This window comes from Tachysurus vachellii, chromosome 5, assembly GCF_030014155.1.
Source record: "Tachysurus vachellii isolate PV-2020 chromosome 5, HZAU_Pvac_v1, whole genome shotgun sequence".
Lineage (NCBI taxonomy): Eukaryota > Metazoa > Chordata > Actinopteri > Siluriformes > Bagridae > Tachysurus > Tachysurus vachellii.
This window is the reverse complement of record NC_083464.1, coordinates 22,022,501-22,132,831: the sequence shown is the minus strand read 5'-3', so window position 1 is coordinate 22,132,831 and position 110,331 is coordinate 22,022,501. Positions and strand designations below refer to the sequence as shown.

The 110,331-nt window shown below is 39.2% G+C and overlaps 6 protein-coding genes across 6 annotated transcripts; 4 read left to right on the top strand and 2 right to left on the bottom strand.

Moving 5' to 3' along the window:
- The first annotated feature begins 748 nt into the window (after positions 1-748).
- LOC132845338 (hemoglobin subunit beta-like) lies at positions 749-1,537 on the top strand. The gene is made up of 3 exons (XM_060869295.1): positions 749-918; positions 998-1,220; positions 1,316-1,537. The coding sequence occupies exons 1-3, from the start codon at positions 827-829 to the stop codon at positions 1,442-1,444; spliced, it is 444 nt and encodes a 147-aa protein (XP_060725278.1). The 5' UTR covers positions 749-826; the 3' UTR covers positions 1,445-1,537.
- A 3,827-nt stretch (positions 1,538-5,364) lies between these two features.
- macc1 (MET transcriptional regulator MACC1) lies at positions 5,365-12,002 on the bottom strand. The gene is made up of 5 exons (XM_060870475.1): positions 11,851-12,002; positions 9,782-9,908; positions 7,183-9,206; positions 6,871-7,059; positions 5,365-6,153 (listed from the first exon to the last, which is right to left on the bottom strand). Exons 2-5 carry the CDS (start codon positions 9,897-9,899, stop codon positions 5,947-5,949), a joined length of 2,538 nt encoding a protein of 845 aa, XP_060726458.1. The 5' UTR covers positions 9,900-9,908; positions 11,851-12,002; the 3' UTR covers positions 5,365-5,946.
- Positions 12,003-27,539: 15,537 nt separating this feature from the next.
- On the top strand, positions 27,540-39,448 carry LOC132845995 (ATP-dependent translocase ABCB1-like). Its single transcript, XM_060870474.1, has 28 exons — positions 27,540-27,614; positions 27,749-27,863; positions 27,992-28,055; positions 28,149-28,299; positions 29,437-29,518; positions 29,655-29,846; positions 29,995-30,166; positions 30,299-30,423; positions 30,532-30,709; positions 30,818-30,931; positions 31,067-31,177; positions 31,262-31,387; positions 31,488-31,691; positions 31,885-32,055; positions 32,153-32,314; positions 32,413-32,664; positions 32,872-33,021; positions 33,185-33,289; positions 33,430-33,507; positions 33,618-33,701; positions 33,927-34,130; positions 34,390-34,490; positions 34,923-35,063; positions 35,154-35,310; positions 35,460-35,657; positions 35,830-36,036; positions 36,669-36,815; positions 37,044-39,448. The coding sequence occupies exons 1-28, from the start codon at positions 27,572-27,574 to the stop codon at positions 37,239-37,241; spliced, it is 4,032 nt and encodes a 1,343-aa protein (XP_060726457.1). The 5' UTR covers positions 27,540-27,571; the 3' UTR covers positions 37,242-39,448.
- A 2,954-nt stretch (positions 39,449-42,402) lies between these two features.
- LOC132846045 (uncharacterized) lies at positions 42,403-62,996 on the top strand. Its single transcript, XM_060870558.1, is given in 8 exon segments — positions 42,403-44,336; positions 44,338-47,246; positions 47,437-47,490; positions 53,775-56,546; positions 56,801-56,825; positions 57,044-57,434; positions 62,533-62,799; positions 62,865-62,996. Coding segments are annotated over 8 exon segments (8,484 nt in total).
- Positions 62,997-65,190: 2,194 nt separating this feature from the next.
- On the top strand, positions 65,191-78,075 carry LOC132845993 (ATP-dependent translocase ABCB1-like). Its single transcript, XM_060870473.1, has 29 exons — positions 65,191-65,297; positions 66,481-66,545; positions 66,680-66,794; positions 66,923-66,986; positions 67,080-67,230; positions 68,048-68,129; positions 68,266-68,457; positions 68,606-68,777; positions 68,910-69,034; positions 69,141-69,318; positions 69,427-69,540; positions 69,676-69,786; positions 69,871-69,996; positions 70,093-70,296; positions 70,476-70,646; positions 70,744-70,905; positions 71,004-71,258; positions 71,466-71,615; positions 71,774-71,878; positions 72,019-72,096; positions 72,207-72,290; positions 72,516-72,719; positions 72,979-73,079; positions 73,493-73,633; positions 73,724-73,880; positions 74,032-74,229; positions 74,403-74,609; positions 75,266-75,412; positions 75,656-78,075. Exons 2-29 carry the CDS (start codon positions 66,503-66,505, stop codon positions 75,851-75,853), a joined length of 4,035 nt encoding a protein of 1,344 aa, XP_060726456.1. The 5' UTR covers positions 65,191-65,297; positions 66,481-66,502; the 3' UTR covers positions 75,854-78,075.
- Positions 78,076-82,529: 4,454 nt separating this feature from the next.
- sp8b (sp8 transcription factor b) lies at positions 82,530-84,495 on the bottom strand. Its single transcript, XM_060869293.1, has 2 exons — positions 84,475-84,495; positions 82,530-84,029 (listed from the first exon to the last, which is right to left on the bottom strand). Exons 1-2 carry the CDS (start codon positions 84,493-84,495, stop codon positions 82,680-82,682), a joined length of 1,371 nt encoding a protein of 456 aa, XP_060725276.1. The 3' UTR covers positions 82,530-82,679.
- Positions 84,496-110,331: the final 25,836 nt, after the last annotated feature.

Genomic DNA, 110,331 nt, shown 5'->3' with positions numbered 1-110,331 from the left:
GGAGGAATTAAGTTCTAATGCAGATCCAAGCAAAACATGCACTATGGTTATGCACTATAGTTGTGCACTATAGTTGTGCGTTATGCAGAACATGCATTATAATTATCATTGTTTTCAGTCGAAAGGTTAAGTCATGCTTTTTTAATATATGAAAAAAAGAATTGTTCTTTCTTGAGGATTTCGGTCATGTGCTGTGTATGTTGTTTTACTGTTACTGTTAAAAAACGCAGACAAATTAGAAATTCAAAAAGTTTCGAAATATGTGTGATTTCAGTGTGTGTGAACATGACTGAATTGATTAATTTTCCTATAAGGCTGCTGATAAACATTTGTTCTTTGTTTATAGTCGAATAATAAGAATTTCGCATTCATTTGCTCTTTTATACACTCTGGCTGTTTGAAGACAAACAACAAATGATAGATAGGTATTTGTTACACATCCATTGATACCGGTGTAATCCGGTGTAATTAGACTGCAGAGATTAATATGCTTGATTTTATTATCTTGAAGCTCATGTATTAATACAGTGAGACGTTTTCTGTCATTATGTGTTCTACCCACATTATAGTAATGTGTATATGTGTAAAACAGTATGCATGCGCAAACAGAAGGCTTTATCGCATGCCATGACAACATATTTTCAAAGATAAGAATTCATATCTAATCAAAATCATTCAGACTGCAAGACCCACCCCTTAACACGTTTGTCGCGTGGTCTTGGGAGGAGCAGTCAGACGCACAGGTCTATATAAGCTGCCTAAGTAGACCACAATTACAGGGCTCTTAGTTCATTAGAACACTTCGAAATCCCAGAAAATCAGCAACATGGTTGTGTGGACAGATTTCGAGCGCGCTACCATCCAGGAGGTCTTTTCCAAGATCGATGCCGCATCAGTCGGTCAGCAGGCACTCACAAGGTAGGGTTTTTCCAAAACATTGACATCTTTTAATTTTTGTTGTAATATGAACCCTCACGCTTGTGTTTTTGCCGCTCAGGTGTCTTGTCGTGTACCCATGGACCCAGAGGTACTTCGCTAAATTTGGAAACCTGTACAACGCCGCTGCCATCAGTGGAAACCCCAAAGTTGCTGCGCACGGATTGACTGTAGTCCGCGGTCTGGAGAAAGCTGTGAAGAACATGGACAACATTAAGGCCGCTTTTGCCGAACTGAGTGTGCTCCACTCTGAGAAACTACACGTGGATCCTGATAACTTCAAGGTAGGCCTGTTTTTCAGTCTGTTCTGTCTGTTCACTCATTGAAAGTTTAACATTTAGCACTTACAGTAATGGGTTCACTTTGTTTCCACATACAGCTGCTGGCTGACTGCATCACCATCGTCGTTGCCGCATCCTTGGGTACCAGCTTCACAGCTGAGGTTCAGGCAGCTATACACAAGTTCCTTGCTGTTGTAGTCTCTGCACTCGGAAAGCAGTACCATTAAATGCTGAAGTGACGACCAGAGAGGAAACAATGAACGTTATAAACAACCATGTACTTGTGAAAGCAAGTATTTAAATAAAAATACTTATACACATCTGTGAATTGTCTGCGCATTCATTGTACAATTAGGGACTCATTTGCTACCCAAAATAAGTAAGCAGGCTACATTTATTTGCATGCATAGAAAATCAGTTTTCAGTTAAATTAAGCTTTTCTATGTTCATTTACTTTCTTTGTCTTAGTGCTTGTCATGCTGATGGGTGACACCTTTATCACGCATGCGCACACAATTAATATATAGGTCGCACAGCACAATAAATAAACTTCAAGGGATTGCTATTAAAAAACACACCCACTCACAAAATTCACTTCACACAGAGAAAAGTTAATTGAAAATTACTACCAAATAGCTGCAAGATCAAATTGTAGCAATTAATACAACTGTAATTACCCTTGCAGCTAATGATAATGAACATAATGAAATAATAATACTGAATAATGAAAGGCATAACCTAATTATTAACCTGTTAGGAAGTTGAGATAGATGAATGGTATAACTGTGCATGGAAGAACAAAAATAACACTGACATTCTGGCATAACAGTTATTTCACAGTGTAAATATTAAGCAAGTTGTTCACTTAAAAGATATGAGCGAGAAAATAAAATAAACACAATACATTGTCGGAAATATTACAGATTACCATATTCCTGCTGCTGATTGTCATTCCTTGCAGCACTTTCTAGCATTCCTTTGTTCTCCTGTATAATATAAATAGTTTCTTTAATAGTTTTGTATAGAACCGGGTGGTGTTAAAATGGTTCTTGTGTATAAACAAATGCAATTTTCATAGTATTGCTTCATAACATACACAAAGGTAAAGTGTTTCATATGTAAAAGAGATGGTAGCTAGCATCCTTTGCAAATGTCTGTGTGGTTTAGTTGCAGACCAGAAAAACCTGGACTAAACTTTAAAACTACACTGTAAAATGGCAATAGTCTGAGATGTATTGTATGTAAAAGTATGTATTTGTAATAAGGCTGCAACATGTGTATAAATAATAATTACATTTCTACATATTACAAATCAAGTCAAGAAGCTTGTATTGTCATTTCAACCACATATAGCTGACGCAGTACAGTACATAGTAAAATGAGGAACATGGTGCTACATAAAACAACAGAGGGCTACAGAAGACAACACAAAGCTACAAAGCTTCAAAAGCTAAACCAAAAAGCTAAAACAAAAGCTAAAACAAAAAAACACCACAGATAAAAAATTTGTCCTTACATAAAGTCCTTCCAATAAAATATGGTTATGTGGTACTGTATTATTACTACTACTTCTACACATGATCAGACAGGTGGCAAATAACAAATATAATTTAGGAAAACTGAATGAAGGTCTGTCATACAGTACCACATGTGGGGCACTAATTTTCTGTTAAAGTGAATCATAAAAATGTTTTTTTTTTTTAGCCCTAATTCACTGTGTTATGTAAACGGATTTAACATTACTGTTGATCCAGTTGGTTGAAAGAGCGCAGCAACAAAAGAGGTCTTATCTCATTAATCTCAATGTAATCTGCATCAGTGCTCTTGAAAAGAGTCCACTTTGGAGCTGCTCTGTTTCTGATCTTAATCTGCTTCAGTAGACACTGCAACATTTTACAACACTGATAACAAAAGTGCTGAACAGCACAAAGCAGTGCAGTTGCATTATGGTACTAGACATGGCAATCCTTCAGCCTGTTTTCAATACAATGAATATATGGCCTGATTACACAGTATTCAACATTGACATATACTGTATAAGTTTGATGGAATTTAATATTTTAGCAAATCAAAAGATAAAATATCTCATGCTATTTGTTTATTAACCTCTGTTTCTGCTGAACAGTCTAACCTGCAGGAAAACATTTGATGTGAAGTCCTAAACATAGTGATATACACAACCATTGTAGCATCTCTTTCTTTCTGTTGTGTTCATGGACTCATTGTTTCAGTAGGAAGAAAAATTAACACTCACTGGACATCAGGCTTTTAACACTTTGTCATACCCAGCTCCTCCCCAATCTGATAATTTGTGCCATCATATTGTGTGTTTGCTGATGTATATATGTATGTACATGTATGTATATACATGTATATATGTATGTACATGTATGTATATACATTTGTGAATATTTGTCTTTTACCACTGCTGAAATTTTCCTCTGGATCAATATATTTCCATACACATCTGTCTAGTTTCTGGTAGAAAACTAAATACCACTGGATATGGCCCAAACTATGTCAACAGACCTTTGAATTATTGAGTTCAGGTGTTTTAGCCACACTCCTTGTCAAACAGTGTATAAAATCAAGTGCATATCATTTAATCTACATAGATTAACATTGGTAGTAGAATGGTTCATACTGACGAGCTCAATGACTTAAAACATGGCACAGTTTTTCTGCCCAGCTAGAACTACCCCCATCAAGGTGCTATTACTTTGAAATAGAAGAATCTCGGAACAACAACAGCTCAGCCACAAAGTGGTAGATTTCAGTGTGTGTGAACATGACTGAATTGATTTATTTTCCTATAAGGCTGCTGATAAACATTTGTTCTTTGTTTATAGTCGAATAATAAGAAGGTTGCATTCATTTGCTCTTTTATAAACTCTGGCTGTTTGAAGACAAACAAACAAACAACAAATGATAGATAGCTATTTGTTACACATCCATTGATACCGGTGTAATCCGGTGTAATTAGACTGCAGAGATTAATATGCTTGATTTTATTATCTTGACGCTCATGTAATAATACAGTTTAATACAGTGTAACAGTGTATAAAATCAAGTGCATATTATTTAATCTACATAGATTAACATTGGTAGTAGAATGGTTCATACTGACAAGCTCAATGACTTAAAACATGGCACCGTTTTTTTCTGCCCAGCTAGAACTACCCCCATCAAGGTGCTATTACTTTGAAATAGAAGAATCTCGGAACAACAACAGATCAACCACAAAGTGGTAGACCACACAAACTCACAGAGCTGGGCACAGAGCAGCATAAGAGCTGTGTGTCAGGAGCTTTATGAAAAGGGTTTCCATGGCTGAGCAGCTGCACACAAGCCTAAGATCTTTATGTACAATGCCACGTGTTGGCTGGAGTGGTGTAAAACATACCACCACAGGACACTGGAGCAGTGGAAACTTGTTCTCTGGAGTGATGTATCACACTTCACTAGCAGGCAGTCCAATGGACAAATTTGGGCTTTTTATATAGTGGGAGAACATTTTTATCAGAGCGCATGATGCCAATAATGAAGATTGGTGGAGGAAGGATAATAATCTGGGGCTATTTGCATTTAACAAGTGAAGGGTAATCTTGATGCTATATCCTGAAATGGCATTTTAGGCATTTGTATACTCCGAACTTTGCAGCAACAGTTTCGAGAAGGCCCATTTCTGTACCAGCATGTCTACATCCCTTGTGGAAAAAGTGTACTGAACTAAGGTTTTCTTGTAACCATGCTATTATTATAAACAGTATATCTTAACTTTTGTATACATTTTATTACAACAGTTTATTTTTACAAACCTCACTGGGGATCCATGGGTCTGAAGAATGACCATCTGCACCAGTGTGGGTACATTTACCTAGTTTCTACATTTCTATTTTCCTGGTCACTAAAACAACAAGGACAAATCTGACATAACTCACAAGTGATACTTTGGATCTGTATTCATTGTAACTTTGCAGAGCAGGCTGTATTCACTCAGCTGCAAATAGGCCATTTGATATTAAGGTCACTACACAGTCTGTGACTCTACATAACAGTATCAAAAAAAACCTACAGCATGTACGGTTTGGTGAAACACAGCTTTTTGTGCCTCAATGTACACTCAACATTAAACAAAACCAAATGATTAAATTGATTGTCTATTCATGAAAACTGTTTTATTATTTTAGTTAAGCAATAACAGTTACAAGATTAAATATAAAAAAAGTACAATTAGCAATATATATTTTAAGTGCACTAATAAAATTAATTACAGTAGGTCTAGAAGAACATAAAGAAATTTTATAATACATAAGTGTACTCCACTATTAGAGCTTAAGATGCAGTGAAAAAGGGACTTCTAAAACCGGCTGTCCCAGGAACAGACGAAACTTAGTCAGACTTCATCGTAAGGGGCAGGAGTTTGATATAGAGGAATTGTCCAGATTCTCTCTATTTCAAATGTAACATTGAAATGCACATAAACATAACAAGGAATCAGATTCATTTCATTTACAACATGACATTAAAAATAGAATAACTTGAATAACTTGTGTAGACCTGGATAACTTCATATGTTGAACAGTACAAAAGAATACATTCCAAGTCTAACAGCATGTCATATTCTGACATTTTCAACAAAAGCATATATTGCTTACTGTTATACAAAGACAGAAAAAGGATATAATGCACAACATTCTTAAACAAACCTCAAACAGCAACTTAATGTTCACTGTGCTGTGTGGAAGGCAGAGGCCCTCAAGATCTCCATGCAATTTACTGTAATGAGAGCTCCAGTAATCTGCCTCCAGTTTTTAGTAACAGGGCTCTTCATCTTGTCCAGGGCCAGATGGAGATCCTGAATCATGTCTCTATAGCCCTGACCATACTGCATACTCCATGAGTATAGGAAGTCATAAGCAGGCTTCCACATGGACTAAAAAAATAAAGCAATTCACCTTAAAATAGAATGTTAAATGCCTCCTTATATACAGCTAACTTATACATTTCAACATTTAATACAGTGACAACAAAGGTGTAATGTTTTAATATACTTTCCCTTGTATAAATATTTACCTCTTTTGAACTTTCCCACATTTTGTAGTTTTACTGGAATTAAAATGGACTTAATTCTGATTATTCTAGCATTTGGTTTAGACATTACCATTTAAAGGTGTAAAATATCGTTTGAACAGCTTCTCTCATCTGAAATTGCATATCTCTACATTTTGCAATTCATTGTTAATAAACAAAACCCTGTTGGATATTTTTCAGTGACAGGTGCATTTATAATGAGACACTTTCATTTAACCTGGACTGAATTAAACTACTCATGGAGTTAAAACCTTCTGAGGGGTTATCACCAAAACTAATCTAGGGGTTTCACGACAATGGTGGCGTTTACTTTCTGCAATCACATTTTTCTGCTTGTTAACAGTTTTATGAACTGTATTGTTTTGTCCTCTTCCTTATATTTGGATTATTGTGTGGAATTGCATAGAATGTAATCCCAATTAAGACCCTTTCAAGTCCATATTGAAACTATGAGATGTGGAACAGTTCAAGGGGATGAAATCTTTCTGTTAGTAACTTACAGAATTAAAGTCCTACAATAGAATTCACAGCAGGAAAGCTTTATACTGTAGGTGCTTACCTGGGCACTGACTTCTCCATTTTTCCCTCTGTGTGGTGCCTCATAACCTGCAATCTGAGAACTGGAAAGTTTTCCTATCTTCTCTGCCAGTTCCCTCCATCGTACACCAAGCTCAACAGCTGTGGACAGTATAACTGTGTTCTGAATTAAATAGGCTACAAGGCCCTGAGCATCCATTTTGAAGAGCCCCTGTGAAGAAAGAAAACAACATTATGTCATGTGTTAAGAACATCTAATTCATTTCAGGACACTTAATACCAAAAAAATTCCAAACCAATACCAAGTGGTATTCTTATAACTAAAATTACTTACAATTATGAGTTCATGCTGAAATTTTCTTTTAGTTTTTTCTGTGTGACATTCTTCCTTTAGCTTCTCGAGGACACATGCTATCTTTTCTGCTTCTGTCTCAGCTTGCTTCCGAGAGAAATTATCTATTGTAAGGTTTGAGTAACCCAAAGCTGCAGCAAAAGTCCTCCAAGAGGTTATGTGCTCGGTTACTAAATTCTGAATGGCAGAGTACATGTACGTGAGCTTTTTAAATGGCAAAGTCATGTTGTCCAGCAGGATTTGTGTTGTGAGTCTAACTGCAGAGAAGTCAATTACTTGGTCCTTTGTTATGACCTTCACATTCTTGCAGTGCACCAAACCAACACTTCCCCTCAGAAAACCAATATACCACTCTTTTACTTTTGATTGTCCAACAGACTTAACTGTTTCTCTGGAAAGCAGAGCAATTGTGTCGCCCTTGAAGTATTCCAGAAGATATTCCACTCTCGGCTGTCTAAGAAGAGATTTCAATGCGATGCCATACCAATGAATGTTCACAGGCAAATCTTGAAACTTTGAGGACTCTGGAACAGATTCTTCTGGGATAGCTTGAGAATGGGTCATTTCCCTGTGACGATCCACATGTCTGAGACCATGTTTTTCTGTCCTCAGTGGAGCAGCCTCAGGAGAAGTAATGTAAAAGTCTGCTAAAGAGAGGTAATTTGAGTCCTTCACCTGAATGGCTAGTTTGAACTGACCCATATCTCCATTGCCGGTCTTGGATAGTTCCAATGGCAAGTGGATCACTCTGCCAGTTTTGAGCTCCTCTATTTTGACCTTTTTGACTTTATCCTCATTTTTTACATTAAAACTTGAGTCTAGCACACTGGTTGTAATATGCAAATCATTTAGACAGCGTGGATTGAACTCATGCTTTCCCCAGAGTTGTAACACAACTGGGGGCAGGTTTCTGTTACCTTTCCGGATATCAGAAAAAGGAAGCCTGGGTGGAACATTATTATAGTAAGAGATGACTTGCACAACTTTGAAAGATGGATGAATATGCTTGGGACCATAAACCGCGACTGTAAAATGTCGGTCTAAATAGTCCCATACTGAGGTTGCTGGTGGCTGAATTGCTGTGGCCTCTGCAACAGCAATGATGTACATGTGAGGCTTTAGCTCCTGGAGCTTAATTTGTAAAATGTCCTTATATATGTAACAGTCCTTGACCTTCTCATATGGTCCCTCTTTCCTATGGGCCACCAGACCTACAAAGGTTGTCATGACTTGGCTCAAAGCGTCATTTTTCACTTGAGCTGCCATTTTAATGTCAAGTGAGATGCCTCCAATAGTATTGGGATTGTTGAGAATGATTTCCAAAAAAGGACTCACGGATGTTACATAATTATTATTGATTCCACATGGAGGATCAAGGCTAGCTTTGAGACCAATTTCCTGTATCTCTCCTGGAGCAACATGTCCTTGAGGAATGTGGGCACTGATATTAGAGTCAGGCAACTGCAATGAACCTCCATTGTGATCGATCTTACAGACAATTTGTGAGTCTGTGGCTTGAGTTTGTGCCCAACCGGGACTTTGTTTTATCAGACTGATGTTCAAACAGGATCTGGTTAATTGCCTGTGACTCAGCCAGGCCATTTTGTAAGCTTCCATGTCATTTTTCAGCCAATCAAAATCAGGTTTCATGAATGGCCCTTGAGAGTTAAAACTCTTCTCCTTCTTGGATTCTTTTTTTGCAAGACTTTCAAGAATGTCTGAGGCACTTCTCCACCGTCCAGATCGATTAAGGCTGTTCCTCTCAGGCTCCACAAAATGACCAAAGTTGTTTTCATCTGAGGAACTGCTTTCACAATCTTCAGTATTTTTACCAAACAAAGCTGATATATCCTCCTTCACTATGGACAGACTTGAGTCAGTGTTGGTCCTGCACATAATGTCATCCAAGAAAGGATTTGACTGGGAGAGTTTGTTCCAGAAGGGATTTGTTGTTTGTCCTTGGGGTTGGCCTTCTGGCCATTCCAAATGTTTTGACATGTAACTCCCTGGATGAAAGAAAAATTAGGGGTATATTTTTAGGGTATATGACATTAAAACTTTTAGGTAAAACACTTACATTTTATTCCATAGATCTTGCACACAATGACTTCACCAAGGTGCTACCCGACTACAGCACTGGTATTTTTATGCCGTTATGTGAGCAGTATCACCACAAAAAAGGATGTGAGGTTACTGAAAGTTTTGCCTTTTGAAAAGTGATTAACCAAACAAGTAGAAAGCCTTTAACAACTTCTTGGTAAAGAGTCTTTCATTAAAACCATAAAATGTAGTGATATGCGTTGTTAACCTCAATGGATAAGACAAGGCGTAGAAAACTAAATATTTCAATTCTATATGTGTAACTACACCTCAGTGGCACAAAACACAAATTCCAAAAGAATATAACATATGTTCAAGACAATACATAAAAAAATACTTAAAAAATTAAATCAATACTATTTATAATTGAGTTGTCATTTAACCGTACAAGCTTGTGTATACAACAGGAAATAGTAAAATACTAGCAACATGCATGTTCACATTGCATTTCATGCTCTACAAATGAACTGTTCATGATTACCATGTAAGCTATTGTTGTTGATAGTTAAACTGTCATCTAGGTCAATCAGAGTCCCTTCTGAGCGACTTCGAAGCAGACTCCCAGTTTGTCGTATTGACTTTGCTCTTACAACGGCCATCTTTTACACCTGAGTAGAGAGATAAAAACATTAGGTTCAAGGTAAATATACATTTCATTGTAGGCATTATGATTATAATGCATAAAATTAGAAGGGAGAAATCTTATTACTGACATTCTAATTTATTACACATATATCACATAACATAAAAAAGTACAATGTTTAAAATGAGTATAGTAAGAAAAACATTATTTTATACTTAAGTAAAATCATATTCATTGTCCAAGTACAAATAATCACATTTCATACACACGATAAAATATAAAATTCTGCCTAACCCCAGTGTGACCCTTATGAGGCATTATAGTATCGTAATAGCAATGCAAACACAAAGCCAGCTATTAGTGCAAAGAGCATTTGCTTGTTTTATGAAATCGTCACTGTGGTCTTTAGTTTGTCACAACAAGTCACTCATTAATTATATGGCTTACTATGCCGCTGCAGAAAAACTGGTTATACTTGTTGTCTGAATCGCAAACACACCGCTTCCTCTCCGGGTCACTGCTGGAGGACAGAAAGCATCTATTCAACTAGCCACAGTTACTTTTACACACACCCCCACACGCGCACACACAGATACACACAGAGACAGACACACAGGTGCAGACACACAGACACCCACTCCCGAACACAGAGAGACACAGAAACACACAGGCGCAGACACACACAGACACCCACTCCCGCACACACAGTGACAGACACACAGGCACAGACACACACAGACACCCACTCCCGCACACACAGAGACAGACACACAGGCGCAGACACACAGACACCCACTCCCACACACAGACACACACAGAGACAGACACACAGGCGCAGACACACAGACACCCACTCCCACACACAGACACACACAGAGAGACACACACAGGGAGACACAGACACCCACTCACGCAGACACACAGACACCCACTCCCGCACACACAGACACACAAAGGGAGACATAGAAACACACAGGCGCAGACACACAGACACCCATTCCCGCACACACACAGAGGCAGACACACAGGCGCAGACACACAGACACCCACTCCCACACACAGACACACACAGAGAGACACACACAGGGAGACACAGACACCCACTCCCGCATACACACAGACACACACTCCCGCACACCCAGAGACACAAACAGAGGCAGACACAGAGACACACAGGCGCAGACACACACCCACCCACTCCCGCAAGCACACACACACACGCGCACGCACATGCACAGAAACACAGAGGCGCAGACACACACAAACACCCACCCACACCCGCACACGCAGACACAGACACACACAGACAGACACCCACCCACACCCGCACACACAGGCGCAGACACAGACACACACAGACAGACAGACACCCAATACCCGCACACACAGACACACACGCGCAGACACAGACAGACACATACACACACCCACCCACCCACCCACACCCGCACACACAGACACACACGCGCAGACACAGACAGACACACACACACACACAAAACCACCCACCCACCCATACCCGCACACACAGACACACACTCGCAGACACAGACACACACACACCCACCCACCCATACCCGCACACACAGACACACACGAGCGCACAGACACAAACCATGGCATTATCCGAATGACTTCCTTACATGCCTTAAGAACACTACTTTGGGTATACTGTATATATATATATATAATAATTCTATAACACTAAGGGATTTCGCGCGTCCTATAAAGCGATATGGTTCGGACTCCACTCATTAAAATAGTAAACAAACTCCAGTCATCTGAACTCCAGTCATGAGAATAAATAATAGACGCGAATGTCGCTCCCTCACATATAAATGTGTTGAAGGTTTCAGCGCCTAAGCCACAAAATCTGGGTCGTTTGGATTGTTTTGTGACTTTTAGCACACTATAGGATTCAGTAAAAAAGCAAACAATCATTACTGAGTTCATTAAACATAACTTACCTAAAACGGAAGTTTCCGCTGCCACGTTCACTAGACACCTTTTAAATAAAAAAGATTGGGAGCGTCACCAGCCATCCACCTTGGTTAGCGTCCACAGCTTCGTTTGCGTAGTAAATAAGTGCATTGTGGGAAAAGTAGTCCATAGAAACCAACCAGCATCGCGTGGTTACTGAGAGCAGGAGCTGGTTAAAACTCTTCTACCCAGAAGCCTCTGCTTTATGTACCGATAAAGAGTTGCAACACCTGAAACCAAAGGTAGTTTCGGTATCCGTGGGAAAAAGGTCTTTTATATTCACCTGAGGGTTTGAGGTCTAAAACACTAGCTTGTATATATACATATATATATATATATATATATATATATATATATATATATATATATATATGTATATATATATACATACCTATATATACGTATATATATATGTATATATATATACGTATATATATATATTTCTGTAGAAATCGATTGGAGAGACCGGATCTTTTGTAGATTGCGTATTTTGGAAAAAGAAAAAGTTTAATGCGTTTGGTGCTCGAGAAATAGACCTATAAAACAAAGGAACTTATTCAAATAGTTAATTAAGCCAGTCTTTGATTTTTTTACCCGTTCCTCCAAAATGATATTCCTTTAATAGGTGTTTCACTGATGATCAGGATAATGATGAAGAAGAAGGCTGGAAAAACATTCAACGAGTCCTTGTGTTGGGGATCTGTGGATGGGGACACTGTAATCATGAAAGAAATGTTACATCATAGGATAAATCTGATCAGTTAGAATAACTTGGAATTGGTTTGCAGTGACCCTTTCCTATAAGAGGACAATAGACAGAAACCATGCAGGAAATTGGCTCAGACAGAACTTTTCCCATCTTTATTGGTAGTCTCAGATAAATAAATGAAAAAAAGTTTTACTGTAAAAAAAGTTTTTTTTTTTTTAAGTTTTACTACATCTTTGAGAATCTGCCACAATTCCTTTGGAGAATTTGCCACATTCATTTTCTAATTCTTTTGTTTTGTATAAAAAGTGGTCTGTTTGGTTATTTTTTTATTTCTTTGTTTTTCATTTATTTATTGATTGATTGATTGATTGATTGATTGATTGAAGTAATGTTTGGAAACAAAACATTAACTAGATTTGTAAAGTTCGTCGAGACAAACTTTGATGTTGGCTTTGACGGTGCAAGTATTAGAGGAGAGTGGACATAAGGGTCAGTGTTACTTTTGGAGGCAAGTGGACAGAAAGATTGTGAAAGCTACTGGACCGCTAGGGTGCCAATACTTTTGGAGGCAAGCGGACATGAGCATGTGACTTGATCCGAATACCCATGAGGCATCACGTCACGTGATGTCACCTGTATACCCGGTGGGGTGCCAATACTTTTGGCAAAAAGTGGCTACTGAGGGTTTGGACATTTCATGTCAATACTGCAGTCATTATGGGATTCTACTTATTATTATACTGCATAGAACACAGGAGAGAAGCCGTGCCTGAGCTCTGCGCACGCTGCGTGTGTGAAAGCTTAGAGGAATTTTAGGAATTCCCCATTCAAGTCTATGGGACGTTCCATCGTCGACTACGGGAAAACCGAAAGTTCCGTCGGAACGCCGAGACAAAAACTTTGTCCGGAGTAACGTCCAACATAATATAATAATAATAATAATAATAACAACAATAATAATAATAATAATAATAATAATAATAATAATAATAATAATAACTAGATTTGTAAAGTTCGTCGAGACAAACTTATTTTGGGGCGGGGCTACACGTGACGTCACGTGACGTCACCAAAATACACGTGAGGCAGCTCCCCTCATTGTGCTGAGTGTTTTGATATGTCACATGTCCATGTTGTGCTAATTTTTTATTTTCACGTGACGACACGTGACGACACGTGACGTGACCATAACACACGTGAGGCACTTCCCCTCATTGGGCTGAGTGTTTTGATATATGACATGTCCATGTTGTGCAAATTTTTGATTTCGCTTATTTTGGGGGCGGGGCTACACGTGACGTCACGTGACGTGACCAAAATACACGTGGGGCAGTTCCCCTCATTGTGCTGAGTGTTTTGATATGTCACATGTCCATGTTTTACAAATTTTTGATTTCGCTTATTTTGGGGGCGGGGCTATACACGTGACGTGACCAAAATACACGTGAGGCACTTCCCCTCATTGGGCTGAGTGTTTTGATATGTCACATGTCCATGTTGTGCAAATTTTTGATTTCGCTTATTTTGGGGGCGGGGCTATACACGTGACGTCACGTGACGTGACCATAATACACGTGAGGCACTTCCCCTCATTGGGCTGAGTGTTTTGATATATGACATGTCCATATTGTGCTCATTTTTGATTTCGCTTATTCTGGGGGCGGGGCTACACTTGACGTCACGTGACGTCACCAGTATACCCGGTGGGGTGCCAATACTTTTGGCAAAAAGTGGCTACTGAGGGTTTGGACATTTCATGTCAATACTGCAGTCATTATGGGATTCTACTTATTATTATACTGCATAGAACACAGGAGAGAAGCCGTGCCTGAGCTCTGCGCACGCTGCGTGTGTGAAAGCTTAGAGGAATTTTAGGAATTCCCCATTCAAGTCTATGGGACGTTCCATCGTCGACTACGGGAAAACCGAAAGTTCCGTCGGAACGCCGAGACAAAAACTTTGTCCGGAGTAACGTCCAACATAATATAATAATAATAATAATAATAACAACAACAATAATAATAATAATAATAATAATAATAACTAGATTTGTAAAGTTCGTCGAGACAAACTTATTTTGGGGCGGGGCTACACGTGACGTCACGTGACTGTCACCAAAATACACGTGAGGCAGCTCCCCTCATTGTGCTGAGTGTTTTGATATGTCACATGTCCATGTTGTGCTAATTTTTTATTTTCACGTGACGACACGTGACGACACGTGACGTGACGTGACCATAACACACGTGAGGCACTTCCCCTCATTGGGCAGTCGGAACGCCGAGTCCGGAACTTTGTCCGGAGTAACGTCTTAAAGAACCTGTCCGAGTTTGGTGTAAATCGCTCGAAAACTTGTCGAGTTATAAACCTCCAAAGTTTATAATGGAAGCGGATACGAAAAAAGGCCACTTTGAGCTTCCGTACCGGGAATGCCGGAATTCCGATCGCTTAGAAAAGTAATAGCAACAAACTTCAGACCAGGGTCTACGACATATCCGAATTTGGTGCATGTGGCTCGAAAGCCCTAGGACGAGTTACTCTTGATAAATTTGTGACTAAGAAGAATAATAATAATAACTAGATTTGTAAAGTTCGTCGAGACAAACTTTGATGTTGGCTTTGACGGTGCAAGTATTCGCAAAGGCCGGTGCTTTTTGGAGGCGAGTGGACATAAGGGTTAGTGTTACTTTTGGAGGCAAGTGGACAGAAAGATTGTGAAAGCTACTGGACCGCTAGGGTGCCAATACTTTTGGAGGCGAGCGGACATGAGCATGTGACATGATCCGAATACCCATGAGGCAGTTCCCCTCATTGTGCTGAGTGTTTTGATATGTCACATGTCCATGTTGTGCAAATTTTTTATTTTCACGTGATGACACGTGACGACACGTGACGTGACGTGACCATAACACACGTGAGGCACTTCCCCTCATTGGGCTGAGTGTTTTGATATGTCACATGTCCGTGTTGTGCAAATTTTTTATTTTCACGTGATGACACGTGACGACACGTGACGTGACGTGACCATAACACACGTGAGGCACTTCCCTTCATTGGGCTGAGTGTTTTGATATATGACATGTCCATGTTGTGCTAATTTTTGATTTCGCTTATTTTGGGGGCGGGGCTACACGTGACGTCACGTGACGTGACCAAAATACACGTGGGGCAGTTCCCCTCATTGTGCTGAGTGTTTTGATATGTCACATGTCCATGTTGTGCTAATTTTTGATTTCGCTTATTTTGGGGGCGGGGCTACACGTGACGTCACGTGACGTGACCAAAATACACGTGGGGCAGTTCCCCTCATTGTGCTGAGTGTTTTGATATGTCACATGTCCATGTTGTGCAAATTTTTGATTTCGCTTATTTTGGGGGCGGGGCTACACGTGACGTCACGTGACGTGACCAAAATACACGTGGGGCAGTTCCCCTCATTGTGTTGAGTGTTTTGATATGTCACATGTCCATGTTGTGCAAATTTTTTATTTTCACGTGATGACACGTGACGACACGTGACGTGACGTGACCATAACACACGTGAGGCACTTCCCCTCATTGGGCTGAGTGTTTTGATATGTCACATGTCCATGTTGTGCAAATTTTTGATTTCGCTTATTTTGGGGGCGGGGCTATACACGTGACGTCACGTGACGTGACCAAAATACACGTGGGGCAGTTCCCCTCATTGGGCTGAGTGTTTTGATATATGACATGTCCATATTGTGCTCATTTTTGATTTCGCTTATTCTGGGGGCGGGGCTACACGTGACGTCACCAGTATACCCGGTGGGGTGCCAATACTTTTGGCAAAAAGTGGCTACTGAGGGTTTGGACATTTCATGTCAATACTGCAGTCATTATGGGATTCTACTTATTATTATACTGCATAGAACACAGGAGAGAAGCCGTGCCTGAGCTCTGCGCACGCTGCGTGTGTGAAAGCTTAGAGGAATTTTAGGAATTCCCCATTCAAGTCTATGGGACGTTCCATCGTCGACTACGGGAAAACCGAAAGTTCCGTCGGAACGCCGAGTCCGAACTTTGTCCGGAGTAACGTCCTAAAGAACCTGTCCGAGTTTGGTGTAAATCGCTCGAAAACTTGCCGAGTTATAAACCTCCAAAATTTATAATGGAAGTGGATACGAAAAAAGGGCACTTTGAGCTTCCGTACCGGGAATGCCGGAATTCTGATCGCTTAGAAAAGTAGTAGCAACAAACTTCAGACCAGGGTCTACGACATATCCGAATTTGGTGCATGTAGCTCGAAAGCCCTAGGACGAGTTACTCTTGATAAATTTGTGGCTAAGAATAATAATAATAATAATAATAATAATAATAATAATAATAATAATAAGCTTATAAAGGAAATCAGAATGTTGGCTTCTACAAAGCCAACATAATAATAATAATAATAATAATAAGCTTATAAAGGAAAACAGAATGTTGGCTTCTACAAAGCCAACATAATAAAATGTTTTCATACTGACGCATTATACGTCATTGCAGACGCCACATATAGGATCACTGGGCACTTGAACAGACAAACTTTTAAACATACTCATTCATACAATTCTAAGACAGTGTTCCTATTAAAGTGTCTGGTTTGTGTTTTTAATCCACATTTCCAATTTACTTTCTGGAAGTACTACATGGTCCATGATCACAGGAAGGATTTAGGCAATATAAATTATAACAGATCTTTCCTAAAATTCCAGGATTTATTTTCACAACACCTGCAACAGTTCATACTTAATGAATGATTATCTCTTAAAGCATTTTTTTTTGCTTTGATTTATACTAAATGTATTCTGACTGTTGTCATCCAACTCCAGGCTCCCCGGCTTGCAAGTTTACCTTGTGGTTTGTGTTATTTGGGTTCTCCGGGTTCCTCTGACCACCCAAAACATTTCCTTGTTTTCCAGTTGTGCACCAGGGCTTCCAACTCCTTTTTCAGTTCTGGTTAAAACTAGTTTGCATTGTTGTAGGAAGGGAGAAGTTTACAGCATGGTAAGATAAAATCTTTCATTCTGGCCATTTTCAGCCCGTAAACAAACCCACAACTCCTGATACTCCAGATACTAAACTAACCTAAAGAAGGCCAAACTAACCTTTTATTGCTCCCTTAATCATTAAAATAGTTCCCTTTCGATACTCCACTCATACTGCGTATGGGGAAAAGCTCCTTTTTTCGTCAATATTATTTTTTCAATAACGCAGTGCAACTGCACTGCCATTGGTTTAATCTGTAAGCTTTTTTAAAACCAATGATGGCGCTGCGTAGCTGTGCGAGCCTGTGGCGATGCAGCGCGCCAAAGCCCGCTAAAAAGGGGCGGGGCGTATAGCTATATAAGCAGGCAAATCGCCAGAGGAAATCAGATCTTACTCCTTCAGCGACGATTTCACTTCGCTGAATTTCCTCTGAACGCCTTCGCTGGATTTTCGCGTTGAACAGGCACCGCAGCGGACCAGCTGAGACCGCCGACCGCTTGCAGCGCCGGCGCTCTTTAGACAGCCGCTTCTTGCGCCGTTCTCGGGCCGCCGGCTTCCTGCTTGCAGCCGCTTCTCAGCGATCTCCTGCCGCCATCCGGCGATCACAAAAAGAGCTTTCCAGCAGTTTTCACCGCTCTAAAAGAGCATTTCTGAAAACGTTGTTTTAACGGCGTCGGCCATGCCGCGTCACAACTGTGGCACATGCAGAGTCCCTCTGCACGACAATGACGGCCATGAGGAGTGCGTTTCCTGCCTGGGTAAATCCCACGCTGAAACTGCACTCACTGAGTCCTCATGCTGCTTCTGTGAGAGCATGAGTCTCGCCTCTCTGCGCTCGCGGATCGCTTTCTTTAATGAAAGTGACCCTGCCCCTCACGCCCCCCCCACTTGCCGTCGCAAGAGCCCATCGACGCCAAAGCTGGGATGGATGCCGAGCTTCTCCGCATCCTCTCCAGAGCTGTCGAAGATCTCCATCTGGAGTGGGCCCCCCCGAGGAGCCGACGCGCAGCAGGCTGGACGAGTGGTTCCTGCCGGGAAGCCGCCAGGCCCCCCGCCAGCGTTCTGCCCCGTTCTTCCCTGAGGTGCACGATGAGCTCACAAAGTCGTGGCGCGCCCCCTACTCGGCCCGCCTACGCACTTCCTCTGCAGCTCTCGGTGCAGTAGATGGCTCTCAGGAGAAGGGCTATGAGCAATTGCCGCCCCTGGACGAGGCCGTGGCTGCTCATCTCTGCCCCCCCGTGGCTGTGGGGTGGAAAAGCAAGAGAGCCCTTCCTTCAAAGCCCTGCAGGATGACATCTGCCATGGCTGGCAGAGCGTACACTTCTGCGGGCCAAGCCACTTCAGCACTACACACCATGGCCATTCTACAGGTGTTCCAGGCAAAGCTTCTCCATTCCCTGGATGAGTCGAGCCCTAGTGAACCTGCTTTTTGCAACCTCCGCAGCGCCACAGATCTGGCCCTGCGCGCCACAAAAACCACGGCCCAAGCCATTGGACGATCCATGGCCAACCTGGTTGTGCTGGAGCGCCACCTCTTGCTTAACCTCACTGAGATTAAGGAGAGCGACAAGGTGGCCTTGGTTTACAAGGTGACAAGGTGGAATGGTTTACGGAGCGCTTCACCGCAGCACAGAAGTCCTCCCAGGCTATGCGGCACTTCCTGCCCAAGCGCTCCACCTCTGCCCCGAGGACTGCGCCGACTCAGCGCCAGAGCAAACCTGTCCCTTCTGCCCCCCAGGTGGCGCCCCCTAAGGAGCAGCACCCAGCACCCAGCTCACCCCACTAAGCGCGCTAAACCGCCTGGACGTCAGGGCCCCCGGCAGAGGATTGTGCTGGACCCGACACCCTCTAAATCCTCCTGATCGTTGGGGAAGGAAGAGGAAAGAGCAAAGTCCCACCACGGCCGGACCACCCCAGAAGCTCTCTCGCCTGCCGGCTATGCGACCTGGGCCCACCAGTGTTGCGTCCACGCAAAGCACTGTTGTTATGGCAAACACAAAGATTTCACATTTTCTAAAAGAGAGCAATTTTCCTCTTCCACACTCGTCAGTGTTCAGGCCCCTAATCAGTGGCCTGCCATCCGACACTATCCAGCCCCTTGTCACGCGGGCCGAGGCCTGGCAGGCCATCCCCCGGAGTGTCCAAGTGGGTGTTGGGGATAATAAAATACGGCTACTCACTGCAGTTCGCCCGGAGACCCCCGCGTTTTCATGGGGTGATTCCCACTTTGGTAGAGCCGGACGACGCCCAGGTCCTCCGCACCGAAGTGCTGACGCTGTTGAGGAAGGGAGCCATAGAGATGGTTCCTCCCTCAGAAAGCGGGTCGGGGTTCTACAGCCGTTATTTCCTTGTCCCCAAGAAAGATGCCGGTCTCAGACCCATCTTAGACCTCAGACTCCTGAACCTCTCCCTCATGAAACGGAAGTTCAGGATGTTGACACTGAAGCAGATCCTCACGCAGATTTGCCCCGAGGACTGGTTTTTCTCGCTGGATCTGAAAGACGCTTACTTTCACATCCAGATAGCCCCACATCACAGACGATTCTTGAGATTCGCGTTCGAGGGTGTGGCTTACCAATATACAGTCCTTCCCTTTGGGCTGTCTCTAGCTCCACGCACTTTCACGAAGTGCATGAACGAGGCACTTTCCCCTCTGAGACAGATGGGAATCTGCATTCTGAACTATCTCGACGACTGGCTCATTCTAGCCCATTCGCGAACCGAACTAGACCACCACAGATCCGTGCTCCTGAGCCACTTAGAGTGCCTAGGACTCAGGGTCAATTTTGCCAAGAGCTCACTGCTCCCCAGCCAACGTATTATGTTCCTGGGAGTGTTTTTCGACTCAGTCTGCATGAGGGCGGTCATATCACCAGAGCGCGCTCTGGTACTTCAGCAGCTCGCGGCCTCTGTCAGGAACAAAGCCTGTTTCCCTCTGAAGTTCTTTCAGAGGATGCTAGGGCTGATGGCTTCCGCCTCCCCAGTTTTACAGCTTGGCCTCCTACGAATGCGGCCCCTGCAATACTGGCTGAAACTCACCTTACGCTTGGCGGCACGGCCACTTTCGCGTCAGAGTCAACCAGGCCTGTCTAGCAGCCCTGGAGCCTTGGATGAACCCTGTTTGGTTCAGCCGTGGAGTACCCCTACAGGTGGTTTCCAGAGGGACGGTGGTCTCAACAGATGCGTCCAACCTGGGTTGGGGCGCTCTGTGCGAGGGCAGACCAGCCTTCGGCTCGTGGTCGCACGAGGACAGCCATCTCCATATCAACTGCCTCGAGATGCTGGCGGTAGAACGAGCACTTCGATCTTTTCAGGCGATCCTAGAAGGGCGCCATGTCCTAGTCCAGTCGGACAGCATGACAGTGGTGTCCTACATAAAGTGGCCTTTCGTCCAGCCGCCTCTACATGCTGGCAAAGCGCCTCTTGGAATGGGCATTACCCAGGTTGCAATCGCTCAAGGCGACACACATACCTGGCAAGTCAAATCTGGGAGCAGACATGCTTTCGCGGAGCAACGTCCAGTCGGACGAGTGGATGCTCCATCCCCAGACGGTTCTCAAAATCTGGGAGATTTTCGGGAAGGCAGAGGTCGACCTCTTCACCTCAGAAAGCAACTCTCATTGCCCAACTTATTTTTCAAAGGACACAAATGCGCTGGCCCACGACTGGCCCAGCCTCCTTCTTTATGCTTTTCCTCCGATCGCTCTGGTCCCTCAGGTCATCAGACGAGTCAGGAAAGACAGGCACAGAGTCCTCCTGGTGGCCCCACTCTGGAGGAGCCAAGTTTGGTCCTCGGAGCTATTCAGGCTTTCCATGAAAGCCCCATGGCCGATCCCCCTGAGGCGGGACCTCCTCTCTCAGGCGAACAGGACAATCTGGCACCCGCAGCCAGAACTCTGGGCTCTGCACGTATGGTCCCTCGATGGGAGCCTCTGAGCCTCCCCAAGGACGTGCTGCATACCATTGCTCAGGCGAGGGCCCCGTCTACGAGACGCCTCTACGCCCAGAAATGGTCAGTCTTCGTTGATTGGTGCTCCGCATGGAACGAAGACCCTGTTGAGTGTGACGTATCTCCGATACTGTCATTTCTCCAAGAGCGTCTGGACAAAGGTCTCACCCCTTCCACGCTCAAGGTGTATTCGCAGCATTTCATGCTCCTATTGCTGGCCAATCAGTGGGTCAAAACGGCCTCATTGTGCGTTTCCTGAGAGGTGCTAGGCGGTTGAAGCCCCCACGTCCTCTCACCGCTCCCACTTGGGACCTTCACACGGTCCTTGAAGCGCTCAAAGGACCTCCCTTTGAACCGCTGCGGTCAGCTGGCCTTCGGCCCCTAACGCTCAAAACCGCTCTGCTACTTGCTCTAGCATCGGTCAAGCGTGTTGGCGATTTGCAGGCCCTCTCGGTGAGCCCTGCATGCCTTGAGTTTGGGCCCAATGACTCAAAGGTCATTTTAAAACCCAGGCACGGCTACGTACCTAAAGTGCTCTCAACGCCATTTAGAGCGCAGGTAGTTTCTCTCTCGGCTCTGCCTCTGTTGTCAGGTGAGCAAGAGCTGAATTTACTCTGCCCAGTGAGGGCTTTGAGGGTATACACTGAGCGGTCACAGCCGATCAGGCAATCTGACCAGCTTTTTGTCTGCTTTGGTGGCCGCACCAATGGGTCTTCGGTCTCAAAGCAACGCCTCTCGCGTTGGATAGTCGACGCTATCGCTCTATGTTACTCTTCTATGGGTCTTGAGTGCCCCATAGGAGTAAGAGCCCACTCCACTAGAGGGATGGCCTCTTCATGGGCCTGGTCTGGTGGTGTCTCTATCAAGGACATCTGTGAGGCGGCCAGTTGGTCCTCGCCGTCCACTTTTGTCAGATTCTATAACCTGGACATCCTGACCTTGCACGCTCGGGTTCTTTCGGTTTGATACGACGGCCTCTTCAGACTCCATCATCATACCACCTCCGGGGAGCTTGCTCCCTCTTAGCAGTGTTGCGTCAAGGGTTCGACGGCTCCAGCCCTCTCACTTATCCTCTGGGCCCCAGGGTGTTCAAGATAAGTCTTATCGTTCCCTACCGTGGCACGGCGCGGTTGAATTCGTTCTCCATATGCAGTATGAGTGGAGTATCGAAAGGGAACGTACTCGGTTACGAACGTAACCTCGGTTCCCTGAGATACGGAACGAGTACTGCGTTATATGCTGTGCCACGAGGCTGCGGCTTCAGTGTTGTCGCTTCAGTCGTATGACCTGATTTCCTCTGGCGATTTGCCTGCTTATATAGCTATACACCCCGCCCCTTTTTAGCGGGCTTTGGCGCGCTGCATCGCCACAGGCTCGCGCAGCTACGCAGCGCCGTCATTGGTTTTAAAAAAGTTTACAGATTAAACCAATGGCAGTGCAGTTGCACTGCGTTATTGAAAAAGGCTCGTTCTCGTTCCGTATCTCAGGGAACCGAGGTTACGTTCATAACCGAGTACGTTTTCAGCTATGCAAGTGTTTTGTACTAATCATTTAGCCTTAAAAATGATTTACTTGGTTTAACAAACATAACATGAGTTTGAAACAGAAGACTGATGGTCCTCTGAATCATCTGAATTTTAAATAAACTGATAGGTTTTTCTTTGGGGAAAAAAAGGGAATTTCCAAGTGATCCTTGAACCTGTGAAACCTTTTAATTGTAGTATAGATTTTTATATGTAGTATATCAAGTATATGTGTATACATGATCCTTATACAGAAAAATTATGACTATGAGGACATCACTTTATTTATTTTTTATTTACTTCAGTGACTTTTATTTATTCCAGTGTTCACATTTTGGCCTGATTTCACTTTCATTACATTAATGTACATTGTCAGCCATTCTCCTGGCATTTGGAACAATATAATTGCCATTATTTTGTCATTACCTAGACATTGCACAGACTCTGCTCTACACCTTCTACACTTTAAAAGACGATTATAAAAGGCATTTTGTATCTTTTAGATGTCTTTACACAAGTACCTTGATATTCTCCTGCTTTCTTATTAGCAAAGTATACAGGTTGGGATCGGCAGTGTCAGAAGATGGATGAACAAACATGATAAACAAGGCTAGGCAAAAATACAGGAAACAGTAAACAAAAATACAGCCAAAAACAGGACTGTAAACTCATAATCTAGTGACTCTGTATAGTCAGGACAAAAGGTAAACTAAATATGTACTTAAACTAAATATAATAAAAAATAAATAAAATGAATATTAAATAAAAAAATCTGTATAATCTGTACTTGTTTATACTTGTTTATACCACAAGCAGTTGTTTATACCACAAGTGGGAAAACATGTCTCATGCCCATCATCCTCAGCACTGGAGCCCCCCAAGGTTGTGTACTGAGCCCCTGCTGTACTCACTGTACATGACTGTGTGACCACTACCAGATTTATGTAGTGGGCCTCATCTCAAACAACAACGAGGTGGCCTACCTACAGGAGGTTAAGAACTTGGAGACACGGTGCCAGACAAACAATGTCCTTCTCGATGCCAGCAAAATGAAGGAGCTAATAGTGGACTTCAGCCGAGACCAGGAGAGGAAATACCAACCGCTAACAATCTATGGGACCCTAGTGGAAAGAGTGAAGAGTTTCCGGTACCTTGGTGTTCACATCTCGCAGGATCTGTCATGGTCCTGTCACATCAGCACTCTGGTAAAGAAGGCTCAGCAGCATCTCTTCCACCTAAGGTGCTTAAGAGTCTTTAACCTGCCCTCTAGGGTGCTAAGAACTTTCTGCACTTGCACTTCCTGGCAGGAAGCATCACAGCCTGGTTGGGAACAGCACCAAGCAGGACAGACAAGCTCTCCAGAGAGTGGTGCGGTCAGAAGAACGTATCATCCACACTGAGCTCCCTGACCTGAAGTCAATCTGCAGCAAACAGTGTTTGACCAAAGCCAGGAAGATTGTGAAGGACCTCAGACGTCCCAACAATGGACTCCTTTCCCTGTGGCAGTTGGGAAAGCGTTTCCGTTCCCTGAAGGCAAACACAGAGAGAATGAGGAGGAGCTTCTTCCCACAGGCAATCTGAGCCCTCAACCAACAATACGCCTACAGTAGAACCATGTCTCTATAGGTTCATACTCACACATGACACTACCTCAGAAGGACCTTTTCACACACAATACATTGTAAACTGCACACATCACTTTGGAATTCTTTTCACACTGGTCTATGTGACAAATAAAATTTGAATTTCATACTTAATTTAATATCATGTCTTAGGCAGTTGTACATTAATTCAGTAAGAATACACATTTTTACAGCCACTTTTAAAGTGTGCTCAGGGAGGCCAAATCATTTACTTAATACGAATGCGACTTTTCATTTTGACAACTGATGACTTATTAAATGTTGACACTACAAACTCTTTTCACTTTACAGTAAATGAGATGTGACTGTAATTAGCTAGTAGTTCAAACTGGTTGTACTGGTTTGTGACGCATTATTTCCTGGTAAATTTTTATTCGATAACAAAGGCTACACCTTCCACACATAAGCGTGCTGTTTGCACAGAGGTTACACAGAGCCTGAAAATATTTCATCCTGTTCTGACACATCTGCACAAAGTGTTAACGCTACATGAGGGTAGTGATGAATGAGATGGTCAAAGTCACTAGGCGAAAGGCAGGTGACCTCTTATTTCCTCTAGGTAGATTTAGTTTTGACATTGTCTCACAGAAATGCAGGAGAGGTACAGTACCTTATTTATCTCTATTCATCAGTATGTAAATGAACATATTGAACATTATTTGTCCAATAACAAATGATATTTTGCAGTATATTATATAAGTACAGAAAAAAATAAATCATGCTAAAAACCTTTAGTTATTTAAAAGCTATTAGTTTTTCATTTTTAAGCCACAAAACTGCACACACCATTTCTTTTAAGTTTTACTCACTTTAGTCTTGGTTAAAATCGAACCTTACCTCTGTACATAGTAACTCAGATCTAACCCTGAAGCACGCTTATGATAAAGCAAAATTTGATAGTGAAAAAAGTGAAGTTCAGAGTTAAGAGAGGTTCAGCATTTTGATCTACAGTACACAGATCAGTGCATTGTTGAATGCAAACATGTCACTCGTTTTTTAACCTCTGCTACACCTGTATAAACGTTCAGCTTAGTTCATACCATACACCTTTGTCCTATTGCTGTCTGCCAAAATAGTGGTTAGTATCTGGGATCAGAATAACCCAGATACTGAATGCTCAACTGCTCACCAGAATATCCAATACATTAGATCATGATGTACTGGAACACTGTGAAAAGTGGAGATAATGGGACATTACAGCAACATTGTGTAATCTTTTTTTATGTAGTGTATGATAATAATTACTGAAACATAGCAGCAATTTTTTGTCATTTTTTGAAAATGCTGTTGGTGCTGTTTTATATTTAAAACACACACACACACACACACACACGCACACACACACACACACACACACACACACACACACACTAATTCTACAAAGCAATTTATAATGTTTAATTTCATATATATTATATTATAGTTATACTTAGGTGAACCTGTCAGTCAATTCATTACCTAATAGGAATACCAAGTATGATTCATGTCACTGTTTTCGCTGTACCATACAGGAGTAAAGATCATCAAAAAAAAATGGTTCAACTGGATTTTTTGACTCATGACATTTAGCACAGTTCTGGAGGTGTGTCCTCTGGGTGTTGACGTACTGTACTTTATAAAGCACTTCTTCAAGAAGTCACAAGAAACATTCATGATCTTTATGATGTCTAGTATATTTTTGTGATCACATCATCGGGTAAGTTTTAAAAGTCTATTTACCTTTCTCTTTTCCTTTGTAACAGTACAGTAATCCTACTACTGTACTACTAATACTACTAATAAAAACTATTAATAGTGGTATTAACCATATTTGCACCAGCCTTGGCTGCTAGATGTATATTTGATAATATGATGTATATTAGCTAATTATTAATCATACTTACTGCTCTTTGTAAAATGCTCAGGATTACAATTTGTTTATTATTAGCATGTTGGAAGTATGAAATTATGCTTTTTATTAATTTCATGTTGATGAACCATTAGGTCCTCTTATCACTGTTACCAACTGTTATAAACACCATACTCTCTCTGTTTTATTTCTTTTGGCTTTAATAAGACTAAAAATGGATGTTCTCATTTTATTAAAATATACATTTTGTCTTATATAAAGCTTGCATGAGCTGTCAAAATTATTCAAAAATGTATTCAAAAACCTTGCAGCTAGCAGCACTGACTACCACCTGAGGCAAACAAAATCACGTGCAAAACTGCCTGCTGATAACTGACCAGGCCAATGAACAGGATATACAACAGTACTGTATAATCAATCAATAATCTTCCCAATTTCTTCTGTGCAACATATACTTCACTGCACAATTTAGTGAAACTAATATTTAAATAACACACAAAATACACAAATATTATATATATTCTTGTATTTAGAGCATGACAGTTTAAGAAACAGGTTTCAAGTTGCGAAATTCAATGTAGCACATTTTTGAAGAATTGAAACTGAAAAAAAAAAAAACGTGTTACACTGAAAATCAGGAGTTACCTGACTTTTGTCATCAAACCAGCTACTGCAGCATTCTAATTAATTCTTATTCTTTATTTAAATGATTATTTTCCAAAATAAACCTTGTTCGTTAACACAAGAAAAGAAATCACAGCACTAAAGTACTCTGCAGAAATGTTTGCCTTTATCTCATCTGAACGTGTACAATAAAAATATTAGCTGATTTTTATTCCTGTATACAGTTGACGTAATATGTCAGAGTTCTTGTTACATAAGCATGAGTATGTTTTCCATGTGCTGCTACCTTTGCGTTAACTAGCGCGAACACATTGAACATCTTTTAATCTGTAAGGAGAATAAAACAGCTTAGTAACAGTGAAATTTATATAGTTATATAGTTTATTATAAAACAAATAGATACATACCATTGTGCAACTATGAGAGAGGAACAGAATGCAGAACCTCAACCAGACCGACAGGGTACGTTCATTCCACTCCCGGTTGTTATGCAAACTACATGAATAAATTTGATATAAATATATCTCGCTCCTGCAGATGTCTGTCCCATTAGATAACTAATTGGTTTTAAAAGAACACACCATTTTCCTTCACAGAGGAGATTCCTGTTGGCCATATCAACTTGGCTTTCACACAGGATGAGAAAACACAGGATGAGAACCCAGAGAGTCCTCCACAGGAAGAGTTCAAATCCAAATCAAAGACCAAGAAGTACATCAAGTTTATGTTTATATTTTAAAATTTCTTTATGGAACGTTTATTCTTCCTCTACAAAATGAATATTATAATTCATTTCTCAATATAATAAACAAGTATCCATTATCACTGTATTTTTAAAGGATTAAGAAAAAAAAGTCTGATAAGCCAAAGGAACCGGTAAAATCAGTTGGGCTTTTCCAGTTGGTAAGGGAATATTTGCCACAGATATACAGCTATCACTGAATTTTATAAAACACTGAAATGTTTGTGACTGCCTGGGTTCTTTTGTTATTACAGTTTCGTTATGCCACCTGTCCAGAGGTCTTCCTGATGCTGATTGCTCTTCTGTGTGCTGCTGTTCATGGTGCTTCACTGCCCATAATGTGTATTGTGTTTGGACAGATGACTGACAGCTTTGTACAAAGTGGACAAAAGTTCAATTTTACAGGTAGGTAAGGTGCACCTTTTACCTTCATTGAAATAGAGCTTCATCTATGAAGCATGGTCTGTCTTTAACTGTCTGGAAGCACTTACCAATAGGCAGTTATTCCTTATATCTATTGTTCCTACAGTGGCAGTTAAAGATGTGTGACAAAATAAAAAAAAATGTATACAGTATATTTTAGATTATATTGTATATTACAAAGCTTTGCACAGTCAAGAGCTTATGTATACAGATTGGTGACAAATTAAAGATAAACTTTGTAATTCTGTCAATGGTGTGGGACATTTTGATGCATGGATTCTCTCAGAGAGAAACATTACTGCAAATCAATACAATCTTTTTGTCAAGCCCCCGGTTATGGAAGGAAGGAGACAGACCCGTTCGCAGGATAGCTTCAAAAGAGAGGGGTTTAATACATAAGGAAAACAGACATATCCACACGACACGGGGAACTAACGTAAACTAATGAATCCGGCTCACATATATACACACACACACACAAACACACACAAGTCAATCACACGATGGGAAACAGGTGTGGGGACAGGGATGAGCAGACGAAGGCGGGGCAGACACGTGACAATAACAAAAACATTAGCACGTGTCCAAAAGTCCGCGCTGATCCCTGACACTTGTTCATTTTTATCCTATGATAAAACATTTCTCTCCTAAATGAGAAGGATGCCATGATCCACAGCCATGAAGGCCCACTGAATATTTTGATCAGTGAACAAATGATATAAATCATATGTTATGGCTTTCACAGTCACTTGATCTCAACTAAATTGAGCACCTGAGAGAGATTTTGTAGCAGTGTTATACAGCGCTCTCCCTCACCTTCATAAAAACACCAGCTGAGATAATATCTCAAAAGCATGCTGTTCATTCTCCAGTACAGTTCCCAGGACTTGTATTTATGCCAAGCAGTGATGCTCCTCTCGTGGCTTATGTTGACCCAAAACATTACTAAACCAGTTTATGTTGTTTTTTTTATTTGATTTGTCAACTATTTCTATGTCATTGTCATGAAAATTCAGTGTAATCAAAAACTGTCAGATTTCATATTCATCAACCATGTCAATGCATATTATAACATTAACAATCATGGAAGTTGCTTACAATTTGCATGAATCTTTACAGGAAACCTCACCTTTAACTCTACACTGAATCCTTCAGAATGTGTTCGTATACCAGGAGTAGACATTGAAGCATCAATGACAAAGTGAATAGAATTCATTTACCTTCTATTTTATTAGATTTGACTGTCACTCATTTCTTAATCATGATATCATCAGCAAAAAATCTCTTTTGCTGATACTCTGGAAGTGAACATCTTTTTCTTATTAAATCACACACAGATATGCTTATTACTTTGTTGGTATTGGGGCTGCAGTCTTGCTCGTTGGAATGTTCCAAGTCATGCTATTCGTACTGACGGCCACTAGACAGACCAAGCGGATCAGAGAGAGGTACTTCCATGCGATCCTCCATCAACCGATGACATGGTTCGACATGCATCCCATTGGAGAACTTAACACTCGACTCACAGAGTAGGTTATGATCAGGCCCACTGTCCAGAAACAACGTTGTTTCACACTCTACTGAACATTTCAAAACATTTAGGATTATTGTTTGTTAAAGCTTAGAGTAATGGAACTGCTCTCTCAACAATATGACTTTTCTTTCTGACCACAACAGTGACATAAACACAGTCAATGATGGCCTGGGAGACAAGATCTCTATATTTGTGCAGTTCTTCTGCAGATTTATTACAGGATTGGTTGTTGGATTTGTTTACGGCTGGAAGTTGACCTTGGTCATTTTGGCAGTGAGCCCACTGCTGGCAGGTTCAGCTGGTGCATGGTCTACGGTGTATACAGTTTGCTACTAGAAAATATTAAGATATATATTAAGATATAAAATATTATAAGGTGTGTCGATTTCACTGACCTAATGACAGTATATAATTATATATTATAATCATGATTTTTTTCACACTAAGATTCTTGCAACTCTTACGACTAAAGAGCTGACAGCCTATGCTAAAGCAGGAGCTGTGGCTGAGGAGATACTTGTGGCCATTAGGACAGTCATTGCATTCAATGGCCAAAACAAGGCTTTGCAAAAGTAAGAACCTATTGCATATGCTCCTGTGTTCAAAGGCTCAGTGTGTTTATAAGCTGAAAAAAACACTCTTTCCAAAATGACATTTAATGATCATTTTCTTTATTCTAGGTACAAAACTAACTTGGCAGATGCAAAGAGCTTTGGAGTGAAGAAAGCTATTACCACAAATGTTTCACTAGGACTAACACAGTTCTTCATATTAGGAACGTATGCTCTGGCGTTTTGGTATGGCACAAAGCTTTCTGTGGATGAACCAGAAAATTACTCCATTGGAAAAGTCCTCACTGTGAGTTTGGAATGTGTTACAACATGTACCAGCCATTTCTGTTTTACAGTGTTCTACTATAAATTCATATTAAGATGGATGGTCTAAGATGGTGTTTTCTTTCTCTAGGTCTTTTTCTCAGTGATGATTGGAGCATTCTCTCTGGGTCAGGGAGCTCCCAACTTGGAGAGTGTTGCTAAAGCCTGTGGTGCTGCATATATGATCTACAACACCATCGATATGGTACCTACTTGCTCTTTTTTTATTTAAACCTTTTAATAATCATTTACATTATATGATAAGCTTTGTAAGAAAAGAAACTATTTACATTTTTTTCATCAAATAAGAGACTTACTTAGCTCTTCTTTTCTATCATAGCCTCGTCCCATTGACAGCAGTTCAAAAGAAGGATACAAACCAGACAGTGTTCAAGGTGACATTGAATTTAAAAACATTCACTTCAGTTACCCTTCCAGAAAGGATGTTAAGGTAAATAATATGACCTTGAATAGCTTTCTTATTAAAAAGAGGAGTGCTATTATTCTGCTTTACACGTATTGTGTCCTGTCATAGATCCTGCAGGGAATAAATCTAAAAGTACCCCGTGGAAAGACAATTGCTCTGGTGGGGTCCAGCGGTTGTGGGAAAAGCACCACCATTCAACTGCTGCAACGGTTTTATGATCCAGATCAAGGAGAGGTAAGTATCCTGAAATCAGAGGTCTTGTGAATCTTGGAGATTAAGCATTCAGACTTCTTTGTTTGGTTATTTGCTCTGATTAGTGCATCCATTTTTACAGGTCACCCTGGATGGTCGAGATCTCCGCACTCTAAATGTGCGCTGGCTGAGAGAAAACATTGGCATTGTGAGCCAAGAGCCTGTACTCTTTGGAACCACTATTGCAGAGAACATTCGTTATGGTCGGGAGGATGCCACTGAAGAGGACATTGAACGGGCAGTGAGAGAGGCCAATGCTTATGAATTCATCTCCAAACTACCAGAGGTAAGAGATTCTTTCTCTATGACCCCAATTACATTGTACAGTGTTATAAGGCAGTTACATGATATTAGTACCAAATAAATACTGCTTTAGGGGCCTCAGGCTTCTATCTATCTAGATAGAATTTTATAATACTTAAAATAAATAGTTTAATTTAAAGACTACATCAATGTTTTGACTTGCTTTTCTGAGGCAGAAGCTGAACACCATGGTGGGAGAGCGTGGGGCACAACTCAGTGGTGGGCAGAAGCAAAGGATTGCCATTGCACGTGCTTTAGTTAAAGACCCCAAAATTCTTTTGCTGGATGAAGCAACATCAGCCCTGGACACACAGAGTGAAGCTATTGTCCAGGCTGCTTTAGATAAAGTAAGACTCCCAAAACTCCACATACCATTTTGAGAGATTTTAATGCATATAAATAATTCAGGTTAAGTCATGACAATTCTTGATTTTTGCTTCTCAGGCAAGAGCAGGGCGAACCACCATAGTGATTGCTCACCGGTTGTCCACAATCCGTACTGCTGATCTAATTGCTGGCTTCAATGATGGTCAAGTGGTGGAGCTCGGCACTCACAGGGAGCTTATGAAAAAGAAAGGAGTCTATTACTCTCTTGTCACACAGCAGGTACTCACGCAGCTTCCCCTCTGATTAGAGACACAGTCACTGTGTAAAAGGAACTGTGTTCTTTAATGCTGTCTTTTCTATTTACCTATTTTATATAGTCACAAAAAAGTCCAGAAGATGATGATGATGATGATGATGGTGATGATTTTGACGATTTTGATTTTGATGATGATGATGATAATGATGGAACGGGAGAAACGTACAAAAATCCTGACAACCTTCTGGAAGTCACGATAGAAAACGGTGGACTTGAGAGAAATTCAATAAGACGTAGCACAACGAGATCATCAAAAAGGAATTCAAAGAAAAAAAAGAAGTCAAAAAAGTCTAAATCTAAGAAAGAGAAGAAGGTACAATCTGTAGCACAATAGCTGTGGTTACAAAGATGGTTAAAGCACAGTTTGTTTGTCATGTGCTGGTTTAATTTTCAATATTGTCATACACACAGTCATCAAAATGAAACGATTGAATAATGGCCTGCATAATAACTTTAATAATACAGTATTATAATAATACAATTTAGTCATACTATTAAATAAAATTCATCTCTTTATCAGGAGAAAGAAAAGGTTGCAGATGTCCCTTTCACCAAAATTCTGGCTCTGAACAAACCTGAGTGGCCCTACCTGACAGTGGGTATACTGGCCAGCATTGTGGGAGGAGCTGTCTACCCTTGTGTGGCTATCCTCTTTGCCAAAATCATTGGTGTGAGTAGCTGCTTTTCTTTGTGTTTGCTACAGTACTTGTCAACAGATTTGTTGTTTGTATGCATATGACTCATGCATAGTGAGTAGACTGGTGCAAGGGCACATTATTTTCCATTTTAAAATGTAGCTTCAATCGCATTTTAATGGATTTTTTAATGTGTAGGTATTTGCTGAGTCTGACCCTGAAGTGAAGCGACAGAAGACTCTGATGTTCTCCCTTCTGTTTCTCCTGCTTGGAGCTGTGTCGTTTATCACCTATTTCTTACAGGTGCACTTGAATAAATACCTTATAAATAATGTATTAATAAATAATACATTATTTCAAACTTAACACATTATCTTGTTATTACTTACTGTTCAGATTTTTTAAACCTTTCCTATTTGAAATACTGAAGTCACTATTTCCAGGGCTACATGTTTGGCAAGTCTGGGGAAATTTTAACTATGAGACTGAGGAGTCAGGCATTTAAAGCCATTTTGAGACAGGTATGCCAACACTTTTCTACACCGTATTATATATTACTAGAAGACAAAATGATAAAATCTTGTTATACTCAAAGGAGGCTACTTTGTAAAGTTTGTTTACATGTTTATAGGACGTTGGCTGGTTTGATAACCACGACAATGCAGTAGGAGTCCTAACCACTAAGCTAGCAACAGACGCATCAATGGTTAAAGGGGTAAGTGATTTGCCATCATAAGGACTCATCATTAAGTCTTTATAACCTTTAAAGTTCCTGGCCTACTACTCAGTTATAATAAAAATGTTAAAAATGTGTTTTTCAGTATCTACTATGAGTTAAAAGGTAATACCAGTAATACTAAGAGGTCAAGGAGTGACATAGGAAATGTTCATGTGAATATGTTCACTATCACTATTCTCTTATTCTTAATTTCTCTCTCAGGCAGCAGGATCTAGACTGGGTTTGACCAGCAACACTGTCTGCTCCCTAGGCATTGCTGTGATCATAGCCTTCATTTATTGCTGGCAACTAACCCTTCTTATCCTTTCCTGTGTACCGTTCCTTATTGGGTCCCATTTTATCCAAATGAGAGCTCTAGGAGGTCATGCTTCCAAAGATCAGAGTGCACTAGAAATGTCTGCCAAGGTACACTATTATATTACTAATATTATTATAAGAATACTAAAACGAATAGACTATGGTTCTTTTTTGCCTCTTAGCGGATGTAGCAACTTTCTCAATAGGATTTTGTATTAAACTAATGTTGCCATCTTATTCTTGAAACCTGATTTCTACCTTCAATCAAACAGAATTTAAAGAAACAGGTCTTTTACAGTGAGGTTTCTTATTGCCACTGCAAATAAAACACCAGTTTACATTAATGTTCACTCATTATGCTCCACAGATATCCACAGAAGCTGTTGAAAACTTTAAGACGGTGGTTGGGTTAACAAGAGAAGATGTCTTCTACAAAAAGTTTAATGAGAGCCTCAGTAAACCATATCGGTACAAATTAATTACAGTACTCTTTTCTTTAGTGCAAAACAAATAGAAAAACAAAACTTTGACTTATTTGATATATACAGACGACAAGTCTGTCGTCTGTATATATCTGTATATAAGTGACAAGTTAAAGTGAAAAATAAAAAAGACTCACAAGGTGTCTTTGGGCCAAGACAGCTTTATTGTGCTTGGTATAGATACAAATCTCTGGAACTGTACTAAAGGGATGAACATCATTTTTCTCAAAAACTTCCTTTCAGTTATATTGGCTGATTATAGTAATGAAGGTCCCAAATATTCCAACAGGCTGAATTGAAATCTGGTGTCTGTGAACACCATACCCCAAATAGACTTTTTATTTGTCACATCTGTATTTTTTAAACATTCGTTTAATGTCTGGTTTTACAAATTTACATTTACTTTTTTTTTTTTTAGGTCTGCCTTATGTAAAGCACCTATCTATGGACTAACCTTTGCCATTTCCCAAGCAATTCCTTTCTTTGTTAATGCTGCGGTCTTCCGTTTTGGTGCCTGGCTGATTGCACATTGCTACACTGAATATGAGAATGTTTGCCTGTAAGTACAATTTGGAAAGTATTTCGTGTCAACTAGACTTTTGTTGCTGCAGTCTTCAAACAGAATACTGATTATTAATTTTTTCAACAGGGTATTTTCTGTTATTGTCTTTGCCGCCATGAGCATTGGCCAGACCTCTTCATTTGCCCCAGACTTTGCCAAAGGTAAAGCTGCAACTGGGAGAATCTTAAAATTACTTGACACAGTCCCTGAGATTGACATCTACAGTGAGGCAGGAGACAAACCAGTAAGTGAAATATCATAGTTGTTGGCCTTTGACTTACTATAAAGATCCAAACCCATTATATTCCTTATTATATTAGTTTATTAGAGCAGCTCAGTGCTGCTACTGTACAGTTTTTATATGGAATTATTAAGTTCCTTCTCTTTTTTTAGACAAACTTTATGGGAGACATAGAGTTCTCTGATGTGCACTTCTCGTACCCTACACGTCCAAACACAAAGATTCTGCAAGGCCTAAACATATCGGTGGCTCAAGGGCAGACATTGGCACTGGTGGGAGGCAGTGGCTGTGGGAAAAGCACCTCAGTTCAGCTGCTGGAACGGTTCTACAACACTGCCAGTGGGCATGTGGTGAGTTGGGATCATAGAAATACTTTTGTAATATTTACTTACAGAATTACAGCCAGTCATATCAACTATGTGTATCTCTGTGTAATATAATAATATGACTATTTCGATTTTAAAAAAGATACTGTACTAGATGTTGTAACTATTTGCATTGCTTATTGCATTTCTTGCTTAGTTAATGGACGGGGTGGACACTAAGAAACTGAACCTTGCTTGGCTTCGCTCTCAGCTGGGTCTGGTCTCTCAGGAACCCATCCTGTTCGATTGCACCATTACTGAGAACATACAGTATGGAGACAACAGCCATGCGGTCAGCCAGGCAGAGATTGAGGAGGCTGCTAAGAATGCTAATATCCATGACTTTATTCTTAGCCTGCCAGAGGTACATTTAAGTATCATTTAACCAGCGCATTTTTTTTACTGTTAGAATGGGAGAGAATGTGTGTGCCTGCATATAAGTGGGCATTTATTTAAAAAAGTTGTTAAGGAATGTTACCTCTTGAAAATTTCAATAACAATAGTTATTGAGCTATATTATTACACACACACACACACACACACACCCACACACACACACACATGAAATTAAATACTTATACATCCTATTCTATTTTTCAGTTTGCAGAATAATACTGTATTATAATTCATCATAATGTACATGTAATAATTCTTAGCTTATGACGCAAGTAGAATTTGAATTTGATTCCCCCTGGCATAGAACATCCATTAGTAATAAGAAAACTGCATTTAAAGAAATAGAATTAGAATTAGAAATATTCAGCAATATCTAGCCTATGTAATGACTTTACATATTTACACTGTTTAGCTAGGTGAAAAAAGTCACTATTTGTTCATATCTAAAGTAAAGTGGGTGAGCTAGCAAACATACCTCAAGCGCACTAGCGAAAAACAAGTCAACTCTGCATCTGTTCTCTGTTTTCCCATTTATACTTGATTTGTTTTGTTGAAAGTTTATGATCATGATCATGGACAAAATACTTCATATCATTTTAGAAATACAGCACACGTGTGGGAGATAAAGGCGCTCAGTTGTCTGGTGGCCAAAAACAGAGGATAGCGATTGCTCGAGCTTTGGTCAGACAACCTAAAGTGCTGCTACTGGATGAAGCTACATCAGCCTTGGACACCGAGAGTGAAAAGGTTAGTGAGAGGTTCCTGGTTGTCTTTGCCTTTGTCTTTGTTTAATACTGGATTTACAACATATTAAACATCCTGCAAAGTTTTCATGTGAAATGGTTTCAACTGGAAAACAAAACAAGACAAAACAAGAAAAATGACTCTGATAAGGACGAAGCTTAATAAGGTTTTTATTAATGCCCAGGAACTCACAATTTCTTATCATTGTTTCCTCTCTTTGCTGTGATCTAGATTGTGCAAAAAGCTCTGGATGATGCTCGACAGGGCCGCACGTGCATTGTCATCGCTCACCGATTGAGCACTATCCAGAACGCTGACATCATTGCAGTCATTCAGAATGGCAAGGTGGTTGAGAAGGGCACACACAGCCAGCTAATTGCCAAACAAGGAGCATACTATGCCCTTGTAAATGCCCAAGTTTCCCACTAACTGTCACTGTATTTTTATAAGCATCTGTGTCATGCAAAGTCATATGTAGCAGAATCTTACGCACAACTCTATTTACAAAGTATTAGTGATTACCGTTAGAAAGGAGTACATACTTATATCTCTTTGACAAAAACTACATGTAGTTTATTTATCCTCATAGTACTCATAGTGTATCTTACACCTCGCAAATATAATGTATTTTTGTTGAACTATATGTGTACAACAATGAAGTTATAGCTTAAAATATGGTCTTAATGTAATCAGAAAAACAAATATATTTGATTTAACTTTAAATCGATTAATTTAGGTACTTAGGAATAAAGGAATAAAGATACATATAGTACCTTATTTATAACCTACTCAACATTTCTTTGCGATAAAAAGTTTTATATAAAGTCTTTAGTTTTATAAAAGGTATGACATGGTACATGGCCAAAATTTTGAGGATACCTGCATTATATCACACCCATATGTGGTTCTTCCCCATAGACCAGTGGTTCTCAATCTTTTAAGATAACGACCCCTAGATTAAGAATGACAAGAACTCATGACCCTTGCTGCCACAGAATACACAAAAATTAAACAAAACTATTTGTTTTAGTCCATTCACATTTTAATAATATTTACTTCAATACATTTGAACGATAATTAAGAAGCTCCAAGCTCCATCTGTGATCTTAAGGGTTTTTTCATATATGTAACAGCGGGGAAAAATCTCCTCGCACAAATATGTAGATTTGAATTGGAGCAGTACATCCATTGCCAAATTCTTTGCGGCCTTCTGGGCTATTATTCTGCCACTGCCATCCAAAATTGAGGCAGTGTAGAACTGGAAAATAAAGTTTTTAATGTTCGATCACTGGACAACTCCAGCAAAGCAGCTTCCAGGTTTGTGGGGAGATGAGTCCTATGTTCAGAAAAAAGTTGTTGTATCCAGTCATACAGCTGTGGTCGTGTCTCCTTTGAGAGATAATTGTTCCAACGGGCAGTGGAGATGACCAGTGACATGTGCTTTCAGGTTGCTGATCCTCAGTCCACTCTCCTCTTGTTGCTCCTCTAGCTCAAGAAACATCTCCACAATACCCTGTTCACCGCTTAGCCCATCTTTCCAGCTTTTTCACGAATGCAGCAACCTTGTCATTCATTGTCAGAATGTTTGTGTTTGGCCCTTGTAATATCAGATTCAACATGTTCAGCCTTTCAAATATACATGCAAACATGTGCAACAGGATTTGACAACCAATCTGGATGTGGCAGATGATGGGAAAATCTCAGTTTTGAGTCTTTTAACAATGAGTGCACTCTCATGCAGCTCATAAAGCTGACTACCTGAGTGCACTACCTGTTATAACCATCAGTTTTCGGTAAGTCGTGACTTGACCTGATAGTCTGCTGATTGCTGGATGAGATTTTGTGTGATTTATATGCAATTCTGACTGAATAATTCAGAACACTGTTAAACTAAGGATCAAGTGAGGATCAATGTGAGGAGCCACTTCTAGAACCTTGGACTTAAGTCCTTTGTTTTTACCTGCCATTGCAGCTGCTCCATGATTTATCCCATGAAATCCCATTTCTACTATTTTGGTGTCCAGCTTGGTGAAAATATCTCTTCTGTTCCCTCCATTGCTGAGCAGAAGATCATATCATCATTAAGTTTGCTGTTAAATGAGAACCACTGCAATAGACAATTGTCTATAATGTAATTGTATGCTGTAGCATTAAGTTTTGGTTTCACTGGAACTGAGGAGTCTATCGCAATCCTATTCCAGTATGACACCCTGAGCGGATTCCATTAAACCATTTGATATGAACTAGAAAGTGACTGTGCACCAGGCTTCCTCAGCCAACACCAGTACCTAACCTCACTAATGCGGCAGAAAATCCCATAGCCACACTCCAAAATCTAATAACAAACCTTCCCAGAGAGGATTCATTTGGAATGGGATGTTCAAAATAAGCATACGTGTATGATGGTACACGTACTTTTGGCCATATATTGTACTTACTTAATGATATTATTTCTTCTGAATTATTCTAAACCTGCTGTTTGTTCTGTATCTCTGTATAGGATTTTTTCGTAAGTCTGTAATGTACATAATGATTTGTGACTTTTTATGATTTTTTTTTAAATTTTGTTTTGTATGCATGATTGTACATAGGATTAATAGTATTTCATAGTGTAAATAAAAAGCAAAATACTGTGAGTTTATAAAGTGGATCACTGGATTTGAGAACTTCAGAAATGTAAAGATTAGAGTTTGTCTCTTATGTGAAGTTATCAGAAGTAAGTAGAGACGTAAATGTAGACAACAGGTCTTAGAGACAGTATTATTAACTCGGCATCCAAAGTTGGAATTGGATATTCAACAAGCGCATACAGGTGTGACAGACAGTCAGTTGTCCACATACTTTTGTCTATATAGTGAATATCAGAACTGAGTGTGTTCACTTGTGCTAATACCAAATTAATTATGGCTGGGTCTTGCATGTGACTAATTATTTGATAACAGCTTTTCTTTTTGCACTTTTGCACATCCACTGATTTTACATTTACATTTACAGCATTTAGCAGATGCCCTTGGTCTGTGTCAATAAATACATCAATACTGGTTCACTAGGCCATGAACTAAAAATACCATCACTCTGTTAAAAGGTAATTAGAAAAAAAGAAGAATTAAAAGAAAACCACACAGACCACTCTTGAGCACTAATTTAAGTACTTTGGGAGGAGGTAGGTCTTTAGACGTTGTTTGACATCAGTCAATGAGTTAGCAGTTTGGAGAGCCAGTGCAAGATCATTCCACCACCTTGGTGCCACTACAGAAATGATGGTAGGTCCAGTAGAGAAGTGCTGGACAATCAGACGGAGGGTGACCTCTTGTGGTGACCTTATTAAATACAGTAGATTCTGATTTGTCTGGGTATTATTTTGACAATCTAGCCTAATGTGTGAGTTTTTCTCTCATTTCAACACACTTTTAAGTGGCTTTATTTGTGTTAGAGCCTTTAAAGCTTCATAAATGATTTGACATACTTCGTAAATGATGAAATAATTGTACAGGCTTTGTAAATGATCAAAGGTTCCTCTGGAGGGAAACAGGAAGGGAAACAGCTTTTAAGAAGATCTGTACTAACTAAACAACCCATGCCTCTACCTACCTGTGATATTTAAGCAGTGTTGCAAGGTATTTTTAAAACATTATAACTAACACTATACAGGGCAAAAACTGCTTCTTCTTGGAACGATCTTGGTCTGATTTCTGGTATGGGAAGAGTGTCTGGTTTTACAGGTTTGTTCATTAAGACCCACATATCCTGTGCACTAATTACAAAAGAGCAAAAGAAAAACAAAACAAAACAACAACAAAAACGGTCAATGAAGTTATTATGTAACGGTACCTATTTTTATAGTAATTATTTTTGAGAGACTTTTATTTTGACGAGCAGACTGGTTTTCATGCGTGTGGCGAGTGTGGAAAAAAAGGGAGCGCGCAGCAGAAAGAAAAAGGGTTAGCAGAAGTGAGTGTTGTGTCATGTCTGAGAAGCTGTTCTATAAAATTTCTTTAAGAGAACTAAATTAGATCGGAGCTTTAGTCAGATAAAGGACAGCACTGTTTTGTGGACTGTAAGTTCTACACAGTTAAGGACTGCGTTTTGGGTCGATTGGTTCCTGAGAAGTTTAGCCGTCGCTGGAGTGAGGCAGCAACTTTATGCTAGCTGCAAGCACGCTCGTGGGTGCTCAGTGTCGGCTGCTGTGTGTGTTCGTGGTGTGGAGCACTGTTTTGAGAAGATTTGAATTTGAGTTTACCCTGCCATCCAAACGACATCTCAGCTGATTCGTCTCAAGAGTGATTGTTTATTATTCACTCCTTTGTGATTCATTTGATCGATTCATCGGGATACTGCTATTGAAAGAGGGAATTAAATTACATCTCTCGAGTTAATTGCAACGCACGCTACGTCAAGACAACGTATTTCTACTCATCATTCTACAGACTGGTATTTCCTATTTGTTCTTTTGGGATATCGTGGTTTGATGGACGGTACAGTTAAAACTTTAAGTTGAGTGTTTGGTGTGTGAAATTGTGAATGCTCATTGAGAACTGTTATTTTCTCACTGTTTTGAGTGTATTTGTGTTCAAAAGGTCAATTTAAGTGTTGTGATTTAATTCTGAAGTTCTAAGTGAATTTTGAACTTTAAGGAAAATAAGAGTTTTCTTTGACGAAAAGAAGGGGGTTTTCTTTTCTAAAGTGTTATACTATATACAGTACTGGATATATTGAAAGCAATTGTGTTTGGGTGACAGTACAAAGAAATCCACGCAATACATTTGTTTATGTAACTTTTCTGTTTATTTTTCTTTGATGTTTTCATTATATTGAGTATTGAGACTAATTCTTGTTTAAGAAATTATATATATATATAAAATAAACAAGGTTTATATTTCTTAATACTTACCTGAAGTGTAATCTTTAAGTGGAGTCTGTCAGGGAGTAAGGGCATCTCACCTACCTTAATAGACTTGGGGAGGGAGGAGTATGTGAACTTTTCATATATAATTCTGTCTCACATAGTTTTACTTCAGAAGGCTTTCTCGTGACGTTAAACTAACTGGAGCCTACCCTTGTCAGTCTGTAGGGCCATTCACCCATAAGGTAGGAAACAACATACAAAATCCATCGTGTACAGAGACTAAAAGCACTGGGGGCGGGGACAAAGATCCTTTCGTTACTCAGTCTTCCAGGGCAGCACAAATTTATTCCCTTACTATACGAGAATAATTGTTCCCATTACAAATTGGCGTCACGAACAGGATACGTATAGGCACATTTAACTAGTCACACGTCTACAGGCCCACAAGTTGCTTGTCAAGAAAGAAGATGGCTGAACTCGAAGACTTAAAAAGAGAGATGGCGGAGATGCAAAGGCGATTTGCAGAGCAGTCAGGGGCCCTTGAACAAGCCCGAGCAGAACAAAGAGAAGCTCTGTCTCTAGCGAAGGTTGTAATTGAGAGTCAAGCCTCTGCACAAACGTCTCCTGCTACTATCTATATCCCACGAGATCGGAAGTTGCCTGAATTCAGTGGCTGCGGGTCAAAACCTGGCGAGTTAAGTATTGAGGAATGGGTGTCATCGATTGAAGTCTGCATTTCAAGTCATGAGAGTGCCTGCTGAGGACAGGGTTGAGCTAGTAAAACAGCACCTAAAAGATGAAGCCAAAGCCACAGTGAAGTTCATGATGGAGGGAAAGGAGGAGACTGTTGATAATCTTTTCTCTGTTCTCCTTGACACCTATGGAGATAAAGTGCCTATTGGAACAAGGCTGAAAGATTTCTACGATCGTGCTCAGAATGCAGGTGAAACGATACGGTCCTACGCATATGACATTCGAGAACAACTGCATCGTGTTCAGCGTCGAGAACCAAATAGGGTGGCCGATGTTGGAAACGTCCTGAAGGAACAGTTAGTGCTTGGCTTAAGAGATGACTTTCTGCGACGCGAGATGAAGCGCAGGCTTAAATCTGAGCCAGATCTAACTTTTGTGCAGCTGATGCAAGCAGCAATTGTCTGGTCGGAAGAGGAGGAGACGCAGACACCTAGTAATGTAAGGTCCAGTACCCGGACCAGAGGAGTAGTGAATGTTACTGCAGTACAGGATGCTCCTTCTGCCTTGTCGCTAGAGAAACTGCATGAAGCGATCCAGAAAATCGCTGCCTGTCAAGAGGACTTATATCAAGCTGTGTACGGAAAAGAAAGAAATAAGCCACCACCAAGCCATCCTAAGAAACAACCGTTAAAAGACAGTGAAGGCCGATATATTTGTTATTCATGTGGTGAACCTGGACATACCAGTCGTTACTGTTCACAAACTGGCAAGTTGAAGAGAGAACTAGCCCGACCTCAGCATATAGTGGATTCAGCTGAAATGTTCGAGGATGAGTCAAGAGGAGCAGTGAAGAAAAGTCCAGGGCCCTCGTTGATTCGATGTCACACGGCAGAGTGGATGGCTGATGATACCGCTGAAAAACTGAAAGACAGTGCTTTTGGGGACTGCCTAGTCATTGACGTGAAGATTGCCGGTGTTCGAACCAAATGCCTCCTGGATACAGGATCAGAGGTATCTACCATATCCGAGTCGCACTTTAAAGAACACTTTGGAGAGCAAAAGCTGAAGCTATCCTCTGCATGCTGGGTCAAGCTGACCGCGGCCAATGGTTTGGACATTCCTGTCTTGGGATGCCTGCAGGCCGATGTAGAATGTCTTGGAAAAATACTGCCTGGAAAATGTATATTTGTCCTCAACGACACAAGTCCAGATGTGAAAGAAATGAAAGGTGTGTCTGGAATCATCGGGATGAATGTACTTAATGAAATTCAGTCTTTGTTTATCTCAGCAGAGGGAATGGAGAAAGTCAACAAGTACACTCGACGGGATGAGGCTCAGGTTCGGAGAGTGCTTGCTAGAGTGAAAAAGGAAGTAGGACATGATGGAAGGATTGCATATGTTAAAATTGCTGGAAAACAAGCTGTCACTATTCCCCCTCGTTGCGAGAAAGTGCTGGAGGGACGTTGTGGAGTATCATCTAAAATAATGAGTCAAGTGCTAGTTGAACCAGCAGCTGGAACAAGTTTGCCAAAAGGGCTTTTAGTGGCGCATGTTCTTGCTAGAACAGAGGACGGGAAGGTCCCTGTGCGTATGCTGAACCTGAGTGAAAAGACTGTTAGACTTGCCCCTCGATCCAGAGTTGCTTCTCTGTACAGACCAAAGGAGGTGATCACAAAAGAAGTGCTTGAATTTCAGGAAGATGACGGCGTACTTCATGTCAAAGAGATGGCAAGAGACAATGGACCAGCCGATGAAACCTCGCTCGCACAGTTACCGGTTCCTGTTGAAGTAAATTCTGAAGGGCTAACACAGGCTCAACTCAAAAAGCTAGTGGAGTTGCTAACAAAGCACAGAGACATTTTCTCTAAGGATGACCAGGACTATGGCTATACTACAGCTGTCTTGCACAACATTCCTACAGGCGACGCACCACCAATAAAGCAGCATCATCGTCGTATACCACCGCACATATTCCAGGAAGTCAAGAGTCCAAAATCTGCTGTTACAAGGAATCCTCACAGAGAGTAGTAGTCCCTGGGTATCACCGGCCGTTATTGTCATGAAGAAGGATGGAAGCGTACGTTTCTGTTGTGATTACAGAAAGCTAAACCAAGTGACGTGTAAGGATGCATATCCTCTCCCAAGGGTGGATGAGTCTCTAGATGCATTGGGTAATGCCAAACTGTTTTCTACTCTAGATCTGACTGCTGGGTACTTCCAGGTAGCAATGAGTGATAAAGACAGAGAGAAGACTTCTGTTACTACTCCATTTGGCCTGTTCGAGTGGTCTAGGATGCCATTCGGGCTTTGTAATGCCCCAGCCACCTTTCAGCGCCTCATGGGGGTGGTTTTAGGTGACCTAGCCTTTGATGTTCTTCTAGTCTACCTGGATGATGTTATTGTTTTCTCTAAAGACTTTGAAAGCCACTGTGAGAGGTTGGAACTTGTCTTTAACCGTTTGAGACAGCATGGCCTAAAACTAAAGCCAAGCAAGTGCTTTCTCCTACGAGCTGAAGTTAAGTTTTTGGGGCACCGAATTTCTGCCGAGGGAATAAAAGTGGATGACGAGAAGGTCAAAGCCCTGGAAATGTGGCCAAATCCCAAAAGTGTCAGGGAGGTTAGGCAAGTACTCGGATTTATGAGCTACTACCGAAAATTCGTCCCAAGGTTCGCTCAGATTGCTAAGCCTTTACATGCATTGGTAGGGGGAGGAAAGAAAAACAAACGCCCAGTAACTTTCTTCTGGAGTCAGGAATGTCAGACGGCATTAAATGAGTTAAAAAAGTGCTTGATGTCACCCCCCATACTTGCGTACCCTGATTTCACTATGCCCTTTACACTTACCACGGATGGAAGTCATCATGGATTAGGAGCTGTACTGAGTCAAAAACAAGGAGGCAATGAGCGTGTTGTGGCGTATGCAAGTAGAGGTCTGAGGAGGTCCGAGAAGAATGACAAGAATTATAGCTCATTCAAGCTGGAACTGCTGGCGTTAAAATGGGCGGTCACAGAAAAGTTCAGAGAGTATCTCATGTATTCGAAATTCACTGTCATTACGGACCATAACCCGCTGCGTTACCTTGACTCAGCTAACCTTGGAGCTGTTGAACAACGCTGGGCAGCACAGCTAGCGGAATACAGTTTTGAAGTAAGCTATAAACCTGGCCGCCTCAACACGAATGCAGATGCCCTATTGAGAATACCTTCCAGGGAGGTTCCGGAGAAAAATGATGATGGGAAAGATTTCATACAGCTGAGAGCTGATGAAGTGAGAGCATGCTTGTGGCCGGCCAAGAAAGTTGACCAAGAGGAATCGGTTAAAAAAGTGGCAGTTCAAACGGCGATAAGAGGGGAAATGAGTGGTTACAGCTGGAGTGAGATTGGAAAACAGCAGAGAAATGACCCTTTGATTTTTCCCATTCTTAAAGTAGTGACTGAGAATAAAAGGCCAAGCAGAGTGGACCAGAATGGTATGGAACCAAGAATGAAAAAACTTGCCAGGGAATTCGACCGTCTTAAGCTGCATCAGGGAGTACTGTTTAGACGCATTCTGGACCCTAGAGATGGAGAGGAGATCTGGCAGATAGTTGTGCCTGAACGTCTACAACGTGAAGTGTATGAGAGTACACATGAGCATGGAGGCCATTTCGGGGAGAGAAGTACCTTGAATAAGATGCGACGCAATTACTACTGGCCTACTATGTCTGCAGATCTTTCATGCTGGGTGAGGCAGTGTAAAAGGTGTACGCTAGCCAAGGATGTCTTTCCCAGACTTAGAGCTGCTATGACCTGTAGTAATGTCTCAGCCCCATTAGAGGTCCTTGCCATGGATTACACACAGCTTGAGCAATCTGCTGGAGGGTAGGAAAATGTACTGGTCCTGACCGACATGTTTACCAGGTTCACAGTCGCTGTTCCTACTAAGAATCAGACAGCCAGCACCACGGCGAAAGCCCTGCTTAAGCATTGGTTTGTTAATTACGGTTGCCCAGCTCGTCTACATTCTGATCAGGGCAGGTGTTTCGAAGCCAACGTAATCAAAGAGCTTTGCAAACTTTATGGTATAGGGAAAAGTCGCACCAGCCCCTATCATCCGCAGGGAAACTCTCAATGTGAGCGCTTCAATCGTACCATGCATGATCTATTAAGAACCTTGCCACCCGAGAAGAAAAGAGATTGGAAGACACACCTTCCAGAGCTGGTAATGGCTTACAACAGCCACGTCCATTCATCCACTGGTTATTCCCCATTCTATCTACTATTCGGAAGGGACGCACGTTTACCGATGGATGTGCTTGGAGAGAAAGATTTAGAAGACGATGAGATTGATAACCTGGACGATTGGGTGAAAAGTCACCATACAAGATTGAAGACCGCTGTGGAGATTGCAAATGCAGCATCCCAAGAAGCTTCCAGAAGGAGAAAGAGGATATATGACCGCAAGTCGTGCGGAGCTCTTGTGAGGGCTGGAGATCGGGTGCTATTGCGAAACCGTAAGCCTAGGGGTAGGAACAAGATTCAAGACAAATGGGAGAACACACCGTACATAGTGATAAAACAAAATCACGCAGACATACCTGTGTTTACCATTAAACCAGAGAAAGGGGGTCTGACAAAAGTAGTGGACCGGGATCAGCTCCGACATTGTTCGTTCCCGACACCTCGTACACACCGACACATAATGAGAGATCAGCCAGACTCAGATACTGACATGTCAGACATTGTCTGTTTTCCAGAAACTTCACAATGCCCTATTCACCATGCACACACCGGGGTGGATCAAGAGGGGTTAGGGGAAGTAGATCAACCTGAAGGTAATGAGGGTCAGGATAACATATCTGATTTGGATTTGAGATTGCAAGATAATTCAGATGATGCAGATATTTCTGGTGATGGTAGAGAAAGTGTCCCTGAACTAAGATGTTCTCAAAGACAAAATAAGGGCACTTTACCTGTAAAGTACAGAGATGACTATGTTTTATATTAGGAGTCTAAAACAAAAATAAGTTCTGTTACAATGTTGTATTAGTATCTGGGATTATGCGTGCATAACATTGTTGCCCTAACATGCTGTTTGTGTTTCAGAGATGGAGCTGCTGGAGATGGAGTGGCAGGGTTTAGTGGGGGGGGAATGTAACGGTACCTATTTATATAGTAATTATTTTTGAGAGACTTTTATTTTGACGAGCAGACTGGTTTTCATGCGTGTGGCGAGTGTGAAAAAAAGGGAGCGCGCGCAGCAGAAAGAAAAAGGGTTAGCAGAAGTGAGTGTCGTGTCACGTCTGAGAAGCTGTTCTATAAAATTTCTTTAAGAGAACTAAATTAGATCAGAGCTTTAGTCGGATAAAGGACAGCACTGTTTTGTGGACTGTAAGTTCTACACAGTTAAGGACTGCGTTTTGGGTCGATTGGTTCCTGAGAAGTTTAGCCGTCGCTGGAGTGAGGCAGCAACTTTATGCTAGCTGCAAGCACACTCGTGGGTGCTCAGTGTCGGCTGCTGTGTGTGTTCGTGGTGTGGAGCACTGTTTTGAGAAGATTTGAATTTGAGTTTACCCTGCCATCCAAACGACATCTCAGCTGATTCGTCTCAAGAGTGATTGTTTATTATTCACTCCTTTGTGATTCATTTGATCGATTCATCGGGATACTGCTATTGAAAGAGGGAATTAAATTACATCTCTCGAGTTAATTGCAACGCACGCTACGTCAAGACAACGTATTCTACATTCTCATCATTCTACAGACTGGTATTTCCTATTTGTTCTTTTGGGATATCGTGGTTTGATGGACGGTACAGTTAAAACTTTAAGTTGAGTGTTTGGTGTGTGAAATTGTGAATGCTCATTGAGAACTGTTATTTTCTCACTGTTTTGAGTGTATTTGTGTTCAAAAGGTCAATTTAAGTGTTGTGATTTAATTCTGAAGTTCTAAGTGAATTTTGAACTTTAAGGAAAATAAGAGTTTTCTTTGACGAAAAGAAGGGGGTTTTCTTTTCTAAAGTGTTATACTATATACAGTACTGGATATATTGAAAGCGATTGTGTTTGGGTGACAGTACAAAGAAATCCACGCAATACATTTGTTAATGTAACTTTTCTGTTTATTTTTCTTTGATGTTTTCATTATATTGAGTATTGAGACTAATTCTTGTTTAAGAAATTATATATATATAAAATAAACAAGGTTTATATTTCTTTATACTTACCTGAAGTGTAATCTTTAAGTGGAGTCTGTCAGGGAGTAAGGGCGTCTCACCTACCTTAATAGACTTGGGGAGGGAGGAGTATGTGAACTTTTCATATATAATTCTGTCTCACATAGTTTTACTTCAGAAGGCTTTCTCGTGACGTTAAACTAACTGGAGCCTACCCTTGTCAGTCTGTAGGGCCATTCACCCACAAGGTAGGAAACAACATACAAAATCCATCATGTACAGAGACTAAAAGCACTGGGGGCGGGGACAAAGATCCTTTCGTTACTCAGTCTTCCAGGGCAGCACAAATTTATTCCCTTACTATACGAGAATAATTGTTCCGGTTACAATTAGAAAAATGTAGCCCCTGCAGTCTTTGGGTTGTGTTTTACAACAAACAACAAGCATTTTGATATACATTCTATAATGTCTATTATACATATCAGACTGTGTGTCAGTCAATTTTTACAAATCTAATGTACATCATGCCTTTCACTGTAAATGATCAAAGGTTGCTCTGCATAATAGACGTGTACAGTCGTTGCTTGCTTACATTCATAGCTCCTTTATGATTGTTTTTAATGATAAAGTAACATAGCATTTATTGAATTTGTTTAAAAAGTCTGATCCATAAATTTCAAAGTTTGTTTCATTATTTTACTAAATTAGCATGTGATATAGTCCGTTAAATGCTGTGGTGTATTACTCCACACAGAGGGATGGGGTCCTAAAAATCGCTCTTCATTTCTTCATTACTTGTCAAACTGCTTTTGTCAAGTGTTCCCACAAAACTAGCCCTAGGTATAAATAATTGAGTAAATAAGTGAGTGAATATGTGTCTGTGTAGATTCAAGATAAAGGACCCTGATTAAGATAAAGCAGCTACTGAAAGTGAGGAATAGAATAGAATAGAATCTTTACTTGAAAAGTAAACAGGTTTTAACTCACTAAGAACAATAAGCTCCAATAAGCACACAGCTATTGCACCCTTATTATGTAGGCCTATCTTTCATTTACATGTACAGATTTGGGCAGATGCAGTGACTTACATCTTATCCGAGTCACTTGAGGGTTAAAGGCAGTAGTAACAGAGATGGGAGGAGTTCAGGTCATAACCTGCTGATCAGTAGTCCATCGTCTTAATATTAACTTAGTGTACTTTTACAGCTGCACTCTTTAAACTAAGTATAGTCCAGTGATACACTTTAAATCCCTTTTAAACCTACATTGTATCTACATTTGAAGGTGAAATATACACATTAAGGGTGCCAAAAATGAGGAGAGCTATATTTTATTACCCTTTTTAAGTCTTAAAGGATAAAGGTTAGCTTAGGTCAGGGCAATAGCACAGTCTCTTCAATGGCGTCACATTCAATCTTTATAACTCGTGCCATTCCTCAGTGTTTGTCGTATTTTGTGCTGGTATCTTGTGTTAATCAGATTTTAAAATGAGATATGATCATCATTGTGGAACTGATGACTGGAATCTGTGTTAGTTGTGTCAGAGGGCAAATAAAGTAGGTACTTGCCCTCTCACACAACTTGCACAGAGATGAGAACCTATTAACCCACAATTCTATTAATCTGTCCACAACCCAGTTATTATATGTTTTATCCAGGCTGTACTGATGTGACAGATTGAAAGATGAATTTAAATCCACAAAACAAATGTGTGTTTAGTTCTTCTGCATTCTTTATAAGAGCGATTGCTTTTGCCTGCCTGTTCAAAAAGAGGAAATAAATCTGTGTACTCTGAAAGAGGAAAACAGTAAAAATAATTTACAAATATTTTGAATGCTTACAACTGTTATAAAAATATACCTAGGTCATTTGTTGGTAGTTTTAGTTCATCTGCATTTCGTTTGGTACAATCAGATTGATTGCTTTTGCCTGCTGGTTCACTAGAGGGAGAACTCGCGGTTTTCTTCATTTCCCATAAAGTTGGCAGTGAAGAAACTCCGTGTTTGTCATTCTCTTACATCTCCCTCTTTTCAGGTAGCAGTTTGAACGATAAAATGTGACAATGTTCTTATGTGATTATAATATAATGTTTAAGAGTATATAGAGGGTAAAAGGATATCGATTGTGTTTTGTTGGAAATGTTAAATGTGTATTAGTTTAACGATGCACGAGCTCAGGTGTGAGAGGGCTCAAGGCCTACATAATGGCGCGAAGCTATAAAGATACATAACGAGAGAGAGTTTAACATTGGCGTGTTGTATTTAATGTTTAACTCAGTAATTTAGTGTTGATTGATGTGTGGAAAAGAAAAAGGTGAATATACTGTATGGAGATGTGAAAAGTGGATTACAGAATTGAGGTATAGATGCAAGTTAGTTAAAGAGCATATAAATGGTATTTTGAATTGTCTGTTAGGCATTACTAAAAAGCTGTATTAATTGATTCATGTCTGGATTATAAATGACCAAATATTATATATAAATAACTAAAATGTTCTATAATTAAGAGTGCTGTTCAAATGGGTAAAAGGAAGAAACAAGACAATGGATGCTGTTTTGCAAAGTTATTGTAAATTGTGATAAATACAAAATATTTTCCCATAAAGTTGGCAGTGAAGAAACTCCGTGTTTGTCATTCTCTTACATCTCCCTCTTTTCAGAGGTTTAACATTTGGAGGCACCGCTGGGATATACTCTTCGGAGGGTGGTCGTTGCTTACTTGGCCGACAACATCTGATGCAGTACATCCCATAAAACAACCCAGATCATTTGTGGAGTGGAAAGAGTTCCTGCAGTAAGGGCAAGAAAGAGAGTAAGATCTGCCAACCTGAGGCCACAGAGATCATCGGGTGAAACAGACGAGTTCACTTAGTCTCAAGTAAGCCACTACTACTTGAAAAGGTCCACTCTAGTGTCAAAATGGAGACCACAGTGCTGGAGGAAATGCAAGTTGAGGTCATAAGCATGTCAAATCCCCTATCCAAAGACAAACTTCTCAGTGTTTGTGAGTTCCTGAACATATCAGATGGAGAGAAAGTCCCATCTAAGTCACGCATGTCTCTGATCTCTCACATCCTTCAACATCTTGAAGAGAACATAGCAGATTTAGAAGATGGTGGCATGTCCGTACTGTTAAGCGTGAGAGATAAAATAATAGAACTGAGTACAGTCACTGAAAATGAGTCAACAGAACAAAGCCAACTCACCGAAAAAGATAGATTGCAAAAGGAGTTGGATGAACAAAAGTGTGCGATGAAACACAAATTGAGTGAAATGCAACAATTGGACGAATTGAGCACAAAACCAAGCATTGTCCAGCCTCAACCACAAATAGCTGCACCCTTAGTGAATGCCCAACATTTAAGCTCACCTTGGTGCAAAGATTTCAAAATTTCTGGACAAATCGTCAAAAAGAGAAATTGACCTTTTCAAGTCTGGCTCACCAGATTGAGAATGGTCTGAGTAGAGGCTACCCAGAATGTGAGATTTGTGATGCAGTCATTCGGGCCATTTCCCCTGGCTTACAGTTACGAAGCTATTTAGAAGGAAAGCCCAACCTGACACTACCTACACTCCGACGAATCCTGCGTTCTCACTTCCAAGAAAAGAGTGCAACCGAACTTTACAAGCAACTTACCTCTGAATGCCAAGGGAACAAAGAAACACCTCAGAGCTTCCTAATGCGTGTTTTGGATCTGCGTCAGAAAATCTTGTTTGCATCCCAAGAAGCAGAATCAGGCCTCAAATACGATCCGGCATTAGTTCAGAGCATGTTCTTACATACTGTACTCACTGGTCTTCAAAGTGACAGCATCAAAGTAGACATGCAGCTCCTTCTTCTTGATACGAAAACCACAGATGAGGCTCTCTTGGAGAAATTAAACATTGCTTGTGCTAATGAGGCAGAGAGACAAAAGAAAAAGAAAACCAATGCGCAGCACACAACTACTGTTGTGCATTCAGTTAAGTCCAGTGATGAAACCACTGATAAGAAACCCAGTGTGACTTCAAGTGCACCAAAACCATCTTCCAGTGTGCTGTCAGAACTTAAAGAACTGAGAACTGATGTAGCATCACTAAAAACACTCAGTGCTGAAATAGCTCACATTCGAGAATCATTGCAGCAACCAGCCTTTGCCTCACCACCATGAACAGCTCCTACACCGAGAGCATTTGACCGAGAAATTGTTCAGTGTCCAGTGCAACGATACTGGGCATCACCGGGTGCCAACCTAACCAAAGTGAACACTCAATTTCAACCTCAATACATGCCTCGACAATATTATGCACCGACTACTCGTTCCCAAGCAAGAAAGTGCTTCAATTGTCAGCAGCAAAGAACAGAGGACCGTTGCATGCATTGCTTTAGATGTGGCAGTAGTGAGCACTTCCAAGCAGGATGCAGAATTCGTGGCATTAAGCCTTCAAGAGAGTTTTCTTTAAATGGAGAGCGGTTACCCCCGCGGGACAGGGAGTAACCAGATCCACTAACCAGTCCCAAAGATGTGCAGCCTGTGGAAGAATAGAGAACCAAATGAAACAGTGTTCATGATGTAAAAAGGTACTGTATTGTTCTAAAAACTGCCAAACTCACCATTGGACTTAACACAAGAAAATTTGTGTCACCACATTGAGTTCAGTGTCAAATTCCTGCATAACCAGGAGTGTTCATGCCCCCTGCAGAACCCAAGTTAATCAGCATTCCTCTGTGACATCATTAGTTGGGAGGCAATGTCTAGTTGAGTGTTACCTGCAAGGACAAAGATTTCAAGCACTCTGGGATACGGGTTCTCAGGTATGTGTCATCGATGAAGCGTGGAAAGAGGAATACTTACCCGAAGTCCCACTGAGAGATGTTTCCAATATCCTTGAGGCTCCAAATACATTGAACCTTGTGGCTGCCAATGGTATTGACCTGCCCTATACTGGATATGTTGAAGTGACATTCAGGTCATCATCACAGTCATTGCACCAAGCTGAACTTGTCATCCCTATGCTCGTAGCGAGGGGTCAGAACCTCTCACACCCAATCATAGGTTTCAATGTGATAGAACAAATTGTGAGCTCCATTGAGCAAGCACAACCAACCACTAAAATAAACAAAATATTGGAGAGAACTGTGGAAGCTGCATTCCCCAGCTTAAAGAGGAGCAAAGTCCAGACATTTATCCACCTTGTGAGTGCAGAAAGCTCATGTGAATACATAGTAAAAACTACAAAAGTGCATGTTAGTATCCCGAAATGTAGTACTGTGCCCGTCTCATGCTGAGTGTACATGCAGCCAGTGAAAGAGGACAGCACACTCATTTTTGAACCTGATGTAAAACACCAGTGGCCAGATGGGCTTGAATTCACAGTCAGTCTAGTGAGGCTAAAAAAAGGAGCTCCAACCAATATCACAATGGAGGTGTACAATGACACGGATCATGATGTAACCCTCAAGGGCCAGACCCCGATCGGTACATTACAGCTTGTCAAGAATGTTTTCCCTGCTAGTATGTTTGAGGTGCCAGCAAACCCTAACTCTGTTGGAGTATGTCATATCCAGCCTGCAGATAACGGTCTTGATAACAGCAGTCCTAATGAATGGCTCCTGCCTGTCGATGTCAGCCACCTGGATAAACACCAGAGACAGGTAGTACAGCAAATGTTAAGGGAAGAGTGCCATTCATTTTCTAAGTCAGATAATGACATTGGGTGCATCAGAAATTTGCAATTGAGCATCTCCCTTAAAGATGATGAACCAGTTAATCGTACTTACATGTCTGTACCAAAGCCTCTGTATCGTGAAATGAAAGAATATTTACATGACCTCATAGCACAAGGCTGGGTTGAAAAATCAAACTCATCGTACTCTTCTCCAATCGTGTGCGTAAGAAAGAAAGACGGCAGCCTCCGTTTATGCATCGATTATCGGGACCTAAACAGAAAGACTCACCCAGATCGACAGCCAATCCCGAGGGTGCAGGACATTATGGACAGCCTTGGTGGTAACTGTTTGTTTTCGTCATTGGACCAGGGGAAGGCCTATCACCAGGGGTTTATGTCAAGGGAGAGTAAAGACCTAACGGCTTTCGTGACACCCTGGGGCCTATATGAATGGGTGCGTATCCCTTTTGGGCTGATGAATGGTCCCGCAGCCTTCCAGCGCTGTATGGAAGAGTGCTTAGAAGGCTTGCGAGATGAGATCTGCATCCCATACCTTGACGACACCTTGGTGTTTAGTAAGACCTTTGAGAACCATGTCCAAGATGTCAGAAAAGTACTGCAACGGCTTAGGCAACATGGCATCAAACTTAAGCCAAGTAAGTGTGAGCTTTTCAAATCTGAAGTCCGTTATCTGGGTAGAATAGTCTCAGCAGAGCGAAGTAAAGTCGATCCTGCTGACAAAGAAGCTGTCCGATCCCTGAAAGACAAGCAACCGAAGAATGTTGGTGAGTTGAGGAGAATACTTGGTCTACTTAGCTACTATAGGCAGTACATTAAAGATTTCTCTCACATTGCTAACCCTTTGTATGACCTGTTAAAAAGTACTCCAGAAGATAATGCCCACCTGAAAGAAAGCCAGAAACGATCAAAGACAAAATGCAAGAAACTTGGTGTCCCATCAAGTAAGCCCATTACCTGGACTGAACTACATCAGAGCACTCTTCATAAACTAATTGACTGTTTGCTCCAACCCCCTGTATTAGCTTTCCCTGACTTTTCACAGCCTTATATACTGCATACGGACGCATCAGCTCAAGGCTTAGGTGCAGTATTATACCAGAAACAAAATGAGAAACTTCGTGTGATTGCCTATGGATCCCGTACTCTATCAGCTGCTGAGAAAAACTACCACTTGCAATCAGGCAAGCTTGAATTTCTCGCTTTAAAGTGGTCAATCACAGAAAAATTTCGTGATTACTTGTATTATGCTCCAACATTCACTGTATATAGTGATAACAACCCCCTTACATATGTCCTGTCAACCGCCAAATTGAATGCCACAGGTTGCAGGTGGGTTGCAGAATTGGCAGATTTCCACTTCACAATCAGATATCGCCCAGGTCGTGAAAATATTGATGCTGACACACTGTCCCGATTACCCCTCGACATAGGAACGATGATGAAAGAGTGTTCTGAGGAGTTGTCATCTGATATAATAGGTGCAACAATCCAAGCTGTAGAAGCTCAAGAAGGTCCCAGCATCCCATGGTCAGTCTCAACCACCTGCTCATCTATTGAAGCCTGCCCAGTAGTTCCAACAATAACTCCATTGTCGGTGAATGAGATCAAAGAAGCTCAACTGAATGATGAGGATATTAGTCCTGTCTATGAATGCAAACTGTCTGGAACCAAGCCACCAGTGAAACATCTGAAAACATACAGCCTCAAAACAAAATGCCTGTTTCGTGAATGGAAAAAGCTTACCATTAATAAAGATGGCATCCTCTGCCGAAGCACTTCCACACGCACTCAGTTGGTCCTCCCCGAGAAATTTAAAGGAACAGTCTTGCGGGAGCTTCATGATGAAATGGGCCATCAAGGTACAGATCGCACTCTTTCACTCATCCGTGAACGTTTCTTTTGGCCATATATGCAGGCAGACATTGAGCATTATGTCACAAAAACATGCAGATGCCTGATGCAGAAAAAGCCCTTTCATGAGACGAGAGCCCCCTTGACAAACATTATTACAACTCAGCCCTTTGAATTGATCTCAAATGACTTTCTCCACTTAGACCGCTGCAAAGGAGGTTTTGAGTATATACTGGTGGTAGTAGATCATTTCACCCGATTCGCCCAAGCATACGCCACTACCTCTAAATCAGGTAAAACAGCTGCAGATCGGATCTTTAACGACTTTGCCTTAAAATTTGGCTTCCCTTCTCGCATCCATCATGATCAAGGTGGAGAGTTTGAGAATCAATTGTTTGAACAGCTCCAAAAATACTGTGGTGTCATAGGCTCCAGGACAACTCCATATCATCCGCAAGGCAATGGCCAAGCCGAACGTTTTAACAGGACGTTGTTACAAATGCTAAGAACGCTCTCAGAAAGTCAGAAATCTGACTGGAAAGACTCCTTGAATAAGCTACTATATGCTTATAATTGAACCCGCTCTGAAGTTACAGGGTTTTCTCCTTTCTACCTGTTATATGGAAGGTCTCCAAGACTGCCTGTCGACATGTTGTTTGGCTTGAATTCAGAATTGCCTACCTGTAATCAGAAAGAATATGTGGAGAAATGGAAATGCGGAATGGAAGAGGCATATAGAGAGTGCTAGAGAGTGTGCTCAAAAATCTGCTGACAGGAGCAAAAAGATCTTTGACAGGAAGGTAGGTGATCGTGTTCTTGTAAAGAACCTAACACTTCGTAAAAAAAACTTCGTAATTTCTGGGAAGATAATATTCATGTAGTTGTGCGACAGATGGGTGGTGAACTCCCAGTTTATGAATTAAAGCCAGAAAAGGGAAAGGGAAGATCCAGAGTCCTCCATCGCAACTTATTAATGCCTTGTGATCACTTACCCCTGGAAAATGCTCCACCTTCAAAGATCAGACCCAAAGGTACATTTGAAAAAGCCTCAAACCAGCCAGGTGGAATCTGATGATGAAAGTGAAGATGAAGTCGATTTCCATTATGTACCACCACAAGTACCTCAGCCAAACCATGTTGTGGAACCTGAAAGCCTCGAACCACTACCTACTACAGAGTCTGATGAGCAGCCAAGTGGGGTCCTGGAACAAGTTCCTGCTTCGATGTCATCTGTGGAGAGTGACCAAGAGGATGAAGAGCCACCTGCAGGTACCGAGAGTGCAGAACAAGAGATTGACTTACCTGTTGTCGAACAAGCTCCTTCTCCCATGGCATCCCCTGAAAGTGACCAAGAGGGTCAAAGAGAGGAAACGTACCAGCCACCTGGAAGGCAGAGATACCCACCAAGAGTACTTACCTATAATGAACTTGGTACACCGACTTATGATGTCAGGCAACTAAATGGGGTCTTCCAGACACCACAACAGATCTTACCATATGTTCATGGACTGTCTACATGGTTGCCACCTGTTCAGCAATACTGTTACCAGTTGCCTTTTTTGTATGGAGTCCACTAAATAGGAACCATGAACTGTTCAATTTGCATTACCGACTGTTACAGTCTGGCACCTTGAACTGATGGACTGTTCTATTTTAGGAATATTGTCTTGAACATTCTTTGAACTTGTAAGGTTCGGAAAGTATGGACTGTTTTGTCTAAGGAATATTGGGACTTGGGACTTTGAAAGTTTGAGAAATCAATGGACTGTTTGCCTTATGGACTAGTCTTGAGAGGCTGTTGAACTCTTGAAAACCAATGAGAAAATGGACTGTTGTTTCTTACCTCTTAAAAGTTTTGCACTTTGAAACATTGAGAGACTGTTCTTTCTGATAAGCTGTGTACTTGCTCCAGAAAGTGAACGAATAAGTTTGGGACAATCCATGGACTGTTAAAATGTTGAACTGTTAAAAGAACGCTTGCACTACAACATTTTTGTTCTGTGAGTGAAATACACTTGTATTGAAAGAGAATGATAATGTCGGGACGACATTTCTTTTGTAGGGGAGTGTGTGACAGATTGAAAGATGAATTTAAATCCACAAAACGAATGTGTGTTTAGTTCTTCTGCATTCTATATAAGAGCGATTGCTTTTGCCTGCCTGTTCAAAAAGAGGAAATAAATCTGTGTACTCTGAAAGAGGAAAACAGTAAAAATAATTTACAAATATTTTGAATGCTTACAACTGTTAAAAATATAAATATAAAATATAAAAATATACCTAGGTCATTTGTTGGTAGTTTTAGTTCATCTGCATTTCGTTTGGTATAATCAGATTGATTGCTTTTGCCTGCTGGTTCACTAGAGGGAGAACTCGTGGTTTTCTTCATTTCCCATAAAGTTGGCAGTGAAGAAACTCCGTGTTTGTCATTCTCTTACATCTCCCTCTTTTCAGGTAGCAGTTTAAACGATAAAATGTGACAATGTTCTTATGTGATTATAATATAATGTTTAAGAGTATATAGAGGGTAAAATGATATCGATTGTGTTTTGTTGGAAATGTTAAATGTGTATTAGTTTAACGATGCACAAGCTCAGGTGTGAGGGGGCGCAAGGCCTACATAATGGCGCGAAGCTATAAAGATACATAACGAGAGAGAGTTTAACATTGGCGTGTTGTATTTAATGTTTAACTCAGTAATTTAGTGTTGATTGATGTGTGGAAAAGAAAAAGGTGAATATATGGAGATGTGAAAAGTGGATTACAGAATTGAGGTATAGATGCAAGTTAGTTAAAGAGCATATAAATGGTATTTTGAATTGTCTGTTAGGCATTACTAAAAGCTGTATTAATTGATTCATGTCTGGATTATAAATGACCAAATATTATATATAAATAACTAAAATGTTCTATAATTAAGAGTGCTGTTAAAATGGGTAAAAGGAAGAAACAAGACAATGGATGCTGTTTTGCAAAGTTATTGTAAATTGTGATAAATACCAAATATTTTACCATAAAGTTGGCATTGAATAAACTCCGTGTTTGTCATTCTCTTACATCTCCCTCTTTTCAGAGGTTTAACACTGACAGTTATCTGTGTTGAAATATATAAAGAGAATTTGATAGAATTCTGTTTTGGATCTAGTGAAACTATGGGCCTCTGTTAAGATTTTCTTTTGGAATAAAATGGAGAAATTATAATTTGTTAAGAAGAGACACTGGATGTAAGTGCAGTTAAAGCAAACAATGTCAAAACAATGCAAAAGGCAATCATAATAAACAAAGGCTTAGTATTGACTGTCCAAATGTTTGAGAATCTCTTCTAATAATTCCATGAGGAAGTGAGTCTCACTGAATCAGATGCAGTCCTGTCTGAAGGCCGTGATGATTGTTGGGAAATGTTCAGGAGTTTAGGGTTAGTTGTGACCCGACACCAGTGTTAAGACTGAACAATGTGGGTATAAAAAGTATACATACCCCAACAAAATTCAAGTGAGAAGTAAAACAGTATTTTTTAGGCATTGAGGGAAAAAACACCTTTAAAACACCTTTAAAGTCATGTTCAGAAGTAATTGTCAGATGACTGTTATCATTAATGCAGTACAGGAGGTTCCTAAAAAAATTAATGTAAGGACAAAGCTGCCAAGAGACAAACAGCAGCATTAAAATAGTTGCAGGATTGCAAGTAATGTTCATTCCCTGCAGAGTTTCATATTCTTCACATGTCTGGGCTATGGGGTAGGGTGAAAACATGGAAGCCCATTCTCACTAAGAAAGAAAGAAAGAAAGAAAGACAAAAAGACAGAAAGAAAAGAAAGAAGCCCACCTAAATCTCCCCAAACCATTTTGGGCCTAATTCTTAAATACACATTTGAACACCATGGTGAAGCATGGTGGTGGCTGCATTTTGCTATAAGGCTGCTTCTTTTTAGCTGGGACTGGGATACTTCTCCAGATAGAGGGAATCGTGAATAGCTCCAAAAAACTATTTTATAAATCTATTTTTGGCACAAACACTGAAAGATATAACCTTCTATCATAATAACATCCAAAAGCACAAACTTAATTTAACAAAGAAATTGTTTTAGCAGAAGAGAAATGTTTTTGGAATGTTTTCAGTCAGAGATCTAGAGCTAGCCAGATCCAGATTCTTAATCCTAGAAAAACCTGTTAAATGTCTTGAACTAGTCTATGCAATTTTTGCAAGAAAGAATGTAGTAAAATGACTAAATCAAGATTCTTGCTCAAAAACATTGAATGCTGTGTTACTAGCAAAGGGTGCTTTAGCAAAATATCAGTTAAGGATCACACATTCGTAGGCAATCTTCTGCCCTAAAACATTTCCATTTGTTTTTTCCATTATAATTTGTTGACCATATGACATAAATGGTAGGAAAATATTGGACATGATTTATTTGTTTCATTTTTACATCTCAAAAACAGGGCTGTGGCTTTTTGTATCCACTGTGTATACTGCATATTAAAGGTGGGCTATTGTGGGTTGCAATGCATTGCAGACGCCACATATAGGATCACTGGGCACTTGAACAGACAAACCTTTAAACATACTCATTCATACAATTCTAAGACAGTGTTCCTATTAAAGTGTCTGGTTTGTGTTTTTAATTCACATTTGAAAAGTGACAATTATCCATATTTACCAGTCCCAATTTACTTTCTGGAAATACTACATGGTCCATGATCACAGGAAGGATTTAGGCAATATAAATTATAACAGATCTTTCCTAAAATTCCAGGATTTATTCTCACAACACCTGCAACAGTTCATACTTAATGAATGATTATCTCTTAAAGCATTTTTTTTTGCTTTGATTTATACTAAATGTATTCTGACTGTTGTCATACAACTCCAGGCTCCCCGGCTTGCAAGTTTACTTTGTGGTTTGTGTTATTTGGGTTCTCCGGGTTCCTCTGACCACCCAAAACATTTCCTTGTTTTCCAGTTGTGCACCTCTTGTGATGCAGGACAAAGGCGAGTGAGGATCCAAGTGCAGATTTTAGAGTTTTAATCGTCCAACACACAAATGCAGCTGAACAGACAGGCAGACAGAAACAAGGCAACAAACAGGGCTAACAGGAAATGGGAACAGGCACACCAACATCCAACATGCAATAACGACCAACACCAGGGAAGTGAACAAACAGTGTATATATAGCTGACAGGAACCAATGACAAAGCAGAGACAATCAGAGACAGACGACACACCTGAGGAGATGAATGAGTACAATTAATGTCCATGGAAACCAAAGAGTGGGCGGAGCAAACAATTAGCCACAGGGAAAGACAGCAGACAGAAACAGGACAGAAACACAGACAGACTCATTACAGCACCAGGGCTTCCAACTCCTTTTTCAGTTCTGGTTAAAACTAGTTTGCATTGTTCTAGGAAGGGAGAAGTTTACAGCATGGTAAGATAAAATCTTTCATGCTGGCCATTTTCAGCCCGTAAACAAACCCACAACTCCTAATGCTCCAGATACTAAACTAACCTAAAGAAGGCCAAACTAACCTTTTATTGCTCCCTTAATCATTAAAATAGTTTTCAGCTATGCAAGCAAAAGTGTTTTGTACTAATCATTTAGCCTTAAAAATTATTAACTTGGTTTAACAAACATAACATGAGTTTGAAACAGAAGACTGATGGTAATCTGAATCATCTGAATTTTAAATAAACTGATGGGTTTTTCTTTGGGAAAAAAAGGGAATTTCCAAGTGATCCTTGAACCTGTGAAACCTTTTAATTGTAGTATAGATTTTTATATGTAGTATATCAAGTATATGTGTATACATGATCCTTATACAGAAAAATTATGACTATGAGGACATCACTTTATTTATTTTTTATTTATTTCAGTGACTTTTATTTATTCCAGTGTTCACATTTTGGCCTGATTTCACTTTCATTACAGTAATGTACATTGTCAGCCATTCTCCTGGCATTTTGAACAATATAATTGCCATTATTTTGTCATTACCTAGACATTGCACAGACTCTGCTCTACACCTTCTACACTTTAAAAGACGATTATAAAAGGCATTTTGTATCTTTTAGATGTCTTTACACAAGTACCTTGATATTCTCCTGCTCTCTTATTAGCAAAGTATACGGTTTGGGATCGGCAGTGTCAGAAGATGCATGAACAAACATGATAAACAAGGCTAGGCAAAAATACAGGAAACAGTAAACAAAAATACAGCCAAAAACAGGACTGTAAACTCATAATCTAGTGACTCTGTATAGTCAGGACAAAAGGTAAACTAAATATGTACTTAAACTAAATATAATAAAAAAATAAATAAAATGAATATTAAATAAAAAAATCTTTATAATCTGTACTTGTTTATACTTTATACCACAAGCAGTTGTTTATACCACAAGTGGGAAAACATGTCTCATCCCCATCATCCTCAGCACTAGAGCCCCCCAAGGTTGTGTACTGAGCCCCTGCTGTACTCACTGTACATGACTGTGTGACCACTACCAGATCTATGTAGTGGGCCTCATCTCAAACAACAATGAGGTGGCCTACCTACAGGAGATTAAGAACTTGGAGACATGGTGCCAGACGAACAATCTCCTTCTCGATGCCAGCAAAATGAAGGAGCTAATAGTGGACTTCAGCCGAGACCAGGAGAGGAAATACCAACCACTAACAATCAATGGGACCCTAGTGGAAAGAGTGAAGAGTTTCCGGTACCTTGGTGTTCACATCTCGCAGGATCTGTCATGTTCCTGTCACATCAGCACTCTGGTAAAGAAGGCTCGGCAGCATCTCTTCCACCTAAGGTGATTAAGAGTCTTTAACCTGCCCTCTAGGGTGCTAAGAACTTTCTGAACTTGCACTTCCTGACGGGAAGCATCACAGCCTGGTTTGGGAACAGCACCAAGCTCTCCAGAGAGTGGTGCGGTCAGAAGAACGTATCATCCACACTGAGCTCCCTGACCTGAAGTCAATCTGCAGCAAACAGTGCTTGAACAAAGCCAGGAAGATTGTGAAGGACCTCAGACGTCCGAACAATGGACTCCTTTCCCTGTGGCAGTCGGGAAAGCGTTTCCGTTCCCTGAAGGCAAACACAGAGAGAATGAGGAGGAGCTTCTTCCCACAGGCAATCTGAGCCCTCAACCAACAATACGCCTACGGTAGAATCATGTCTCTATGGGCTCATACTCACACATGACACTACTACCTCAGAAGGACCTTTTCACACACAATACATTGTACTGCAGACATCAATTTGGAATACTTTTCACACTGGTCACTTTAGCACACCAGGACCCTTTTGCACACTGCACACAGGACCCTTTTGAACACCATACATTGCATACTGCACCTATCACTTTGGAGCTCTTTTCGCACTGGTCATTTTACATGCTTTGCACATTACCATATATACATCACATCTAAATTATATATAACATACTTATTCGCATTCCACCCCATTCATTGCACATTGTACAGATCAGTTTTTATTCTTACTTTTTGTGTTTTTCCTCATATTCAAGATTCATAGATCTACAGTATGTTTATTGTTTATTTTCTGTCTTTATTTATCCTATATTTTCTTCTCACTACAAGGAACAGTCGTAAAAGACATTTCACTACATGTCCTACCGTGCATGTTTATGTATGTGACAAATAAAATTTGAATTTCATACTTAATTTAATATCATGTCTTAGGCAGTTGTACATTAATTCAGTAAGAATACATATTTTTACAGCCACTTTTAAAGTGTGCTCAGGGAGGCCAAATCATTTACTTAATACGAATGTGACTTTTCATTTTGACAACTGATGACTTATTAAATGTTGACACTACAAACTCTTTTCACTTTACAGTAAATGAGATGTGACTGTAATTACAGTAGCTAGTAGTTCAAACTGGTTGTACATGGGTCACCTGGGTTTATTTGTGACGCATTATTTCCTGGTAAATCTTTATTCGATAACAAAGGCTACACCTTCCACACGTGAGCGTGCTGGTTGCACAGAGGTTACACAGAGCCTGAAAATATTTCATCCTGTTCTGACACATCTGCACAAAGTGTTAACGCTACATGAGGGTACTGATGAATGAGATGTTCAAAGTCACTAGGCGAAAGGCAGGTGACCTCTTATTTCCTCGAGGTAGATTTAGTTTTGACATTGTCTCACAAAAATGCAGGAGAGGTACATACCTTATTTATCTCTATTCATCAGTATGTTCATTTACGTTCAGGTTATTTGTCCAATAACAAATTATATTTTGCAGTATATTATATAAGTACAGAAAAAAATAAATCATGCTAAAAACCTTTAGTTATTTAAAAACTATTAGTTTTTCATTTTTAAGCCACAAAACTGCACATACCATTTCTTTTATGTTTTACTCACTTTAGTCTTGGTTAAAATCGAACCTTACCTCTGTACATAGTAACTCAGATCTAACCCTGAAGCACTCTTATGATAAAGCTAAATATTTTTGGTGATTTAATGAAATGATAGTGAAGTTCAGAGTTAAGAGAAGTTCAGCATTCTGATCTACACAGATCAGTGCATTGTTGAATGCAAGCATGTCACTCGTTTTTTAACCTCTGCTACACCTGTATAAAAGTTCAGCTTAGTTCATACCATACACCTTTGTCCTATTGCTGTATGTATGCCAAAATAGTGGTTAATATCTGGGATCAGAATAACCCAGATACTGAATGCTCAACTGCTCACCAGAATATCCAATACATTAGATCATGATGTACTGGAACACCTTGAAAAGTGGAGATAATGGGACATTACAGCAACATTGTGTAATCTTTTTTATGTAGTGTATGATAATAATTACTGAAACATAGCAGCAATTTTTTTGAAAATGCTGTGTGCCAGGTGCTGTTTTATATATAAAACACACACACACATACACAGACACTGACACACACAAATTCTACAAAGCAATGTAAAATGTTTAATTTCATATATATTATATTATAGTTATACAACTTAGGTGAACCTGTCAGTCAGTTCATTACCTAATAGGAATACCAAGTATGATTCATGTCACTGTTTTCGCTGTACCATACAGGAGTAAAGATCATCAAAAAAAAAAAAAAAAAAAATGGTTCAACTGCATTTTTTGACTCACGACATTTAGCACAGTTCTGGAGGTGTGTACTCTGGGTGTCAACGGACTGTACTTTATAAAGCACTTCTTCAAGAAGTCACAAGAAACATTCATGACCTTTATGATGTCTAGTATATTTTTGTGATCACATCATCGGGTAAGTTTTAAAAGTCTATTTACCTTTCTCTTTTCCTTTGTAACAGTACAGTAATCCTACTACTGCACTACTAATACTACTAATAAAAACTATTAATAGTGGTATTAACCATATTTGCACCAGCCTTGGCTGCTAGATGTATATTTGATTATATGATGTATATTAGCTAATTACTAATCATACTTACTGCTCTTTGTAAAATGCTCAGGATTACAATTTGTTTATTATTAGCATGTTGGAAGTATGAAATTATGCTTTTTATTATTTTCACGTTGATGAACCGTTAGGTCCTCTTATCACTGTTACCAACTGTTATAAACACCATACTCTCTCTGTTTTATTTCTTTTGCAATTAAAAGACTAAAAATGGATGTTCTCATTTTATTAAAATATACATTTTGTCTTACATAAAGCTTGCATGAGCTGTCAAAATTATTCAAAAATGTATTCAAAACCTTGCAGCTAGCAGCACTGACTACCACCTGAGGCAAACAAAATCACGTGCGAAACTGCCTGCTGCTAACTGACCAGGCCAATGAACAGGATATCCAACAGTATAATCAATCAATAATCTTCCCAATTTCTTCTGTGCAACATATACTTCACTGCACAATTTAGTGAAACTAATATTTAAATAACACACCAAATACACAAATATTATATATATTCTTGTATTTAGAGCATGACAGTTTAAGAAACAGGTTTCAAGTTACAAATTTCAATGTAGCTCTATGTATTTCAATGTATTTTCAGTGTTCAATGTACACTGAAAATCAGGAGTTACCTGACTTTTGTCATCAAACCAGCTACTGCAGCATTCTAATTAATTCTTATTCTTTATTTAAATGATTATTTTCCAAAATAAACCTTGTTCGTTAACACAAGAAAAGAAATCACAGCACTAAAGTACTCTGCAGAAATGTTTGCCTTTATCTCATCTGAAGGTGTACAATAAAAATATTAGCTGATTTTTATTCCTGTATACAGTTGACACAATATGTCGGAGTTCTTGTTACATAAGCATGAGTATGTTTTCCATGTTTTCCGCGAACACATTGAACATCTTTTAATCTGTAAGGAGAATAAGACAGCTTAGTAACAGTGAAATTGCTGTGTAAATGCATTATTTCATTATTTTATTTTTTTTAAGATTTAAACTATATTTATATCTTATACAACGAAGGCATACATACCATCGTGCAACTATGAGAGAGGAACAGAATGCAGAACCTCAACCAGACCGACAGGGTACGTTCTTTCCACTCCCGGTTGTTATGCAAACTACATGAATAAATTTGATATAAATATATCTTCCTCCTGCAGATGTCTGTCCCATTAGACAACTAATTGGTTTTAAAAGAACACACCATTTTCCTTCACAGAGGAGATTCCTGTTGGCCATATCAACTTGGCTTTCACACAGGATGAGAAAACACAGGACGAGAACCCAGAGAGTCCTCCACAGGAAGAGTCCAAATCCAAATCAAAGACCAAGAAGTACATCAAGTTTATGTTTATACTTTAAAATTTCTTTATGGAACGTTTATTCTTCCTCTACAAAATGAATATTATAATCAATTTCTCAATATAATAAGCAAGTATCCATTATCACTGTATTTTTAAAGGATTAAGAAAAAAAAGTCTGATAAGCCAAAGGAACCAGTAAAATCAGTTGGACTTTTCCAGTTGGTAAGGGAATATTTGCCACAGATATACAGCTATCACTGAATTTTATAAAACACTGAAATGTTTGTGACTGCCTGGGTTCTTTTGTTATTACAGTTTCGTTATGCCACCTGTCCAGAGGTCTTCCTGATGCTGATTGCTCTTCTGTGCGCTGCTGTTCATGGTGCTTCACTGCCCATAATGTGTATTGTGTTTGGACAGATGACTGACAGCTTTGTACAAAGTGGACAAAAGTTCAATTTTACAGGTAGGTAAGGTGCACCAAAGACAGCATGGACTGTCTTTAACTGTCTGGAAGCACTTACCAATAGGCAGTTATTCCTTATTCCTTCCTACAGTGGCAGTTAAAGATGTGTGACAAAATAAAAAAAAAAGTAAAATGTATACAGTATATTTTAGATTATATTGTATATTACAAAGCTTTGCACAGTCAAGAGTTTATGTATACAGATTGGTGACAAATTAAAGATAAACTTTGTAATTCTGTCAATGGTGTGGGACATTTTGATGCATGGATTCTCTCAGAGAGAAGCATTACTGCAAATCAATACAATCTTGTTCATTTTTATCCTATAATAAAACATTTCTCTCCTAAATGAGAAGGATGCCATCATCCATAGCCATGAAGGCCCACTGAATATTTTGATCAGTGAACAAATGATATAAATCATATGTTATGGCTTTCACAGTCACTTGATCTCAACTAAATTGAGCACCTGAGAGAGATTTTGTAGCAGTGTTATACAGCGCTCTCCGTCACCTTCATAAAAACACCAGCTGAGATAATATCTCAAAAGCATGCTGTTCATTCTCCAGTACAGTTCCCAGGACTTGTATTTATACCAAGCAGTGATGCTCTTCTGGTGGCTTATGTTGACCCAAAACCTTACTAAATCAGTTTATGTTGGTTTTTTTTATTTGATTTGTCAACTATTTCTATGTCATTGTCATGAAAATTCAGTGTAATCAAAAACTGTCAGATTTCATATTCATCAACCATGTCAATGCATATTATAACATTAACAATCATGGAAGTTGCTTACAATTTGCATGAATCTTTACAGGAAACCTCACCTTTAACTCTACACTGAATCCTTCAGAATGTGTTCCTATACCAGGAGTAGACATTGAAGCATCAATGACAAAGTGAATAGAATTCATTTACCTTCTATTTTATTAGAATTGACTGTCACTCATTTCTTAATCATGATAACATCAGCAAAAATTCTCTTTTGCTGATACTCTGGAAGTGAACATCTTTTTCTTATTAAATCACACACAGATATGCTTATTACTTTGTTGGTATTGGGGCTGCAGTCTTGCTCGTTGGAATATTCCAAGTCATGCTATTCGTACTGACGGCCACTAGACAGACCAAGCGGATCAGAGAGAAGTACTTCCATGCGATCCTCCATCAACCGATGACATGGTTCGACATGCATCCCATTGGAGAACTTAACACTCGACTCACAGAGTAGGTTATGATCAGGCCCACTGTCCAGAAACAACGTTGTTTCACACTCTACTGAACATTTCAAAACATTTAGGATTATTGTTTGTTAAAGCTTAGAGTAATGGAACTGCTCTCTCAACAATATGACTTTTCTTTCTGACCACAACAGTGACATAAACACAGTAAATGATGGCCTGGGAGACAAGATCTCTATATTTGTGCAGTTCTTCTGCAGATTTATTACAGGATTGGTTATTGGATTTGTTTACGGCTGGAAGTTGACCTTGGTCATTTTGGCAGTGAGCCCACTGCTGGCAGGTTCAGCTGGTGCATGGTCTATGGTGTGTACAGTTTGCTACTAGAAAATATCAAGATATATATTAAGATATATAATATTATAAGGTATGTCGATTTCACTAACCTAACGACAGTATATAAATATATATTATAATTCTGATTTTTTTCACACTAAGATTCTTGCAACTCTTACGACTAAAGAGCTGACAGCCTATGCTAAAGCAGGAGCTGTGGCTGAGGAGATACTTGTGGCCATTAGGACAGTCATTGCATTCAATGGCCAAAACAAGGCTTTGCAAAAGTAAGAACCTATTGCATATGCTCCTGTGTTCAAAGGCTCAGTGTTTATAAGCTGAAAAAAACACTCTTTCCAAAATGACATTTAATGATCATTTTCTTTATTCTAGGTACAAAACTAACTTGGCAGATGCAAAGAGCTTTGGAGTGAAGAAAGCTATTACCACAAATGTTTCACTAGGACTAACACAGTTCTTCATATTAGGAACGTATGCTCTGGCGTTTTGGTATGGCACAAAGCTTTCTGTGGATGAACCAGAAAATTACTCCATTGGAAAAGTCCTCACTGTGAGTTTGGAATGTGTTACAACATGTACCAGCCATTTCTGCTTTACAGTGTTCTACTATAAATTCATATTAAGATGGATGGTCTAAGATGGTGTTTTCTTTCTCTAGGTCTTTTTCTCAGTGATGATTGGAGCATTCTCTCTGGGTCAGGGAGCTCCCAACTTGGAGAGTGTTGCTAAAGCCCGTGGTGCTGCATATATGATCTACAACACCATCGATATGGTACCTACTTGCTCTTTTTTTATTTAAACCTTTTAATAATCATTTACATTATATGATAAGCTTTGTAAGAAAAGAAACTATTTACATTTTTTTTCATCAATAAGAGACTTACTTAGCTCTTCTTTTCTATCATAGCCTCGTCCCATTGACAGCAGTTCAAAAGAAGGATACAAACCAGACAGTGTTCAAGGTGACATTGAATTTAAAAACATTCACTTCAGTTACCCTTCCAGAAAGGATGTTAAGGTAAATAATATGACCTTAATTAGCTTTCTTATTAAAAAGAGGAGTGCTATTATTCTGCTTTACACGTATCGTGTCCTGTCATAGATCCTGCAGGGAATAAATCTAAAAGTACCCCGTGGAAAGACAATTGCTCTGGTGGGGTCCAGCGGTTGTGGGAAAAGCACCACCATTCAACTGCTGCAACGGTTTTATGATCCAGATCAAGGAGAGGTAAGTATCCTGAAATCAGAGGTCTTGTGAATCTTGGAGAGTAAACATTCAGACTTCTTTGGTTATTTGCTCTGATTAGTGCATCCATGCTTGCAGGTCACCCTGGATGGTCGAGATCTCCGCACTCTAAATGTGCGCTGGCTGAGAGAAAACATTGGCATTGTGAGCCAAGAGCCTGTACTCTTTGGAACCACTATTGCAGAGAACATTCGTTATGGTCGGGAGGATGCCACTGAAGAGGACATTGAACGGGCAGTGAGAGAGGCCAATGCTTATGAATTCATCTCCAAACTACCAGAGGTAAGAGATTCTTTCTCTATGACCCCAATTACGCAGTTACATGATATTTTGAAGTACCAAATAAATACTGCTTGAGGGGCCTCAGGCTTCTATCTATCTAGATAGAACTTTATAATACTTATAATAAATAGTTTAATTTAAAGACTACATCAATGTTTTGACTTGCTTTTCTGAGGCAGAAGCTGAACACCATGGTGGGAGAGCGTGGGGCACAACTCAGTGGTGGGCAGAAGCAAAGGATTGCCATTGCACGTGCTTTAGTTAAAGACCCCAAAATCCTTTTGCTGGATGAAGCAACATCAGCCCTGGACACACAGAGTGAAGCTATTGTCCAGGCTGCTTTAGATAAAGTAAGACTCCCAAAACTCCACATACCATTTTGAGAGATTTTAATGCATATAAATAATTCAGGTTAAGTCATGACAATTCTTGATTTTTGCTTCTCAGGCAAGAGCAGGCCGAACCACCATAGTGATTGCTCACCGGTTGTCCACAATCCGTACTGCTGATCTAATTGCTGGCTTCAATGATGGTCAAGTGGTGGAGCTCGGCACTCACAGGGAGCTTATGAACAAGAAAGGAGTCTATTACTCTCTTGTCACACAGCAGGTACTCACGCAGCTTCCCCACTGATTAGAGTCACAGTCACGGTGTAAAAGGAACTGTGTTCTTTAATGCTGTCTTTTCTATTTACCTATTTTATATAGTCACAAAAAAGTCCAGAAGATGATGATGATGATGATGATGGTGATGATTTTGACGATTTTGATTTTGATGATGATGATGATGATATTGATGGAACGGGAGAAACGTACGAAAATCCTGACAACCTTCTGGAAGTCACGATAGAAAACGGTGGACTTGAGAGAAATTCAATAAGACGTAGCACAACGAGATCATCAAAAAGGAATTCAAAGAAAAAAAAGAAGTCAAAAAAGTCTAAATCTAAGAAAGAGAAGAAGGTACAATTTGTAGCACAATAGCTGTGGTTACAAAGATGGTTAAAGCACAGTTTGTTTGTCATGTGCTGGTTTAATTTTCAATATTGTCATACACACAGTCATCAAAATGAAACGATTGAATAATGGCCTGCATAATAACTTTAATAATACAGTATTATAATAATACAATTTAGTCATACTATTAAATAAAATTCATCTCTTTATCAGGAGAAAGAAAAGGTTGCAGATGTCCCTTTCACCAAAATTCTGGCTCTGAACAAACCTGAGTGGCCCTACCTGACAGTGGGTATACTGGCCAGCATTGTGGGAGGAGCTGTCTACCCTTGTGTGGCTATCCTCTTTGCCAAAATCATTGGTGTGAGTAGCTGCCTTTCTTTGTGTTTGCTACTTGTCAACAGATTTGTTGTTTGTATGCATATGACTCATGCATAGTGAGTAGACTGGTGCAAGGGCACATTATTTTCCATTTTAAAATGTATCTTCGATTGCATTTTAATAGATTTTTTAATGTGTAGGTATTTGCTGAGTCTGACCCTGAAGTGAAGCGACAGAAGACTCTGATGTTCTCCCTTCTGTTTCTCCTGCTTGGAGCTGTGTCGTTTATCACCTATTTCTTACAGGTGCACTTGAATAAATACCTTATAAATAATGTATTAATAAATAATACATTATTTCAAACTTGACACATTATCTTGTTATTACTTACTGTTCAGATTTTTTAAACTTTTCCTATTTGAAATACTGAAGTCACTATTTCCAGGGCTACATGTTTGGCAAGTCTGGGGAAATTTTAACTATGAGACTGAGGAGTCAGGCATTTAAAGCCATTTTGAGACAGGTATGCCAACACTTTTCTACACCGTATTATATATTACTAGAAGACAAAATGATAAAATCTTGTTATACTCAAAGGAGGCTACTTTGTAAAGTTTGTTTACATGTTTATAGGACGTTGGCTGGTTTGATAACCACGACAATGCAGTAGGAGTCCTAACCACTAAGCTAGCAACAGACGCATCAATGGTTAAAGGGGTAAGTGATTTGCCATCATAAGGACTCATCATTAAGTCTTTGTAACCTTTAAAGTTCCTGGCCTACTACTCAGTTATAATAAAAATGTTAAAAATGTGTTTTTCAGTATCTACTATGAGTTAAAAGGTAATACCAGTAATACTAAGAGGTCAAGGAGCGACATAGGAAATGTTCATGTGAATATGTTCACTATCACTATTCTCTTATTCTTAATTTCTCTTTCAGGCAGCAGGATCTAGACTGGGTTTGACCAGCAACACTGTCTGCTCCCTAGGAATTGCTGTGATCATAGCCTTCATTTATTGCTGGCAACTAACCCTTCTTATCCTTTCCTGTGTACCATTCCTTATTGGGTCCCATTTTATCCAAATGAGAGCTCTAGGAGGTCATGCTTCCAAAGATCAGAGTGCACTAGAAATGTCTGGCAAGGTACACTATTATATTACTAATATTATTATAAGAATACTAAAATGAATAGACTATGGTTCTTTTTTGCCTCTTAGCGGATGTTGCAACTTTCTCAATAGGATTTTGTATTAAACTAACGTTGCCATCTTATTCTTGAAACCTGATTTTTACCTTCAATCAAACAGAATTTAAAGAAACAGGTCTTTTACAGTGAGGTTTCTTATTGCCACTGCAAATAAAACACCAGTTTACCTTAATGTACACTCATTATGCTCCACAGATATCCACAGAAGCTGTTGAAAACTTTAAGACGGTGGTTGGGTTAACAAGAGAAGATGTCTTCTACAAAAAGTTTAATGAGAGCCTCAGTAAACCATATCGGTACAAATTAATTACAGTACTCTTTTCTTTAGTGCAAAACAAATAGAAAAACAAAACTTTGACTTATTTGATATATACAGACAAGTGACAAATTAAAGTGAAAAATAAAAAAGACTCATAAGGTGTCTTTGGGCCAAGACAGCTTCATTGTGCTTGGTATAGATACAAATCTCTGGAACTGTACTAAAGGGATGAACATCAGTCTTCTCAAAAACTTCCTTTCAATTATATTGGCTGATGATAGGTCCAAAATAAGAATGAAGAACCAAAATATTCCAACAGGCTGGATTGAAATCTGGTGTCTGTGAACACCATACAACAAATAGACTTTTTATTTGTCACAAGTATGTATTTTTTTTAAACATTCATTTAATGTCTGGTTTTACAAATTTACATTTACTTTTTATTTTTAGGTCTGCTTTATGTAAAGCACCTATCTATGGACTAACCTTTGCCATTTCCCAAGCAATTCCTTTCTTTGTTAATGCTGCGGTCTTCCGTTTTGGTGCCTGGCTGATTGCACATTGCTACACTGAATATGAGAATGTTTTCCTGTAAGTACAATTTGCAAAGTATTTCATGTCAACTAGACTTTTGTTGCTGCAGTCTTCAAGCAGAATACTGATTATTAATTTTTTCAACAGGGTATTTTCTGTTATTGTCTTTGCCGCCATGAGCATTGGCCAGACCTCTTCATTTGCCCCAGACTTTGCCAAAGGTAAAGCTGCAACTGGGAGAATCTTAAAATTGCTTGACACAGTCCCTGAGATTGACATCTACAGTGAGGCAGGAGACAAACCAGTAAGTGAAATATCATAGTTGTTGGCCTTTGACTTACTATAAAAAGATCCAAACCCATTATATTCCTTATTATATTAGTTTATTAGAGCAGCTCAGTGCTGCTACTGTATAGTTTTTATATGGAAATATTAAGTTCCTTCTCTTTTTTTAGACAAACTTTATGGGAGACATAGAGTTCTCTGATGTGCACTTCTCGTACCCTACACGTCCAAACACAAAGATTCTGCAAGGCCTAAACATATCGGTGGCTCAAGGGCAGACATTGGCACTGGTGGGAGGCAGTGGCTGTGGGAAAAGCACCTCAGTTCAGCTGCTGGAACGGTTCTACGACACTGCCAGTGGGCATGTGGTGAGTTTGGATCATAGAAATACTTTTGTAATATTTACTTACAGAATTACAGCCAGTCATATCAACTATGTGTATCTCTGTGTAATATAATAATATGACTATTTTGGTTTTAAAAAAGATACTGTACTAGATGTTGCTAACTATTTGCATTGCTTATTGCATTTCTTGCTTAGTTAATGGACGGGGTGGACACTAAGAAACTGAACCTTGCTTGGCTTCGCTCTCAGCTGGGTCTGGTCTCTCAGGAACCCATCCTGTTCGATTGCACCATTACTGAGAACATACAGTATGGAGACAACAGCCGTGTGGTCAGCCAGGCAGAGATTGAGGAGGCTGCTAAGAATGCTAATATCCATGACTTTATTCTTAGCCTGCCAGAGGTACATTTAATGAATGGGAGAGAATGTGTGTGCCTGCATATAAGTGGGCATTTCTATAAAAAAGTTGTTAAGGAATATTACCTCTTGAAAATTTCAATAACAATAGTTATTGAGCTATGTTATCACACACACACACACACACACACACACACACACACACACACACACACACACACACACACACACACACACACACACACACACAAACACACCCACACACACACATGAAATTAAATATTTATACATCCTATTCTATTTTTCAGTTTGCAGAATAATACTGTATTATAATTCATCATAATGTACATGTAATAATTCTTAGCTTATGACGCAAGTAGAATTTGAATTTGATTCCCCCTGGCATAGAACATCCATTAATAATAAGAAAACTGCATTTAAAGAAATAGAATTAGAATTAGAAATATTCAGCAATATCTAGCCTATGTAATGACTTTACATATTTACACTGTTTAGCTAGGTGAAAAAAGTCACTATTTGTTCATATCTAAAGTAAAGTGGGTGAGCTAGCAAACATACCTCAAGCGCACTAGCGAAAAACAAGTCAACTCTGCATCTGTTCTCTGTTTTCCCATTTATACTTGATTTGTTTTGTTGAAAGTTTATGATCATGATCATGAACAAAATACTTATCATTTTAGAAATACAGCACACGTGTGGGAGATAAAGGCGCTCAGTTGTCTGGTGGCCAAAAACAGAGGATAGCGATTGCTCGAGCTTTGGTCCGACAACCTAAAGTGCTGCTACTGGATGAAGCTACATCAGCCTTGGACACCGAGAGTGAAAAGGTTAGTGAGAGGTTCCTGGTTGTCTTTGCCGTTGTCTTTGTTTAATACTGGATTTACAACATATTAAACTTTACAATTTACAATTACATTTAAAGTTTACATGTGAAATGGTTTTAACTGGAAAACAAAACAAGACAAAACAAGAAAAATGACACTGATAAGGACGAAGCTTAATAAGGTTTTTATTAATGCCCAGGAACTCACAATTTCTTATCGTTATTTCCTCTCTTTGCTGTGATCTAGATTGTGCAAAAAGCTCTGGATGATGCTCGACAGGGCCGCACGTGCATTGTCATCGCTCACCGATTGAGCACTATCCAGAACGCTGACATCATTGCAGTCATTCAGAATGGCAAGGTGGTTGAGAAGGGCACACACAGCCAGCTAATTGCCAAACAAGGAGCGTACTATGCCCTTGTAAATGCCCAAGTTTCCCACTAACTGTCACTGTATTTTTATAAGCATCTGTGTCATGCAAAGTCATATGTAGCGGAATCTTACACACAACTCTATTTACAAAGTATTAGTGATTGCCATTAGAAAGGAATACATACTTATATCTCTTTGACAAAAACTACATGTAGTTTATTTATCCTCATAGTACTCATAGTGTATCTTACACCTCGCAAATATAATGTATTTTTGTTGAACTATATGTGTACAACAATGAAGTTATAGCTTAAAATATGGTCTTAATGTAATCAGAAAAACAAATATATTTGGTTTACATGTAAATATATTTGTTGATTTAACTTTAAATCGATTAATTTAGGTACTCAGGAATAAAGGAATAAAGATACATATAGTACCTTATTTATAACCTACTCATTAAACATTTCTTTGCGATAAAAAGTCTTTAGTTATGACATGGTACATGGCCAAAATTTTGAGGATACCTGCATTATATCACACCCATATGTGGTTCTTCCCCATAGACCAGTGGTTCTCAATCTTTTAAGATAACGACCCCTAGATTAAGATTGACAAGAACTCATGACCCTCGCTGCCACTGAATACACAAAAATTAAACAAAACTATTTGTTTTAGTCCATTCACATTTTAATAATATTTACTTCAATACATTTGAACGATAATTAAGAAGCTCCAAGCTCCATCCGTGATCTTAAGGGTTTTTTCATATATGTAACAGCGGGGAAAAATCTCCTCGCACAAATATGTAGATTTGAATTGGAGGAGTACATCCATTGCCAAATTCTTTGCGGCCTTCTGGGCTATTATTCTGCCACTGCCATCCAACATTGAGGCAGTGTAGAACTGGAAAATAAAGTTTTTAATGTTCGATCACTAGACAACTCCAGCAAAGCAGCTTCCAGGTTTGTGGGGAGATGAGTCCTAGGTTCAGAAAAAAGTTGTTGTATCCAGTCATACAGCTGTGGTCGTGTCTCCTTTGAGAGATAATTGTTCCAACGGGCAGTGGAGATGACCAGTGACATGTGCTTTCAGGTTGCTGATCCTCAGTCCACTCTCCTCTTGTTGCTCCTCTAGCTCAAGAAACATCTCCACAATACCCTGTTCACCGCTCAGCCCATCTTTCCAACTTTTTCACGAATGCAGCAACTTTGTCATTCATTGTCAGAATGTTTGTGTTTGGCCCTTGTAATATCAGATTCAACATGTTCAGCCTTTCAAATATACATGCAAACATGTGCAACAGGATTTGACAACCAATCTGGATGTGACAGATGATGGGAAAATCTCAGTTTTGAGTCTTTTAACAATGAGTGCACTCTCATGCAGTTCATAAAGCTGACTGAGTGCACTTCCTGTTATAACCATCAGTTTTCGGTAAGTCGTGACTTGACCTGATAGTCTGCTGATTGCTGGATGAGATTTTGTGTGATTTATATGCAATTCTGACTGAATAATTCAGAACACTGTTAAACTAAGGATCAAGTGAGGATCAATGTGAGGAGCCACTTCTAGAACCTTGGACTTAAGTCCTTTGTTTTTACCTGCCATTGCAGCTGCTCCATGATTTATCCCATGAAATCCCATTTCTACTATTTTGGTGTCCAGCTTGGTGAAAATATCTCTCCTGTTCCCTCCATTGCTGAGCAGAAGATCATATCATCATTAAGTTTGCTGTTAAATGAGAAACACTGCAATAGACAATTGTCTATAATGTATTTTTATGCTGTAGCATTAAGTTTTGGTTTCACTGGAACTGAGGAGTCTATCGCAATCCTATTCCAGTATGACACCCTGAGCGGATTCCATTAAAACATTTGATATGAACTAGAAAGTGACTGTGCACCAGGCTTCCTCAGCCAACACCAGTACCTAACCTCACTAATGCGGCAGAAAATCCCATAGCCACACTCCAAAATCTAATAACAAACCTTCCCAGAGAGGATTCATTTGGAATGGGATGTTCAAAATAAGCATACGTGTATGATGGTACACGTACTTTTGGCCATATATTGTACTTACTTAATGATATTATTTCTTCTGAATTATTCTAAACCTGCTGTTTGTTCTGTATCTCTGTATAGGATTTTTTCGTAAGTCTGTAAATGTACATAATGATTTGTGACTTTTTATGATTTTTTTTTTTAATTTTGTTTTGTATGCATGATTGTACATAGGATTAATAGTATTTCATAGTGTAAATAAAAAGCAAAATACTGTGAGTTTATAAAGTGGATCACTGGATTTGAGCTTTCATTTGCCATGAATGGAAACAGAATGTACTTCAGAAATGTAAAGATTAGAGTTTGTCTCTTATGTGAAGTTATCAGAAGTAAGTAGAGACGTAAATGTAGACAACAGGTCTTAGAGACAGTATTATTAACTCGGCATCCAAAGTTGGAATTGGATATTCAACAAGTGCATACCGGTGTGACAGACAGTCAGTTGTCCACATACTTTTGTCTATATAGTGAATATCAGAACTGAGTGTGTTCACTTGTGCTAATACCAAATGAATTATGGCTGGGTCTTGCATGTGACTAATTATTTGATAACAGCTTTTCTTTTTGCACTTTTGCACATCCACTGATTTTACATTTACATTTACAGAATTTAGCAGATGCCCTTGGTCTCTGTCAATAAATACATCAATACTGGTTCATGGCCTAGTGACAGAACAGAAATGATGGTAGGTCCAGTCTAGAAGTGCTGGACAATCAGAAGGAGGGTGACCTCTTGTGGTGACCTTATTAAATACAGTAGATTCTGATTTGTCTGGGTATTATTTTGACAATCTAGCCTAATGTGTGAGTTTTTCTCTCATTTCGACACACTTTTAAGTGGCTTTATTTGTGTTAGAGCCTTTAAAGCTTCATAAATGATTTGACATACTTCGTAAATGATCAAATAATCGTACAGGCTTTGTAAATGATCAAAGGTTCCTCTGGAGGGAAACAGGAAAGGAAACAGCTTTTAAGAAGATCTGTACTAACTAAACAACCCATGCCTCTACCTACCTGTGATCTTTAAGCAATGTTGCAAGGTATTTTTAAAACAGTATAACTAACACTATACAGGGCAAAAACTGCTTCTTCTTGGAAAGATCTTGGTCTGATTTCTGGTATGGGAAGAGTGTCAGGCTTTACAGGTTTGTTCATTAAGACCCACATATCCTGTGCACTAATTACAAAAGAGCAAAAGAAAAACAAAACAAAACAACAACAAAAATGGTCAATGAAGTTATTAGAAAAATGTAGCCCCTGCAGTCTTTGGGTTGTGTTTTACAACAAACAACAAGCATTTTGATACTGTATGCATTCTGTTTATTATACATATCAGAGTGTGTGTCAGTCAATTTTTACAAATCTAATGTACATCATGCCTTTCACTGTAAATGATCAAAGGTTGCTCTGCATAATAGACGTGTACAGTCATTGCTTGCTGCTACATTCATAGCTCCTTTATGATTGTTTTTAATGATAAAGTAACATAGCATTTATTGACTTTGTTTAAAAAGTCTGATACATAAATTTCAAAGTTTGTTTCATTATTTTATTAAATTAGCATGTGATATAGTCCATTAAATGCTGTGGTGTATTACTCTACACAGAGGGATGGGGTCCTAAAAATCGCTCTTCATTTCTTAGCTATGTCAACCTGCTTTTGTCAAGTGTTTCCACAAAACCTTCTCTAAATTGGATATATATATATATATATATGTATATATATATATATATATATATATATATATATATATATATATATATATATATATATATATATTCACTAATTAAATATAGTTGAATTGTTTATAATTTCATGTAATTTGTTTGATAATTATATTATGGATGTTGTTCAAATCAAATTCAAAAATACCAATCATAGATGCAGTTTTTTTCACTGATGTTACAGAACAACTGATATACTGACATATTTATTGTTTCACACACTCTGGATTTTTGATGAACATTAGTGATTTGAGACTTGATGTTTTACTGAGCAAGTGTACACTGACAGGTAGTGGGCGCTATTTTGTGAATAGAAGTGATAACTTGTGGGTAAAAATAACTACATTATTGTGCCATAGTCCAGGGCTGAAAATTATCCTCTGATAAAGATTATATTACAGAGGTAACACGAGGTCATATATTTATTTATTTATTTATTTATTGATTGATTTTTAGCTAGAAATAAGGTAACACGAGGTCATTTATTTATTTATTTATTGATTGATTGATTTTTAGCTAGAAATAAGGTAACACGAGGTCATTTATTTATTTATTTATTTATTTATTTATTTATTTTTAGCTAGAAATAAGGTAACAGGAGGTAATTTATTTATTTGTTTATTTATTTATTTTAGCTAGAAATAAGGTAACAATTGGACATTTTTACTTAAACATAATAGTTCTACATAGCCCAGAAATTTGACTATGTTAAATTAGTGTATGTTAATTTTATCTGCAAATCTAACTACAAAGCCACATCGTCGTATTAATCACAAGAATATTAAATAACTACACGTTAGAAAACGACATTTAACATACGTCGATAAATAATAAATGTAATCAAAAAAGTTTCACGTACATTATAAATTAATATTATCGTTTAATGTGGGGAAAAAATCTTACATTCCTTGCAGTTTATTTCTTTTATTTTAGATGTTTTCTGTGTTACGCAATGTGTATCCTAAACTTTGCACGCAAGATCGTCTTATATCAACTTACTTTAGCAGGCCTGCGTAGTGCTTGTCGGGTTTTCTTTGTCCTTTCCTATACTTTTATTTAGTGTGTTTGCTTCTACTTGCTTCTTGTTTGCTGTTTGGACACTAACATATTAAATCCTGCGAGTACAATAGCAGTTTGAGGCCGCAGAGGGGCGCTACGACCTCACAATACGATAATGCATTTCCTTTACGCACGCATCACTTTAACCTTTACACTTATCTCACTTCGAGCAAACAAAAATAAACAAGATAAACTCTGATAAACGAGTGAAAGACTCAAAAAAGTCGAAAAATATCAGGACAAATTGTCATTAGATTATTCGTTTAAAACGTTAAAAAAAACTCCAAGCGTTTTTACGCATATAAAGAAACAATAAAACTTTTTTATGCAGGTCCATATGACTGATATTCAACGACTAGGGTTAAACCTACATGGATTTTTTTCGATTATTCGTTGCAAATAATCCAGCTATATATTATTGCATCTTCTCGTGATGCATCGATGAAAACACGCAGTATTTGCTACTGGATTTGATTTCGGTGTATTTCAATCTATTGCATCCTTTTCCCGTTTTTCGGTCTGAGGAAACAATAACGCTTTCGGGCTGAACTGAGTCTAACCTTTTAACAGATACTGAATCGATTAGACGAGTCAGAATAAATGTGTAATAAATGTTCAATGAAAAAGTACAGTTAATAATGACATTTGCAAACCTAAAACATGATTTGCAAACCTAAAATAAAATCCCTATAGTTTTGCTAATTTCTCTCTTTCTCTCTCTCTTTCTCTCTCTTTCTCTCTAAAAAAAACAGAACATTTAATTCACATTTAAGCTTAACAGCCTAAGAAATAACCTATAACGAATCTGTCCAAAGTTGGTGAGGAAGTTCATTGGAAGCAAAAATTTATATAAAAATTAATATTTTGTTTTAAATATAAAAATGTGTGAAAATTCTCATGGATATGGGTTATGGAATAAATCTGTTAATTCCATTAAAAAGTACACTGTTTGACGCAAACAAAAAAAATCCTAATTTCACAAAATCCTACAAAATAATGGCTAAATATCCTCCGGTATCTTGCTGTATTTATCTTCAAGTGACTGAACAAAACCATTTTTTTATGCTTGGCTTAGGGAGTCAAAGAAACTGACATAAAGTGCAGAGTGATAGTAAACTTAACCCATGTTGCCTTTATTGAGGGGCTTTGAGAGAGAGAGCCATTTCTTGGGAGAAAAGTATAGAAATGAGCTCCTCTCACATGTGCATGCTGACATAAATGATGTCATTAATTTCGATTTTTCAGTTTTACAGTTTAAAGGTGCGACTCTATTAAATCGCAAAATTAAAGATCAGTTATACAAAAAAGAAAGTCCAATTTATGGATAAATATGACGTCTTGACAAAAATGCACTCCATTTGATATATTTACTAAAGTCAATATGCAACTAAAAATAGCTACTATACAAAAATGTATCTTGGACAATACGTTACCCAAACTTTTACACAGGTATGTAATAATCCTCTAAACTATTCTATACAGTTTCAATATGTACATTCGTTTTTCAGCAATAGCAAATAAGTAAATTTCATACAAATATTGTCAGCTTTTGTATTCTTCCTGAATAAAGACCAATGTGCGACATATATGCTATGCTTTTTTTTTGCAATATTAAAGAAATTATTTTGAACAAAAAAAAAATCTTGGCCACATTACAGCGTATTTTAATTGTGAATTTTGAAGAATAAAGTGCCACTGTTTTATTTTGAGGAAACAGAACAGAAGCGAAACATTGCTGGCCCTTTCACTGATTGACATTTCAAAACTTGGATTTAACGAATTCAACTGTATCCAACACGAATCCATTAAAATGGGCCTTTGGAGCAAATTCGTCTTCGTGCCCAGATTTTCCCCAAAAGTTTTCACTTCTTTCCTGCGACTGCGTCACAGAATCTGTCCGGGCCAAGGCTGACTTTTTGCGTTATCATCAACTTTATGTCTTGATAACGTCGAAGTGAAGCTGGCTCCTCTGTTATTTCTTAGTAAACCTCAGTACCTTGTTTGTAAAGGTCACTGACCCTGCCGCTTCGATTCCAGTCATTTTAAGCAGTTTAATCGAGGGAGTTGGCGCGGCCGTTCATACTCGGCGGAAGTGCCTCGGCGGGCTGTAGCAAGTCGGGGGAATTGCATGAAGGGCTGCCGGGCCCGCTGTGCTCGCTGTCGGTGTCACTGCCCCTTTTACCGCCGCTGCCGCCCGAACCAGAGCCCGCGGAGCCGCCTGCACTGTGGGTCTTCACGTGTTTGCTCAGGTGGTCACTGCGCATGAAGCGCTTGTTGCACACAGGGCATGCGAAACGCTTCTCACCTGTGTGCGTGCGCAGGTGCCTCTGGAGCTCATCGGAGCGCGTGAAGCGCTTGCCGCAGAAGAGCCAGTTACACACGAAAGGCCGCTCGCCCGTGTGCCACCTCAGATGCGCCTTGAGGTGCGACGTCTTGCCGTATACCTTGCCGCAACCGGGGATGTGGCAGCTGTGAAGGCCTTTACGGCGCAAGCTCGCACCCGCAGGTCCCAGGCGTTCTGCCTCCTGGCAGTTGGGGCAATCACACGTGGCACGGCCCGAGTAGCGGCGCGCTGACGACCTGGGTGAGCCAGCCAGTGAGGCAGACGGGGCCGCGCTCAGCATGGCACCTCCTGCGCCACCCAGGGGAGATGGGCTCGAGTCCGGGTAGGAAGAGAGTACAGGCTTAAAGCCGTCCATGATGTGCTGCCCGCCGGACAGCAGGTGTGGCGACGCACTTGTGCTGAATGCAGAGTGACTCAAACCGGAATAGTCCGAGTTGTAGCCGCCCAGGGGCGAATGCAAAGACGTTTGGAGTCCTCCTGAATGGAGTGGTGTCTGCAGCGCTGCGGCTCCGTTGGCGTTCTGGACGTCAATCCATCCGGCGCCAACGTCCCACCAGGCGGAAGCGCTCGTGGCACCAACATCACCAGTCGGCAACCCGGCGTGCGAAGATTTGAACCATGATTCGTACGGGTGCGCAACGCTCATGCGCGGGTAGATGCCTTGTAAGCCGTCCACGCTGGCGTGCACTTTGGAGATGAACACTGGCTGATGGCCGGCTTCCTGAGAGGCGCTCGATGCCGGTGGCTGGAACACGGGGTAGTCGTTGCCGAGATGAGAGCTGGAGGAGGCTCCGGGTGTCAGTGAGAAGGCGCTAGACGCCGTTGTGCCACCAGCACTGAAGGAGTCTGTCAAAGCCCCGCCGTTTCTGGTCACGCCGAAGCTGGAGGATAAACCCGAGCCCAGACTGCAGCTGCTAGCCGTTGCGCGCTTCCATGGGTGAAATCCCTTTCCGAAAGACGACGTGTTATCCGAAATCGCGGATGGAGAAGGGCACCCGATCTTGTTGCAAGTCGCAGCCAGCATGGCTAAAGGTGTCGAACCTAATCGCGGCTCCTCCTGGAGATAAAAAACGAGTTTAAAGGTGAGTTTATATGCAGTTATTATTTTCATCAATACCAACAAGAAGTCTGTTTTTCTCGCTTTAACCAGTTGCAACAGCCAAATGTTAAACTACTGGGTAACAATAGTAACTAAGTTAGAAGACATACCTGTAGGATGGATGGTATAAAAGCTAGGATAAAACAAGTACTAACTTTAGTCACCGGTCAAATATATATATATCATATATATTCCAACATGGACGTACTATGAACATGAGAAGAATTTGTCGAATAGAAACCAGGTCGCAGATTAGAAATGAACCTCCGCTTGGATCTGCTCACTTGCTTCCACAACACATAATCAAGTGACTGTCTTTCCTTCGCTGACCGAAGTAATTTTAATCCCCTCGGCAGAACAATGGTAGGACTAATTAAACCAGCAAGAAACTCCTTACACTCACCCCTAGAAGTGAAGTTGCCATCACAAAAGTGCCCTCCTCAGAGGATCTTTTTTATATTTATGAATTAGAGCGGTGTTTTTTTTTAGAGGTGTGCAATACAATGATGTGGTCCGCCCATTCCAGCACAATTGTAGGCTCTGCTCAGGCTTTGAAGTGCCGCTGTGACCTGGGCGACCAATCAGAGCAGCCGTACTTTCACGCGGCCACATTCTAGCGTGAGGTCATCAATAGCGCGCTCCAGACACGTTCCTCCACCCCCTTCATCCAGCCAGAGCGCAACTTTAATGAGCCACTGGAATTGTTTGGAAAAGTTGAGCTTTGTTTTGTTATGAGCACTGTATTCAATCCTGCAATTGTTTATAATAGCAATAACATGATTATTGTTGTTATTATTATTATTATTGTTAATAACAAACAACAATAATAACTATAATAATAATAATAATAATAATAATAATAATAATAATAAGCCTAAGGCCTTAAAACAGACTTTTTGTTTTCTTTTGTAGACTTCATCCAAATAATAAAAGTAAGATTTCAGACATAAAAACAAGACTTTATAGTTGCTCATTTTAAAGTCTACTTCAGATAAGTAAAACAATATATATATTTCAATCATTTTGTTTCTGCATTACATTTTATTCCCAGAAACACAGGATAAAAAGAGGACCAGCTGTCATTCACATCCCCCCACCCACCCCCCCAAAGATTTCTTCTAAGTCTATCATAACTGCAGTAAATGGTGTTAAACTGACCGCACCTACTGTTTGACGCATTTATATTTAAATGAATAGAATATAGCTTGGGCTAAATATGCGCCTCCTGAGTTTACTGCTGGTTGTAAATCTGATTGAGAGCGCACAATTTGAGGATGTAAACTATTTCTCGGTTTCTTTCCGAGGTGATAGAGTGATAGGTGATATAATAGATTATGTCGCCCATGAGGTCCCTGAATACTGGGATCCTCTCAGGATAATGAAGCAGGATAGGAAGCTCTATTTACATGCAGCATAGCATGCGAGGCATAAATTTCATTTGAATTTCAAATTTAATAAAGCAGGAGGTTTTAATCATGAGAAGTTTTATTTGTTTGATATTAACATTCTTATTGACCGGCTTCGTTGACCAGCCTGGTCATTATAGGACAGCAGAAAAAAAGTTAATTAAAACGACCGAGGAGGATTCATCACATCATGGGCCTGAGTCTTGTCGCCTGTTTTATTGCGCTCTGTGATAGATGGCTGATCAGATTCATTTCTCTGTTTCTTCGATTTGCACAACAGTTTGGCCGATTCCATCTCTAACGATAACGCTAATAGCCACAAAAAAAAAAAAAAAAAAAATTCACAGAGGGCATTGGGAGAACTGGATGATTTAAGATATTATAAGGGCACAGGACAGGGCAAAACAATAATTAAAAAAAAACATCAATACAAATAATTATAGCTGTTAAACATGTATAGGCAGCATCGATTGAAAAAAAAACTTTTTTAAATAACAAAATAAAGACTTAAGTTTTAAGTTTTAATGCCACACACACTTTTCCCTGGGTGTTTTTTTTTTGTGCCTTTAGTATAAATACCGTTCAAATTAAATTAAGGTCCACAAGTAGAGTTTAAAGACCACTGTTGTAACTTCTTACTGTAGTCAAACAGCTAATTAAACACACACAGTATCACCTCCCAGGATATAGGATACATACACAAAGGTACAGAAGATGTACCCTGGAAAGGACCATCCCAGCAACAAGATAAGTTACATTGTGATTTCTATATTTCTCAGAGGCAAATTAAGGTCTGAATAAAATGCCCAGCGCTATAAATTCACGTGCTTATAGATTCCTCATTTTATTTTATCAATATGGTAAATATGTCTCAGACGGAAACATTGTTTTAATCTATAGAAATTAAGCGTTCCGGCGTGAGGTTATCATAAAAAAAATTATAATACATATACATTTAATATATAATATTAATATACATTTAATATATATATGATATATAATTCAGACGGCGCACAATTCAGCGCAGAAATGATCACAACGTTTAAATCACGCACCAAAGGATAACATTAAACCTGAATGTTCCATAAAGCGCAGCAGTGTCGGAGGAGTGCAACAGGGTGCGTGGAGGAAAAGTCATACCGTGTAAATGCCCGCAGGCTGCGCCACCGGGTCCGAGTGCAAACACGCGAGCTCAGATATATATATAATAAACTTCACCTTTGGAAAGACGAGTTTAGTTTTAGCTAACGGAGTAAGAAAGCTCTCTGTCACTGCTGGACTGATCACAATATGTGCTGGAGTCCTCTAGAGACTTCACACACTGCGAGGCGCAGAGTGAGACACAGCACTGGTCTCTTCTCAACACTCACTGCAGGTACTATGCTTCTATTCTTCTAGTAGCCCTTATTATTACTGATAAATAACTAGTCTAAAAACCTACATAATCTTACTATCTATATCTAGACTATCTATCACCCATAGGAAAAAAAAAGCAAGATGCAGGTTCCCATCACATGTTGAACTGAAATGAAACAGACTAGAGAGGAGTGGGACAGAGGGTGCTCAGGTTCCTGTTGGACTGAACAGATGTCCTCGTCTCGCTCTTTCTTCTGTCGTATATGGGCTGCGCTACCATCACGAAATGGAGCTAAAGACAGACACGGCCCATTCGATGGCCGCAATCATCGCGTTAGTTCTGGACCAGTGAGCGCGAACAAAACCTGCTTCATATCGCTCGCTCCCGCATAATTCCACGCACAGATAAAGGAAGGAAAACAAGTGCTCGAGACGATGCGAGCACTTTCCTCTCCCTGGCTTTAATCGAGCATAACAACGGTTCACCTGTTCAAGCTATGCAGAGGTCTGATTATGGTCTAATAGAACAAACGAGATATAATAGGGGTATCAAGTCAAATAAAAAATCAAATAGAAGTCAGAAAACTTCTGTATATTATTGCATGTATTTAATATCTGTTCCGAAACTTCCAGATTATGATCTCTCAGGTTATGTCCTGTTAAAAAAGTTCCTATAGTGTAGCCCAAGTTCTTGACATAGAATACATTTCACATATCAAACACTTGTTTCTCTAAAAATGTTAAAATGCCATAGGAAATATCATCATTGTTTGAAAAAGGAAAACCGCTTATGAAAACCTTTTGAATAATACTTTTATAATCTGAACATAACAACACAGCCCTGCATAAAAACTCTTTCTAGAACTGTATAAATCTAATTAGGTTTAGCATAACATTATGGTGATTATTTGCAGTTTTATATGAATATGCATCACGCAGATGTCCTCAGACATATTCTATGCAACTCAGTATAATAGCCAGTGTTGTGACTTTGTTAAACGTCATACCAGTTTTCATTGCAACGCAGTACGGTTGTGGCCCCAGCTCTGTCTGTTCAGTAGGAGGTCACAGAGAGAGCGAGCAGATGTCTGTGTGTATGGAGCTGCCAAGTGAGGCCAGGGCAGTGGAGCCTCAGACACAAGAGTCCAAATGGTGTGACAAAGGAGGAGCAGGAAGCATGGCTGTGCCTGGTTGAGCCTCAGAGAGGGCCAGTCCACTGCCAGACACACAGACCACAGACCCGGAACTGAAACCCACTGGAGGAGAGCCACAGGCCAGGTGATCACTTATAGCTGGGTCACAAATGTACAATGACAAATATGGATGTATGGACATGCACTAAAAATCACAGATCTATACACAAGTATAATATGTGAAAAGTTGCCAGTTAAGAGATTTAAGTTACTAATAAAGCTATATATAATGTATTAAATTATATGATCTGTCCACCAGCATTATTCCAAAATAAGAAACAAAACTGTTAAAAAACACACTGTTTATTACACGTTTTACTTGTAAAAAATCGTTGTATTCTCAACACTGTAGTTGTGCCTTAATGAATATAAAGTCTTAAAAATGTTTTTTTTGAATTGTAGCTTATTATCAGAAATACAGAAAGTCAAAATCTATTTTGACTAGCAAATAGCATACTGTAAATATCCCACAGCCAATAAAATGGTTTTGTATGAACCATGCAAATACAGGATTTGTAAAACTACATGCATTGTTATTAAGTTCCAGTTTCTGTTCAGTCTGTTCTGGATGTTTAGATGGAAGTCTATTGGCAACATTTATTAAAAAAAAAACAAGAGGCAGTGTTTTTTTATTCTGTATGTTTTTATTTAAATTTCTTTATATAGAAAAAAATGTTATTTAAAATACATCAACTTGTATTTTTATATATGGTCTTTATATATTTTTGTGGTTAACAGCAAACAAGCCATTGTTAACTAAAGTCCTTTCACATATTTTCACACCTTCCTGTGTGAGATAAAAAATAATTACTATTTATGGGTAACAAAATAATGGCATCATAAGTCCTGATATAAGTAAAGTAAAAACCTATTGTTGGGTGGTTTTGATACAATCCCTATGAAGTGTAACAGAATAAAACTACGCTGTATAATGCTATAGTATTACAAAATGAATAAAAAAATTAAATGAAGAGACAAAAAATATTAATTTTTAGTCTTAAAAAAATACCAATTGCGTGTGGTCTTTTGATTGTGAAACAAGCCTAAGGAGCTATCTGATGTATAGTATTTTCTGTTTGCAGAATATAATATTAGCACTAACAAGGTGAGATTTGTCATGGAAGAACATGCCTCACTTCCATCTGACCCATGTACAGTATATCATTTATCCTGAATCAATCAGAAATACTTGGATATTGGATGGGGGAGGAGGCACCCAGTGACTAATCACCGTACCTAAGCACCTGGAAGAGGGTGCATCATGGGCTTTAGAGTGTGCTGATGATCATTAACATAAACCCTGCAGTTAAGTAGCAAATGAGATGCTAGTCTAAGATAGCATGTGAGACAATGCTCTCATGTGAGCGGGACATACAGAAGTAGACAAATGATGTTTTATGTACACCAGCAGGTTGCTGGATTAGATAGTATCTGTGCAACATTGTATTGTAAAATCCTCTCATTGTTAGGTTTACAAGGAGTCTTGAGTGGGTCAGGGGATCCATTTCAGGAACTTGCCAATTTCATAACCAGGTAATGTACAAAAGTTTTTCAAAAGCTATGTAGTCAGGTTAAATCAAGAATATTCAATGGGTTGCATTTGTAGTTAAGGGTTAAGGGCCACTTGTGTTTTGTTAAGGGCCCCAAGTGTTATAGCTGACTTTGTGTAGTAATGTGGGTTTTACTGTACACTGTAAACTTCTATGCTTATGTGATTACTTAGTAACAACTGATACACACACACACACACACACACACACACACACACACACACACATATATATAAGATATAAAATAAATTTTATATATATATATATATATATATATATATATATATATATATATATATATATATATATATATATATATATAAAATTTATTTTATATCTTGGATGTCTTCTTTTCCTATTTTCCTGTCATCTTAATCATTTCTTTTAACACTAGAGCAGTTGGAATGTACAGTATGGTTTGTGCTTCTTTATCCATGCATGAAAGGCATTTGTCAAACAGCATGCATTGTAAGGAGTCACACATTTGTGTGAGAGGGTGTGGCTGGCTTATTTGCCGCTGAGCGAGGTCGACAGAAGTGGGCAAGCAAGCTTTACAAAGGGCCTGGCACAGGTGTAGCAGTGGCACTCGCTGAAGGAAGGCAATGAAGCGGAAACAATCATCTAAATGTCTGTGAGATGAAATGGCTAGTTAACAATCTTTTGACTGCCCTAACCTCTTTGTCAAGGATCGATCGACCAGCTGCCATCTATTGTCAGCCGGGATGGAAACCCCTTTTCTTGGGAGGGAGGTGTGTGTGTGTGGTGTGTGTGTGTGCATGTGTGTGTGAAAGAGGAAGTCCTCTTTAAAAAGATGTCCCAATCTCAGACTTTTAGGTTTTAAGAAGTATATTTATATAAACTAAAACAAACAGTGTTCTTCTTTAAAAAAGAAAGCGTTTCTTCAAATAAGATCATATGAGATAGGATTTAATTCATAAGTCATATTGTAAAGTCAAAACTGGAACGAACCTTTGATTAAGGCAAACAAACCTTAGTTAGTTACTTAGCTTAACTGCATAGATAAGCACAATTATCAAGCTTCCCTTATTTAATTTCACAATATAATGTTTTTAAATAAACACTATATACTCTATATTAACAAAATAATACACGATAATAATAACAGTATATATAGGATTAAAATGAATGAAGCCTGTCAGTGAAAAGTTCTTTTTTTGCTGAAATACTACAGAATTTGTTAATATTAATCAAGGCATGTTGTTTATTATTACACGTTTACTGAAATTTGGAAATATTACAAATGACTTTATACTAATGGTGCATGTAACATATTCACAAAAAGCTCTAATTAGACAGTTTAGCACACCATATTTAAGTTTTATAGATAATTTACTCTTTCAGTGTTTTTCACCTATAGCCACAGAGCTTCCAAGTGCACTTTTTGCTTTCTGCATTTAAATTCTTTCTGTATTTTTTTTTCTTGCTTCATTTGTGGCCATATTGTAATATTTAAATCAGAATAAAACTGCAGGTCTCCACAAAAACCTTTTCTGTGTATATGACTACTACCTCTTAATCAATACACAATTGTTGGACTGGATATGACTGCAGAAATTCTTTATTAATCATAATCATTAATCATAACACTCTACTGTGTTTATAACAGTTTATAATCACACCCTCCAGTGTCACCCAAATGAGGATGAGGTTCTTTTTTGACTCTGGTTCCTCTCAAGGTTTCTTTCTCTTCTATCCAAAGACGTTTTTCCTTGCCACAGTCACCTCAGGCTTGTTCATTGGGGATAAATACAAACACATTTAAATATATGTCTAATATTAATCTTGAATCTTTGTATAAATCGGATTATAAATCATTTTGTACTTTTTTGCTATTTTTTATGTTCTGTAAAGCTGTTTTTTTTTTTTTTGACAATGTAAATGAAAATAAATTTGAATTGAATTGATTGACATGATCTACAGAAACACTTACTTATGATGTGGGTAATATCAGCTCATTCTGTGTAATTTATTTTTTTTTTAAGCGTCCCGAGCTCTATGCTTGTGAGGGATGCGAGGAAGGTTTTCAGTCAGTGACATCGTGGAGAGAGCCAAGGCTCTGTACTTCCGTCTCCAGCCTTACTAATTATCTCACAATGGCCATTCTGCCTATCAGCAAGTGTAATGGAGAAGCATCCACCATAATCAGCATCAGCCTGTCACGGAGAGAGTGAGCAAATGCGGATGAAATATGGATAGTAAAATGTTTTCACACCATGTGAACATTAAAAAAACTTGTTCATTCCACAATAGTGATGAAATATATTTAAGATAATCTACTGTCAGGGTCTATGGCTTATTTTGTGTAATTCTGAGTCAAATTTGTGTCATTTTAACTATAATAGTTTTAACTACAGAAAGATCCATCTGAAATGATACAGGTTATGATCTCCTGCTTTCCTCTACTCAGATTTCTTTCAAGAACAGGTTCAGATAATAGATGCCCTTGCATTAACAGTTTACTTTAATTACAGCTAAACAGCCATTTCCCACTGGAGAGACTGTCTGGACCAATTAAGTTGCTGTATTGTACAATGAAGACACTCCCTTGTCCTTCACTACCCTGACAGTTGTTTTTGCTTTTAATCAGTCAGCTTGTGTCCCTTGCCTGAGTTATGTTTAATCTGCATGGGGGGAATGTAGATATCACACAGAGAAAATCATTATGGCTGCGTTGAGGTCATCGTCCAACCTTGTTAATGAGAGCCGTATTTCTTTTGCACGTGCCGAGAAAGCGTTGCAGTGGTGTCATAGGCACACTCAAGCAGTTTTTCGTGATTTACATTTCATGATTGTAAAAAAAAGAAAAGAAAAAAAAAACCCACCTTTTTACTGAATGCTTTAGGTGATGTAATGATGCTCGTTAGGCATCATACTGAAATGTAAAAACATTGTTAAGATTTCATAGCTCTCATTTTGACAGCACTGCAGAAGTCATACGAGTCCTAATGCATGCTAAACTTCAGTCAAAATCCAGTGGGTGGTTGTGCATTGTCTTACAGCATTGCATCATACCATTCGGGTTTAAGCAACATGATTGGGAAGATACGGATGAAAAGTAGAATATGTTAATAAAACGTACTGTAAGAAAGGATGCAAAGGTTTGTAAGGAAACAAAAAATATTTGTATGTGTCTAAGAACAGGTTCATATTTCTGAGAAACAATACTGTGCAAATTTTTAATTTTTAATTGTTCATTATGAATGGTCGTAATGTGTATTTAAATATAAACTGTTTAGGGAATCTTTTTCCACCAATGATATACATACATACATACATACATACATACATACATACATATAAATATATATACAGTATACAATATACATCATATATATGATGTTTATTTTCTATAACAGCAGCTCTGATAGTAGTTCTGGATGAGATCCAAATGATAACGATGATCACAGTCATGATACCATGAGAAGACACTTTTTACTGTGCAGTTCTACAAAAAAAAACAGATGATTGTTTATAATGAAAATCTTTGCCTATATAACACTTACTGTACATAAGGACTCTATGAATTATAAAAAAAAGACTGTGTCCTTTGTTAATAAATTAAAGAATGTAATTACAATCGTATAAGAGGAAAAAAACACTTCCAGATGTTCAATTACAGGCAAATAATCGGCTTCCTGCTTCACATCAGACCGTACTGGTTCACGTCGACTATAAAGTATGCCTGCCGTTGTGTTTTATTCCTTCCATAATAAACAAACTATGGACCAACTGCAGCCCGTTTAAACACTGTGTGATTTATCAAGAAAGGAACATCTTGTCTTTCAATGTACTTTTATAGAAGAGATTCATTTAACAATGACTGACTCAGTGACTCAGTAAAGGCTGTATGTCTGCAGCATGATAACAAGCGTGATACTTTGTTATGGTCGTCCCAGACACTTAAGGAAAATGGCTGTGGTTTTGACTGTATGAATGACAGCATCATATTTGCCTCTAAGTGGAGCTAACAAGCATGTAATCAGATTATCCGTTGTACATTAGTGAATTGCTGTTCCTGCCAATTTGCTCATCCATCGACTTGTTTCGGCATTTCAGATCACAGTATGTGTAAGCAAAAAATTTGACAATTGGGGGAAGGGGGGTGGTGGTGTGGGAGAATGGAGTGGGGGAGGGTGTAGAGAGGAAGTTGGGGCATTCTTCTCTCCGTGCAATTTAATCACTGTATACCCAAGCAAGTATTGACAGTTGTCCTGTGGAAGCTATTAAAGTTGCTGTCCAAGGTTAAATGAAATTGCAGTTTATCAGGGAAGCATTGAGAAAATAAGGGAATGTGCTGGAGGCAGCTGATTAATGTGGAGCGAGATCAACACAAGGGGGTTCATTAAGCCATACATCACCAGGGTAATTTAACATGTCATCACGCCTGCTGCCTTCCCACTGCCACATGTGTGCATATGCATGTTTATGTCTGCGGGGATGCTCATGATCTCATAGATTTAGTATTATGGATGATGATGGCTCTTTTACTAAGGATCTGTGTATATCATCGGTGGAAAAAGATTCCCTAAACAGTTTATATCTAACGATACAGTTCTTATGTACAATGATGAACCTATGTACTAGCTTCCTGTACATTTCCATGATTGTTATTTCTGTACAGAATACAGAGATTCAACCTGATGCACTTCATGTTTCTTCCCCAGTGTCCGGTTTTTCTAATCAGGCAAAGCTCTTGATCACTTGTGGTTTTGTGGCAGTGGCTGCAGTAGGAGACATAAATAAGGCTATGCTAATAGAGCTCAGCTCCCTGTGTCATTTATTATCAAGGATTTGTTTACAGGAGGATAATTGATGGTGCCTGAGGGACAGTGGAGAGTCGGACATGAATCAAAGGCCCAACGAGGCTCTTGATAAGGCGTTGAGAGTCGCTTGTAATTAAGCAGGGCACTAGAGACCAATTGTTTGTGGAATGATTTGGCTGGGGCTAATTGACACTAATTGTTTAATCTGATTTTCTTGCCTTCCTCAGTTGATGTTAATGCAGATCCCACAGAGCAGACATGCACAACCCTTTATTAATAAAGTCCAATGATTGTATGTTATCATGCTTGAGTAAGAAAATGTAAGATTAAAATTTATACATATCTGGAATTCTAGTGTTTTGTTTTTTTTTGTAATTGTAATGCATTAATAAAGTATTCTTATAAAATGTGCAGCTATTAAGGTCACTTAATTAGGATCCTTTTAAGAGGATGAACAACAAAACACGAGAGTTGCAAAAAAACGAACAACAAAAAACTGGAAGAAAACCCAACCATGTAATGTAAATGTAGCTAATCCAAAGAAAAAAGCTCACCATGGTAAATCATGGCCTGTAAATCAGATCCATAATGCTGGTCAGCCTACACCTTTCTTTCATCACTCCTTCATGCCATGCTAACAGCTGGGCTGCCACAACCTTCCCAATTTACCCGAACAGTCCAAACCACTTTCAGCAGCATGCTACACCACTCGGTTCCAGCTGACTGACATTTAATAGCTTTTAATAGCCATATTACTTATAATTACTGGGTCAACATCAGCAAATGTGTTTCATGGCTCATTAGCTAAAGATGTTAGACAAAAGGTGTCTCTATATTTAACATTGGAGGAGATAAAGAACAAACGTTGTTGAAGCATTGTGGTACTGTGCTTCATATGAAATCATTTTTTCTTGCACAAATGAGAATGAAGATGAGTGAATTCTCTTGTTTGGACATTAATCATTAGTTCTTGTTAGGCAGCTTTTAAAATCACAGGTTTATGTTGTAAAATGAGGATTTTCTAATATCTTATCATTCCTATAGTAACAGATCAATTAAATCGACTTGTATAGCAGACACTCCATATAATTAGGCTTAACAAATAAACAAATAAAATGATGTGATGTTACTTAGGGAAGAAAAAAATATAACTGTTAATTTGGTGAAGTTTTCTGTAAGAAGATGTTTATTTAACTTTATGGAAAGGCACCTTGAGCCTAGAGAGAACATGTAACATGTTTTTAATACTTTGTCGCTGATTAGTTTAAAAATGAGAGGAAAAAGAGTGTCTAGCAAAATTGTAACTGTTTATAGTCGCTACAACTTAATAGTTGCTACAAACCTTAATGATAAGGAACGTATTTCACAAAAGTGCCACAATGTAATTATAAATGGCTGAAATTCAAAGAAAATGTGTATAAGACAGTTGTGAGACCAGCTGAGACTGTAGCATAGAGGAAAAGACATGAGGTAGAGATGGAGGTAGCAGAGATGAGGATGTTGAGGTTCTCTTTAGGAGTGATGAGGATGGACAGGATTAGGAACGAGCACATCAGAGGGACAGCTCAGGTTGGCTGTTTTTGGGGACAAGGTCTGAGAGGTTAGATTGAGATGTTTTGGACATGTGCAGAGGAGGGAGATGGTTATATTTGTAGAAGGATGTTGGAGATGGAGCTGACAGGTAAGAAATTGTGGTGTTGGTTAATTTATGAAAATTACTATTTATTTGCCGTGGTGCAACAGGATTAAACAAAACAATGGGATGATCTATTCAGGGAAAATAATCAACTTTAAGGTGGTAACAGTAATCATTTCTCCCTTGGATATTTTTCCGGTTTTCCTTACATAATAAATAGTTAGGATAGGACATTTATTTTCCAATTCATTTGTACTTTCTATCTATCTATCTATCTATCTATCTATCTATCTATCTATCTATCTATCTATCTATCTATCTATCTATCTATCTATCTATCTATCTGTCTGTCTGTCTGTCTGTCTGTCTGTCTGTCTGTCTGTCTGTCTGTTTGTCTGTCCCACAATTCCCCAATATGGCAATCCAATAATCCAACAGTTTTCCATGCTTATTAAATAAATTGCTATCTATCTAATGTTAAAAGTTAATTAGCAGGCTCATGTCATGAATAAAGTAAAGGAACTGTATAGAACAGTGTTTGAACTCCTCTGTGTCCCTCTCTGATTACATTAGGCATGTCTTAAATGAGTCCTTGATGGATAGAGCTGAATAAATGGATATTAGATCCAACTCATTAGGCTTGTATTTTCTTTTAATTAACACAAACGGTGATGAGTTGTTAATGATGATTATCTTAGAAAAGTTACCTTTTTTTACCAGATCGTTTTTTCCGGGTGAGATATTTGTTGTCATTTTGAATTTTTCTATATGGTGCATGTTAAGTTATAGTTTAAATATCATCAGATGGACACAAATCAAATGTATTACCTATAAAAAAGCAAACCGATCATCAAACGTATCATTTCTTATTACATCTGTCCACTGTTCCTAACATGTTCCTAACATCTTTTCTTCTGTTCGTGTTTTAGTTCTGCTTCGAGCCTCATTTGCATTGTAGTTTATCATTTATTATGTCAATGTTTCTTCTCAATAAAGTTTTTCCCCCGATTTATCAGACATGGCCCTCTTTACTTTGTGCTAATAATTGGAATCTATTGAAAGAATGAGTTTCATTGATTTTGTCAGTGACTGCAGACATTACCAGACTAAACCCTAGATTGTCAGCAGGACCTGTGTTGTGTTGGGATCAATACCGGTGAATTCACCCATTTTTTATTTATTCTTTTACTGTGATTAAAGCATTCTGTACAATATTGTCACAGCATGAAAAAAAAGTTTCATCCTCCTCTTCTTGAGTGATTGTTTCTATAGGTTTTGTTGGTTTGTTTTAATCATTTTAATGAGGAGGAAAGATATTTCATTTCAGGGAAGAGATATTTGGCTTGTGAAATGGTGCTTTTTTATCATCTGTTTAAATTTAAGTGAGAAAATAATAATAATAATAATAACAATAATAATAATAATAATAATAATAATAATAATAATAATAAACAAAAAATACACATGGCATAACTGCCTCGTGGTTATAATTCACAGGAAATTTTTTTTTTCCAGCACTTCAATGTGCTCAGAATCCCCATACATTATTAATCCCTGTTATTGAGTTAAGAAAAAGCTATATGATAAAAACAATACAAAGTAAAATCTTGTGGGTGTCAGCTTTATTTATTCTACATCATTACTCTGTGATTGTCGTCAGACTTGCATTTGTGTAATTTTTCAGTTTACTGACCTGACATTTGACCATTTTTAGTTATACAAAGTTCATCAAAAATACACGAATGCCTGAGTTTTACAATACTTTTCTCATAAGTTTGTTAGATTTGAGATATCAAAACAGAGGCTTTGAAAGAATCGGTTTACTTTATTTTAGGAGAACGGGACCACCAACCCAGTTAAACTGACAAAAAGAACAGGGCTGAAAGCTGTTGAGTATTCGCAGGAGGCTCCGTGGTTTCATTTGAAACTTTCTCAAGACCTTGTTTTCAAAACAATCAGAGAGATAACCTTCAGAATCTGTGGTTCCTGCCTTTTGCCATTATTTTCAGCATAGATACACTCTCATCCGTTGGCCTGTGGGATGGCGGCCGTTTGCATATCACATTTTCGGAGGGAGCTTAGAGAAAGGTCACTTGTTGTAATCCATCTGGGACTCTCTGGGCTGAATGTAATCAGTATACACTTGTTATTCTGGAAGCCTGGGCTTTTTCTTTTTATTTGCTGCTTGGACAGAAGTTAATTTCCCTTGTGACCCTTTGTGCAATAAAATAGTATTATCTGTTGCAGGAGGGAAGAAGCAAATTAGCCTCCTTGGCGGCATTTTGTCACTAAGGTGATCACTTATAAGTTTATTTACTTAATTAGATTAAGAGCTCTGTAAAGGCTGTCTCTGAAGTGGGGAGGCGTATCTTGTCTATCTGAATTATCTCGCCCCCCTTTCTGTCAATGGGTCTCGTAGTTTCGGAGGTTCTTAACGCTATGACGGACTCACTGCAACTCTCGTGTCAAATCATGGTCATCTATACAGTATTAGGAAAGTTCATAATGTTGGTCAAACTAAGTTCCTGGTTATAATCAGGATTATGGATAGGGATTTTCCATGCAAAAATGAAAGTGTATATGAGACACATGAGACATGATAAATAGATTTAAATCCAATCTCTCAAAACACTCCAAGATGCAATCAAGCATGTGAGGGTTAAGGGTGTTGGTCAAGGACCCAGTCATGATATAAGCTTGGAAATGATTTGAGCTTTCTGTTCAATAACCCAATGCTTTAATCACTTCATTGAAGGTTTTTTCCTGCCAAGCTACAACATTGACCCAGATGGGACTCAGGTGGGAACCACAATCTACTGCTCTGAAGGCTGAAGCTTACCTCTTAGGCCACCAATTTTTGCCATTTGTTCTTTCAAGACGTGTGCCTCCAAACTACGTTCAACCAAAGAAAAAGGTCACGTCAATGTTGGAGTTTTTTAAAATTGTAAATGGCACAACATTTTTTATTTATGATAGAGCAGCTGACTATGTCTCTCGGCTGGCCTGGGAACGCCTCGGTATTCCAGAGGAAGAGCTGGAGGAAGTGTCTGGGGAGAGGGAAGTCTGGGCGTCCCTGCTTAGACTGCTGCCCCCGCGACCCGGCCCCGGATAAGCGGTAGAAAATGGATGGATGGATGGATGGATGAATAGAGCAGCTGACATTTCTTACTGTCTGATTCGCTGTGGTGACCCCTAATGGGAAAAGCTGAAAGTATAAGAACAAGAACCTGTCTTATTCCTAAGACATCTAATAAGGAGGGTCGATGCTTAAAGTTGCTGATTACATGTGAGCAAATTTGCATATTAAATCATAATGCCTCACCTGGATTTCAGTCTGGCCAATCAGAGTCACTTCTGACTAAAGTATTATTATTCTATCAGGGAGCACTCCTGAGACACATAAAATAGCCTCATGGCCTAAGACACTGCAACAAGAAGAGACAAACATTTTCTAGGAGCCTTGCCTAATTTTGATGAGAGCCACTTACTCAACTTACAGTACGACACAAAGCTGCTGAAGGAAGTTGGATGACAACCATTCTTTCCCCCAGCTGTATCCCAGACGTGAGTGCTGAGCTATTGTTTGCAGTCACCTGAACTGAACACAGAAAGAATTATGAGTGCCAAGTCTGTTGTCTAAAGCCGTTAATGTGGCTATTTCACATGGCCCAGCACGAACATGTGCTATTTGATAGCCCTCGGTTTCTTTCAACCATTCAGGTCTGCTAATCCTTCTCTTGCACCTCGGCTGAAGTCTGATTTGTCAGTTAAACTGGATCCACCACACTGTGCCTGGCACAGCTCGATGCTAATCTGTCAACGCTGTGCAGACGTTCTCTGTTGAGTTGTGTTTTTTTCCTTTGAAAACTCCTTGCACAACAGGGCAATACCTATGCAAGTTGTTTTAACAACATTTGGTTACCATGCAAAGATCTTGATGCAAAATAAAAGTGCATTTTCACAGCTAAACAATGAGCCAGTAAAGGGTTTTCAGTGGGACTAATTGCTGAGCTAATCTTTCTGGGACAATAGGTTCAGATTAGCACTGAAACACAAACTGCCCTAAACCCCAGGACTGTTGTAAATGATTTTTCCTGTAAAGATTTTCTCATACACATAAACACACATACCACAGATTTTTTTGTGAATGAAGCCTTAGCTTCAGCATGCGGTAGAATTTCACAGGTGTGTGTGTGTGTGTGTGTGTGTTGGGAGTGGGGGAGGGCATGAATGTATGTACGTGTGTGAACCTCAGTGGGTGAATGCAATGCTTAACTGACCCGCGGAATCTAGCTCATTATCTCGTCCATTGTGCGGTGCTCCTTCCTCTACCCCATTCACACCCTGTCACAGAGCGGCTTGCACTTCCACAGGCCTGGCCTGCTATTTCATGCCTCTTCAGCCCTGTAGCGAGCAGGGGAAAGGGCGGCCCCTGCTTTGTGTTCCCCTCGCCGCTCTTCACACGCCCGGCAGGGGACTTCCTTTCTCATGTCACCGAAACCGGCACGGCCTAATCCGTCCCGGCCACACCACCCGCCAGGCATGCTGGGAGGAGGCATTTAAAAAGTGGCCCCTAATGGTTCGTTAATAAATCGCTTCCATTTTACGCTCAACTCTTCACACCAGTGCAGCAGAGAGAGAAAGGGGGCAGGAGGAATCCGAGAACTGTCATTAGTCGTGTAGTCAGACAAGCTCGCTATCGTACACATCATAAGCTCTGATCTCGGTGGAAAGTGGAATGTTTGAACATGTTATGATGGAGTTTAAATGTCGTAGGAGTGAAGCAAGCAACTGTGTGAACTTTAGGACCTTAGCAGTGCTGATGCTAAAATGATGATGGAGAAATAGCTAATAAACACTACTGGACACATGGAAATGTATGATTTGGTTGAAGGTTAATAGTTAGAGCAGTGCCCTGTTGACCTGTTGAAACCTGTGGCAGATCTCTGGAGACTCCAGTGCCATAATTCTCTTATCAGTGAGTATGTGAGTTGGGTTAGAGCACTCAGTGTGAGAGGGGTAAGAGGTTAGAGAGGTGCTCTGTATTGACTGGGACAGAGAGCAGGACATTTAGGTCTAAGCGGAGGGGGCATCCTGGGTGAATGAGGCCGTGGGGGATTGGCTCAGCGGGAGCGGTCAGGGATGTTAGGGGTGTCGGCAGCACACAGGGCTAATCTTGTTAAGTGTGACACACAGCCAGAGGGAGTGGAGGGGTGGTCCCAGAATCTCTCTCTCTCTCTCTCTCTCTCTCTCTCTCTCTCTCTCTCTCACACACACACACACACACACACACACACACCACTCAAATTAACACTTGTATTTCTATCTTTGTGAGGTATAATCACTGACTTGTGCATTCCTGCTTGACCTTAAGCTTAGCACCCACAAGGAATTAATATGTCGCTCAAATATAATAAAATAAAAGGTGGAGATTTTGTGTTATATTAAAAATGTATAAAAAAGTCTACACACCTGTGTTAACATCTCAGGATTTTGTGATATATATAATAAGATACCCAACATGTCAGTTTTCAATTAAGGAGTGAAATTTTCCAACAAAAAGATGTGTACTTCAAGTTGATATACTAAATATAGATAAACAATGCTTACTTTCTTTCTTTCTTTCTTTCTTTCTTTCTTTCTTTCTTTCTTTCTTTCTTTCTTTCTTTCTTTCTTTCAGACTTCAGCATCTAAGTGGTAATTTGCTCGAGCTGTGGGGTCATGCTGTTTGTCAGAGTGTGAGTGGGTCAATTAGTGTGTAGGAGGATCTGTTGATGTCACTTCATAACTACATGAAATTGTTGGAAAATCTTGGAAGAGAAAAATATGATGTAAAAATGGCATCGTATTTAGACACTGCATTTTGGTCAATCAAGAGTTTCCTGCGAACCACACCACCTTTTCATCTCAAACGATTGGGATTATATTAAATAATGTAAATGTAAAATGGCACATACCTGTCACTGTTTAGAGGTTTGGAAATGATTCAGACGTTCTGCTGTAGTCTTTAGCATGCATAAAAACAGTGCTATTATGTGCTTTGTTCACCCTGAGCAATCTGTACCAAACTCTTTGTCAGTCAATCAATGCACTGTGTTATCCAGAGAGGCATAAATGGGGTGGTTATAGCAAACAAAAAGCTATCAGTGGCTGTGAATAGACAGACACTAGAGAGAAGGGTCAAGCGTCAAAAGCTTTGGCCAACCATAAGCAAGCTACTGTCATCAATAATAGCTAGAGACAGAGAGCTAGCTGTCTGTGTGTGTGAGTGTGTGTGTGTGTGCGCGTGCGTGTGTGTGTGTGTGTGTTTGTGTGTGTGTGAGAGAGAGAGAGAGAGAGAGAGAGAGAGAGAATTGGTTGAAAACATATCTCAGCTGTACAATTCAAATCATGCACCTGTTTCATAAAAGAACCTATGTAGGATAATTTCCTTGCGTCTCTCTACCGGTCATCCTGTGTGTTTGGAACAGACTTAAAACCCCATGTTCTGCTCTCACTGCTCATTGTTCCCGTTGTTCCTTTTTTATTAAATATTCTAAATGTTTTCTTTAAAAGTAAACAGTCATTTTGTCATCACCGGGCTTCAGTAACAGCATGAATGTGTTCCCTGTAAATGTCATTTAAATTAAGAGCAGTCAGCTGTTTGACACACTAAATGTATTTTGCACTAATGGTTCAAAAAGGGTATTACATTTAGTCCAGAGCTGCTTGATGAAAGTCATTAGTTATGTGTCAGAGTTTGTGATGTTTTATCTGTGGAGCAATCCTCCTCAAATAAGTGGTTAAAAGAGTTTGCATTCAGGTTAAGATGGGGCAGAATATAATCACAGCCATGTGTCCATAAAAAACACAAAAACATCTTGTCCTGTCAGGTATCTAATTATTACCTTGCTTGTGTGTGTGTGTGCGCGCGCGTGTGTGTTTGTGTGTGTGTGTGTGTGTGTGTGTGTGGGGGGGGGGGGGGGGGTTGGCACAGTGGGGATTTCCAGATTTTCCCACTACACAGAATAAAATAAAAGTTTGTTTTTTCTCAGCTCCTTCTTGTGTTCTAACCCACCATGTAACAGTGAAACAACAGCAATGGGAACCAGAGAATAATTGTCAGAGTTTGTATAAGTGCATTTTCCAGGACATTTTGGGTAACTGAGACTTCCAAACTGTAATTTGCAGATTTTGCCAAAACTTTGCATGTAGTGTCTTGTAACAATTCTGTATTCACATCCTGAATACTGTTCAAGTTGCACCACTTACTTGAATAATACTGCAGCTTTTGTTGAATGTTGAGCACATCATATGTCAAGATATATAAAAGATATCTGTTATTTAATGTAAACATCCGCTGTGGTTAGGAGTTAAGAAAATACATTTTAAATTCTATCTATCTATCTATCTATCTATCTATCTATCTATCTATCTATCTATCTATCTATCTATCTATCTATCTATCTATCTATCTATCTATCCTTCTCTCTCTCACACACACACAGACAGACAGACACACACACACACACAAAGAGAGAGAGAGCAACAGATAGATAGATAGATAGATAGATAGATAGATAGATAGATAGATAGATAGATAGATAGATAGATAGATAGATAGATTGATTGATTGATTGATTGATTGATTGATTGATTGATTGTTTGATTAAGTCAAGGTCCAAAAGTCTGAGAAGTTTTTTTCTTAATTTAAAATAGAAAATAAAATAAAAAATGTTTATTTTTTAAAATATTTAATATTCAAAATTCTGCACTATTTCTAGGTTCTATTTCTAGGTGTGAACAAATGTATGATAATGAACATGTAAATTGCTTTGTACTAAAGCCTCATGTCCAATCTCTTCAACTTAAGCATGTGTTCAGATGAAACTCTGGATGGATTTGATCTCAAATGGATCAGAAGGTTTTACAGGGCTTGTGGAGTTCACGCTAGCTTGAGTACTCCTGCTTAAATGATAGAAAGGGGACAAACCAAATACAAAAAAAATTGTACATGGATAAACATTGAAAAAATTCATTTACTTTTCAGTTTATCGTTATCCAAGTTCTTGTATTGAATTAGCAAAGAAGGCATTTTTACTAGCGATCTCAGCCTTGGACATGTATGTCAATTTTCTATTCTCCCAATGTGTTAAACTATATAGTGCACATTTTTCAAAGGAACACACAAACAGTTTGCAAGGGAAATAATCATGGTGAGAAATCAACAGGTATTGTACACTGTCAATACTATCTCTATCAGTTACACATTTGTGTATTTAATAAGACATCCCTGTTGTAAATGTTTTTATACCATTCCATCATAAATAAACAGAGTGTGTTAAAAGGCCTTTACCACTGTTTATCTGCCTGCCCATTCTTCCCTTGCCCTTGGTTTCCTCTTCAGAAAATTGATGTGCTCTCAAATGGAAGGTGAGTACTTGACAGGTAATGGTTTAGCATGATCACTGCTCAGATTTCATCAGTCGGGGGTTTTTTCCCCTGACTGGAAGGATGATTGTCGGAAGTTTATGTGTGATTAGATGCCACACAGTGCATCAGATAAACATGTGGTGGAGGAAAAACAGGACCCCAGCACAGATAGACAACAGTACTAGCGGAAGGGTGAGCAAAAAATCATGAGCAAGATCATTTGTTCTTGGTGCCATAGGTTTTGTATATAAATTAAAAATTTAACCTTTACTTCAGACTCATATGGACATCAGTTATAGCTCTGACAGTGAGACTGGTGAGGAAATGACTATTCAACAGGAACTAACTATTCAACAGGAACTAACTAATGTTTCACAACATTAAATACAACTACAAAGAAATAAAATCAATTGTCATTCTTAAATTAATAAAAAAAAAAAAAACGTGTAAAAGGCAAACTGATGTGGTATTAGAGGAATAAAACACTTCCTGTTATTGGAAACTGCATGGTAACATCATATTACCATGTGCTTACTTTGTTAGATTTTCCATTAATACAGATTCACTCAAACTTGTTCAAACAGTTAAAAGTTTTTTTTTATTTATTATAATTTTTTTTTATGTGTGTAGTTTTGGTGAGTCTGTGTCCATGGTAGCTTCATGGCTGACAGAAGTGACACCTGATGAGGTTTTCTGCTGTTCTAGCTCTTCAATCTCAAGGTATGAGGTTTTGTGCATGCTGAGCGTGTAAAGAGTAACTATATGAGTTGTTATATTTTTCCTGCCAGCACAAACCAGTCTAGACCTTCTCTTGTGAGCTCCCAGATATGTTTTGTTACACAGTATTGGCAAAAAATATATTATGTACTTCATAATAAATAATTGAAAATTAATACATACAATTAGCACGTAAAGGTGTGTTTGTTGATATGCTTATAACAGAAATCCAGTTTGTTTCTGACAACCAAAGCAATCACAGTTGAAGAAAATCTTTGGTACTTGTGAAGATGTGCTATTATTGAGCTACATCGTTATGTCATTATAAGCACTCTGTTTGAGTTATAGAAAACCAGAAAACCTGATCTCTCTCTCTCTCTCTCTCTCTCTCTCTCTCTCTCTCTCTCTCTCTCTCTCCCTTCTGCTGAGTAAAACAGCTGTGCTGTCCTTACAATGCATTAAGTCTGCCGTTCCTTTTAGATGGTTAAATTGTGCATGAAATGTCGTTGATGCAGGCTGCTCTGAAGCTGCTCTGATTAGGCAACATCTGTTACATTGGGGAGAAATCCGTGTCTGCCCTAATTAGCTGTCAGGCAGGGATACGGTGTGCCTGATGGCACCAGGGAGCTGCCACAGGTTCCCGTGCCCAAGCCATCACCTGCCTGGCACAACCGTGACCCCCCTCCTGACCTACACCCGCCTCCACAAAGATCCCTACCACCAGCCACCCCCACCTCAGCCACTCATCAGCTGTAATTATGGAGAGTGCTGACACAAAAGAGCAGGCTGGAGGGGAGTGAGGCATGCCCATCTGTGTGCAGACGCACACACACACACACACACACACACAACCACACACAACCACTTAAAACAAGAGTTTCTGTTCTCAAATTAGTTTCAACTTTTATCATTTTTAATATTACACGCTGTATTTCAAAACTAAATTGTAAATGTAACCAATAATCTCTTGAGCTTTTTTTTGTCATGTCACATCCCCCAGCACATGGCTTTATTTCAGAAATCATTACGCCAAATATTCCACCTCCTGTTGATGCCCCTTGACTTTTAGTGTAAATAAATCCACTTAAATTAAGAGCCAACTGGAGATAACAGTTTCCAATGCAAGCAGCAACCTGAATTACAAGCCTAAATCAAAGAGCCTTTTTTTGCTTGTAAAACTGAAGCTCACTGTTCCATAAATTAGCACTTTTCTTCTACACAAACTATTACACACCTTTACAACCTGTTGAAGCTGCATGATTGTTTGAAGCTGCAGTTTTCTTTGTCTGATTAATTACTGATTTATATTAACAAATATATGGCTAGGTGGCATGATGTCAGAGCAGATATCTAAATCTCACATCTCTAGGAACCATGGTTCAAACCTGAGGTTGAGATTACTGTCTGTTTGGAATTTCATACCTGTGTCCGTGTGAGATTCCCCTAGGTTCTCTGGTTTCCTTCGAGAAACATGCAGGGAGTTGGGATGGTAAATTGAACCTAAGTGTGTGTGTGTGTGTGAAATCCTGCCCCATGTCCCTGTTATTGGCTCTGGATCAATCCATCTCGAATAAAACACTAAATAAAGGTAAGTTAATAAACTTTTGACTAATGAGTTTTGTAACTAAGAAGCCAAATATCTAACCACAATATACACGATCTCCCTCACCTATCTGCGGCATTATATATAATGTTTAAAATAAAAAAATATGCTAATGAATCACCTTTCTTCTTTCTATAAATTTCCACAGTTTTGTTTGTGTTGCATGATTCAGTCTACGTTTGGGTCTATGTACTTTCCAGTCTATGTACTATGCAGTCTATGCACTATCCAGTCTATGTACTATCTAGTCTATGTACTATCTAGTCTATGCACTATCTAGTCTATGCATTATCCTGTCTATGCACTATCCTGTCTATGCACTATCCAGTTTATGCACTATCCAGTTTATGCACTATCCAGTCTATGCTCTATCCAGTCAAATGGATTTGGCTACAAAACTGAAAAAGTACACAAAGTTATCCAAATTCGAAAAGTAATGTCTTTGGCAGTTATGGTGCTTGTGGGTGGAATGTTGAGTAGAAGATGAGGGGAAAAAAACGGTGGTGAAGACTGACAGGCAACAAGGAGAATGTCACAGCAATTGCAGGGCCATCAGAGCTACGGCATGATGGCTGATTGCCTCATATTTCTCTCAGAGAGTCCATCGACGAGGACGTGTTGCACTTTCGCCCGTCTCAGGCTACAAACCTCCGCCACTGCCTCCGCCGCTGACATTTAAAGTGTTGATTCCTGAGCACTTATGTTAATTGTTGTAATTTTCCTGATGAAGCGGTGGCCTGGTACCTAGATGCGGCCAATATAGTTTTACATTTTCTCTGAACGTGTCGCTCGGCCATTCGGTCCATGCAGTGTCAGCTCAGAGTGCTACTGAAAGCCGACAAAATTGCAAGCAAATTGCATCAGATTGCCAACATTGTGAAAAGGTAAATTGCTTGCAAATCTATTTAAACCACTGGCCTATTTTCATCAGCCACAGTACTTGGTATTCATGATTGCTTAATTGGCGACCTTTTCTATTGTGTAGTGCTTTATGGTGTAATGGAAAGCGATCTTTACCAAACCAATTATGGCTTTTTTTCTCGCTTCACGCCAGTACATTATGTGGTGATTGCGATGGCTAGTTCTTTGTAAATGAACTTTCTGATTCCAATTATTTCTTTATGTAACCGACAGAGGACAAAGAGTCATTTGTTTGCTATGATGTTGAATTTGAAAGCTCTTTGTGCCTAAGACTGTCAAAGCAAATGGAGGCTCAAAGTCATGCCCTGCTTTTGACTGACCTCTTATCTAATGCTGCTTTTTCATGGCAGGGACCAATTAAAGCTTCAACTAGTAAAATATTGTGTCAGGTATGTGAAAACACGTATATTAGCTCACCATTAAAAGTGATATTTTAGCACAATGGTACAATGTAGTGTGTGCTTGTAGTGTTGCACTGTGTCCAATTTTATCCACTGCACATGCACAGTTTCTTTGTTTCTGCTTATGCATCTATTATGTTTTTTTTTTTTTTTTAAATTACAAAAATTGTATAATGGCAGTGGCATTCATTTTACAGGACTTTGCCTGACTATATGATAAAGAAGTATGAATGAATCAATTAAATAAAATTAAGCACTGAATCTAAATGCAATAAAGGCAACTGAAACCTTTAAATTCAAAAATAAGGTTTAAATATTCTTAAATATACTTAAAATCTTCTCAAATATATTTTTATATAATATTTAGGAAAGCTTATGATATTTTAGCTTATTTTAAATTTAACAAGCATTTACCATTCCATGTGTTTCTGCATGATTAATTTGACATAAAAGATTGACTTCAACATTTTACATTTTATACACATTTTAATATTGTACTTAAAACACAGAAAGTCTTGAGCGTGCAATAAAACTACTATCTTACAGATAATACTACCTACTATCTTAAAACTACTATATTACTATATACTTCATACAGCCATAAACGCATGACTTGAAAAAGACATTTCTGACATGGAATTTAAGTGTGAGCTATAAATGCTTGTTTTTGGTTTTTGATGATCTGGCTCATGGCTGAAACTATACCTGTTTCATGAATAGTGGACGAGAGGCAGGAAAACACCCTGGAAGGTATCCCAGTCCATCACAAAGCACCATATGGATACATTATTTATCATATCACATTTAAATACCATTATGAATATTATCAAATCTTATCCAGTATTTCATTGATTGTTACATGTTATGCCTAATGAAAAGCCTAACTGCTTTGTATTCTATACAATACCACCATAAGATGCAAGTCATTTCTTTAAAATTAATGGATAAACTGAATAGACAGATACAAGGCTTCAATTGGTAAAACTATATGATGGCCTGTGCTTGAAGTTTTGTGTCCTGTTCGATCCTGAGCTTGGGTCACTGTCTGTGTGGAGGGTCACATGTTCTCCCCTTAGTTCTCCTCAAAGAAGATTTCCTTCACATTCTTTGATTTCCTTCGACCACCCAAAAACGTGCTGGTAATGCAATCCTAAATTGCCCATAGGTGTTCCTGGTGTCCTGTGATAGACTCATTCCTGAATTTCCATTTCACACAAAGTTCCAATGATCCAATTTGGAAAGCACATTAAAAAAGATGAATGAAGGATTGAATATTTTACCATTTTGATATAAAGCAACAAAATAGTATGTCTCCATTTCAAAGCACTCCAAAGTTAGTGAATATTAGGCTTGCACTCTCTTTTTTATACTATAAATAACCATTAAAGTGCATTACTGCCATAATAATGGGTCTTTAATGGGAATCCATGAAACAATTCTCTTACACAGAAAACCCTACTATGGTCAGACAACTCAACAAATAACCATAAAGTTCACATTGTTTTGTTTAAATTAAAGATTACAATGGATTTGTTCCCATCCTAAGATACATGTAAACCTCTGTCACAATAAATTCAAATGAGTACTTATTTATTTTGATTATTTATTTGTTTATGTGCTAGCAAAATTAGCTTAGTGGGTGCATGTGCTGTACTAGAGAAGGACAAGGGACAGACAGTGAGTATGATCATTGCAGAACTCAGGTTAAAATTAGCCTATTTTAAACCTGTGGTCAGGCAGCATGTGTGTGTGTGTGTGTGTGTTTGTGTGTCTGTAAGGGCAGGGGTCTGCTTTGGGTGTCAAACTGAAATTTTTGTCTACGTCAGGGCAACAGCTGATTGATCATTCAGGGTAAGATCGATAAGCAGGCACTGTCATTTCTATAACGGATGAACCGGCTTGCGGAGATAAATTAAGACTCCACAGATCAAGCCGGCAGAGGCTGAGCATCATTGTCATCAATCCAAGCCAGCAGGCTTCAGCTAGCACTGTGTCTACACTGTGCCGACTTCAATCTCACAACCACTGCGTTAGTCTGCGAAGGTCTCCTCAATGCGCAATACACTGTATTTTTCATCTATACTCTAGTGAGATAAAAATAAAACATTTATCCTCCATGCTACCCCCATCAACACATGGCACATTTTCCCTATCCCAATTAATACTTTTAAATATCATTTGATCTGAATTGCATTAAACTATGATGTTAATTAAATCCCCCAAAATTTGAGCATGTTGTGTTTTACACACACCCTTTATCAGAACTCTTGTACACACAGGG

Coding starts and splice junctions, on each gene's coding strand:
- LOC132845338 (XM_060869295.1), top strand. CDS start 827: ATGGTTGTGTGGACAGATTTCGAGCGCGCTACCATCCAGGAGGTCTTT. Junction 919..997: donor GGTCAGCAGGCACTCACAAG/GTAGGGTTTTTC, acceptor TTTGCCGCTCAG/GTGTCTTGTCGTGTACCCAT. Junction 1,221..1,315: donor TGGATCCTGATAACTTCAAG/GTAGGCCTGTTT, acceptor TTCCACATACAG/CTGCTGGCTGACTGCATCAC.
- macc1 (XM_060870475.1), bottom strand. CDS start 9,899: ATGGCCGTTGTAAGAGCAAAGTCAATACGACAAACTGGGAGTCTGCTT. Junction 9,207..9,781: donor CAACAACAATAGCTTACATG/GTAATCATGAAC, acceptor TCTTTCATCCAG/GGAGTTACATGTCAAAACAT. Junction 7,060..7,182: donor TTCAGCATGAACTCATAATT/GTAAGTAATTTT, acceptor CTTTCTTCACAG/GGGCTCTTCAAAATGGATGC.
- LOC132845995 (XM_060870474.1), top strand. CDS start 27,572: ATGAGAGAGGAACAGAATGCAGAACCTCAACCAGACCGACAGG. Junction 32,056..32,152: donor TCCAGGCTGCTTTAGATAAA/GTAAGACTCCCA, acceptor TTTGCTTCTCAG/GCAAGAGCAGGGCGAACCAC. Junction 35,064..35,153: donor GAATATGAGAATGTTTGCCT/GTAAGTACAATT, acceptor TTTTTTCAACAG/GGTATTTTCTGTTATTGTCT.
- LOC132845993 (XM_060870473.1), top strand. CDS start 66,503: ATGAGAGAGGAACAGAATGCAGAACCTCAACCAGACCGACAGG. Junction 69,319..69,426: donor CCATTGGAAAAGTCCTCACT/GTGAGTTTGGAA, acceptor TTCTTTCTCTAG/GTCTTTTTCTCAGTGATGAT. Junction 72,720..72,978: donor CACTAGAAATGTCTGGCAAG/GTACACTATTAT, acceptor TATGCTCCACAG/ATATCCACAGAAGCTGTTGA.
- sp8b (XM_060869293.1), bottom strand. CDS start 84,495: ATGGCAACTTCACTTCTAGGG. Junction 84,030..84,474: donor TGGCAACTTCACTTCTAGGG/GTGAGTGTAAGG, acceptor TTTTATCTCCAG/GAGGAGCCGCGATTAGGTTC.